The 144,179-nt window shown below is 39.4% G+C and overlaps 2 protein-coding genes across 2 annotated transcripts; one reads left to right on the forward strand and one right to left on the reverse strand.

Moving 5' to 3' along the window:
- Positions 1-604: 604 nt before the first annotated feature.
- Positions 605-62,031, reverse strand: RNF180 (ring finger protein 180). Its single transcript, XM_069879878.1, is given in 7 exon segments — positions 605-1,426; positions 17,242-17,367; positions 21,900-22,125; positions 51,724-52,571; positions 52,574-52,640; positions 58,435-58,530; positions 61,904-62,031. Coding segments are annotated over 7 exon segments (1,668 nt in total). The 5' UTR covers positions 62,006-62,031; the 3' UTR covers positions 605-1,223.
- A 64,054-nt stretch (positions 62,032-126,085) lies between these two features.
- On the forward strand, positions 126,086-127,492 carry HTR1A (5-hydroxytryptamine receptor 1A). The gene has a single exon (XM_069880169.1). The coding sequence runs from the start codon at positions 126,213-126,215 to the stop codon at positions 127,446-127,448; it is 1,236 nt and encodes a 411-aa protein (XP_069736270.1). The 5' UTR covers positions 126,086-126,212; the 3' UTR covers positions 127,449-127,492.
- The last annotated feature ends 16,687 nt before the right edge of the window (positions 127,493-144,179 follow it).

Here is a 144,179-nt window from a genome sequence, read left to right on the forward strand (position 1 = left end):
GAACTAACTTGTACCATTCTTCAGCATCTGATTCCTGCAATAGTTTCTAATATCCCCTTAATAATGTAACAGATGCTCATTCACTTTCATTTGAAAAGACTGTGTAAAGCAGCATGTATGGAATGATTGCTGAACAGGCTAGAGTTTGGTACTGTAACTCAGCAATCTATATATAGAATAACTATGAAGTGCTTTAGAATCGTTTCCAATGAAAGCTGCAAATGACTACTGTGTCCCCTGCGTGATCTCCCTGGAGACACACAGACCTAGTGAGCCAACACTTCAGATTTTTTTTATAATGATACCGATTTCTTACAATGGAGAATGCTTCTTTCTCCAATATTTCCTGGGGTTAGTGTGTCATGGCATTGCAGCCAGCAGGCCTGCTGCTGGCCCTCCATGAACTGTCTTGCTGGATCCAAACACACTCATCTGATGAGTAAAAAAAGGTCCAGTGTTACTCTGGGAATCTGCACAGAAATGGTCCCTTTAATGTGCAGAATTTGGGGTTATTAGTTGATTTTGATTGCCACTTGCTGAAAAGATGAACTGTCAGCACGCTACGCACTGTCATTTCTCTTTTTTGGTTAATAGGCTCAAAATTTCAGGCACTGAGTACAGCGTATCTCCACAGCAGAATGCTGACAGGTCCATCGATTGTCAAATTTTTCCAGAATTTGGATTATATCATTGACATAGCTCTGATGAATGTCTTTACAATGCTGTGGTGCAGAACTGCAGTGCTTTTAACCTCCCATTCCCAAAAGATCTGACTACAAATGGGAAGTGTCTCTATTGATTTTACGTATGAGGAACTGAAGCAAAGTAAGCAAAGTGTGTCGACATAAAGTCAAACTCCAAAATAACCCTGTTGATCATATTCTGTTGTAGGACACAGAACTCCCCTTACCAAAAGCAGTACTTTTTATTTCTACAGAGTAATTATTTTCCACATTGGGGTGAATCCTGTTCCTACCAAAATAAAACTCCCACTGAATGGATTATAACCTGGATTTCACACTGTATTTGGAATCAAGCTGAAGTCCTCTGTCACACATAGAAGAAGTATCAAATAGCCTTACAGCATGCTTGATGCAGTCTAATACAATTCTGAACGATAAAAATTCAATATCAAACAAACATTTTGCCTTCTTCAAGTTGTTTCTGTTCACATTACTTTGGCTCACACGGCTGCTGTTTTAATTAACTGTGATTGCAGCAGACTAAAAAGGAAAGAAGAAATAGCAAAGAAAACACAACACAATAAATCCTATTATCCAGTTGACTACATAAATGTAGACTACCGCCATGTCCATATCAAACCGCCATCCACGGCTATCATCCTCAAAGTCCATGTCGTCCATTCGGTGAGCAGCGTGTGGGAAATGCCTCCTTGCTACAGTCCCTGAATGTCTCTGAAAACCTGCTGAAAAACAGACTAGAAGATAAAAATCTTTATAAAGGCAACCAGATTGGGTAGAAAAAAAGAAAGAAATCATCCTCCTTCCTCCAGTAATTCACAGGACAGTAGCAAATATCACACCTCACTGGTAGATTACCTCACTTTGTTAGACAAAAAGCTCTCTGTTGGACTTGTTTTTGAACAATTTAAAAGGTAACTATCTTCCATGTCAGGAGGATACTACATTTTTTTATTAGTATTATTTGGCATTCTCTACTACAGTAAAGTAATGTTATCTGCTTGTTTTACCTAGACCTGTGATCACCTCTATTTTTGGCACCTTCTTCCACTTGATCTAGAAGTGAAAGGCCTGATATACTGTAACTAATCTCTTGTTTAATTAATCTCTGGATTCCCTAATTCTAGTCATCTGAATTCTTTAGTAATTGAGAGACATCTATATGCAGACACACAGTTCAGCAGTGCAAATATGTTTGAATTCCTTTTCTAGTATTTGAATAGTTTTTTTCAAAATACTCTTCTAAGTGATTCCTACTTGCTTTAGTACTATGACTCTATTTGATATGTACCAGATTTAAATCCAGTTTTTCAATTACTTTTGTATGCTGACAATACCTAAGAAATATATATGCAGATGCAAACACAGCCTTCCAAGCGGAAATTAGAGCCCTGTGCCTCCAAGAATGGCCTGAGCATGGGATTCTGCCAAATGGTCCTTCCTTTCCATTCCTCCTGATTTCACTATGTAGTAAGGGAAGTACCATAAGAGCATACACATAGTTCTTGCATATGTGAAGACAGGATGTTAGAAAAGTGTCTGTGCAGCTGTGTTAGATAGCAGGTTGTGGCACAGGAAAGAAGCTGGGAGCTGGGCTGCAAAGGCAGATCTGTCCCTTTCTGATGAAGGACAAGAAAGGGATGCTGTCATACTGGTCTGGATTTTCGTTCAGATTTCAGGTAACTCTCAATCATTATGATGCATTTTTTGATTCTGGGAAACAGGTCTTTGCTGAGCTGCCCAGACTTTTCTCGTTGACACTGACATCATGGGTTTCAGAGTTCCATGGTGGGTAGAAAGTGCCCTCTTGAGTGTGCACCCCTGCACAACAGTGTGCCTCAGTGTGTATCCCACAGTTACCATATACTGTTATGCTGCCTTCTAGTGCAGCTTAATTAAGTCTCCTTGAGGTTCCTCCATCTTCTGTTTTTTAACTAATATTAGTAATTGCGTATAATTGGTGTTCATATGCCAGCAACTTTAACATTCTCAGACCTTATTCAAGATAACACAGAAGTTTATTTTTAAAGAGTGTCCAAATACAGAACTTTGCTGGAATTTCAAGATTTTTCCTTTTCAGTGGTGGATATTGACTATCACTTTGTGGTTTTGTTTTGAAATAGTATTTTTTATAGTGGAATTGTTTATGTGACTTTCAAAGAAAAGAATTCAGGGAGGTTATTCTCCCTCTGTACTTGGCACTGGTGAGACTGAACCTCGAATATTGTGTTCAGTTCTGGGCCCCTCACCACAAGAAGGATGTTGAGGCTCTGGAGTGAGTCCAGAGAAGAGCAACGAAGCTCCTGAAAGGACTGAAGAACAAGTCTTACGAGGAACGGCTGAGAGAGCTGGGGTTGTTTAGCCTGGAGAAGAGAAGGCTGAGGGGAGACCTCATTGCTCTCTACAAGTACCTGAAAAGAGGTTGTGGGGAGGAGGGAGCTGGCCAACCCTCCCAAGTGCCAGGGGACAGGACAAGAGGGAATGGCCTCAAGTTCCACCAAAGGAGGTTCAGGCAGGACTTCAGAAAAAAATTTTTCACAGAAAGGGTCATTGGGCACTGGCAGAGGCTGCCCAGGGAGGTGGTTGAGTCACCTTCCCTGGAGGTGTTTAAGGGACAGATGGACGAGGTGCTGAGGGACACGGTTTAGTGATTGATAGGAATGGTTGTACTCAACTTTTCCAACCTAGTGATTCTGTGATTCTGTGAATTTTCTCTTTTTGGTATCCCCTTAAAGACAGTTAATCAGAGACCTTTTGACTCTGAATTACCTATGTGAACTGGTCCTCCTATATTTGCTTAATGACTGTTTTATTTAGAAATTTGACTAGACCACTGAGACACAGAAATTCTTCCTTTGGAGAATCCCTCATTGTTAGATGTCATGATGCCATTGTATTTCTTTTTTTACTTTTTATTTTTAAACACAATTTGGATCATTTTGTCCTGTGCAGCTACTAAGCTTCTAGATCTGTATATATCAGAATCTCTCTAACATAATTTATCTTATTTTGCAGACTGCATGAAGTCTTCATGCTATTTAAGAGTGTGAGGATGTTTTTTGATGGCTTTCGGTGACTCCAAGTGGGCTATGAACTTCCCACAGCAAAATATGCTGTATTGACTCGAGGGAAAAAATTCCAGGCGTTTGCTTTTAAAGAGTTTGACATTATAATATCACAAAATGTTATTGAAGTACATGAGCTAAAGATCTGTTTAAAGATGCTAAAGACCTGTTTAAATTATATGAACCTCCTCATTTTTTATGTTATGCTTTAGATCATATTAATTAAAATTTTGTTAATTTAAAACAGTAGCTTTGATTATGAGAAAACAACACTTGTAATTCAGTAACAAAATTCTCAAAAAAGGATAGTCTTTAAATATCTTTCTGCCAACATGTAATTTACTTGAAAAATGCTAATTTAAAAACTACCTCAATTTCAAACTTGTATTTTTCTAAATTTCTTTTCTAACTCTTTTTAAACATTGTCAAATAGACACTTAGATTTGTGGTTTTATATTCTACTTTATAAATTTAATTTGTAATTGGCATTCAATTTTATCATTAACACTGTATTGTTCTCTTTGCCTTTTACCCATGAATTTTAGTGTATATTTTCCTTTCTGGAGAGTCTTAGTCAAACTGCTATCTGCGCTTTCTTCTTATTATACATTTAAAATTAATATAACACAACATGCCAGAGGTTGTTTTTTGATCAACAGGGATAATCACGAATTTATGCAAACATGTAGCTACATTACTTTTGACTTGGTAGTCCTCACTTGCTACAGACTTTAGACAAGTATTATCCCTGATTTTTACATCTGTGCCACTCACCTTAAGCAAACCTGCAACGAGTTTATCACAGATTAGACTTTGTAATGTAATCATTTGACATTTATGAACAACAGTTTAAGTATAGGAATCTGACTATTCTTTAATTGCTCTTCCTATAGAAAGCTGAAATAAATCTCTTTTTTACCATCTGTAAGTTGATTAAGCTTCAACTAAAAATGTCAATAGTACAACTATTATGTAAACTGAATTACAGGACTTAACAGAGACCAACAAAGAATGAGAACTGTTTCTTTTCCCTAATGTATATTATCAAATGAATTTGTGTACAGTATGGAAACCAAAGATCAGATTTAGAAACTCTGTATGCTCATGCATAAGGGACACTGCAGACTCTACAATCCATACTACGACTACTGTCTTGAATAAGTTCTGACATGAAAAATACCTTGATATACCTGTCTCTCCAGCTAGAGTGGAAATAACTCATGTCTGCATCTGATTCTACCCATTTGCAGATAAAACCTGAGACCTGTATAATTCCTTAACTGTAGAGCGATATGGAATACTGGTTTGAATTATGAAATAGAAGACCTAAGGCACCTTCAAAAGACTTCTAAAGTATTTACTCCTTTCTTAAAAAGAAATTCTATCTTATTTGATGAATGCAGTCCCTAAATAATTTCTACATAGGCATGTATTTGTTAAAACAGATATTTTACTTAATTTTTTTGTCCATGCCTGTGTTGCTATACTTTGAACAAGAGCTTCCACTCAAATCACATGAATATGCATGCACAGTGCCAGTGGAGTCTGGCAGACTGTTAATAAAAACCTGTTACTAGATATCAAAACCAATGTTGTTCGCAAATGACACTTCTATATCCACCAAAGCTTGCAAATCAAAAAGGATTTTCACCAGAGCATCAATAGGCATATCTGTTTCATGTGTCCCTGCCAAAGTTTTTGCAACATCTGTGGAGGTACCAGCAATACTCAAAGTAAGAATACAAAGAATTTAAAATAGTATCCCAATTCTATAAATCTACTAAAAATCTAAGACATGAGATGGGACATTTTACCCTAAAAATGTGCCCATATGAATAATATGCAAGCTATCTGTATTTACATGATAAGTGCTTGTGTAAAATTAAATTACCTAAGAACAAGTGTTCTTAGGTAATCAGATGTACCAAGGTAATTTTGATGCAGTTTCTTTCCAACTATGAGCTGCAGCAGATTAGCTACTGACAGAGCTACTGAAAGACTATATGAAAAAAGGCAAAAACAGACTGACAGCTTCCTACAGGTGCCTTTGCAGCAACTAGCAGCTTCAGACCCCAGTGCTTTGGAAGCTATGCTCAAAACAGTGTGTTGAAACAGCATTGGTAGAATTTTCTTTCCTTACATGCATCTGTGCATACTTAGAAACTAGATCTCATATTGCCTCTACTTGTTGTGCTTTGTGTCCCTTTTTGGACTAGTCTCAGAGGAAGTAAACTGATCTCCTTTCAGGTGAAACTAAACGAGAAGATGAGCTTTAAGACCTCCAGTGTGTCCCCATATAATAGGCTTCAGCTACTGGTGGACATATTGCCCTTAAGATTGAAAGGAAGTTGCTCCTGTTGCCTAAAGTGCAAATGCGGACATCTGGCACTCAGTAACAATTATTTTGCCCTATCTATTACGGTTGATAAAATTCCTAATGCAAGATTGCCTCTGCAGGACAGCAAACAATCTTTCCTAAAACGTCTTTACGCTATTCGTAAGTTTACAGACCTCTTCTATCTGTCTTCTGTAATATCCTTTCCAAACAAAACACTTGTAAATTTCTTTCATACGAAAAAGCACCCATACATCAGATCATCATCCCTTCTGCATTATGCCTCACCTTATTTTAGACTTCTTTGAGAAGGTGTAATTTAAAATATAAAAATATTGGAGATGTAGGATCACCACAAGTCGAGACAATGACATACTGTTTTCCATTTTGATATGATCCTAATAATTCCAGCTTATTTTTTGACTATTGCTGTGCACTGAATATTGTCAGAAAACTAACCATAGTATTGGCCAGGCCTCTTTTCTTAAGTGGCAACAGCTCATTTGCAGCTTATCGTAGTGAATTATGTATTATGGAGATTGCATAGTGTCTGTGGGCAAGTGCTTCACTACTTGATTTTCCTCACAGGGAAAATGTTTTTCTTACTTGCAGTCTGAACCTCTCACATCCATTATCATACCTCCTGCCGTGCACCACTGTGAACAGCTGGTCTGTCCTCTTGGTGGTCTCCTTATAGCTACGACAAGGCTGCCTGGAGATAATTGCCAAAAGCCTACGCTTCTCCAGACTGAACAAGCCGTTCCATCAGCCTGTCCTCACTAGTCAGGTGCTCCAGGCCACTGAGCATCCTAATGCCCTTCTGCTAAACATGCTCCAATTTAGTGCTGTCATTCCTGTACTGGAGGCAGGGAGAGGAGGGGGGTAAGGCTGCAGCATTTTAGATGTGGTCTGCTGAGTAGCAGAGAATAAAACTTCCATCACCTACTGCTCTTCATCCATCATGCTCCTGCTTGTAAAGCCAAGGATGCTGTTGATCTTCCTTGCTGTCAGGGCACACTGCCAACTCATGTGCAGCCTTCCCTTCACCAGCATGGTCAGGTCATTTCCAGAGAGCTGCTCCTAGGCTGTTCATGCCCAACCTGTCTCACTTCCAGGTGCTTTTCCTTCCCAGAAACAGGATTCAACATTTGTCCTTAATGAATTTCACAAGGCTCCTTTCAACACATATCTCCAGCCTATCTAGGTCTCTCTGAATAGCATTCCTGCTGCTGAGTCTATCAACCTGTTCTCCAATTTATTGTCCTCTGTTGCCTCTTCAAAGTTACTGATGAAGAGAAATGTTAGCTGTTAGTTAGAAATGTTAGTTATTTACTATCATCAGTGAAGTGAATAATTTAGTATTGTTAATAAACTTTATCAGCTGTATATGTATCACTTCTCCAAATCACATATGAATTTTCTGAACTACACAGACTGCAGTGGGATTCCAACAACAATCTAATATAGTTTGCTAGATTCTCTTTTACATCATGTTTTCTGTGTTCTGCCTTGGTCTGTTCCTCTTTTCACATGCCCTGCTGAAAGGAACTTCATTTGCTGAAGCATCTGCTTTAGTGTTTTTCAGCCCATTTCTTCAGACTCTCTTGGTCTCTCTGAATAGCAGATCTGCCACTATGTATACCACCTATATGGATTTTTTTTTCCATTCAAATACAGCTCACTAGATTTCAGATAGGATTATTTATAATACAAGTTTTTTTGCGTGTTCCTAACATTTGTTTGAATTTTAAGACGTAAATACAGTGACTCAGTCATTAACAATGACATTCTGAATATTATTAATCAAATAAAAATGTGTGAAGGCAGTTACCTCTTGCTACATTACAGACTAATAATTCAGCTTTTACCAATTAAAACACATACTATAATGTAAGCTGTTGTATCTTAGCAAAGAATCAGGTTACTGGGAAAGAAAACAAAACAAAGTTTTAAAAATGAATGACAAAATCCATAAAGCCACATGAAATACTTGTATATATAATTTACTTATTTGCATAACAAACATTTTTGCTATTTTATTAAATATTAAATCTATCTACCAATTTTATGAGAAATAGTCAATGACTACTGTGACCAGTTCTTCTCATAAATTCAAAGGAAAACTAGAACAACTCGTTTTCTACCTTGTGCTGTTTATTTTCCTGGAAGTAAATGAATCAAGAAGCAAGAGGACTGTGGGAGAGCAGAATGAGCTTAGAAAAAACACTCTGCCCAAACATCTGTGATTATTCTAAAATTATCAATACTCACAAATATTATACTTGGCTAGTTTAAATGTTGGGATGCATACTAAACCAGAGTAATTAATCTCACATTTCATAATGCAGAAGTCATCTGACATAGAAGCCATGAAGGAATTTTGATAGCCAATCTGCTATCTGAATTTTTTACTTTTAGTTTCTTCTTCTAAATCATTACATACTAAGTAACAAAGAGGCAAGACATCATGTAACTGCATTTTAAAAAATGATTCACAGCAGAACTTACACTCCTACTTTGAAATCACTTTATATAAAAATTCAACTAAAGGTGATGAAATAAAAATAATAGACAGATGAAATAAAAATAATACACAGTAATTAAAATGAATGTCCTAGGGTACAAAAGAGCTCTGCAAATAAACAAAACATTGGCTTCTTTAACTGCCTTCCCTTTCACTTTACCTGTTCTGACTGCAACCCGTATAGTCTTGATAAATGACATCAAGAAACGAAGCTGCATGGTCTCCCTCTGAGATCGTGTCATAAATCTAAATACACAGTTTGTATACGTTCTAGACCATAAAAATGTCTTCCTTTAATTTTAAAGATAAGTTTTCTACATGAATATTGATGACGTACATACTAATAGTAATTTCCATACATTTGCCTTTAAGATGGGGATTTGTAGTCACTTTTGTTTGTATATACATGTTGATAAACTTTATCTTAATTGTGGATTTAACTTGTGGACAAGTTCTCTCTTTGCCATGACAGTGCAGACAATGAAACCCAGGGAATTCCAGACAGCAACCTGAAACTTTTAACTTCCCATGGCATTTGCACCAATAACCTAATTGAAAAAACAATCTTAAAAAATATTCAGAATTTTCTGACTCTGTGAACTCTCTTACTAATTTTCATCTATTTTCCATTTCTCTTCCACTATCTGTTCACTAAATCTTTTGCTCATCAAGGCCTTGAACTCTATGCATCAACACCCTCTTCAGTTGTCTTTACTTTTTGTCACTGAACATTTCTCAAAATCATGTTGCAAGTTCATATTTTCTTTACATTTGTCATGTCCCCAGCTGATCACATACTAAATTTTAGCTGTCAGCAACTCTTGCTAAATTGTAACAACCTTCACCCTTTTGTTCATATTGCTGTAATGGCATCACCTTCCTCTAGTTTCCTCCTTCCCTACAACTCCTCCCTATCTACTTATATCCCTTTGGGCTCCACTTTTTTTTCATACTGCTACTGTACAAAATATGTAAAGGCAAAAGCGATTGATATTTCTAGGTAGGCTTCATGTAATAGCTCAAGACAACGGAATAAGTACAAAATAGCATTAAAAATCATATGCTGATGCTTGTCTCTAATGTGAATGCTACTTGGCATATTGCTCAACTGTCTTTAGATGCTTATTTCTTGACATGTATGATTACTTTATTGTGTAAAAAAAAATAGGAATTTGATACTAAAGATAATTTAAAAAGACTTAGCAGAGTTTTTTTGCTGTCCACAAGCCTTTCAGTACTTAAGGCTCTAATGTTTCAAGCCAATTTTAGTGGAACACTGAAAGATAACAGCAATGCAAATACTTTCTTAAAAATAAATTCATTAGTCGGCTCTACTTGTCTTAAGATGATAAAAAAATCCTTCCTTTAATCCTTCACTAAATGTGTAATGATGGTTATCTCTTAAGTTTTCCTGATGCCATTTCAAACAGCCATCTTTACCTACTCAGCTAAAAATATTAACCAAAAGTCTCCTGGCTTTACTCCGCTGTTCACTTATCTCTTGATTCTTTGAGAAGGTATGCTTAATCTGGCTCATATAAGCCATTCAGCCAATATAAGCCTTCTGCTGTATTTATTCCATAATAAAATTAGCATCACCTTTTCTTGCTTATTATTCTCACACAACACCTTGGGTGCTTTCATGCTTCCTCTTTCTTCCTTCATCAAATTCAAATTTCAGTTTTTATTTTCACTTTTAGAGGTTCTCAAAACTCTGCCTTGCCCAAATAATGTGGACACACTTTTTATAATTATGCTATGCAAGTACCACATTCCTCCAGAAATCTTAGCTGTTTTCTACTCAGTAAGGGCTCTAGATCAAACTGAATTCACATTCATGACCAATTTTGGATGGCAGGGAGCTATCCATGTGACTGGTCCCGATGTATGAAACAGAAATCACAGGAATGATAGGTAGCAGGAACAATGTACATGTCCATCCTAATTTCTTCTCTATTAACTCACTGATATGGATGAAGCCAGTCGATATCTCTATGATTTATTCTCAAGTAAATATTCTTTTGTTATTCTTACAGTAAACAGGATTTCTATGATGCATCAAATCAAAGGAATGAAAACCACGCAAACTTAACTTTCAAGGCAAGATGTGTTTATACCAACAGAGTTGAGCCTTTTTAGGGGCTACTTGAGTACAAACTACTCTCCTGAGCAGTGCATTTCAGTCCTAAGTGGACTGAGGGAGCGTGCTGGGGAAGCATGTCTAACGTAACTTTGACTAAACATTATTAGTTTATAGCTAACTAGGAATACAAACAATTTTACTGGTCATTGCTCAGTGATGACGGTTTATCTTTTTGACACTCTATTTGGCACAGCTAACAAGGATCAGTCTCCACTTGCACTAAAATGCATTGAAAGATGCTCGCCAATTCCTGCCAGTGACAATGACAACTTGTTCAGAGCCCCATCACAACCTGAACTAATCTCAGCAGAACTTTATACAAAACATAATATTAAGATCAAGAGATATTTTAAGCTCTAAACTGAGTCTGTGAAGAAAGACTACCACTTCAACAAGCTAGTAAATCAAAGCTTACTTAAAGTGGTTTAAATAGGATTATGTATTTTTCTTAGTCATGTTTAGAGAGCAAATGATAAATATTTATGTAATCTTATTTGAAAAATACATAAAATACTTTTACAAAGTTTACGGCAAAATTGTAATGGAAGACACAATTGTCATCAGATTGGAGGATATGTCATCAACAGGCATACTGATAGTAGACTGAAGGTCTTTCTACCTTATCATTCTTTCTCTGACAAACTCAAACAATGAGGAGTTGATAAACAGCAAGGAAAGAACATAAGAACAGGGCAAACATATTGCAATACACCTTTGGTATTCTTTCTCAGCTTCCAGAAACCCGCATTTCACGGATCTCCACAGGCAAATGTGGTATTTTTAGTTTAATTACAATTCTCTTTTATTCATTCTTTTTTCCAAGAATATGCCATTATTTGAACCCATGCTCTCATGCAATGATAATTTTATTTAATGTCTTCTAGTTCTTTTATTATGAAACATTGAGTAACAGCAGCCCATTCATTTCTGTCATGCCTCTCATGATTTTAATTACCTCTATCACCCTTCCTCTTTTGTCATCTCTTGTTTTGAAGCATTCCAGTCTACTTACATATTCCTCATCAGGACTTTCCTTTTCAACCTGAACAGAGCTATGTTTTTTTCAAGCATCTTCAGAAAAGAACTTTCTTAAAAGCCATTTGGAATTCATAACTCCCCTACAAGTTCAGCTGGGTCCCTTGGTACAGCTGTGGGAGTATGGCTACATAACTGGTCTAAAATTTTCTTAATTTGTCTTTCTGGCTAGTATGTGGCTCTCAAGAAGTCTCTCAAGAACAGCCTCAGCAAAACTGCTCTGTACTGACGTTGTTGGGACAGAAAGTGGCAGTGCTAATAGAGATGAAGCTTAAGACATCCCTGTGGCATTGGCCTTTCTACCGCAATGTTCTCCTTCCAGTTAACTTTGTTTTCCTTTCAGATTTGCTTCTGCTTGGTGAGGTGCAGAAGAGAAGGCCTGAAGGCTAGTCGGAGAACAGCTGTCTTGTGTTTCTTACCAGTGACCTGTTGCAGCTGAAAGGACTTGTGGGCAAGGAAGATGGGTCTAAATGTTAGGATCCAAGTGCTGACACATCAGCAAAATGACAAAGCTGTAGAAGTCACACTTAACCAGCAGTGCCTGGATTCTGTGTTTTCTGTCTTAGTGTCCTATAGGCATAACAGATGCTCAAAGACAACACTTCCTAGTAATGTGTGTCTCCCTGAGGCAGAAAATTCACTCACTGTGAAGACTGTAGACTGTAAATGCATCTTGTGAGAAATGCATATGTGCAAATTAACTTTTTATGATTCCACAAGCTATACCGAATAATCTGAAGGGTCCTGGCTAAAAAGGGAAAGCCTTCTGGTGAATTAGCATTACATGGTCCCACAACTACAGTCTTGAGTTGTATGAAAAAGAAAACTTAAACAAAGAAAACTGAAGGAAATGAGGAAGTAAGGAAATTAACTGAAAGGAAAAAAGTGCAATAAGGAAGGGTAGAGTAGTAGGACTTGGGAAAAATAGCTCAATATAAAGATTATTCTGAGAGACTGCTTATACTTTAGCTTTAGTCTTTATGACTAAAATCAATGCTTCACCTTTTCTTTTCAGTAAAACCTATCTTGTTTCTCTTCTCAGTAATCATAGCATCAGAAACCAGTATTACTTTTTTCTTCTTTCTAAACAGAAAAGTATAAACTTAAAACCTAGTTGAGGTAATTTTGTAGCTGTACATTTTCACAGCTGTTAACATACTTCCTTTATTGTTTATTTAACTGAAGTCACAATAACAAAACTCTTGCACCAAGAAAGCAGATTTTCAAGTGTTGTACCTCAGTTTTAAAGACAAAGAGATACAAAAATGTATCAGCACAAAACGCTTTCACAACATTCTTTTTTTTTTTTTTTTAAATGCGTAAGAACTGTCACGCTTTTCTGTAAAGAGCGATTACACAAAAGGACATGGCAGATGTGACCTACCGCAGTGCTGAGAATTTCCACTGGTATTAGCAGGTGTCAAAACCACTGTACCTTGCAATCCTTGACTAATGCATAAGTCAATAGCTTTTTATTAAGTCACTAAAAGGATGAGATCAGCGAAGAATTAGCACATTGTATGAAGCACTGGGAGAATGTTTTCCAGATTAAGCATAAAAAAACCCCAAACCAGGTAAAAAGAATGACTATTTCTAAATATGTTTTCCTGCCTTCAACGTAATCCTCATATTTTTAAACAAAAATGTTAATATACACATAGTTGAAAGGAATTTTCTATTAACCTTGGAAAATTACATCTTTTATTAGTCAGCAAGGGCTGTAACTCAGAGGTTTCATAATTCCCCTCTCTAATTCTGAACAGCTAGTTGTGTACTTAACTTCAGGCACAACTACAAGCTTTCTCTATATGCAGCCAGTGAGCAGCCTTTTAAAATGTTACCACCACTAACTTGACTACTCTATCCTGGTCTACTCTGGTCTCATCAATATATTTCTATATCAGATTTATGCAAAATTTTTTGACAGAACCCTTTTAGGCTCCATACACTGTCTCAGTTCATTTTTTCAGTTCCTGCATTTGACTACACTAAAGTCACTGTCAGAATAAGTATCGTATGTTCAGTTTAAATTACATTTACCACTTATTTTAGTCCATGTTTTAAATTACTTTTGGAGACAAACCCTTAGTTTGTGAACTTTCTGTGACTGTGCAGTGTTTACAGAATGCAACTCAAATTTAATGGCATGCAAAGGCTATACTTACAATGCCATTAAACTCTAAATATATGATAACAAGATCCAATTGAGCCTGCTTGCTATTTGACTATTGTATTCAAATGACACGATCTTTTTAAAGAATCTATGTAAGATGTTATTTCTATTGTGCGATTACACTAAAAGCTACTGATACTCAAACCAATAACTAATGCAATATCTTTGTTCAACTCATAGAAAACAGAAGACATTTGAAAGGGATGCTTAAAATTAGGTTAACTTCCATATATATTAAAAATCTGAGTGGTAAAAGAAGATTGGTTTTCAATCCTGAATAGCGTTCTCATTCTGTCACTAACCTATCCTTGACCAATAAAAGCATACCATATACACAGCAATGTCACATGTAACGTTTATTAAACAAATGGGAATTCTATTAATGATTTAATTAATGGGAACAAATGGGAATTCTATTAATGATTTTTTAATGAAAAACCCAGAACATTATAAAGACAAACTGAAGCAATTTTCATGAGCTTGACCCACAAAAGTGCTACTGTGCTGAGGTTTCTTACTTTTTGTACAGAAACTCAAAAGCTCTGGGTGTTCATTTTTTTAGCTAGAAGATAATTCTACCTTTCTCATGGAAATTATCATATCAAAGAAGACTCACATATTGATCTTTGGCTCAGTCAATCAGTTCAAGAAAAAACAAAAGGAAAAAGAAAAGACACTTGATTTTCACATAATCACTAGTTTGGAAAAGAACCACTGGATCATCGAGTCCAATCATTTCTATCAATCACAAAACTATGCCCCTCAGCACCTCATCCACCTGCTTTTAAACACCTCCAGGGATGGTGACTCAACCACCTCCCTGGGCAGTTCCAGTGCCCAATGACCCTTTCCATGAAATATTTTTTCCTGATGTCCAGCCTGAACCTCCCCTGGTGGAGCTTGAAGCCATTCCCCCTCTTCCTGCCCGCTGTCACTTGGGAGAAGAGGCCAGCACCCTCCTCTCCACAACCTCCTTTCAGGTACTTGTAGAGAGCAATGAGGTCTCCCCTCAGCCTCCTCTTCTCCAGGATAAACAACTCCAGCTCTCTCAGCCGCTCATTGTAAGACCTGCTCTCTAGCAGTCCTGCAACATTCAGAAAGTCTAAGTTAGTTAAAGCTGATAAATCTTCTATATACTCTAGGCCTCTCAACAGTCATCTTGTTCTCCTTGCATCCTAATATAATTCCAAGGTCTGATTTTATTAGGTCCAACATCTATAATAAGTGGTTTACTGTTCAAAGTTCACCATTTTTATGGCAGGAATATTATAATAATGTTGTGGAAGAGGTTTTGGCCTACAGAAAACTGGAATGTCATGAAGTTTGAAAAGAGCTGCTACATTCTCAGTGATGATTGAACCTACTGGATAAGAACTAGACAAAAGAGCACATACCTTTCTAATAGTGCCACAGAATTTCTTTTGTGACAATGCATACTGTCTTACAAAGAGGCTGTTATTCTCACATTCGAGATTGCATATTTTCATCACTTTCTAAGCACTGTAGTCATAGCCCTTTACACCCCAGTCACTCTGCACCGATGTACACAAACTCTATTCTTCTTCTCATTCTTTACATATTCCCTTCTGCAATTCTAACATCTTATTAGGCTGTTACCTTCCTAATTAAACAAAATTTGATGTAAGTAGCCTCTTTTCCCCCATCGTTCTCAATACTATTATAGTTTGCATTTGTGAGAGCATCTATTATGGTGTCAGAAGTCCTTTGCTGCCGGTATGCTCAGTCTTCTATGCCTGCAAAGTGTCTGGGAGCCTCCTGAGGCAGAGGACATAGGCAAAGGTAGGAAAACCGAACATGAAACTTCGGATGCTGCCAAGAACAATTCAAATGTAAACTCAAAAAAAGCAGTCTAGGAAAAAGTGTACATTATAGACTTGCATTTTGAACTGAAACAAACCCTGCAGCAGTCTTGATTCAAATAAAAAGCCAGAAGACAGAAACACAGCAGCAACACTTATATCTAAGAAGGCAAAGACCACTTCAGACAGCTATGTGGTTCGGGCTCCTATCAACTAGATCTAATCATGTTCCCTTTTGGTGTGGGACTTTTAGGTTGCTCTTTGGAGACGTGCAAATCCAGCATTCTGAATTACCTTTGTGGAATGACATACCCAATTATCAGATAGCACAGTACAGAAGCTGTATGACCTCTCCAAATCTTCCTTTAATTTTTAATTCTTTGTATTTTGTGCAAAGCACAGCATGGTAGCTTTTAATATTCATGAAAGACATAATTTATACGAACTACGCCACATACATAAACTAATGTATTACAATAAACCAAAAAGCTCAGCATTAACATGAACTGCTGTTAGAGAAAAAAATTACTTATCTTTCCAGCCAACAGCTTCTCCTTATTGTTATTTTGTGTTTCAAATCACTACTTTGTGTGTCACAATTTCATAAGTGGAGGAACAGAATTTATCAAATTTGACCTGTACAAAGGCCTAGGTAGACTCAGAAGAGTTTTGTTTTTCCACGTATGTTGGAAACATATCTGCGAGCAAGACTCAGCATTACAGAAAGCAATTCTATAAGTAAATGTAGATGAGGCCTGGTGAAGAAAGGCCACACTACCCTGAAAACAGGGAAATATGGATAAACAGTGAAACCTACAATCCAGTGGTCTAACTTAAATAAATGTTTTTCAGTTAATAGCCAGTCAATAACCATGAAAATGTTTTATGTTCGTAACTAGAGGGCTAAGCTTCCTTCATACAATAAGCAGAAAACAAAGCTATAACACCCACATCCTTTACTCCATTTTGTATGCATAAAACAAGCAATGCACAATAATACATATCGTATTGTATCGCATCGTATCATATCATTCCAACTTTTCTTATACAACTTCTTTTGTAAAAGACTGATTCTGAATGTTTTCTGAAAAGGTCTTTACTGGCCACACTCAGAACTAGTAGCTTTTTTTCCCAGAGTAGTTTTCTTCTGCTATTCAGACACAATTTCTTCCAAACAGGAAGCTACATACAATTATCCTGATAATGTGTACAAAGTTAAAGATTTAAGAATAAATAAAATGTACACAAAGAAATTATCTTTTTACAATTTTCAATTTATCTTTAGATTCAGAGCACTGTGTATGATTCAGCCAGGAGAATCTAACTCAGATCTACTTTAATAATCATCCACTTCTGATTTCCTATGGCATATAGTAGCTAGAGACTTATTTTCAAATATTATACTCAAGACGGAATGAAATCTAGGTGTAGATTAAAAAACTTACCTTCAAAAACCCTGAAGGCTTTCTTGCAGCCTGGTAGAGGCCATTTTGCAGTATCTGAATTTTGAAAATTTTCTTTTAACTTCAAATATTCCATAGGGAAGCAAGATTTGGTATATTTGTTCAGTTCTACAAGAATTAATGGGAAAGAATGTCCACATCAGTGCTGTAAATGCATCAATGTATTTGCATACATTTATATGACAGAACAAAAATGACTTATATACTGTGTAATCTTTTTATGATTATAAGACCTCTTAAATTGTTTTAAATTCACATAAACCCAAGCATTTCCAGATATAGCAAGGAAAGTCCCACTATTCATCAAAACACAATGTTTTCATTCTGTTCCTCTGGAAAAAAAGGCATTTAGGAAAGATGATGTCAAATTCTATCAAAATGAAGTACACAATAAATGAGGCTATTCAACATATAAAGCTGTGATGACCTCTGTGAATGAAGGGACATCCTGAGAATTAATACCATAGTGAGTTCCTAATGTTTTTTGTTCAATAACATCACTCACTAAAGGCCAGTAATGCAAGGAGAGGGGAAGAGCCTAAACATTCTTTTTTAGATTTTTTTTTAAAACATTGTGGATTAACAGAAATTAAGAATACATTTGTAGAATGATCAATGACACATTGCAAGAGTTGACATAATTTATTGATCTTAAGAAATCATCAGCTTCTTGGGATATAACGTGGGGAAATACCTACATGGACTGTAATTCAAAACTGTCAAAACTATCCATAGCAATGCAATAATTGAAAACAATTTAAAAACTACATATTCCCAACACCAAAATGATCGCTTGTAACGGAGTTGCCAAGCTAGTAATTAAGGGACAAAACTTTAACCCCCTATTTTGGCCATTCAAGCCTCCATGGCTCCAGATAAATACTACCATAGTTCCTTCTGTACCTTAAAACAAAGAAAGGCCCCTTCAGAGATCTTTGAAAAGGCATTTGTATTACTATTTTACCTGGTTCATTGCAATTTTACATACTTTTTCAATAATTAATATTTTATGAAAGGATCAAATCTTTTTTTCTGGCAAATTTGGAAAAGCTAAGCTTTTTGTGAGCAGGTTCCAGAAAAAAAGAAAAAATTCCAGATGCCCTTTGGTTGCAGTAGCTTATTCCATGTAAGAGGATGGCAGTAGCAGATTTGAAGCAAAAAAAAAAAAAAGCTGGTCTTGTTCTACAAATTATCCTGTATTTCAACATGTCAAAATGCAGGTTGAATGAGGCTGCACAACACACACAGGTTACGGAAATCTCCAGATTCTTGTATCTTATTAGGTGAGGATTAGATCCAGAGAAATAGTCTCTGATGAGACCACCTCTCTCAGCATCAACAGAGAATATTTTAGTTTCCTCTGCAGGTCATAAAAATTGACTCAGTTCTTTCAACTTTATTGTCCAAATTCAAATACCGAAACCTCTGGTGAGGCACCTAACTCCTGTTTTTCAGAAAAGGCAGTGGTGCCAACTCTTACTAGGTTTTACAAGGTTGCCTGATTAGGCTTTTAATGAAAGACTGTTCCAGGCTGGCCAGGCCACCCATTTTTCTGTGCGTTATGCAACCCTTATTCTGCCACATGCCTGGACTTCCTGTGCACAGCCATCACACTGAATCTGCGTTTCTTTACAGCAGTGGATTTATAGCACGAGTGCCAGATTGTTCATTCTTGGAAACACTCAGCATGCATAAAATTTTACATGAATTGAAATGTAGAGGCCAGTCTGGCTCACTCTTTCCCCTGACAGGAGAAGCATTTAAAAGACAGAGTTACATGTAGTGGGTTGTTGCAATCAGATCAAAAGCGAGTGTCTCAAGTAAATTGCGGTCATCCTACCATCTGACCAGATGTGAGCTTATCCTAAAGGAAGAAGGGATTTTTAAGAAAGTCTCTAAGAAATACAGGAATGCCAGTGGAAAAGGCTCCCTTGATTGAGGCAACAGGACAGAGGAAGTACCCTCAGGGGTCAACACCCAGCTTAGTTGCTCTGGGTTAATCGCTGTTTTTCTTTATCATTGGTGAAAAACCGACCTGTTGGCCTTCACCTTTTCTTGACATGCTACATGCATCCTTCTGTTGCAGTTATGTTCAGTTTGCAAACCGGTATGAGCTAAACAGTGAACTTAATATCTACTTATATGTTTTCTTTTTGATATAACCTTGTAAAATAAAATGCAGTTATACAAAAGAAATGCTGCATAAAGGAACCAGAATAAATTATTGAGGGAAATAAGACACCCCAGCTGTAGCATTAGAGAACTATGTAAAAAATGCTAGCAACTTTGCTTTGCTGGCTGCACAAACTTACAGCAGCAGTGACTTTAGAATAACTTTTAAAAGGTTTAATAAATCTCTTGAGTAAAAAAATATTTACTACCATTTATGCTGGTCTGGCACCATCCATCTTCCTTACTGTGTTAATTTTACTAATTTGTCTAACGATACGATATTATCATCGATATTTCTTCATTGATTTAAAAGGTGCTCAATGTGTTATGCACTGGGAAAATACGCAATATTTTTCTTACTAACTATACAACAAAGAAAGAGAAAATGTAGCATATCTATTTTCAAATATATTGCTAAGTCAAGTATATATTGCTATATACTTAATAGTAATACACAAATTACTGCTGTAAGGCCATAGAGATTTCTCTCATCTGCAGTTGTTAATACTAAACACATCTCATACACTGTTATGGCTTTCTATTTACAGTAGACACATTATTTACATATTTATGATACTATTTATGCTTAAGCCACACAAATCCTTTTCTTCAAAGAAAAAAACCTACATACTTTTAAAATATTTTCACAGAACGGAGTAGGTTGGAAGGGATATCTTGAAATCAACTTGTCCAACCCACCCTGCTCAAGCATGTATTGTGCATTTCCACAGCTGGAGACTCCACAGCCTCTCTGGTGGTTTGACCACCCTCGCAGGAAAAAGTGTTTTCTTGTCTTCAAATGGAATTTCATGTTTTCCACTTACGCCTATGCCTGTCGTACCATCAGTGGATACCACTGAGAAGTGTCCGGATCCCTCTTTTTCATTATTTCCTGTCACGTATTTTTACACATTGTCTCTTAATTATTCAAAGGCTACAAATAACTCTGATAATATTTTACCAAAATGACAGTACTTTAAATGTATTTAAAAGTTTTGCAAACACATTTTAGCAAGCATCTGTATTCTCTCTTTGTGCTCTCCCAGCAGTATTTTACTGCAGTAAATCTATTAAATAGCTTCTTTAAAGTTTAAATAGCCCTAAAACAGCTAAAAGTCTCCATTGGTGAAACACGCTTCATCTGTACATCAAATCCAAAGCAGCATCAAACATTAAGCAAATGAAGTGAGAGCAGCTTGAAACCTCTATACAGTAGCCAGGCAGGATGATGAGGATGCTCAGCTGCAGCTTTCCAACCATTTTCTCTCTTGCAGTGCTGACATAGTCAGTCCCTGTCCAAGGCCACCAGCAGCTCTCCAGAGATCCATCCCGGGGCAATTAGTTTGTCTGAAAAATGCTTCCTTCCTGCCCAAATGACTTGTTATTTAGCCCAGTGAGTTCCTTGAACTGGACTGCCATCAAATCATACAAAGTTATGCCCATGCAGAGGAAGAGTCTGTACACAACCAGAAATAGGAGCTGGGCACCTTTGCTGATCAACATCAAATCATCCTTTAACCTGCACGCTAAACCTGCCATCATCACAGCACTCTCTCAGTTTGAAGAGGATTGCTGCAAGATCTCTGCACCATGCAAAAATAAGCAAACGCTCCTTCATGGATGAGAAATTTCCACTACTTCACGAGCTGTCTATGCACAGTTTTAAGTGCTGTAAAGGGCTCAGCTCCAGGTATCAGTGTAATTTTATCCATGGTGCTTGAATGTACCTTTTTAAGCTTCAGGCATGAAAGGCTGATTAATGCTGTTGCAGGCACCTCATCTACAGCAGTAAGTATTTACCCTCTCCTATCCCTTTACCAATTCGGACATCAGGTCCACCTTACCCACTATGTTTTCCTACTGCTAAAAGTCAGGAACACTAGATATGCGGGAGTAAGAGGCCAGAAGAGGAGAATTTAAAAACCAGACTAGTCAGGAGGGTTCTATAGTCCTGCCAGCCTTTATTTTCACTTGTAGCTAAATTAAAGCCATAAAACGAAGAAAATAACTTTTTTTTTGGTGTCATTAAGTTAATTTAAAAAAATTCTTACTGCTAGGGTATTTGGAGGAATTGTTTGTTATGTTCGGAGTTTGTGATTACTTATCAAGAGTAAACTAAAGAAATGCAAAATATCAGCACCTCACTTCAAAGATAAAGAAGTTTTAAAAGATGCATCCAGAACAGTTACTTGCCACTGAAGAAAGACTGCGTGGAACAGTCCTAGGAAGATTTAAATGCAAAAAACACCTTGCAAAGGATTAACATCACCAAACTGTGCTCTGCATGGATTTTGGATATGGCCCATTCCATATTATCATTTATTTATTTATTCCTGTTATGACTGTGTTTGGTTAGCAGGGTTTTACCATGCTTTTAACTATATATTTCATTACATACATTCAGGACAGAAATACAGAAGGAAAATTATAAATATTTTTCTGTACTGCAAGAACTTTAATTTTTATACCTGCTTGGAAAAAGACTCCAGTAATTGTAGTGCGACACAGTGGACATGGAGTGCTGGTTGGATTGTCTTTGGCAAGCCTCCTTAAGCAAGGTTCACAAAAGATGTGGTGGCATGGATAGCACTTGTAAGGATTGAAATAAACATCCAGGCACACTGCACAGAGACAGCTTTCCTTATCTCCTCTGAGTTCATGCTCATCATCTGTATGTAGGTTATCATTGGCAGTCTGCAAGAAGAAAAAGAAAACATCTCTTCACAGCTCAGCTCATAAATAAGTTGGATAAATCAATTGGCAGGAAGGTGACTTTATATAATGCATAAGAAGTTGGTACACAGTGGTGATATTCTTAATTTTTAATACAGGTTACTTTTAATAAAATGATGAAACATACTAATAAGACAGGAATGTCACAACAAGAACTCTGTGGGAAAGGAGAACAAAAATCATATAAGACAGTAAAAGAAGGAAATAACAAAACCAAAAAGGCTGCGTAAAACTGTATTATGATCAAATTTCTTCTTTAAAAACAAATTTTAACAATTTATTTGTAACTTTATTACAAAAATACTTGGTTACTTTGCCAAGAAAGGCAAAACAATATGGATTGTTCTGCCTTTGAAAGGTAAATTGTGAAGGGAACATTTCAGCAAGAATAACCCCTCACAGTTTAAAACAAGCCTCAACTTTATTACTACAATGCAGAATCTAAACCTTAGAGTAGAAAGTCAAGGAACCCCTTACATCTTTGGTAATTCCTTGGTTTTGCCAGCAAGCATGTTCTGTATTTCCTTGCACTGATATATCTGTACAGGACATAGTTGGACTTCCCAAATAGTGGACATGACATATAAGTGAAACAACTTGCGCATACTGCCAGTTTCCTGCTTTGCTCTGATAAGTACACAATGTGAGGAAATTAAACAAATGGCAACAAAGAAGATGACTTTTGGAGTCTCAGTAAGCAAGAGTCCTTTATCGGGCCTGGGCAACACGAGGGAGCGATCGCCATTGATGGCGTGCAGCGATACAAGAGTTGGAGACAGAATATTTCCCACTTACATGCATGTGTATAAATTCTCCTGGGAATCTTATGCATATCCTGTTACTTTCCAAGGACTAATTTTAATGTTATTATGAACTTCACACCAGTCAAAACTCTTGCTGAATTAGAGCTTTGGCTCCAGCTCTCTGCTTGACCTTGGCTTTAAGATAGGGAGAAACTCCAAACAGAGGTGATTACAGAAGAAGATACATCTGTTCAGCACATATCATACTGAACACGAGGCATTACCATCTTCAAAGAATGAACAGTGTCTGGAAAAAACTGCTTGAAAGTCTTACGAGGAGAGGCTGAGGGAGCTGGGGTTGTTAGCTTTGAGAAGAGGAGGCTGAGGGGAAACATTATTGCTCTCTATAACTACCTAAAAGGAGGTTGTAGAGAGGAGGGAGCTGGCCTCTTCTCCCAAGTGACAGAGGACGGGGGAAGGGAGAATGGCCAAGGCTCTGCCAAGGGAGGTTCAGGCCGGACATCAGAAAAAGGTGTTTTATGGAAAAGGTCATTGGGCACTGGAACAGGCTGTCCAGGGAGGTGGTTGAGTCACCTTCCCTGGAGGTGTTTAAGGCATGGGTGGACGAGGTGCTGAGGAGCACGGTTTAGTATTTGATAGGAATGGTTGGACTCGATCCGATGGGTCTTTTCCAACCTGGTGATTCTATGACTCTATGACTTTTTCTTTTCATCTCTATTGGAGCCACACAAGAGACACTGACTTTCCTCTATCTCTTCTATGCAACATCTCTGTTTCACAGCTACCAGAACTCAACATAGCCCTATATCCAAGAGAACCATCAGGAAGGAACCAAGGCAGAGGAAAGTGGCAGACACTGTTGAGTGTTAAAACTCTTCTCTCATGCCCATTTTTCTAAACTCCCTGATGATCTCAATTTGAGTGTCTTAATTCTAAGCTGCCTTGGAATATCAGTGACTTCTTGCAAGTTCCAGTATCCATACTTAATACCCTCATCCCCCTTGCTAAAGCACTGCTCTGTATCTACCTCACTGCTAGTCCTGCAATGCTAGATCTGCAAGTCCTTCCAGACGCCTATTACTGACTTTAAGCATACCTGTTGATGCATTCCTACCCAATAAATACTACTCTGTACTAGGGCAGATGCTTGATTTGCATCCAATTTTGACACTCCTAGGCCATGGCAGACAACCACTGCTTGATACTGACACACATTAATGACAGTTGTTGCTTTGCACCTCCTGTAGAGATGGGAGTCTCTAGATCTGTTTCAGATATAATTACATGTACGCCTTACTGGTTTGGATACCTGTTGTTTCTCATTATAGCCAGCCCTCTTCTACCTGGGATACAAAAAACTGCAAATAATAAATAAGCTCTAACAGTATGGGTACTATGTTTAAAAATACAAAGCAGAAGTACCCAAAATTCATTAGTTCCGGGTAAGTACTCATTCTGCCTGTCCAGCTCAATTGAAAGCAAAATGATTACTCCTAAGAAATGGAAGAAAGGTAAGAACCTTCAGAAGTTTCCATCTTCCCAAGTCACTTAGGAACTGCTAATACTGACTATATCACCTGATGGTAACCCCTGATACTTTACTGGCTGGCTGGCAGAATGATGACAACATGAAAAAAAAAAAGAGAGGAACAGAGGATCAACTTCTGCTTGAAAAGCCTATAAATAACATTAAATAACAAGGAGTATAACACAGTTCAGCTGGACTACACGGAAGTATTGAATTCAGTTCCACATTCAGAGAGAACACATGCATCAATGAATAACATGATATTTAATGTAAAATCTACCTGTAAATCACGTGAAAGGTCTATAACTAGTGCTTGTAGACACTAACAAGAAAAGAACCTATATGTATGCTATCAGTGAAAGGAGGTTGAGTAAAATCACTGAGTATGATTCAGTGATAAACCTAAATAAAACAAATGTAACATTTGCTCAAGACAGAAAACTATGAAAAAAACCTTGCAAATCCCTTCATATTCTGTTACACATTACATAGACTGGTTGGGAGGTGAAAAATTTCTTTCTGGCCTTGCATGCTTAAAGTAAAGGTGGATAAAACTGTAGCCTCCTTGTGGAGGCAACTACTACTCACTGCTCTGCTATATGAAGTACCTCAAAACGCCAACAGGGTGTGGGAGGATCAAAAAGCTACATATTCATCCTTATGAAACAGGAAGAAGACCTTATAGGCACATTGACATACCTTACATTTTGAAAGAGTGCAGTATGTATATTATCCTCTATTCTCTTGGTAGCTACTTGGTAATCTGTTCCATGCAATTTGTAAGCTGTACATAAATATATTACAATGACTTGGAGCTCTAAACCAGACTTCAAGCCTTCAGTTATACTATATAACCACAATCATGCCAAGTTTGGAAAAGTTTGAAAGAATGAATGTAGATCCTGTTCTGTACAGAAATGGATCAAAAAGAAAGAAATACTTCTTGGAAAAAACCCATCAGTGGGTTTAGCCTGATTTCACAGAATCACAGAATCACAGAATAACCAGGTTGGAAGAGACCCACCGGATCACCGAGTCCAACCGTTCCTACCAAACACTAAACCATTTCCAGCTGAAACGCAGCTTAAAGGAATGCCCTGTCTATCCAGCTGCCAGGTTGTCCCACAACAGCCTTTGAATCCATTAGCCAATTGTAACCAACCCTGACACCAGGGTTACAACCTCAGGTATTCTGGCTTCCTGAAAATTTCATAAAAATTGACAGCTACATTAAGCAGAGTGGCTGAAATGAGAACCATTGCTATAGGAAAGTCTGCAAGTGCTCTGTTGCTTTGAATAAAATTTCATAGAATCATAGAATAACCAGGTTGGAAGAGACCCACCAGATCATCGAGTCCAACCATTCCTATCGAACACTAAACCATGCCCCCTAGCACCTCGTCCACCCGTGCCTTAAACACCTCCAGGAAGGTGACTTAAACACCTCCAGGGAAGGTGGAGCTTGAGGCCATTCCCTCTTGTCCTGTCCCCCATCACTTGGGAGAAGAGGCCAGCACCCTCCTCTCTACAACCTCCTTTCAGGTAGTTGTAGAGAGCAATGAGGTCTCCCCTCAGCCTCCTCTTCTCCAGGCTAAACAACCCCAGCTCTCTCAGCCGCTCCTCATAAGGCCTGTTCTCCAGCCCCCTCACCAGCTTTGTTGCTCTTCTCTGGACTTGCTCCAGAGCCTCAACATCCTTCTTGTGGAGAGGGGCCCAGAACTGAACACAGGATTCGAGGAGCTAATTTCTGCAGATTAAATTGGTGACTTTTTATGGAGTTTCGCAAGTAAACTCACAAAACAAATTCAAGTCCAATTTTAAAATGCAGGAAAAATCCTACAAAAATTCTTTACTAGCTAAACAAGCAGAATTACTTCCAAATCAGGCCATGAGGTTTACCAAGGCTAGTATACCTTTGAGCACTCTGTTTTGATTGACTGGCATGATGTATGCAAATGGGCACTTTTTAAGGTGTTTCACAAACCTAAGCTTGAATACAAATTATAACAGGGCAGAGATGCCACTGCTCAAGGCACTGTAATAAGTCAACAATTCAGAAAAATCTGGCCAAGCCAACACGTTCAAAGTAGAGCAAAGCAGCCTACTACCTAGTCCCATGTCCCCTGTTCAGACCCTCTCTGCTGCATTTGGACTGGATAAATTGTACAAGGGTAAAGAGTTGAATGGCATTTTCTTCATTCTTCTTCAGGAGAAATTTTGCTTAAACCTAACTGAATTTTTTTTTATTCTATATCTATTAGGAGTAGCTGCTTTAGGCAGTGGAATTGTTCATCTTTTGTGACCAAGCGCTTTGTAGACCAAGGCTTCTAAGGTAACTACTGCTAGGACATATATACTTTTTGTATACGGGGCTCTAAAGAGATAACAATAAATCAATAGAACAAACAATGAAAGTGAAAATCAGAATATTCTCTACAGATATTTGCACTCTAACCTCATTAGCCACTTCCCAGCAAAAACAAATTGCTTATCTTCCTGCTTCTCAGAGAAGATATACTTCTTAACTCTCCTAATTCCCCTTGACCCTGTATTTGATTCATCAAAGGTTCTTTTGAGGTCATATTTATTCATAAGGGCAATGCTTTTCAGACCTGAGAAGACTTTTTGACTGTCCAAATGTTTATTTTTCTACCCTTTAGCAGTTTATAAATATGCTCTATTTCATATGTTTAATCAAATATATGTACACATTCTAACCTCTATCAATCTTGAATCTCTCTTTCCATCTTCAGGAAAAGACAATTACAATAGTAGGATTACAATTATTTCTTAATCCTGAATGATGTCATAATGAACAGCACAGACATGTTAAACTTCTTATCTAGTAAATTTTACCAAGTTATTTTGAATAGGCCATAGTGGAGAAAATTAAGTTTTTAATGTTTACTGTATCCAAATATTACAAACACTACAAAAAGAGCTAGGTCAATATTCTATGAGTTTATCATGCTCCTGCCCAAAGTAACTATCTAGTCTATTATTTTCGCATATAAGCACTTCACAAGTGCAATTCATCACTACTTGTCTGGTTAGCTGAATTCACCATCTCTAATATGCATTAAAATGTCTTGTACTTGCCTACTGTGTCTTCGTGCTATCACCAGCCTACTCAGCTATGATAACCTTATGAAGTTCTGCACAGCGCAGTTTGGACTTGATTAGGTGACTGCCTGTGCAAGTCATTAGAAGGTCTAAGTGTGCTAGCCAGAAATTAAAATGTATGCAGCAAAAATAGATAGCATGCAGAAAAGATTAACTAGAGATTAAAAACTGTGAACCAATATCCTGAAGATGAGATGCTCATAGAAAGCAAATTATATTACTTACGAACCCTAACGTGTGAGCTGGCACTAGTAATGTTTTGTTTTGTTCAGGTGCAACTAGGAGTTAGATAACTGATATGCATGGATACAGAGCTTTGCTTCGGTGCTTACATACACCGCCTGGAGCAGCTGTACTGGAAACTATTCTGTATGACTAGTGAACAAGAAGTCAACTACCCAGAGCCAAAGAATTACGCATTTCATTTAATCCTGGGATGTTTGCCTCTTTGATGAGGCCATTCACATCATTAGCAGAGCAGACACCTCACCAGTGAAAGGTGTAAGGAAATGAAAGTCCTGCTAATCCTATGGAGCCTTGTAAGACCAAAAAATTCTTCATGTATTGAATGCCAGAACACATAAACATAGAGTAAATGTGGACACAGAAAACAATTGGAAGAATATAGCTTGTGCTTGCCCAAAAGGAATGTATTCTCATGCTGCCTACACAGACTGCTTTTAAAGGTTCTCCTGAAGTTCTGTACAGGTTGTTACTGAGATTTCTTCTAGAATAATATGACCCAGTTTGAACATCCACGATTTAAAATTGGCATTGAAAACCAGAGAGAGCACAACAAAAACATATAGAAGCCTAAAATACATCCTACAACAGAAGGCGAAAGAATTCAATCAGCTTGATTTGGAAAAATTTATCACAAAAAGCAGTAATAAGATGTCACATCGTACAGGTGCAATTAACACTTCAAACTGAAAATAAGCCACGGATATTTGAACTGAGAACAACAAAAATTTACATGGATTATCAAAGTGATAAACTCTCCACCACTTGTAGGCCACACATGCAGACTATGTTTTCCAAAATTCTTAGTCTCACAGCCTGTAAATTAATGGAGTATATGTAAGACGCTGAGTGCAAAGTCTATGGGAGGCTATTTATCAGTGTATAAGTATTAAGAGACAGTACTAGGACTGAGACGGTTGGATTAATTCAGCACTCTATGGAACATAATACCCATCCTCATACGCTGGCACTTCACTGCAGGAGAATTAGGTTCAGTCTGCATTTTTCTTCTCTGGAATGCTGTTACATTAAAAAATACCAAGGCAATTTGACAATATCTGACTTTCATAGACCTAAAACTATTAAAAAGAAACAATAAAAACATGACTCACTCAAAATGAATCGAAAGTTTTACAGGGTGTATTTATTCAATCTAATTCCTTAAGGAACCTCATTCTTCTTACCCAAATTACCAAATAAATGGATGAACGTTATTTAGAGCTTTTTTTTTACACTTTCAGTTAGATTCATTGAGAGTTACAGAACTGTAATAACTCCCGTGGCCTGTCAATAACAAACATTATTTAATGTTAGTTAAATGTATTGCTAATATGATTTAAGTAAAAGGAAAATTTGAAGACATAACTAGAGTACCTTAAGAAAAATAAATTTATAAAATTACTTGATACATGGCAAGTTAAGCAATTTGTCTCACTGGAATATTTTTACTTTAGCAGATCCTTAGTCTCACTTATGTCAGGAGATAATGACTTATGTTGTGAAAAAGTGAAAAACAGAAATCAGAAAAACAGATAAAGGAGAAGAAAATGATCTAATCTCTTTTCTTTTTATTTCTGTACACACTTCACAGAACCAGAATAATGATTAACTTATTGTATTACTGATTCATACTCTTTTAATCAGGTTGAAACAGACCATATAGGTCTGAATACTCCTTGTGCTAAATGTTGTACATGGGCATTATGCACTTAACCCCCTTTCTGTCCAAGCATCTTATCTGTTTCTTGTTATGATAGATTTGAAATTATTTAAGCATTTCTTGTCATGCAATTTGGCTAATCTCTGCAGTTCTTTCTATTAACTATTGAACATTTAAGCTTTTGGAACACATATCTAAACCTTAGATACTATAATCTCTTAGCACTTTCTCTTACAATAATCATATTTATAGTGTGAGAAACATCTGTAAACACAGCTTTTACGGAGATCACTTGAAGATCACGGCAACAATTTCATTGACTTATCCTGAAGTATCATTACTATTAGCATTATTTAATTATCCAAATTAATTCAGAAAAAGGCCACTGAAATAAATAGTACTTGAACCACAATCATCTTAATGATTTAATATTTATAACGACTCCTAAATTAGTACATAAGAAATAAGACCTACATTACAAGCCTATCTTTATTTTGCTTTTGTATTTAATAAACTACATACATAATTTTTTCAGGTATTCAAGAGAATTATATGAGCGTTATAGACAAGCTGGCAAATGAAGCTCTGTATCAAAAATAAATATGCAGAGTAGAATATCCAGGCACAGATATTAGTGTCATTACATGTAACAATAAAGCAAATGTTAATAACCACTCATCTTCTTTGTAATCATTATTTCAAACAAAGAGGAAAAAAATTCATTTACAAAGGCTTTTCACAATTTTTTTTTTTTTTTCAGAAGTTGTAGGGGGGAAGAAACGAATATTGTTCCTCCTTTTGGTATTTCTGATTTCCTTTGCATTTTGGAAACTGAAACAATGTAGAACAGGTGGTAACACCTGTGCTAAACATACTGCTGAGGTTTACAGACATATTTTGGCTGGAAGGTTAAATTATAGTCTTGAAGAAGTAAATAAGCTACAAGAACAAAGATTGCCTTTTGACAGATTAAAGCACTTGCTTTCTGTACCTGAGGAGTTCTCCTCCCTAGTACAAAGAGAGCACAACTGCCCTCTAGTACAGCCTAGTAGTTGTGCTGGTACATGGTAAAAAGACAAGAATCCTATCAATTCACATACATAAAGAGCTAGAGAATCAATAAGATATTTCTCTTGAAATATTAATGGTATATCGGTAAAAAACAGCAGAACTTTAAATTTTAACAAAGAGATTTGCAGCACTGAAGTAACAGAAACTGCATGAATTTATTTTTCCATTCTACTTCTAGGCTGTGCATAACTGTATATGCTATTAATCTGTTAGTGAAAATTCTCATAACAAAATGTCTGTAAAAGAATGTCTGCAGCAGTGCTGCTGTATTTTGGCAGCTTTGCATAAATACAGACACAGTGTATCAAACAATGCATCTGAAATTCTTCTTGTCATTCAGCATAAATCTAAAGCAAATTACAGTGATGCATGACATAACCTCAGTTAACAGACAGCATACAAAAGGCCCTGTTATGCAGAACAACTACTCTTATCATTAAAAGAGGTCTCTTCCCCAGCACTATACAGCAGCGGTGCAGACAACATGGGAAAAGTGTTGTTCAGAGATGGAGGTCCACTCCTGTTCCGTATAGCATTTAGAAACTGTTCATAACTCAGTGTCTCTCCACTTCTGGAACACAGCTTTATAAACACCATCACCAACCTACAGATACTAAGTTTCCTACCAAAGTGTCATTCTTCCTGGGATTTGGTAGCTCCAAGTACAGTTGTACAACAACTGCATAGAGCTGTCTGCTAACTGCTATCAAAAGGTCAACAATGAGACCTACACAGCTTTTCTTGCAGCAAGATATGATTACAGAAGACTTACTACTGTTTTGTACAGAAAGACTGGTATGCTGAACTCAACTCTCATCACAGATATTTTAAACAATGTCTTTAAATCAATTTTACACAAATTCCTTAGTAGGATTATGTAAGTGTGACTTTTCTTTTGGTCACTAAATTTGCTAGCTATATGCACTCTCAAATTTTATTGATACAGCTCTAACACAGATTTCCAACACTGGCTGGGCAGAAGTGAGGAAGTTCTTTCCTTTTATTCATCAGATAATAGAGAATTTAGGTAAGAACCATCATGGCTGTGACTCAAAAGAGGTATTTAACCCAGATAAATTAACCATGCCTCTGTCTGTACTCACCTGGATGCACGCAATGGTATGCCCAATCCTGACCCTTCAGCTGGGCACCTGTCAAGTGTGACATCCTTCTGTCTCAGCTGGGTGTCCACAGTGAACTTTTCATTGGGCTGGGACTTGCATTCCTCTCACCCCAAAATCAAGATACTAACAGGACAGTCTATTTACGAATACACAAGTACTCTCTGTTTCCACAATTAAGACATAGTTTGTGACATATTACAGTAAAAGAAGGATTCACCTAGTGATACGAATTGCTTTAAAATAAGTCACCCTATAATTAGGAATATAAAACTATATTTAGACAATTAAATGATTGCCCTGGTTTTCACAAGTTTCCTTATCTGGATGGAGCAACTTGCTCAAAACAATCAGGTCACCTATTTAAAGTGTCTTGGCTGAGTTTCTTAAACTCAATTTAATTATTGATTACATAAATAGACTCCATCTCTAAACAGTGTTTAAAGTAACACATTCACTTACACTGAAGGAAAATAAAGACAAGTATAGTGTCTCAAAGAATACCTGAGAAACTTACGGGTAAGATAATCAGATTTCACCACTGTTGCTTATGTTTTTATACCTAGTAAGATCCCTACTGAGTAATCCTAATTTCATCAGAATCAAATCTTTGAATTCACTTCTTAGGCAGTTCCAGGATGCCTTGAAAAAAATCTATACAGTTTTTCCTTAAAGTGTAAACAAACAAAACCCTAGATATGTTTTTACTTCAAAAACTCAGGAAAATGATGATATAGTTTTTTCATTATTACAGATTTGAAAGAAGTTAAAAGCTGTTTGATTTCCCACAGAACTTATATTGCCTTTCTGGAGATTTCTATGAGTTGTAAATGACACTTTGAAAAGAAAAGATGACTTAAGGTTAAAACTCTAGAAGTGATCAGTAACAACAAGAAGCCATATCTTCTCCATTTTGATTGCATAGTTACTCTGACTGAGTAACTTGCAGTATGTAATCCATCTGTAGATGCTGTGTTGTAAAATTAAAACAATAAACCACCAAAATAAAAAATGTTTTAAATGTCTTCCTGTAGCAATAGAAAAAAACCCAGTCCCTTTTGTTTCTTCCTCTGACTCGTGCACACTTTGAAAACTGATCCTGGACTGTTTTAAAAAAAAAAAAAAAATCTAGGTTGATATTCAGTAAAAAATGCTATCCAACTGTTCCATATACTGCTTTTCTAATAGATGCACAACTTGATTAACAATTCTCAATTCTTATTCTTTATGACATTTTGTAGTAAAATTTATCAGAAATTTTATTAAAAATTATGGTTCTGTGATGGTAGCTGTCAGCGATAAGCACTACAATTCTTTACTTCCTATTTTATTCAGTCATGTCCAAAAGAATATTCTATGTTGCATAGGCAGAATATTGTATCCTGTTTAGTTTTCCACAGGAGTTATTTATGAAGATGGTAAGGCCATTTTAAATTTTAGGGTGGCAACATTTCTCGTGAGACTTCCTACAAAACCTTGAGGGGTCTGAACAACAACCTCTAATGATTTTGATCTTTTGTCTCTGCTACGGTTTAATTCTGCACGTTTTCCTGCTAGTGAGATCTTTCACAAAGCTTCTCAGAAAACAAGTATGAAAGTCCCCCTCCCATCTCCCCGAAATTATAGATTTTAAAGCTTTTCTTTGGAATGACGGGATGCTGAAACAGAAAAATGAAGCTGAACCTCTGTTATTTCACATTTTTCTGCATGGATTAAAAAAGTAGGTTGCAACTATTAAAGTTTTCACAACATACTTGCCAGTAGAAAGATTTATGAATTACTGTGCTGAAGTCTATAACTAACTATGAACAAGATCAGTAGCAAAAAGAAAGCAACCACAAAGTAATCAGGAACGGTGCAAGAGAGACCATGAGGACAGAAAAGTCCCAGTTTACCTTCCACTATCACTTCTCAAACCCTATTTCCTTTGCAACATCTTTACAACACAAAGCTTACAAAGTGTCTAGATGGTCAAAAAATTGAAGCTTTCTGAATTTTAAGCACCAGACTAACAAGATCTTTGGACAAGACATACCAGCTGTCTCAGTCTCTTGTACACAAAGCTCTCCACCTGTTAGCAGTGGGCTAGGCATGATATATGATACCTTTTTAACTGGCATAAAGTTACATACAGTTTTATTTATGATACACATGCTCCTCTGCTAATTATTATGCCATAACTTTCATTGCTATGAGATCAGATTTATGAATTAAAAAAGTAAAAAGAACAGTAATAATAGAAGATTTCCCTTTCTACTTGCATTGCCGATGAATTTTTTTTAGCAAAGTAAACAAGCACTTGACTACATTTAATTTGAATTAAACTCAAAATTTCTTGTCTTTGTGTAAAGGCAATATAGCTCTGTTAATGACATAGAAGTGCCACTTTACAAAGAGCAAGCTGGATGATGAAATAACAAAATCTGTCTTCTACTTAGAGTTTCAGGTTTCTCTTAATACAGGCGATAGTCAGGAGATAGTATTAGACTTTTTGCTTAGAACATCTCTAACAACAATGTTCCAGAGGAAATCGCACTGCCAGTTACTAAGCTGTCATCCATTACTACACTCAATACTACAGTTTCGCTTTTTACAGGATCCACTGTTAAAAGCTGATGTCTACTGAATGTAATCCGTCTTCTGTGACTCACAGGGTATGGGACGAAGGACCTGCCTCAGACAGGCTCCCACATCAGTCTCTTCAGAGGGGCTGAGAGATGCAAGCCAAGTCAGGGGAAGAGCCACCATGGAGAACTGCTGCTGCAGTACTCAACAAAAAGAGAGTACTTTTTTTTGGTGCAAATTAAAATGCCATAGAAATCTTTATAAACTTTTGCCGAAGCGATCATTCAGATTGGTTAGTTCAGTCTCCCTGAGGGCCTTTTACAACTGAGGATCCTGTTTCACATACTGACCTAAGAGATACAGAAAGTTGCCACCAACTAGAACATATGGGGAACATAATTTTCCAATTAAGAACAGAGCAAGCATCAAACTGTCAAGCACAGCTGTAGTATCTGGATATCTGAAACTGCTAAAAAAAGAATAAGAAATAAATATTCAAACATACCTTTAGCACTCTAATAAAATACAGCTGATACAAAATACTAATAAATACAAACCCAATGCTTATGCTTCTGACTGCAACGAAGAACATACAGACAGAGAATTAAGGCAAATAATTTGATATTCAATTAACAAAGTAGCCAGTGACTGGAGATTTCACTAATCAAAAAGAATCAGCAGTCAAATAGAGACCAAGTTACGTAAAAAACCCAGTATATTTGGAATAATAGGATAGGCCTGACACTGTTCTTTTTGCTACTGAATTTACTGGGAATATACTGCTTCAGTCAAACAACACTTTTTAGGGTCAATCAAAAAAAGCATACCGAGACGTTAAGACAACCTCACAACAAGCATCCACTTCAAATCCATGTTACATATGAATGTTTTCATTGTTAAGAAGCAGAGACTATGTCCATTGGGATTCTTCACTAATTCCAAAAGCTTGCTGGGCCCTATCTTTCAAGACCCTACATGATATGAAGAAAGTAAGTTAATAGGACAGAATTATTTTCTTTTATTGAAAAAACTAAAATGCAATATAGGATGAAACCACAGGAAACAAAGCAATTTAACTCCACTAAACAGGAAGTATAAATTTATAAAATGCACAAAATCTCTGTAATTACAGAAATTCATTTTAAAGCCACAGTTTGACACTTTAGTCAACAAGAGGATGAAACCAATGTCCCGTTAAAATCACCTGGACAGGTCTAACATTTTGTTCTGCAGCAGTGGTACACACTATCTAACAAGCTTAACTGCTTGTTCAGCAAAACCATCATACACATTCATAACAAATCTCAAGATACCTGGACTTACAAAAGTGAATACAATGTCCTGCACTTGACGCATTTGACCCAACTTAGACACACGACAATACAAATATTCAGATCTGACTATGGCAGCCCACATAAAAAAAATCACAATCAGTAGACCAGGCATCATAAGAAATTCACTGCTGACAGCCTGGAAGTCCTTGCAAGACTGACACTAAGAAGGTATAAAACAGTGTGGAAATTTGTAGAAATACATACAAAGCTGGAACACAAAGCTTACAATGTTTTCATGTGAAGACCAGTTCAAAATATAAACAATGAAAAAACAAAGATCAGAAAGGGTTATTTCAGACTCATTGCTCTAAATTATGCAAAATGAACTGTGAATTATTTTCATGACAAAGCAGTATATTCTAGTTCAATATCAGAATACATATTCCCCTTCTGAAAAAGTAAATAAATTTCTAATGCTGCCTATTGCTATATAACTTGTTAGTTAAACACAGTTTTATTTTTAATTATCCACACTGACAGTAAGGAAGGCTGCTACTTCCTGCTTTACATCTAGAAAAACAGTTGTGGGGGGAGGAAGAAGAAACTCAAAATAATCTTACTAGACTTCAGCAGAGGGCAGATCTTGCACAAGCGCATCCTGCATAATTCAGGACTTTCAAGTGAGGTCTTGGAAAGTTTCTGATGTTGACTACTAATTTTAATTTCCTTAACGTGGGCAGCATCCTACGTCCTAGTTTAGCAGAATGGGAAGTTCTTTTCTAATGAGGAAACATAACAGGCAAAGACTAAAGACCCAACAGAGCGAAGCACAGAAAGCAAACCAATGCCATTTAGTTGGACTGTATTGGGCTGATTGCCTTCCTTCACTTTGTAGCTGTGAAACCGTGTTGATTTTTAGATGTATTTTTAATGTCAGTTCTTCAGGCAAAAGCAGGGCATGTTTGGAGCAACAAAGCTCAGTTTTATATTGTTCAGAGACCTGCCTGTCTTAAAAAGAATAAAACTTGTCAGGCTACACAGTTTTCATTTATGGCTTTCACAAGCATTCAATGGGAGGCTAGGACTTTATTTTGGATCTTAAAGGATGCAAGCTAAAGCCCTCAAGCAGAATATCTGACATAAAGCCTTTGTGAAAGGTACAACCAGTACAAATATTCAGAGTGCACATGACAAACTCAAATCCTACAGCACCCAACATTTTGTTACTAAAAAGACGTTCTTAGCCTTCATTCTGCAGATAAACCTTCTAAAGTAATAAAATTTAACTGGTGGAGACAACGTGAAAGAAAAACTCAGTGATGCGAGCTCTGCCCTTCTTAAGCCTGAGTGCAAACTTAGCTCTGAAGTCCATCACTGTCAACTTTAGTCATTTAACCACAGATCACTTACTCCACCTTACATGCAGTAAGAAAAGGCAATGAAACAGATTCAGCTGAGAACTGGAGATGTTGCTCGGAAGAAAACACAGAGAAAAGCATGAAGGTGTGTCAAAAACCAACTATCAATGACAGAAACAAGAAAATATCTTCACTGCAGTCCTTATGTGGCCATCCTTAGTATTCATGGCCAAAACAGTGCTGGTAACTTACCAGTGTTCTGGCTGTTGCTGAACAGTGCCTGCACAGTGTTAATGCCACCTTTCTCCCCACCACTGCAAATAGCCTGGGGGTGGGCTTGGGGTTGGGATTGGATGTAGCAAGACAGCAGAGCCACACCACAGGATGTCACACTTGGCAATAAATCCTCAGGGAAATGAGGAGGAGGCAGAAGGTGGGACATTTGTGGTTCTGACATTTCTCTGTGTAAGCAACCATTGCCCTGCTTCCTTAGAGGCAGCTGGACACTGGCCTGCTGATAGGAGGTAGTGAATAAATTCCTCTTCTTGCTTTGCTTATGCACACAGCTTGTACTTCCTCTACTGAACTGTCACTATCTTGATACACGAGTCCTCTCACCTTCCATTTCCTCCACTTCCTGCGGGAAAGCAGAATAAGCAAGAGGCTGGATGAGTGTTTGGTTGTTAGACAGGGCCAGCCTGCCGAAGTCCGGAAGGTACAGAGCAAATATTACTAAATAAGTGTTTAGTTATTCTTCCAAAGACTGTATCTTGCAAGGAATAAAAAGGCATACAGATTACAAAACAATCCTTTTTTTAAAAATGAAAGATAAGAAGGGCTCTTTATCAGGGAGTGCAGTGATAGGACAAGATGTAACAGTTTTAAGCTGAAAGAGAGGAGATCTAGATTAGATATTACGAAGAAATTCTTTACCGTGAGGGTGATGGGACACTGGAACAGGTTGCCCAGAGAAGTCATGGAAGCCCCATCCCTGGAGGTGTTCAAGGCCAGGCTGGATGAGGCTTTGACAAACCTGATCTAGTGGAAAGGCGTCCCTGTCCACGGCCAGGGGGTTGGAACTAGATGATCTTTAAATGTCTTTTCCAACACAAACCATTCTATGATTCTGTGATTCTACAAAATTAAATTCGATTTTACACATGTGACAAGTGATTAGCAGCAATGCATTCTCAATACCTTTATTTATTATGCCAGAATTAACTTACAAGTGGGAGTTCAGAGAGTAATCAAGAATAGTTAACAAAAAAAACCCCAAAACCAAACCCAAAACTGCAGGAGGAATCGTGGTATAGGGGGAAGGGGAGAATGATACATCTTTCTCTATGCAACTTCAGGTTTTGTATCCCAAATATCACCCCATATGTTCAGGCCATGCTCTTACATATGCAATACATGCTCATAGTTTCATGCTGTAAAAATCACCACGCTGGTAAGTTATAGCACATCTAGCCACTTTAACCTGACAAAGAGACAACTGAGACCCAATTGTAACTTCAGACTGCAGGGCACCCTCTGGGGCTCTGACCCAGAGCAAAGCGATATGCAGGATGGACACAATTAGTACGCTCTGAAGGGAAGGAACTCTAACCACAGTAATGGGGTCAGGGCCAGCACGCTTCAGGTCAGATGATGACTCCTGGGACCTCATTCAGCAATTACAAATGTACCCTGTATGTATAAATGCTTCACCTCTATCTATTCAACCACTTGAGGAACCTGAATGTATATAAGTCTATGGCACCTGATGATATGCATCCCAGAGCCCTGAGGGAATTGGCTGATGTTGTTGCCAAGCCACTCTCCATGATATCTGAAGTCATGGCAGTCAGGAGAAGTCCCTGGTGACTGGAAGAAGGGTAAAATTGTGACCATTTTTGAAAAGGATAAGAAAGAGGACCCTGAGTACTACCAACCTGTCAGCCTCACCTCTATAAACTGGAGAGGGGAAGATTTAGACTAGACATAAGGAAGAAATTCTTCATGATGAGGATGGTGAGACACTGAAACAGGCTGCACAGGGAAGTTGTGGATGCCCTATCCCTGAAAGTGTTCAAGACCAGGTTGGATGGGGCCTTGGGCAGCCTGATCTAGTGGAGACATTGAACTACATCATCTTTAAGGTCCCTTCCAACCCAAACCATTCTATGATTCTATGATTCAAACTACTGCACGGTGGAAATACAACCTGTAGTGGCTAGAAGATCTTAGCATTAGATGAAGTAGGACCAAAAGGTTCTCCAGATCACTGAGCCCAGTATTCTGAAATTGTGACTAATAACACAGGATGTCCACAGACTTCTTTCTCCACAGCCACAGATCCTAAACCCCATTCCAACATACTGAAACAAGTTTTAGGTTTGTACTGAAAGGCAAAAGTAAAAATCATAGCCCAACAAATTGAGAGGAAGGAAATCAGCAACAGGTAATACTGAAAAGGAAAAAATGAACTTGTTCAGAGGTCTGTACTATATACCTGATTTTACCAGTTCAACCTCTGTGAAAAACTTCTTCCTGGCACTAAATCTAATTATTAGGCTACTCCTGAGAGCACAAAGAAGATCCATCACCACAGAATCTGAGAAATTACTGCATTCCACCTGTGGTAGATTTCCAGTGTGTGGTGGCTTTCAAAGTGTCTAAGAGCAGTACAAACAAAAGCTGAAATCCAATGTTACAAAAAATTAACCTTTCCTACCTCTGCCATGGCAGAAATGATACTTTGAAAAGAAAGAACCTCAGACATTACCTTTGATGGAGTTTTCTTTAGAATACGATTTTGCTCTGTTTTTTCACAAAAAGAACATTTAATTTTCTGTGTTTGCAAGAGAAGAACATAATCTGGCAATCTGAATACACTTTTTGTAGGTCTTCAAAAGGACAGTGTTTCACAAGTTTAAAGGGTATACACACTCTCATGAAACAGATGCCGGTATCTCATTTTATTCCTTACACGCATTTATCACCATTTAGCTGTTCACTTGTGTAAATGAGACAACAGGTCAAGATCCTGAACTTTATAATGGGAAAAAACTTCTCAACTATTGATTTCACAAAATGCGTAGCTGCACACATTGGAACTGCCATATAGCAAACTAATAAAGTTTCTTGCAATAGAGCCAAAGTTAATTTAAGAATCCAAAGGGTAACATAATTCTTCAAACAATGATAATCTAACATATTTAAATTAAAACTTGGAACAATTTTTACAAGGCATCAAAATATTCTGGTCAAAAATCCAGAAAAAACCTTCAGAGAACACAATAATTACCTTGCTTTCCTAGGCTTCAGCATATCTGTTTTAACCTGAGTTTTCAGTACGGCAAGACAAATGTATTCTACCAACAGAAACTGCACTTCTAGGCAGCTACGGTAAAATGTGAATCCATTTTACCACCTTGACAAGTGATATTTGCCAATTAGTTAAAGCTTCAAACAAAACTACTTATTCCAAAGCAATCTGCAGCACTTAGCCAGTAAACAACTCATCCTGTAAAACGTGTCACCTATTAACCGAACTACAGCCTCTAATATTTATAAAAGACTGTTTTCACAGAACTGTCTATTGCCAAATACGTATTTTTAATTTCAGATTATGGTTTGTTTTCAAGCATACTAATTTATCCATACTCAACATTAAATATTACTATCTTTAAAATGCAGATAACAATTCTGTGGAAGTATATGTCAACTTTTATTACATAATCAACTAAAAACTATCTTACCTGCCAAATCAAACTAAATTAATACAATAATTCAGACTGCTCCGTAACACCACAATCAATGCAACACCTTTTAACCTGAGAAAAATATTTCACAAGATTACAGTCTTCCAAATCAGTGACGATCTGTGGTTTCCACCAGCCATATGCTTATATATACACACACATATATTTATATACAAAAGAAAATACTTGCAATTGGATAAGTTGGTCAAGTAAGAAAAGAAGAATACCCCAAATGGCCTGCAAAGCACAGCTCCTGATTTGTCCATGTTTCTAGCCTCACCACAGCATACAGTTCTTCCTCAAGTCTCTAAAAACTTTCTCCCACTGTAATGTCCCTGAACTGTCTACCCGTTGGTCTCTGTGGCACCTACTTCAGCCATACTGAGTAAAGAATACACTATTCATTTTTAATTTTGTTAACTAAACTCAGTTGCTCATGTCCTTCTTCATACACAAGATGCAGTTGAGCATTTACTTCTAATTTCTCCAACGTTTATTCTTTACGTTAGCTCATCTTCACCCTTCTAGTTGGCTGTTCTTTTTACTGAATCACTACTGAAAGTAAACTGCATACCCTTAAGGCAGGGAGTATTGAGTTTACTTACATTGAAAAGCATCTCATACTTCCAAAGTTCTCTGGAACAAATAAGGATGCTAGGATACGCTACCTCCTAAAGTTTTCATTTAAAATGCTACAAAACACTGTTACAGAAAAGCTGCACGCTAAACAAAATGCCATTTTCAAACCAAATATCTTAGAATGAGTTTAGCAATGCGTAAATCAACTGGTATAGAAGTTTCTATGGGGAACTCTTTAACAGTTCTTATACTCCCTAGCAACAATCACTGTGTATTTAGTGCGACTGCACAATGTATACTAGGTACATTTCTACATTTAACTGTATTTCTGTCCTTCCAGAATGTGATGTCATTTCTTTGAATTTGTGACTAGCATAAGCAAGCTTACGTACTTCAAATAATAATATAATTTGCGGGCTACAAATCACCTGTGATGATAGTTACTGTTTAGGTATAGAACAGTCTTTTCCAAAACCACACTACCAGAAGGCTTTGGAGGGAGTACCTAAAGCAATACAGCGAAGCTAAACTATACCATATCCTCCTTATAAAGAGAATGAACTAAGTAGAAGGATTAGCCTTAATATACTGGCAAACATTTCACTTTTTCAATTGTGTAATACAATTATTACTTGGCATCATTGTAATTTGGGATTATTGCTAGAGCAATACTCTATGCCTGCTCTGCAGCATTGAAATAAGTTTGCTGTACACCTTTTGCTAATTTATCAATGTGCTCACTGCAGCGGACCATGTTTTGGAAATCTTTCATTCCTATGAAAAAAGCAACAGCAGGAAAAACACTCTCAAGCTTGACAGACTACAAAAGCACAGCATGCTACTATGTAATAGAACTGTTTATTAATGAGGCAGTGCAATAGCTAAAGCTCTACTAGTATTCCCAGAACATGTTCTCTTTTTCAGAGTATACTTTTCATTTTCAGAAATTCTGACATGGTATTAAAAATTTTCTACAGAGATGAAATTAAAATGCCACTAACTGAAGTTCTCTAAGTCATGGTTGGACTCTTCTGCTATCAAATGATAAAAATATAACAACTTCTGTAATTTTAAATTAGCATTAGAAATACTTGTAGACACTAGTTAATTGTAACCATGCTTATGATGCACTGCTACATTTAGCACAAAAGGACCCAAATATGAGAGAGAATACCTGTCTTTCCTAGAATCACCTGAGGATTAAGTGTGTCCTCAAGGTACATCTTCACACTTTGATTATCCAGTGTCACCAGCAGGAAGGACAGCCAGAAATAACTGCTAGTTAGGATGCTTTTAATTGTTGTTTTTGCATTACTTTGTGGAAATTAAAATGTACCCCACAGCATTAGATATGTTTGTTTCTTAGGAAACACCAAAATCACCACATACATAGTCTACATTGTACTCCGGCTGTTTGTTTTCATGCCCAATTTTTAACTCAGTGCCTTGTGAAAAGAGGGCTATGTGTAATTAGATGGGCAGGCTGTTCTTTGTGCCTAGGAAGTATTCTGTTAAAATGATCACTGTCAATTACTTTTCATTACAGAAGTGGGACAGCTAGAAGTTGGGTCTCACGTTTGCCCATTCATAATTAAACAAATTAATATTTATATTAATACCTCTTAAATATTTCCCCATGTGTACCCCACCGACACTGCATAGCTACTGAAGCTCACCTTAAATAAGAATCAATACATGCTCCTTTCCACACTATTGGTCTTCCTCATCCCAGCCTTCCCAAATATTTCAAGATTTTGTATATCACATAGGAGAACATGTATTTTCAGAGTTCTTCATTTCATGAATAATGTTTCAGATTCTGCTGCTGCAAATGTAGTCATTCTCAAAAAAAAAAAAAAAAATCCTAAACCCAGTAATTTCCATAGCCGTATGAAAATACCATAGAGCCAAAATGCAAGCTCCCTGACTATACTTCAAGGCAATGTATCAGTGGACATGCTACACTGGAACAATTAATGATTTAAGTATGGATTATTAAAGACATTAAATATGTAAGGCTACAAAAGCTCCAAAGTAGAAACAAAACTCCATCTTAAAAATTAATGAAGATAAGATGGATCAGTTTTCACATTCACATTACAGAGTCAGGGTATCAATACACTGTGATTACGCACTAGCCCTCAACTTAATTCCATCCACAGCAAATCAGTTCTGGGTAATGTCTCATACATTCCCACTGAGGATAATTACATTGTTATCATTGTTATAGCTACCATAAGAAACACCCATTAAGTGAAGATAATTTGCTGATAGGAAGCAGTATGACTGCAAACAACTAAAACTCTCACACTGGCACATTTTCTAGCAGGATTTTTAGAACATGAAACAAAGGAATATTTAGCAGAAATAATAATTATAAAGCCATGCCTTCATGTTATAGCTCAGCTGATCTGTAAGCTACCATTTCTTCAACTTCCAACCACACAGTTCAACTACACTCTTATGCTGGCTGCAGGAGCTGTCATGGCAGAAAAACCAACAGAGAAATATTTAGCTTTTGCCTTTTTTTCCTCTCTGAATTGGAGCACTGCAGAGTCAGATGAGACAAGCACAGTAGACAGCTGTGGCCAGAATTGCATGGGGGTTCCTTTTCACCCACTGTAACATGAAACCACTGCCCACATTGCCTATTCACACTATCATTTAAGCTAATAAGATAATTACATACTGGCATATTTCACCACTGCCATGTGGTTCTGTTGGTATTTTGAACAAAGAATTGTACAAATTGGCGAGAAAGTCATTCATAAATCAACGCTGCAATAGCACATCACTGGCATGGTGAGTCATACACCTTAATATCTACTTATGCCTGGCATAAGAAAACGTAATTCCTTGAAAGTTCTGGTTCAGTCACAAATCCTCTGTGGCAGTCCACCTTTCTGACAGGCTGGAGTTCTTTAGACAGCCTAAACAAAGTTTCTAGTTGTAACCCTGCAGAAGGGCTTTAAGATCATACATTTTGCTCTGTCTTGTGCCAAAAATCTAGCTTGGTTAGTGAGAAAAGACTATTCTGTAAAACAGCAGGTACCTCAAGCACCTCGCGATTTTAAAGAAGAATGTCCTACATAAGAGATATCTTGCATGAACAGGCTCTAAATCAAGACAGGTGATCTACTGGCACTGTTAAGAATACCACACTTCAGCGCAAACATTTGTTGAAAGAAAATGTTCACAAAGCACTAGGTTTTTCTAAACAAATTTGACACTGAACAAAAAAAATTCATAACCATAAAAAAGTTCAGCATTATTGGTCCACACTAAACTACGGAGATTGCCTTAGAGAAACAAGTTGATTTGCACTTCAGCTCCATTACTTTTTGTTCTTCTTCAACTTCCAGCTGAAGTGTTATCCAACACAGCAGGAGCACGACAAGAGACAGCTGAAGAAAAAAACCAAACCTGTATTTCCTCTACTTTCTCAGGCCAAGTGGTCTGACTCTCAGAGTCAAGATTCACAGTTTGTCAGCTAACTTCCAGCTAGCTGTATGTCTCTCCCCTCTCCACACGCAAAGGAAGCCTTACAAACTAGTATCTGGAGCACAAAGGAGTGCAGAAGGTGACATGTAAGCTACATTTGAGCCATAGTTTATTAGATGAGGGGTCTTGCTGCAGAGGCTTCAATACCTATGGCACTAAAATGTACCATTTTAGTGCACATTTCATACACCATCTATATACCTAGGAAAATATTGACAAACGCTTTTTGAGAGTACTCATGTTAACATGTACGAATTGCTTTTTTTTCCACGGTGCTCAAAATCTCACTTCCTGCCTGCTCTTCATGAAGAGTTACTTGAACAATTGAACTCTACTTGCAATAAAAGAAGATAAAAAGCATAGTCCATGCAAAAATACAGCAAGTCTGTTGCCAGAAAATGCGCACATCCATATTTGAAAAATAATATATTTCATAATATAATATATTATGAAAACATAAGACTGATAGAAGAGAGGTATCTTAAAGTACAAATAAAAAATTGAGAGCCCAACTCAGCACTCTGTTGAGGAACCACTTCCTGCTGTGGCTTTCCATTAAAAAGTGAGATTATATTGTACTAACAGTGGGTTAAATTAATCCCAGGAGATCCTCATCACATTCTGTCCTCAGTGTAGTCAGTCCCATATTGTTCTTTTCAGCATATGTCTCTAAAATTCAGCACCGCTCACACGTTTGTATAAAAACAGTTTCAATGCACTACTAAATGCTACATTTATACTTAAGCTAAAGGAAACTGGGATACTTTGATAACAAAAGATATCCAAAAGACATACATCCACACAGTGGTTAATATCATTCTAAATATAGATATATTCCATAGATTAACAGATTTCAATCCACAAAGATTTATCTAGTAGTAATTCTAATGCATTATTTATATCCTCCTAAAACAGCTTACTTTTAGAAAACAGATTGGTCTGCTGTGCTGTGCTGTGCTGTGCTGCAGAGGGAAACAACATACTGTCACAGCAGCTACAAAAATGGTGTTCTGCTTTTCAGTTTAGTAGTTCCCTGCAGAAGACGTTTGCTTATTCAAAAGAAATTTGTTTGTTTAGCATTTTTTCTAATGCATAAAACCAAAATTCAGTTTCCTAGTATTTAAAAATCAGTATTTCTCTTTACTGTAACATAATTAACATTTTCATTTTGATCTGGATTTTGGACCCACCTCAAGGAGAGTACTACTTAACAGTACAAGCTGTGTCACTATGCAGCCAAGACAAACCACCACCAGGAACCACCAGGCCTGTATCTGATCTTCAGATACAATCAATCTCTTCACATGTCTTTTGATACAGCTTTGCCTGTTTTGCCTCAAGTGAGACTGAGCACCAAAACCACTTAAAATACGGGAAAAATGCAAATAATACAAAGTATATATAAATGTATGTGGGCACAAAAGATTTCGCTGTGGCATTTATGCTGGAACAAGCGGCTGATGCCTTGGCATAGCCGTGATATTAGCAGCAAGCACAGAGCAAACAGCCGGTGTTCTCATGCTCCCTAGCTTGTTGAGACCTTGGAATCTTACACTAAGACCCGTGAGTTAATAAGAAAAGAATGCATTAGATGGAAAACATGAAGATAAGGGGCACATCTGTGGTAAACAGTGGGTTGCACTCTTATCACTGCAGCTGCGGGTTTCTCACAGGTGGAAATTCACTGGGGTAGCTGCTGACTGGGTACAGAAACACTGTATAAGGTTTGCATCGCCTCAATAACAGTGATCTCCCACGGGGTCTGTGCCTTAATCACTACAAACGTATATGCAATGGTACATTGGTACATTTTCCTCTTTGCTATTCTAGAATACCACTTCTCCCATATTGTCAATAAAACAAACGAGTAGTTCTCCAAATCATAGAAAACCTGCCAACCTTGCTGCTAATCGGGAATAATATACTTAGTAGTACCTGCTTCTATACGGTGCAAGATTAAGTCTCTGAGACCTCAACAGATATGGCAAATTAAGTCTATTTGGTATGCATTGGACTTGAGGAATATAAGAAAATCAATCTGACTGAAGAACAGCAGGTCCTGTCTAGGACATGCAGCTTCTGGAAGAGCTGGCAGGTCTGCTACCATGGGGCCTTCGTTATACAGATTTTTGGTTTATAATTGGTATTTTTTCCTTTTGCAAAGTTCATGTACAGTATTTCCCACATTAGAGCACTTCAGAGACTTCTATGTGTAGCGATTAAGTCATGACAACATCGGCTGTTTGCTCTGTGCTTGCTGCTAATATCATGGCTATGCCAAGGCATCAGCTGCTTGTCCCAGCATACATGCCACAGTGAAATCTTTCATGTCCGCACCTATGTTTACCTAGCTTCCCAAATTCATATCTGTAGATAAAACTTAACACACTATAAATTGTGGCTGAAATTAACAAAGATGATACTGAGAAAATACAGAAAAAGGAAGAACTTAGGTTTGTTTACATATGAATGACTGGTACCCAGTTTTTACCTTTTTTCTAGTATCTCAGGTGTAACATTCCATTCTAATCACACATACATTGTTTTTAAAAAAAAAAGCCAGAATGCTCAAAAACCATCAATGCTTTTCAATTCAGAGAGCCTATTGAATATAACACTCCACATTACACCACTTCTTCCACGATTTAATGTTTCTTCTCCTTTACCATGCCTGCTGTCAAGCCATTTTTCATGTTTTAATGAACATTCTTTGCTCAGTTTCTTATAAAATACGGGGCTTTCTATGACTTATTTCTTTAAGCTATGGATTGTTTTTCATGAAAACTAATACAGCAATATCAATAGTGGAGTAAGTACAAGGCTAGGCTGAATGAGGCTTTCAGCAACCTGATCTAGTGCAAAGTGTTACTGCCCATTGCAGGGGGGCTGGAACTAGATCACCTTTAAGGTCCCTTCCAACCCAAACCATTCTATGATGTCATGATTCTAAGTACACAGCTGGAGTTCTGTTTTTCCAGTAAAGTGCCTTTCAGAGCTGCACTGTAATTCTAGCTCTCCTCTTCCTGCGATATGCTATTTTTAATCTACAAATGGAAGCTGAACTATTTTAAATTAGATTTATTCGATCTTGTAATTTTACATTTTTTTTTAAAAAAAAAAAGTCCAAGGAATTGTTTCTTCTTCCCTTGATTTTCTTTTTAGACACTTCTTTATTTTCTATACAGCTTTTAAAAAACCATGAATTAAAATTTTTGCATTTACAGAAGAACTAGAAAATCACCTTTCTCCACCAGTTGCTTCCTCTCAGTCTCCCTCCCTAAGATCACATCTTAGTTCTCAAGCTGCTAGCTAATTATTTGCAGTTTGCTTCAGAATCAGGTATTGGAAGTGCACTTTAACAGAAGGTCTAAATCACAATCAAAACTCAAAATTAACTTTAAAAGCATTGAACAAAATATAAATGAAATAGATAATGTCATTAAAAGCTGATTTTGCATATTTCTATAATCCTACAACACAGATCAGTTAGAGTCATGCAAGCTCTCCTCACACTGTACATAGAAGAAATGATATATGGAATGCATGAAAATAAGATCACTTACAATTTTTCAAATTATTCAACCTACAAAAGATTATTTGATTAACCTTTTGTCAAACTGTTGTATTTCCTTTGTAAAGACTATGAGGGGGAAGCCTCAGTTAATGAAGATGAGTATGTTTCTCTCTGACTGATGGCAATACTGTTTTAACTTAAATATATATATATGTTTGGTTTTGTTTTAGTTTTTATTTTTAGTTTTTATTTATTTTAAGACTTTTTTTAAAGAATGGTCAAGAGCAACGAAACTGGTGAATGGGCTGGAGAACGGGCCTTGTAGGGGGCGGCTGGGGGAGCTGGGGGTGTTTGGCCTGGAGAGGAGGAGGCTGGGGAGAGACCTCATTGCTCTCTGCGGCTACCTGGGAGGAGGTTGGGGCGGGGGGGGCTCTGGGCTCTTCTCCCGGGTGGCGGGGAGACAGGACAGGAGAAGGTGGCCTCAGGCTCCGCCAGGGGGAGGTTTGGGCTGGACATTGGGAAAGGAATTTTCGCGGAGGGTGTCGTTGGGAGGTGGTTGGGTCGCCTTCCCTGGAGGTGTTTGGGGGACGGGTGGACGAGGTGCTGAGGGACATGGTTTAGTGTTTGATAGGAATGGTTGGACTCGATGATCCAGTGGGTCTCTTCCAACCTCGTGATTCTATATGATTCTATGATTTCCAAAATAATAAGATTATTGCTGAATTAGAATGTTTATTTTCTTCATGTTCACTTGTCCAAATGTTTTTGTGCTCATACGCCAATCTCCAGGCTTTAGAAACAAGACATCAAATTTCCTAATGCTTAAATGAAGGGGGAAATAATTTTAATTAGAAACATGATTAAAAATTACTGATAATGGGAACGGACAGATTTCTAGCATCTTCACAAAACCCTGATATACTCATGGAAGAAAACTAAAAAAAGAAAAAAACGCCCACATACTCCATTCTCCATAATTTGAAATCATATTAAATGTGAAGCAAAGTCACATATAAAGGAAACCTTTCCTTTCTGATATGTAATCATTTTAGTTTAGGTATTGATATAAAGCATTAGGGAAACACATGATATCAGAAAGAGCACTGCACCAAATAAAACTTTGGCAATAGCTAGCTTCAAAAAATATATGTCGTATATGTTGTCATAGCTTTACAGACATAACAGTGTTAGAAAACAACATAGGAATCTTTTGCTTTATTTAACTTATTGGTACAAGCTTGTTCTTTAGATGTGAAAAAGACATTCATATGTCCAAAAGACTGCCAACTTCTTCAGCTGTAACAGGAGATGCTATTTTTCCCCGTACTTAATTCTGAAATGCAGCTACCATATAATATTTCTTCAGCATTTTGCAACACTATACAAAATTCATGTCACTAATTTGCTACTTTAATTGTTCCATTTCGTACTAGAAATAGTGATTGCTTATCAGCTTCAGAAACACCAGTTTGTATGAAATCTATTCTGTTCTGTTCTACTTGTCAGACATCTTTTTGATACATACGGTGCCTTCTACTTCTCAGTGACTGCCTGCAGTTTTACCTAAAAAATAGTGGAAGAAATGTGAAGGAAAAAGAATTATTTTCAGATAGCATTATTTTCTTCCAAACACAGACATGAGGGAAAAAACCCCCAACCTTAGAAGCTGAATGAAGTAAATTAAATAGGAGTAGTGGATAAGAAACATTCATAGGTCACCATAAAGCATGAAGAAACAGTTCTTTTAAAAAAAAAAAAAAAGATTGGGAGTTTAATTATCCCAGATGTTAGGAGCCTCTTCTTTCCTGAAAAAAAATATTTTTGAATGTGGAGCAGACAGAAGCAATTTGGGTCCCTCTGTTGCCAGTAGGCAGACTCCATCCTGCATGTACACCACTGAGCCTGCACCAGTTCAGGCCTCCGGGATAAGTCAGGTCAGCTCACAGAATCACTCCTGGTTTATATACTCCAGCGTAATAACAGTGTGCATTCTGCCACAACACGTTTATGGGCACATATTGGTTTACTGCAAGACAGAAAAAAAGGTTTGACAGAGAAAGTTATCAAATTACAAAATAAACTTGAAGCAGACTACAAAGATATTCCAAAGACAGAACAGGTCTGTTCTATTGGACTGCTCTCCACAAAAGCTTTAATTAAAGATAAAATGGGATGCACGTTATCTTTAACAGGGAACTTAGAAGAGATTCATTTCACATCAAGGTTCTACTGCACTGAGTATTTCCTAAAAGCACTTAAATTAAATACTTCCCATTATCATTTATCAAGAGCCTTTCACTCCATCCACTCAGAAGTTTATGCTTTTCTCTCTTTATCAAGTTTTGCTATCTAGTTTCTTAAGCATACATGGTAAGTATGTTGTAAATCATGGTTACAAAGTATGACAGATCAGCTTCCTATTACAAGTACCACTGTGACAAATCCACATTTTTACAAGGAGTGTCAAAACACTGAAGAAAGAGGATGGCAAGTGGAACTTGCAAGAAAAGGGAACATACAAACTGGCACATGAGAGGGGAGTAGCCACAAAAAGAAGTGAGTGGCAGAGGAGAACCCCCTTTTTGCAGTATGTCAGACTGTACCCATATGGAATATTCTAAGACTATTACAATGACATACCTATCTGACACAGGAATGATTTCTTGAGTAAATGCTACTTTTCTGATGAGAGTTAGTATGTTTGCTCTTCCTGGTCACACCATATTTTGTAGCAGGAATTTTACAATGAGGATTTATCTTTTAAAGGCATACATATTATTAGTCTTTCCGCTGAATTTTCAAACAAACCCCTGTATTATTAATTTTAAGTTATATTCCTTGCCTTCCTCCCCACACCAAAAACTGCATGACCACCTACAGTCTTTAATTCTGTTCTGCTTGATGTGGTTTCAGGAAGGAAACCATAGCTGTATAATTGATAAGAACACGTAACACTTCTGTTAGTGTTGTAGATAAAATATTCACTGACTAAAACCTAATATTTTAAATAGAAACTATCAGTTCTTTAGTCAAAGAAAAAATAGTTGTGTAACAACAAATAATAAATATAAACATTTTAAAAACTTGACTTTTTCTTAACTGTAAAGTTAACTCAAACTGTCATTACTTAAAAGTTTGGAAATCCTGAAATGCTAGGGCTTCTCATTTAGAATATCTGAACATGTAGGTTTCCTTTAATCACATTGATTAAATTTTACTGTATTTTTTTGCCCCTTAAAATTTATGATCACATCACAAAACAATAAGAAGACCAAGACGAACTAGTTATACATACCCACCAAGGTCTGAATTTACACAGAAAAAAACTAATTAGGCTGAATTAGAAAAACTACATTTAGGAAGAGGACATAAATCTTTGTTGGCAAGATACCTGACTCTGGACAGTACCACAATAAACCAGTACTAAAAACCAGTATCAAAAAAAGTCACAATGATTTATAGAAGTTAGCCAAACTTTTTTTAAAAAATCATAATTAATTTTAAACACCTACTTGCTTCTGTAGCCACTGTTCTTGCCTTCTTTGTTTTATCCTCAAGATTTTCAAGTTGTTTCTTTTTCTCTTATTGAGCTTTTGGTTGAAGGAAATACTTGTAGGTTGCACAAGACCCACAGGTGTGATGTATTGTTCCCCTTCTACAGAACTAGTAGGTGAAGAACGTTTCACCACAATAGGTGACCCATCAGCAATGGCACTCCCAGAAAACTGTCCAGTAGCTTCAAAATCACATTCACTTTCTGTTTCTCTGTGTTGTAATGGGGTATACGAAGTAACGGAATGATACCGTTCCTGAAAAGAACTATCCTCTTTCCTACCGGACTCTAATTGCAAGTCACTTCGTGTGTAAACAGATCGATTTGCATTTTGCCCATGGTAAATTGCTCCTGTACTGCAAGTTCTGCAAAATCCAGGTGACAAAACAAATGTGTCTCTGATATTTAAATCCAAACTATGTGATCTTCGGTGAAAAGGTTTTACAGCGCATGCATCATTCACAGGATAGGAAGCAGAAAGATTTCTTTTTTGATCTAATGCCTTTAAGGGAATTGTTTTCCTTTTCATCTCAAACCCGGCAGCTCTTATTTCTAGACAAAGTGTTTCCTTTAACATTCCAGTACCATTATTTCTAGCTATGTATGAAAGCCCTTGATTTTTTATTTCCAAAGCTGCAGTTACCACTTCATGGCAAGTATCCCTGCCAAAGACAGACTGAATTTTGGAGGGAGGTAAGTGTTTTCCTGATGATTTTGCCAATTTAACAGAGAAAGCTGGCTGACAGTCTGTCCGGCTTTTGCAGAAATGTATATTTACTAACTGTCCACAGGAACATTTTGTGTGTGAACAAAGTTAAAACCCCTTAAGCAGCCTTCACAGAATGGACAGTGTAGTCTCCCAGTTCTCCACTGTGTCTATTGACAAGAAAAGAATAAACCCCAACACCCAACTTATTAATTGTAAACAAATAATTAAGAAATCAGTACTACAGTTACTTTTATCCATTAACAAAAAGATTTACTTTTTTTATTTTTCAAGCACAATAAAGGAGATTTCAGAGCAGCAATAAAACCCTCTATATATAATGTTCTGGTCAAAATACTGCCTGCTGCAGTGATAACTAATTCTAAGAAACCTAGAACACACATTTCAAAATGTAGTCACTTTGAAGTAAGTTTTAAATTTGTCCACAGATAGACTAACACTGCAATACTAATGAAAACATTAGATCCTTTAAAGCAGTGAAATCAATTTACCATGTTAATCTGGAATTGGCAAGCACTGTTTCTCAGTCGAGTCTTCTGAATGCTGATACATTTCTTGCATACAAAGAAGATTTCTCACAAAGAGAACATAACTTTTTACTTTGCTTACTCCATAAAAGCTTGAAATGGTACTTGTATATTGGTGTAGATAGCATTACAACACAATCTGCATGCAGCTACCATGACAAATCCTTAATACTCTATCTATAAGGAGATAGTTATTTTCATTGTCTGCAATTCTGTGAATTTAATTTCAATCCTAAAGGCACTTTTTCAAAAGAAAATGCATATCAAAATCTTTCAACTCCTAGGTACTTGCCCCATTACTAATATTTTCAGTAAATATATGCATCTTTCAGCAAAAACATTTATGAGGATTAAAGTTATGCAAGTGGTTTGTAGGATCAAAGCCCAGAGGAGAAACAACATTATCAACTCCAGTCACACATTACTCACTACTATGCCTAAAGCAGGACTGAGCCATGAATACAGAAACTGCCTAGCATTTTTTGTTAAAGCATTGCATTCAGTTGCAAATATCTTTCAAGGTAGTTTGGGAAGAGGATTCCATGACTGATGCTTGTCTCATCAAAAGTTTCATATGTTTTCAGTAAAACCTATTTTGCAGTTTCAGGAAAAAAAAATCTTGAGTAGAAAATAGTTCTTTTTCACCTGTGACACAAGAAAAAGTTCTGGAAACATTTAAGAAACTGGCTACTGCCTTGTGGGTTAAAATCTCAAAATTTCAGGAAGTATCAAAGATGTACAGTTCATTGCACCTATGAGAACCTGTTTAACCTACGCATGGATAAAAATATCTAGGGGAAAAGAATATCTCAGTTTATATATGCCCAAAGGCTTTCAAAATCCTGCAAATTCCTCGGATGTGCAGTCTCTTTCAGCTTTTGAGGCTGAATGTGTGCATATGCCAGTCTCAAACAAGAATTAAGCTGCTTCAGAGATTTACTATCAGGCTCCCACACTCTATTTTCCAGATGCCATGGGCTAGGAAGCAAAACCAGGGAAAGGCACTTTCTAGTGCCTTCAGTGAGTCTGGCATTCAGGCACTATGGAATAGTAACCTGGACTTCCAGATGGAGAGGAGGAGTGATCCACAAAGGTTAGGGAAGAAGGCTAGGAGTCTGTGACAGTAATGAAGATAAAGGACATCTCTATGCCCTATGTGCACAAAGACTGGGAGATAACATGCAGTACAAGAGAGTTTGGGACTGATTTATCATGAGTTTGGCAACAGACTGTGGAAGCATTGACTCAGTTAAAGAAGTAACAGCATACTAGTGGAGGAGGTGATAGGGGGAAAATCAGTAAGATCTGAAAAGGAGCTGAGGGTACACATATTTAATGACGGACTGCAGAAAAAAGGAAAACTGGGAAGGGTTAGCCAAAGAAGCTTCGACAAGTCATGAGGAAATGGAAACGCAGACCAATAAAGGTCACTAGCGGCACTAGCTAGAGATTTGTAATTATTTAAGGTTATCTATATACTAATGTGTGTACGAAACCGACTAAGATTGGTTAAGAACAGGGACAGATGGCAAAAAAAGAACTGGCTGGGAAGCAGTGGGTTTTTACAGCCTGCAAATAGACTTCATGCTTATGTAAAACAATTTAGCTTTTGATTCAAGAGTCATACAGGACAAAATAACACGTGATTACAAAATTATTCAGAGCTGGCTCTGAGGAGAAGTTAGAATTGTTCCAAAATCCCACACATTCATCCATAAGCCCAAAGGATCTCTCAAGAGAAGTTAGAAACAGATGATTCCTAGGATATTAAAGGACAAAATGAATGTTAGGATGTTGAAGGTGTTCACAAAGAATTGCATTTTCTGCCTCTGCCAGCAGAGGAGCATGGCTCCTTTGCAATACTGAACAAATATTTTAAGCCTTTTTTGAGCAGTCTATGGGTTTTAATATCCTGATTCTCTAGGCTTCCAAATGCAGGAGACTAGCCATTTACAGCTAAAGATGAAAAAAGTATTAGTATCAATACTGAAACCAATTTCACTGAAATAATATGACATGCAAATTACTGTAAAAAAAATACATCCTAATGATCAGGCATTCAAGATTAGGCAATTCTGTAAAGTAGGGAAATATAAGTCCTGACACAAGAAAATCAAGACTGTGCTTATAACTCTTTTATTTTTACAAATTCAGAAAATCAACGATGATCACTTTGAAAACAGTTCCTTTCTGGGTTGACACACAGCTGCGTAGGATGCTGCCAATGTTGAAAGCAATTCCACATGCTTTCACATCTTCTACCAACAAAAAAAGTGTACTTTTGAGCACTGACTTCATCTTTGGGAAGAGGGAGCCAGGTCTGGTGAGCTGAGTGCATGCTTAAGCACAGCGATGCTATTAGTTAAAAGCCACTTCACAGATGAAGCACATTGACATTTTCCGACTGAGAGTAAAAAAGTGCCTGTATTTGAACATGTGTCCACTTGTACTAAGTGATCGAGTTCAGCTTTGTCTCCCTGTGGCAGGTTAGAACATGTTCTATAACCATCTTCATCTCTCTCCTCCCAGTCTTGGCTCCTCAGCTATAGAATTGGCCTCAGGGCTTTTGTTTTAGGACCTTGTGTCTCATCATCCCTAATTCCTCCCCCCAGGATTAATGTTTCTGAAACAGATACACTATTTTGTCATGCACTATTGAAGTATGAGTTCATTAAGTTAAAAAAAGAATTTAATTGTTTAATGAAATAAAACAGAGCAAAACAATGAAGGAAGACGAAACACATTTCCTTATTTTTTGAATGCTTATTTTTACAGTCATAACATTTTTTTTCTTTGTGTACCATTTTCAGGGTGGATTTGGTTAGATCAGAAGTTACCAGTAACATTGTAAAACTTAAGATACTGGAGTCTAAGCAAAAAGGAATACAGATACCATTTGACCCTCAAAATCAAAGACTCATCATAGAAAAGCTGCAGGGCAAAAGAAAAGCACTGTTTCTGCTATGCAACAACATTAACTTCTAGACTCGAGAACAGACTCAAGTGAAGCAATCAGTACAACAGGAAAATTATGAGATGGTTTGTGATTTTAGAACGGCAGTTAAAAAGCAATGACACTGGCTTGTCATCAGACCTTTGAGTGTGCTGGAAGGTAACTGATTTCTATTCATATGACATAACAGCATATTAAATATAAAAGATGTCTCAACATATTCCAACAACTGATCTCATAACAACACCCTAGTCCAGCTTTATGGAGAAACATGCTTTTTACTGTCAACATATGTGTTTGTATTGCAAGATATGATCATAGAATCATAGAATAACCAGGTTGGAAAAGACCCATTGGATCATCGAGTCCAACCATTCCTATCAAACACTAAACCATGCCCCTCAGCACCTCGTCCACCTGTGCCTTAAACACCTCCAGGGAAGGTGACTCAACCACCTCCCTGGACAGCCTGTTCCAGTGCCCAATGACACGTTCTGTGAAGAAATTTTTACTAATGTCCAGCCTAAACCTCCCCTGGTGGAGCTTGAGGCCATTCCTTCTTGTCCTGTCCCCTGTCCCTTGGGAGAAGAGGCCAGCACCCTCCTCTCCACAACCTCCTTTCAGGTAGTTGTAGAGAGCAATGAGGTCTCCCCTCAGCCTCCTCTTCTCCAGGCTAAACAACCCCAGCTCTCTCAGCCGCTCCTCATAAGGCCTGTTCTCCAGCCCCTTCACCAGCTTTGTTGCTCTTCTCTGGACTCACTCCAGAGCCTCAACATCCTTCTTGTGGTGAGGGGCCCAGAACTGAACATAGTATCCGAGGAGTGGTCTCACCGGTACTGAGTACAGAGGGAGAATAACCTGCCTGGACCTGCTGGTCACACCATTTCTGATACAAGCCCAGATGTCATTGGCCTTCTTGGTCACCTGGGCACACTACTGGCTCATGATCAGTCGGCTGTCAACCAACACCCCCAGGTCCCTCTCCTCCAGGCAGCTTTCTAGACAGACTTCTCCCAGTCTGTAGCTCTGCACAGGGTTGTTGTGCCCCAAGTGCAGGACCCGGCATATGGCCTTGTTAAACCTCATGCCATTGGACTCTGCCCAGCGGTCCAGCCTGTTCAGATCCCTTTGCAGAGCCTCCCGACCCTCCAGCAGATCAACACTTCCACCCAGCTTAGTGTCGTCCCAGGGCTGGACCCAGCACTGAGCCCTGGGGAGCACCACTTGTCACTGGCCTCCAGCTGGAGTTAACTCCATTTCCCACCACTCTCTGGGCCCGGCCATCCAACCAGTTTTCCCCCCAGGAGAGTGTGCGCCTGTCCAGGCCAGAGGCTGACAGTTTCCGAAGCAGAATGCTGTGAGAAACTGTGTCAAAGGCTTTACTGAAGTCCAGGAAGATACATCCACAGCCTTTCCCTCATCCAGCAGCCGAGTCACTTTGTCATAGAAGGCGATCAGGTTAGTCTGGCAAGACCTGCCTTTTGTGAACCCGTGTTGACTGGGCCTGATCACCCGGTTCTCTTGCATGTGCTTCATGGTAGCACTCCAGATCACCTGCTCCATGACTTTCCCTGGCACTGAGGTCAGACTGATAGGCCTGTAGTTCCCTGGATCCTCCCTGTGACCCTTCTTGTAGATGAGCACAACATCCGCCACCCTCCAGTCCAGTGGGACTTCCCCAGTCTTCCAGGACTGTTGGAAGATGATGGAAAGGGGTTTGGCCAGCACATCCGCCAGCTCCTTCAATACCCTTGGATGAATCCCATCCGGCCCCATAGACTTGTGGGTGTCTAGTCAGGCTAGCAAGGCTCTGACCACCTCCTCTTGGACCACGGGAGCCTCATTTTGCTCCTCTGGCTCCTGGGTTTGTGCACAGACGGAACAACTTTCTTCACAATTAAAGACTGAGGCAAAGAAGGCATTAAGTACCTCAGCCTTTTCCTCATCCCCTGTCACTGTTGTTCCTTCTGCATCCAACAGGGACTGTATATTCTCCCTTGTCCTCCTTTTATTATTTATATATTTATAGAAGGATTTTTTGTTATCTTTCACAGACTTTGCCAATCTGATTTCTAGTTGAGCCTTAGCCCTTCTGATTTTTTCTCTACACAATGATGATGAAGGCAAACCTAAATCCAAAGCCTAGATAATTAATATAATTCTAAGCATTGATAAAAAATGCAGAGGTGCCCATCAAAGTTATATGGACAAACAAATAAATTCATCTACAAATGGGCAGAACAGAATTTAGCACTTGCAGGTCTGGGCATACGCAAGAAAAAAATAAGAGGGGAAAAAGGCATCTGTAAATGGTAATGATAGATATTACTGAGAAATATTCCCTCAGTTATAAGGTCTCTGTAACAGATGTGGACCTCGGCAGAAAAGTGCCCTTGAAATTTGTTCCTCTTGCTTACTTCACATTTTGACTGAAAAAGATGCAAGCCAAAAAAAAAGATCTACCTTTTCAACGACACATTTTACCCACTTTGTAATGGCTTCTAAGTTCACATGTCGTACGTTGCAAGACTCCCAAGAAGCAGCTGAAGGCTGCGATGTCTGATAAAGAAAATATTATTGTACTGATACTCCGCATTCATGTAAGCTTGTTGCGTTTGAATATGGCCAGAAATCAGCTTCCCGGATTCCTAGTATTATAAACAGATGATAAAACTCAAAGATGTTAGTGCATTCTATAAGCTAATCATGAGGTAGATGCTGTCATAAATACTCTGCTTCTGAATCTAAGGACATTGGACAGACTCCACTGTGTAGATGGAGGCGTTTGGAGGTGGTTTTGTTTTGTTAACAAGAACAGAAAGTATGTAACTGCTGATCTCCCAAGTATATTCAGAAATTGATTTCAGAACCACTATCAGTGGGCAAAATTTTCCAGTAAAGCTGGGAAAATTTAAGTTGTAGTTGATAAGACGACTGTGGTCAGTACCACACAAGTATGCCACAAACAGTTTTCAATTCATTTTCTAATGCTTCTTAGATCAAGCAGCAGAGAAACCAGGGCCTCTTGTCAACTTCTGAGTTTTCACTGAAATCACGTGGCCAACTGAAGAGAAACCAAAATCTAAAAACCTAGTATTTTCCTAACCAATACTCAAAACCTAACTACCTTTAAGCACCGAAGAGACAGAAGTTTGCTGCCTGGAGAAGGACCTGGGGGTGTTGGTTGACAGCCGACTAAACATGAGCCAGCATTGTGCCCAGGTGGCCAAGAAGACCAATGGCATCTGGGCTTGTATCAGAAATGGTGTGACCAGCAGGTCCAGGCAGGTTATTCTCCCTCTGTACTCAGTACCGGTGAGACCACTCCTCGGATACTATGTTCAGTTCTGGGCCCCTCAACACAAGAAGGATGTTGAGGTTCTGAAGTGAGTCCAGAGAAGAGCAACAAAGCTGGTGAGGGGCGTTATGAGAACAAGTCTTATGAGGAGCGGCTGAGAGAGCTGGGGTTGTTTAGCCTGGAGAAAAGGAGGCTGAGGGGAGACCTTATTGCTCTCTACAGCTACCTGAAAGGAGGTTGTGGAGAGCAGGGAGCTGGCCTCTTCTCCCAAGTGACAGGGGACAGGATGAGAGGAAATGGCCTCAAGCTCTGCCAGGGGAGGTTCAGGCTGTACATTAGGAAAAAACATTTCACGGAAAGGGTCACTGGGCACTGGCAGAGGCTGTCCAGGGAGGTGGTTGAGTCACCTTCCCTGGAGGTGTTTAAGGGATGGGTAGATGAGGCGCTGAGGGGTGTGGTTTAGTGACTGATGGGAATGGTTGGACTGATGATCCAGTGGGTCCTTTCCAATCTAGCGATTCTATGATTCTCTGAAGTGTAATGAAATATTTTAGTATGGTTTAGAATGTCAGTAAAGTTATAAAGATAGCTAAAAATACAAGGAAACTCTGGTGAGTGTTGAAGTCTTAAAATCGGTTGTTAAAATTTATGAATATGGAAAATCACTGACTCCTATGTCACGAAATTCACAAGAATGAATGTTTCATTATGCTCATAACTGAAAGTGGGGCTAAACCCTGAAGACACAAACTTTCAGAAATTCTCCATGTAATGACACCAGACAGACAGATGCATTTGACATGTGCTATCTCCTTCCTCCCATCTGTGGAGAGTATCGGTACTTCAACCTGGACGGAGTTCTGCCTTACAGTTTTTGAAGATTTGAACTGAACATTTGTTTTAAGATTTTTCTCTTTTACTTGTATTTCAGCTATGTCTTTGACTGAAGGTCTAAAATTCATCAGGGAAAGCTGACAGAAAATCACAGAATCATAGAATCACCAGGTTGGAAGAGACCTCTTGGGTCCTTGAATCCAACCATTCCTATCAATCACTAAACCATGTCCCTAAGCACCTCATCCACCCACCTTTTAAACACCTCCAGGGATGGTGACTCAACCACCTCCCTGGGCAGCCTCTGCCAGTGCCCGATGACCCTTTCTGTGAAAAATTTCTTTCTGATATCTAGTCTGAACCTCCCCTGGCAGAGCTTGAGGCAATTCCCCCTCGTCCTGTCCCCTGACACTTGGGAGAAGAGGCCAGCACCCTCCTCTCCACAACCTCCTTTCAGGTAGTTGTAGAGAGCAATAAGGTCTCCCCTCAGCCTCCTCTTCTCAAGGCTAAACAACCCCAGCTCCCGCAGCCGCTCCTCGTAAGACTTGTTCTCCAACCCCTCACCAGCTTCTGTGCTCTTCTCTGGACTCGCTCCAGAGCCTCAACATCCTTCTTGTGGTGAGGGGCCCAGAACTGAACACAGTATTCGAGATATTACTCCTGTCATCATAACACAATCTTTGCCTCTCAGTGTGCCAGAGAGCAGTGCTAAATTAGATCTTTTATATGTGCTATCTACATAACTACAGAAGGAACTGAAATCTTGGGGACTTGATGGTAGAGCTCTACCAGCAATTAAAAGCTCCACCATGGGATACAGACCAAGATACCTCCTCCTTTTCACTACATTTCTTCCATGAAAGTTGAAATTTCCACTCTCTCTCCTGGTCAAAAACACTTAAAACCATGCACAAAATAAAAACTGCTCAAGTATAATGCACCTCAAGCTCTGTAAGGGGACTGATTAAAATGCCCTTTATTAATAATACTAATTATACAAGGATCTTAAAACTTAATAACTTTGTTCCTACCTGGTTATATCCTTCTCCAATGCCCAAAATAATGCTATTGTGTTTCTAGTGCATTAATAAAGAAGATCAACATTTTCCCTTCTACTTGCTTCTTCATTTTGATTCAAGATCACAGGATGTAGGCACAGTCGACTTGGCACATTTGGAAAGACTAACTCTTTATGGTTACTGGCAGGAAATACTCTGTCATTATTTTACTTTGTAAGATTATTTTTCCATTTATTTTAATAAATACGATGCAAATTAGTAAGTGGCATTTTAGCCTGGCAGGTCATTACCACCCTTAGGGTAGGCTAGTCTTCTGAATTATTTTTGTGCACAGACTATCCCCTACTTTTTCAAAATGAGCAGTAAAATTTTCTGATGTAGGGGGCAGTTAACTACAGAAGTGGAAATTAGCATCAGTATTTAAAACATACCTTTGAAACAATTAGCTCTCTGTTAAGGGATATTAAAACAAAACATGACTGCATTAGAATCGACAAAACCAGAACCCTTTTTTATATAAAAAGTACTAACACTGTATACTCTATACAAGCTAGGAGTCAAATGTATAATGAATATCAGCCTTCATGCCACAGAACATAAGGATGATCACTGCCTACTTGGCTTCAGTAGCACTACTGCTTACATTACTCTCTACAGAATTGTCCATAGTACTTAGCTCCATAAGAGTTTAATCACCAAGTGAAGGCAAGTCTATTACTTCTTTCTTTAAAACCAATGGCACCTGAAAAAGCTACAAACTCTCTCCAGATGCTGTACTTACATCATACAGTTCTCTTCCACGACATTTGGCAAGGGAAACAGAATTTGTTACATATTTTCTACATTTGCAGCAACGCCGAACATCAGCCTCTCGCTTACTCATTTCAACTTGTGATTCTTCAGCTCTGTACAGCTGCCTGCAAAGACCACAAAACATACAATTTAGTCACCCATCAAAACCACATATGCTTTCCTCTTGTGACCCAGAAGTCCATCAGTAGTCTCTTCATGATAGAGGAGACTAAAATCATTTTTATAAACATTATCTGATTTTGTAAAGCATGCCACCTAGACATTTTAAACAGCTAAACAAAACATCTGTTTTTAATTCCAGGTTGCATATAGAACTAGAAAGCAAGCAAGCACTGTTCTACTCCAAAATAAAAGCTCTTTTAAAAAATATATACACTTATAAAGTTCCTTCTTAGTTCTGCATATACCTTTCATTTAAAAAAGCACTTTTGTGAAAAAAGTAATATGTAATTAAATTATAAAAATGTAATAAAATTAATGAAATATATCATAGATGTAATAACCTGCACAGGACATGTTGCATTTTGCATAACCAAGAGTGCTGACAGTAAATTAATTGGAAAATAGGAGTTCAAATTGCAAATGCTTTTTTAGACTATAGTACAGTCAGCTGAAGTAGTCTTCTGGCCTAGTAGAATTTAAAAAGGAAAATTCCTGTAGATCTATCAAAATTCTGCATATACGTGCAGCTCTTACAGAGGACAGAAGAAATGCTACAAATGCACACTAACACACTGCAGAGGTTTCTACATGTATCATGGTAGAAAACAGCAAATTTGATGTTTCTGATTCGTCATATTATAATTCCTTTTTAGTTTGATTTGCACGTAACTTCAACTAGAACCCAAATAAAAGCACACAAACACAGGATTTTGAAGTTTTTTTATTTTTAGTTAAATGCAGTCTAACCATACTGCTCTGGATATATTTTTTAAGTTTTTATTTGTCTTATTTACCATCTAAAACTATTAAAAGGCATCTTGTTCTCACTTTGTTTGGTTTTTCAGCAAAAAATGTCAAAATAAAGATCAAAGATTCCAATGTGGCACTTGGAAACGAGATAATGTCACTCACTAGGCATATTTGTTGTGGCTGAAATGCTTTCAAATCAGCTGCTTTGTGTGAGCTCCTATTTGCTTCCAGAAGAGCATGTAGATATGAAAGAAGAGATCATTTGTTATAAGTTATATAAGAAGAGATTATATCATATATAAGAAGAGATTATTTGTTATAAGTCCCATCTACAAGAAGGGTCGCAGGGAGGACCCAGGGAACTACAGGCCTGTCAGTCTGACCTCAGTGCCAGGGAAAGTCATGGAGCAGGTGATCTGGAGTGCTACCATGAAGCACATGCAAGAGAACCGGGTGATCAGGCCCAGTCAACACGGGTTCACAAAAGGCAGGTCTTGCCAAACTAACCTGATTGCCTTCTATGACAAAGTGACTCGGCTGCTGGATGAGGGAAAGGCTGTGGATGTATCTTCCTGGACTTCAGTAAAGCCTTTGACACAGTTTCTCACAGCATTCTGCTTCGGAAACTGTCAGCCTCTGGCCTGGACAGGCGCACACTCTCCTGGGTGGAAAACTAGTTGGGTGGTTGGGCCCAGAGAGTGGTGGGAAGCGGAGTTAACTCCAGCTGGAGGCCAGTGACAAGTGGTGTCCCCAGGGCTCAGTGCTGGGTCCAGCCCTGTTCAATGTCTTTATCAATGACCTGGATGAAGGCATTGAGTGTACCCTTAGCAAGTTTGCGGACGACACTAAGTTGGGTGGAAGTGTTGATCTGCTGGAGAGTAGGGAGGCTCTGCAAAGGGACCTGAACAGGCTGGACCACTGGGCAGAGTCCAATGGCATGAGGTTTAACAAGGCCAAATGCCGGGTCCTGCACTTGGGGCACAACAACCCTGTGCAGAGCTACAGACTGGGAGAAGCCTGTCTAGAAAGCTGCCTGGAGGAGCGGGACCTGGGGGTGTTGGTTGACAGCGACTAAACATGAGCCAGTAGTGTGCCCAGGTGGCCAAGAAGGCCAATGGCATCTTGGCTTGGATCACAAACAGTGTGACCAGCAGGTCCAGGGAGGTTCTTCTCCCTCTGTACTCGGCACTGGTGAGACCGCTCCTCGAATCCTGTGTTCAGTTCTGGGCCCCTCACCACAAGAAGGATGTTGAGGCTCTGGAGTGAGTCCAGAGAAGAGCAACAAAGCTGGTGAAGCGGCTGGAGAACAAGTCTTACGAGGAGCAGCTGAGAGCTGGGGTTGTTTAGCCTGGAGAAGAGGAGGCTGAGGGGAGACCTCATTGCTCTCTATAACTACCTGAAAGGAGGTTGTAGAGAGGAGGGTGCTGGCCTCTTCTCCCAAGGGACAGGGGACAGGACAAGAGGGAATGGCCTCAAGCTCCACCAGGGGAGGTTCAGGCTGGACATTAGGAAAAAAATTTTCACAGAAAGGGTCATTGGGCACTGGAACAGGCTGCCCAGGGAGGTGGTTGAGTCACCTTCCCTGGAGGTGTTTAAGGCACAGGTGGACGAGGTGCTGAGGGGCATGGTTTAGTGTTTGATAGGAATGGTTGGACTCGATGATCCAATGGGTCTTTTCCAACCTGGTGATTCTATGATTCTAACGCCTAGCTGTAGTGATTAAAGTACAGACCCCATGGATGAGGCAACAAGCAAAATCAACTTTATTGAGAGGATACAAACCCTATATAGTGTTTCTGTATCCAGTCAGCAGCCACTCCAGTGAATCTCCACCCGTAAGAATCCTGCAGTACAATGACAGAGTGCAACCTGCTATTTTCCACAGATGTGCCCCTTATCTTCTTGTTTTCCATCTAGTGCATTCTTTTCTTATTAACTCACAGGTCTTAACAAAGATTCCAAGGTCTCAGCAAGCTAGTAAGCATGAGAACACTGGCCATTTGTTCTGCATTTGCCGCTAATATTACGGGTACACTAAAGCATCAGCCGCTTGCCCCAGCATTACACACAATACTGGAATCTTTATGCCCGCACCTAACCTAAATTTTCTGGCAATTTCCCTTATTCAGTGTGAAAACAGAGAACAAAATGGCTTCTATTCTTCCTTGGGGGAATTTTCCACAACTTTAAACTGTTATTTTATATTTTAGCTCCCCTTCAAACTTGCCTTTGGGCTAAATAAATCCAGCTCTTTTCCTCTTTCTTCACAGATCATGCTTTCTTGATCTCCAACTGTCACTGCTGTTTTGTGAACTCTTTCAAATGGGTCAGCTATTCTTGCACAGCAATGTTCAAATCTAGATGCAAAACTCGAAGTTTTACCAGCACTGAGTACACTAGACATTATATAAATTTTCAAGGGGGAGAAAATAATGGAGAATGTCTTTCTAGTGTGGAAACTACCACAAAATTCATTAGATCTGTTTTAAAACATTGCTCCTTAAATTTATAAGGGCAGGAAACACTGGAAATTAAATAACAACTTCCCAGCAGCAATTTTAAAGTAATTTCAGAAGGAGATCTTTAAAATTTTCAGATTTATGTATGTTCATCAGTATGTTAAGGGAAAAGGAAAATGGAATTGTACTTTTCTCTTCCTCTCACTCTGCCTGGAAAACCTGTGAACACCACCATAGAAAGCTAGTGGAACTAGTCACAAAGAAAACAACAAAAAATAGGTGAAGGATCAAGCAGCAGACAGAGCAGTCAGTGAAATGGTACAGATCTGATCAAGTTTCTGTTTATTTATCATTCTTTGAACGGGACACTTTCCCTTCTGGCATCCTCTCACTATTACTAAGTTCTCTTTGATATAGATCTCTAAGTTCCTTATGTAATGCAAACTGTATAACCTATTAAGCTTCAACCATTTCTTCTTCAAAAAGATTGCTAGGAAACATTAAGTAAAACTCTTAAGAAAAAATTCTCAGATGTCCAAAGTGATGAACTAAACAACCCCCCCAATATTTCTATTGAAAACCTGGTCTAAAATTTTGTTTCAAATAGCTTGCCTCTATCCCGAAACGTATGAAAATAATACAATTAGTACAGCACGACAAATAGTTCTCAAGGCCTTTTTATTCAAGTCACCTATGATCCCTTCAGAACGTTGCAGCCATTAAGGTGACAATAATAATCAGGTTGCAGAGAAAAGTCATGGCCCCAAAACTGGAGCATTTTATGGCACAAAAACTGGAGCATAAGCCACCACGATTCTTGAAAAAAGATATTACATGTGCAGCAGCTTTAAAGGAAGGTGAGAAAGAGACGCTAAATGCGCTGACCTAGCCAACAAGTGTCCAAACCAGAAATTCCAGCTCTCAGAAAGGGAGAAGCTGACATTTTGTTGTCAAAGAAAAATTTGGGAAGATGTTGAGGTGCACTTAAAACCTTGCGTTCTGCAGAGCATTCCTCCTTAAAGAGACACTTTAAAGAGTATCCTTAACCGCTATTTCTCCGAAAAGCATCACCGAGATGGGAAGACAAAAGGAAAGTTCAAGGATACCCTCCCGGCCGCCAGAGAGGCAAAGCAGCGCCACCTGCTACTGCGGGAACGAGCCGCTCCACCAGCTCGGCTTCCACGCCATGGAATAGTCTGGGTTGGAAAAGACCTGAAACATCACCCAGCTACGATCCTCCTGCCACGGGGAGGGGGAGGTGGGTGACAGAGGGTGGGCACTGCGCGACGGCAAGCGCTAGACCGCGTAGTCAAAAGGCAGCGAGCGTAAAAGCGAGAAAACCAAGTTACTCGCCAGCGATTCCTGAGCTCGATTTAAAAAACAAAAACCAAAAAAACCCAAAAAACCCCAAACCAGAGCCGGCAGGAGGGGCGCAGCGATCGGCGCGGTCTGCCTCCAGGCTCTCCCGTGCGCAAACACGAGCCATGAATAAATAAATAAATAAATAAATAAATAAAATCAAGGACTAAAAGCTACCCGGGACGCGGCGTTCCCGCCCCCCCGCCCCATCCCCGCTTACCGTGCGCGCTGCGGCGGGCGGGGGAGATGGGGGGGGGAGGAAGGGGAGGGGCCTTTGTAAAGGCGAGGAGGGGCGGGGGGCCGGGCAATAGCTGCCGGGGCGTGGGGGTCGGGGGTGCTATGGACGTTGAGGGCAGTTTCTTCACTCTGAGGGCGGTGAGGCGCTGGCACGGGTTGCCCAGGGAAGCTGTGGCTGCCCCATCCCTGGAGGTGTTCAAGGCCAGGTTGGATGGGGCTTTGAACAACATCATCTGGTGGGAGGCGTCCCTGCCCATGGCAACGGGGCTGGAGCTGGATGAGCTTAAAGGTGCCTTCCAACCCAGACCGTTCTATGATTCTGTGATTTATGATTCTGGCATTAAAACTGTGCTTCCCCAAGGAACAAGCACAGACCTAGACTGCTCACAGCCGAGTGCGAGGCCAGGGAGGTGTCCCTGCCCATGGCAGGGGGGTTGGAACCGGATCATCTTTAAGGTCCTTTCCAACCCAAACTGTTCTATGATTGTATGATTTTATGACATGAGAGGGACTGTCCAGGGTCATGTTTAAAAGGTAGACAAGGTACTCAAGGACATGGTTTATTGGCAGATAGGAATGATATCCCGTCCCGTCCCGTCCCGTCCCATCCCATCCCATCCCATCCCATCCCATCCCATCCCATCCCATAGAATCATAGAATCACCAGGTTGGAAGAGACCCATCAGATCATCGAGTCCAACCATTCCTATCAAACACTAAACCATGCCCGTCAGCACCTCATCCACCTGTGCCTTAAACACCTCCAGGGAAGGTGACTCAACCACCTCCCGGGGCAGCCTCTGCCAGTGCCCAATGACTCTTTCTGTGAAAAATTTTTTCCTAATGTCCAGCCTAAACCTCCCCTGGCGGAGCTTGAGGCCATTTCCATCCCATCCCATCCCAGATGATCCAAGAGGTCTTTTCCAACCTAGTGATTGTATGATTCTAAGGGCCAGCAAGACAGGACCTACAGGGCAGGCTGTCATTGGGAGCCCCAGGCTGTTTCAACAGGCAGCAAAAGTGAAGAGGAAACTTTAAATTAAAAAAGGGTTGGGGTGGGGAAGAGTGGAGTAAACTTGTGAGTGTGAGAATTAGTTGGTAAGTTTTGCTGCAGCTACTTGGTATGTTTAATTATCTTGTCATATAAATCTGTCTTATATCAAGAAATAATATGCAATCTCCAGACATGGATAAATAACCCTAAAGAATAAACATTCTTTTAGAGTTGTGAGAATTCATTGATATGCTTAGTTGTCTTGTAAGATGTAGCTGTTTTGGGTCAGGAGGTAACCTGAAGAAAGTTTCCAGACGTGGTTGGATAGCCTCAAAACCCGAACATTCTTTGAAAACTTAAATGGTTCTTTGTCTAAAACTAGTATAGATACCTACTGCTTTTGCAAGATGGGATGCCTTCTTTAGAAGGGCATCTGATGCAGTGCTGAACTGTAAATTAAAAATCTTATTGCCTAAGCTTGGAAGACTTTGTCCTTTTTGATATTTTACCAGGGCTGCATGGGAGAAAAAGCCGGCACACCACTCTGAAGAACGGGCTAGAAAGAGCCAAGAGCAGGTACGTGAGCCCCTAGCGGGTGAGCGTCTGTACCTTGCTAGTGAATAAAAACTGATGAACTCAGTGAGCTGTCTTTCCAACTCAACAGCGGAGGAAAAAAATTTAGAGTCCTGTGGAAGTGGTTTGAAACACTGAAACCTTCACCATTTCTCCTACCTTTGTGGTACCTAATTTCTGTGTTTTCTTCTTGCCTTTCTATGTACATTTCCTATAGGTCAAGACAAAGTTTTGATATTAGATAGTTCTCTTGGACAGTGTAAGACTCACCATGAGATTTGAGATCTTCTGGATGAGAAGAGCACTGCCACCATTTTTTTTTTCCTCACAGTCTGCCTTGTAACAGTAGTTTTGGGTTTGGTTTTTTTTTTGGAGAAGTTATAGGTTTATTCAGTTCCTGCTATTTAGAGTCCTGTTCATGTGAAAAGGTTTCAAACAACAGTGTGAAACAAGTATTTTAAGTAACAATATAACAACATCTTTATGTTTTTCAGTAATTACAGCTAACTAAGTGACTTTATAATTAAACACTATAATTGGGTGTTGTTTTTTTTTTAAAAAACCCCAACAAATTAAACTGTACTGTACTATGATGAAGCATTTTTCTGTCTCACCATTTTGCCACTCCATGATTAGAAAACCTGTTGTTATTTTCATGGAGAGGATTGTTAGGATCTTTTTAGTTATGATTTCATTTGGTGAGATGTCCTGCTAATTGCAACTTTTTCTTGCTTAATTTGGGCCCAGTGAAGAACGTCTACATAAAGAAGTTCCACGTAGGATGCTCACAATAGTAGAATTCTGTTTTGCTCTGCCATGATTGTACAGTAATTTTACGTAGATGAGACAGACTGATATTTTGAAATAATTTCTAATGTGGTACAGGATACTCAAATTTAACCTGGAAGTCCTATTTAGAAAAAGCACTGTTCATCATTCATAAAGAGTTGCATATTGTAAGGCATTTTTAGCAAGCTTAACTGGTAAAGGCTTATAGAAACAAGAGAAATGACACAAACAAAGGAAATAAAATAAGGGTTAAAATTACTACCTGCTAATTTAAGACTTTACCTTCTGACATAAAAGAATGTTTGAACTGTTGTGAGAGAGAGCTTTTACTCTTTTAAAATTTTGTTGTCTCATTTGTTTCCATTTAAGTAAGATGTAGGATTGGACTGTCTGAATATAATGGCATCCCACGCTTAAGGAGAAACAGCAGTGAAGATTGCACTGGGAAGAAATGAAAGAAAGAAGTGAGAGGTACTGTATGGCTCGTGTCACAGCAACGGCAAATAGAATCAGGGAAAACCAAAACCTTTCTACTGGCTACAAGATTATATTTTGAGAGTTTTGTTCACCATATTTGGTTTTATTAAGCAAGAGGAATGTACAATTCAGCTGCATAATTAGCTGTATTTATTGTCTTATGGAGAGTGTTTGTCTGTCACAGGATGAGGACCATTTTCTTACTATGTGGTCAGTTGTTCCCTGGAGTGGAAACCAGAGCTGTGTTAAATGTAGGGATCTTCTCTGTGCTTCAGAATCTTGCTGATCAAGGAATCCTATTATCTTAAGGTAGGATGAACAGAATTGAATTAAACAATACTGGTCAGCAAATAAAGTTATTTCTTAGAACGCAGAACAGAAGAAAAACTGTTTAAATCGAAACTGATTTAGACTTGCAACCTATATTAAGAACTTCACAACCTTGGCTATTAGGAAAGTGGGAAACAAGTGAGATTCAGATACGTAATGTCCATGGTTATGCACCCGGAGGCTCCTGACAAGAATTTCTGCTGTCAGCAGAGAACTTACTAAATGGAAGCACTGAAGAGGATAGATGGTGTGTACTGTCTGGTCACAGGATGTCTATGCATTGGCAATGTGACGTAGCTCTAAAAAGGCAAATTGTGACCAAGATGGTGCATGTATTTTGAGTACATACAGCGCAATATCAATGCTTTGGTAATTCTTTATCTGAAACAATACAGACCATTGTAATAATACATTTTTCAAGAAAGAAAGTGGGACTAGAGTAGACACAAAGAAGTAATACAGAGGTGTCCAAAATGGATAGAGCCTGCCTTATGGGGAGACAGAAAGAGCTTTGCTTACTCAGTTCAGCAAAACAAATACTGAGAAAAAAAATTCTTGATAGATCATCAGTGAGTAAGTAAATAAAAAATTATGGCAGCCTTATATAGCATAGAAGATGTATCTAAATAAAGCAAGTATGAATTGGCCATTAAGAAATTTAAGGTGGGAATTGAAAAGCAGTTTTTCCACAAGGGAGATTACTGGAAGAGCTTTCTAAGGAAAGTATTGTGGGAACTAACCGACTTAAAGATGAAGTTCAACTTACTTGAAGATGAAGTACACCTGTACAATAAGAAGCTTACAGCAGCTGGTGGTGGGACTTAAAGATCTGGAAGGTTCTTTCCAGTCCTCTCTTACTACATTTCCAGCTGGTTTGCTTTTCTTCTTTTTTAATCTTATACTTTCTGTGAAAAGGAGATTATCCTTGGTAATTTTCAGCCTTGTGACTGAATGTGTCTCTGTGTCCTTAGTACTGATTTTCCTGTCCCATTAGAGGCAATGCCTTGTCAGTGGTTGCTATATATAAAACTAAATTTTCCTAAGAAGGGTAAAAATGTCTTTTCTATCCTTCAGAAGGGATAAAAGGAGTTGTCTTTATTTTTAATGCTGCTGTCATTCAAACATTCTGAACAGCTCTACACAGTAATTTTTATTTGGTGAAGTTTTAGCTTTTATAAGACTGTGGCATCATCTGTTGTTTCACCATTGTCTAAATGAAATCTTTGCTTTTTTTTTTTTAATTCCACTGTTATGCAGCTCATGATACCATCCTGAAATTAATTCCCTTTCTAGAATTATCAGTTTCACATTTTCAGCAGGATTGGTAGAAAGCAATGAAAGTTTCTTTTGCTTATTAGTGCTAATGTATGCATGTAGCGGCCTTATTCTCAGGATGAGATACAAATAGATAATTGTCTTGTTAGTATTGTTTTTATTGTATAGGATCATTAAGGTTCTCTAGATTTTAAGTAGTGCTTTTCTTTACTGTAAATGTATGTATGACTGATATATTTAATCTTATATCTTACAAATGTTACAAAGTAGAGAGAAAAAGGAACTCCAGTGACTGCTGAAGCATCTGGTTTTCATTTTAGAAAAACATGTTAGGCTAAGGTATCTTTCTCCTGGAGAACAGATCAAAATATTCATTTCATAAGACCTGTTCAAGTGGACATATAGGGTGGTCAAGGTGTTTTTGCGTAAATAATGTTTTATCCAGATTTTGCAGTTAGATTAATTTTTTTTTAAATTTTCTATCAACGGCATTCTGAGCTCTTTTTAGCCCATTAAATTGCTGGGATTTATCAAGTAAGAAACTTATGTTGGTGAGTTGATCTTAGCTTGACTCTAGGTGCTTGCCAAACACCTTATCACTCCTGTCCTCAGCAGGATAGGGAGTGGAGGAAATAAGATAGAAAAAATTTTGTGGGTCAAGATAAAAGCAGTTCAATAATGCGAAGGCCACACTTGGAAGCAAAGGAAAACAAAAGATTTATTCTCCATTTTCCATCAACAGGTGATGTTCAGCCACTTCCCGGGGGGTAGAGCTTATGTGTACACCGTAGGAAAAGGAGAAATGTTCTGCACCAACAACATTTGAAATGGCTCAAACCCTTTTGTATGCTGCTAGTATCTTTTTCAGTTAGAGTGTAGTGGGCTTCTGATCCTCAATACCCCTGGCTCCAAAACCCTTGATGTTTTCTGCCAGAGGGCACAGGTGACACTATGCTCTGCAGCTGCAATGTTGAGAACATTTTGCGCAGCTGCCTGTATCTGTACAGGCCCAAGAGGTACCACACAGGCATTTCCTGTCTGATATAGTCAAAAGCTTGTTGTCACTTAGGGTCTCATTCAAAATAGCTCTTCAGGGTTACTCAGTACAGAGGGCTCGCAATCTGAACTGTAACCTGGAATATGCATTCTCTGGAATCCCACAGGGCCTAGGAAAGCTTCCATTTCCTTTTAGCTGATGGAGACATAGCTGCTATCTTGTTGACCACATCCATAGGCACATGACAGTGTCCATCCTGCCATTTTATTCCCAAGAACTGAATATCCTGTGCAGGTCCCTTGACCTTGTTTTTTTTTTCTTTGTGTGATGGAACCAGCTTTCAGAAGAATCTGAGTTACTAATTTTCCTTTCTTGAACACCTCTTCTGCCTTGTTGCCACACACAATGGTGTCATCAATGTACTGTGGATATTAGGGGCATCATCCTTTTCCAGTGCAGTTTGGATTAGTCAGTGACAAATGCTAAGGCTATGCTTCCACCCCTGGGACAGTTGATTCCAAGTGTATTGGACACCCTTCCATGTGAAAGCAAGCTGTGGCCTGCACTCTCTTGCCTAAAGAATTTAAGAAAAAACCACATTGACAAATTCAACTGTGGCATACCACTTGGCTGGCTTTACTGCAGCTCATATTGCAACTCTAACATGTCTGGTAGAGCAGCACTTAGTGGTGGCATCACTTCATTCAGACCATGATAGACTACTGTTAACCTCCATCCTCTGTCAGCCTTTTGCACTGGCTCTATGGGACTATTAAAGGGTGAGTGAGTCTTGCTGATCACTCCTTGGCTCTCCAGTTGATGAATCAACTCATGGATGGGAGCCAGGGAGTCTTGGTTTTGCAGTATTGCTGCTGGTGCACCATTCTGATAGCAAGTGACACCTGCTGTTCTTCAGCTTGCAGCAGTCTCACAACAAAGAGATCTTCTGAGATGCTAAGCAGGGTAGATAGCTGTTTTATCTTCTGTGTGTTCATAGTGGCTACACCAAAAGCCCATTTGTACCCCTTTGGGTCCTTGAAGTACTCTTGCCTGAAGAAGTCAAGGACAAGGGTACAAGAGGCCTCTGGGCAGATCACAATAGAATGCTTGTCCCATTTGACCTCTGTAAAGCTCACATTAACCTCCAGTACTGACAATTCTTGGTATCCCCTCATCACTCCAGGCATCCAGATATGTTCTCTGTCCCTGTACCCTGATGGCACTAGCATACACTGTGCTCCAGTGTCTACCAAAGCCTTATACTTCTGTGGCTCTGATGTGCGAGACCATCAAATCCGGACAGTCCAGTATATCCAGTCATCACTTTCCTCCTCCTGGCTGAAGGCAGGCACCCTCTATTCTTGTTCCTGGTCAGAGTATTCATTGTGTGACACTTGCAGTAAAAGGCTTCCAACCTAAGTGTGGGTTCACTGTCTCAATTCCTCATGTCCTCCCTCTGGTTGTGCAGGAAGAACCAGAGTGTGCCATGTGGCATGCACATTGGCTCCCTTCCCTCTGACCAGGGCAGGAGAGGACTGATTTCTTGGAGCATCCTGGACAGCTAAGGCAATGGCCTATAGGGATTAGGAGGTACAGATAATTTCTGTGAAGTTCTGGACCCAAGAAGACACTGTTTTTGGTTTGTCCATATCCAGGCAGTACATGGCTGCCGAGCTGTTAGAATATGATGTTGAGGCACTTTGAATCACTGTCCTGCGCATGGCCTGTGTGTCTAGGATATCCTCGGTCTTTGGAGACCTCATCATTGTCTAAATCCCATAGATTATTTCCAGCACCCCTAACTCTCTCAGGTACTGGATGCCTTCATCTGCGGTAGGCCACTTTCCTGGGGAGTTCTCAAGATCTTCCTTGAATGGGCATCATGCCCTCACTCTTGAAAGCAGCCATGTCCAGAGGCTGTACATTGCTGTCTCTTCTCCTATTCCTCTCTCAATATCCTGGTTTCTAGCAATGGACCCCAGCTGCTGGGCTTCCTCACCTTCCAGTTGCTGACTGTGGACCCTGTTATCCCCATGTCAGAGGTGCCAGGCAGCAATCTGCTCGCCTGGCTGGTGGCTGTAATCTTTCCGAATGTCTCAAAGTTCTGTTGAGGTCAGAAACCAGGTAGTTTCTGCTTCCTATCCGAATTCTTTCTCTCCTTCCTCTAATGTCTTTGTTGAAGGATTGGCTTCTTGATCAAACCACTGCTTTTCTTCCTCCTCCCTTACTAATCAATGATAAGGAGCTATTATTTTCTTTGTCCATGGTTTCTCTTTCACTACTGGGGCAATTACTGTAGTTGTTGTTGTTTGGTTCCTTCCTCAACCACAGCCTCTGAGAGTGCTGAACAGTGGCTCCACAGGCACAAGTCAGGCTTTCACCAGGGAAGGCAAGGCACCTTTCTATCAGGTCGGCACATCATCTTGCCAGGGTTGCTGTAAAGTCCCAGGCAATTTAGGATTTATTAATAATAGATCACAAGATTAGGCTGTATAATTCTTAAGAGCACTTAAGCATGGGCCAGTTTAATGAGTAATTGAATGGAATTTGCTACAGTTGATACAGCGACTCAGTTAATGGTTCAAAAATGGCAAGGTTCGCACAAGATTTACTGCAGGGTTTCCTTAGTCAGATCATGCACACACAGACACACACAAACACAAAGGTACAGAGATATACAGACACATAGAGGTTACCTTATGATCAAAATTTCCCTTTTCTTGTCTTTAGTGAATTAATCACTTATAATGTGTCGGCATTTGTCAACAGGCAGTCATTGAATCCTGAGAAGTCTGGCTTCACCCTTCTTCTTTGTCAATGTTTGCTAGCAGATGATCTTTGAATTCTCATCTAATCTACTCGGAGAGGCATCCCTATTCAGGGGGAGATCCTGGCTTACAGTCCACAAAGATCCTGGAGAGCTCAAGGGATCTCACTTAAGATAAATAAAGGATCGTAAGATGATTGACTTTGGCCAGGATTTTTCTATTCTGGAGCACTTCACAGATTGTTCAGTTTTGCTGCTGTCCAGGTAGGACTGTGATTGAGGCAGCAGGAGTTCTGGGTGCTGTCAGGGAGTGCCTGGTCTTCCCAACTCACTGCACTTGCCAGGCAGCTGGAGTTCCAGGTGTGGTCAAGGAGTGGCTGCATGCTCCAAGTCACTGCACTTGTGACAAAGACAGGGACATAATGTGATTTTTCTCCCCAAACATGCGTGGCTGATCCTGAGATCACAGAGTGGCCCAGTGTGGGGGTAGGAGAGTAGAGTGCTGCACCACCACATAACTATCCTAGGATGCTCCCGAATCCTTCCACACATCCTGCCACCCAGGTACTGGCTGCCCCAGGGCACATTTCAGTGTCACTTCACCCACAAGTTGTCTTGTCTTACACCGAGATGACACCATTTTCCACAAACACCATAATATGCTAACGGTGTTAGTTAATAGTATTAAAACGGCTCACATAAGTGTGAACAAGTACCTCAGGAATCTACATGGTAAAATCATCCACATTGATCCTGGATAGGAAGAGGGAGGTTTATTCCCTCATGCTTTCCACAAGATAGCTTCCCCACCACAGCAAGGCCATCAATACCAGGACAAAACAAATAGCTGTTGTTTGTACCAGCATGTACAATGCCAGGACAAAGAACATGTTGGGTGCCAAAAAGGACTGTGGTGGCTTGACGGGCAAGGGAGGTAACGTTTGAGGAAATGCTCATGGATTGTGATAAGAACAGGGAGATTGCTCACCAATAGCCATCATGGGCAAAAGAGGCTTGACCTGGGGAAGTTAGTCTAGTTTGTTACCAGTCAAATCAGAGTAGGATAATGGGAAATATTGAAATCTGAAAAACACCTTTGTCTCCCCTTATTCCTGGGCTCAACTTCACTCCTGAATTCTCTTTCTCCTTGCCTTGAGCTGTACAGGAGGACGAGGAATGGGAGCTGCAATCTGTTCAGAACACATTGTTTCTGCTGCTCCTCCCTTCTCAGGGTGAGGACTCCTTCCTCTCCTTCCGTGCTCCAGTGTGGGGTCCCTCCCGTGGGTGGCAGTTCGCCATGTGGGTCCTTGCCACAGGCTACAGTTCTTCACAAACTGCTCCAGTGTGAGTCTTCCATGGGGTGCAGTCCTTCAGAAACAGATTGCTCCAATGTCAATCTCCTGCGGAGTCACAAGTCCTGCCATGAGCCTGTTTTAAGGCAGGCTTCCCACGGCTTTACTGCCTTCTTTGGATACATCCACCTGTACCAGCCTGGGGTCCTCCATGGGCTGCATGTGGATGTCTGCTTCACTGTTAACCTCCACATGTTGCAGGAGGACAGCCTGCCTTGCAAGGGTTTTCACATAGGGTTGCAGGGGAACCTCTGCTCTGGAGCCTGGAGCACTTCCTCTCCCTCCTTCTTCACTGACCCTAGTGTCTGCAAAGTTGTTTCTCTCACATATTCTCACTCCTCTCTCCTGCTGCAGTTGCCATTGCAAAGGGCTTTTCCCCCTTAAATATGTTATCGCAGAGGTGCTACCACTGTTGCCTTGGCCAGTGGTGGGTTCATCTTGGAGCTGACTGGCATTGGCTCTATGTGACATAGGGGAAGCTTCTAGCAGCTTCTCACAGAAGCCACCCCTGTAGGTCTCCCTACTACCAAAACTTTGCCACACAAGCACGATACACTTGGTATGTAATAAATTAATCTCTGAATTACTTTGGAGTTAATTTGTTTAAGTACATGTTCCAGTTAAAATTTAGTAATTGGAATGTTCAGTTATGAAAAACTTACTTGTCTTATGCTCAGGGGTCAATATCCTCGTTCAGATATCAATTTCAGTTGAGGACATAAATAATTTTAAGCTAGCTTTAGTTTTTGGAAAATTATGTTAATTATTTATATTTCACGGTGTCTGAGTTGAGATTTTTGATCTGATTTTTTATGTCTTGTTTGGCATTTGCAATTTGATGGCATAACGAAAGCAAACCAGAGTTCTTAGAAGTTTTATTTTTCTAACATGATACTGTTTTCAAATTCTGTTTTGTTGTAGTCAAAAGAACCTCCTACACTCGTGGCTGATTATGCGTACTATTTTTACTATTACTAAAATATGATGCCTCTGAATTCTCCTGCCAGATCTCAGAGAGATCCAAAATTCTGGTTTTGTCATACAGTAATCTAAAATGTGTAATACAATAAAACACTACTGTAAAAAATGTTTTCATTTTAGTTATTTATCTGTTACCAAGTTCTATATAACTTGTTACCTCACTGCTTTTGCCATGGAAGCTTTTCTGTAATCCTCAAATATTAACTTTGGTTTGTCCTAACAAAATGATCTGTTAAAGCAACGGTTTCAGTTGCCAAGATTAAGTACTGATGGGCGGAAAGGAAACTTGTGCTTTATTGAGTTAATTCAGGGCAGCTATGTGCCTTGCAGTGTGAAGGATGGGATTCTTTCAAGAGTGATTCTCTGTTGCAGCACTGAGCAGGGTGCCCCAGAACTAGTCAGTAAGAAGTACGCCTGTGTAATCATGAGGCTGAACTCTCCTTAGGTAGAAAGACTGATGCTACAAAATAACAGAGCAGTTTTATTTATGGCCTTTGACATGGTACTACTTCAGGCTTAAGCCACAGGAGACTCAAGGGCAATACTCTGTGCCCACAGCTGCTGAGCAAAATGAGGCTTAAATGTTTAGAAAATTTTGTAGTTCATAATGGGGACATTATAAACTACCAGCACTTTAAAAGCCGCTTGGCCATAGAAAGCTGGTATTTTGAGCCCTTTCTGTGATTCAGGTACAAGGCTTGATTGAAATACCTGCACGTATCTTTTCTGTGTATTTATGATAGTGGCAGATATGACATAGCCCTCTGGAGCAGCAGTGGGAAGCCAGAATCAGTATCTGATGGCATCTAAAATGGCTCTAGGAGTTTGTTTACAAGCAGCTGAATGAAATCCTGGGGACAAGTCTGCTGTTTGTTTCCATCTTGTTTTTCAAACCAATGCCTGCTGTCAGAAATTATGAGGTTGGGGGCTTTTTCTGACCTGGTAGCAGAAAAGCTGCACAGTTCACAACAGCAGTGGATGTTGAACTGTATCATTGCCTTGTCTGTCTCTCATGCTGTTCCTCAAAGGTCAGATGTCTACCCTACCTGCCTTCTTGTCAGGACTGAGAGATTGGGGTACTGTTTTCCCCACTTTGCCTGTTGCCTGTTACATAATTTCTGTAAGAAGGTGGCAAAAATCCACTTCTAGATCCATAAACCAGTATGAATTGCTGTTCTGAAACCTAAGTCATTAAGTAGCCAAGTATGTCAGAATGTAGTTGGGAACAAGGTGAGCTGTTTCCTGGAATTTTTATACACAAAGGCAACTTCCAGCAGTTGCAAAGGTGAAGCAGAACTTGGCATACAGTATAATATCATATGTAACTTCCCTCTTGTGTCTGTATAATAAAAAACATACCCAGGATTTGAATCATGAAACTTAAATTTATGCTGAGACTATAAACTTTGCTTCATGTCAAAATTTCTAATGAGTAAGGAGGCACTGCTACGAGTAATGGGGAAAAAAATTCAGCAAATAAAAATCAGAATACAGAATATAAAGAGTACAGAAAATACAGAAGTTAACGTGATCATGAAGCATACTGTTCTTTAAGGTAACAGTTGTCTGCGGGTAAGTTTTATATCTGTCTCCTTTAATTCCCCTGACTGCTGGCTGCTTTATCAAACCTGGACTTAAAATGTACTCAGCATTCTGATGTTAAACAGCTTTCATTAGCACAGTAGAGGTCCCTGTTCATATGCATCATTTATGTTCCACACTGATAAATGTGCTTTCTTGCCAGTCTCTCAGGACACAGGTACTGTTGAGTGAGTGCAAAATAAATACTAGTCAGTCATGAAGATTTAAACACAAGACTTTCCAAATACAAAAATAAAATGTCAGGATTTACAGCAAACTGATCAGGTGTTGAATATTTGATGCTGTTCAGCAGGATCTTCAAAAGATATGAGGTAGAAAAGGTACAGCAAATTGAATTTCAAGAAACCTTTCCTGTCTTTTCCTATTCTGTCTTCATCTAATGATCTAATTACCATAAAATAAATATTTTTAAATGGAAATTAAGAAGAAAGGGAAAAGAAGGAAAAGAAGAGGGGAAAGGAAAGGGAGAAGGAGGGGAAGACAAAAGAAGAAAGGGAACCCAAAACAATTCCTGCAATTTCTGTATGTAGTAGCAAGGCATATTCCCCTGTCCTGGCATGCAAATTGTTTTGTATGTGTTTTTTATAGGGACAAAGAACAATTTTTTGAACTTTGAAATGTGAAAGCTGCTACAGAGCAATGAACTTTGGTGCAAAACAAACATCCACGCATTCTAGCTTCCCTAACAAATTACTTCTTTCTCAAGCCTTAATGACAGAGAGATGCTCATTATTAAAAGAAAACAAAACAGTCCTGGCTTTTACATTTGGATTTTCTACTGCAAAAAAGATTTAAAAGTTTTAAACTTAGAGCCTCGTTTATGACAAATCTTCATTTCTAATAAAGATTTTTATTTTCACAAGAATCAGCCAAAGACCTTGCTGAATTCTACCATAGGAAAAGAAATCCTTTGGGGAAACATGTATTTGTACATATTAGACAGATTAAATGGCTTCAGAAATATTTATATTCGTAAATACCAGATACGAATAAGAGGTAGGAAACTGAGTCTTTTCTCATTAAGAATAGAAATTGTTAAAATTATCAAGCTTAAAAAACCTAATCATTCACACACAAAGCATTGGAGTTAACCAGTTAATTAGAAGGAGATTTTTGTCCTTTCATTTGTTCCCATAGTTTTTCCTGCTTAATAAGTTTTCAGTTGTCTTATTTTAACCAAACCAAAAATTATAGACATATTACTTTTGTCACAGTAGATGTGAAGTTAGTCACAATATAGCAAAAATAACATGAAGCACAAAACCTTCCCAATATAATCTTTACAATCAACATGATCTCTACAGATTTTATAACACAATACTACATGCAACTCCCACTTCCTGCATCCACTACAGCAATTGGTTTTTTTTTGTTACTGTTTTTGTATATATTCAGGAATGAGCATGAAAGAAACCAGATCTGTACTGGAACTCTTGAATAATGCTACTGTGTAACAATATCAGTGGAATATACAGGTGGCATGTAATCATCATTTTATGTTAAATGGCAATCTTCAGCCAATGCTTTATTTTTTAATCCATGATATCACTGTTCCAGTGTGCCATATAGTTGCTACAGCACCTCTTCTTCTCTGATGCAGGAATCTAAGCTGTGGTTGTGTATGTTTCAGGTTTAGTTTTGATGCAATTTGTTTTATTTGTTTTCCTTTTGGTTAGATTATTAATGTTCATAATAGATGAGAAAAAACATTTATTCATTTTTGTATTGTGTTATACTTTACAAGGGAGCCTCCTACTAAGTGCAGCACAGTAAAATAATTGTAAATTAATATGCAATGTAAATAATAAGGATTTTAAGAAGCTGTTATTTGATTTTAATAATGAGTGGTACAATTCTCCTATACTTCCACAAAAATATTTAATTCTTTTTACCCATTGTAAGGTGAGGCAAAATGGTAACAGCTGGTAGCTCTTTGCAGGCAAATTTAGTTTGCTACTACAGTCTCTGTTCAGTTAATGGAGCTAAACAAGTGCACATATTAGCATTTTGCTATCCTTTGAAGTTAAATTATTTAAAGTGTAATTCTGCACTAATAAAAAGGACAAAGAAAATGGTTTTGTATTATATTGAAAACAGGGATTCTTTTAAAACATTGGGAAAAATGATGCCTTTGAAGCCTGTAACTAGATGGCTAAAATAATCTAAATGTCAGAAAATCCTTTGTGCCATCATGTTCTCACAGACAGGCAACATACCAAGGAGAAGGTAAGTGATGGGTCAAATAATCACGTTCCCTACCTGGAGTATTGCTTGTGTCAGGTTGGCAGTGATAACCTACATGGACTAGTGCTTGAAGAGCTCCAGGAGAACAACTGGATTTATTTGAGACTGGAGTTTCCCCTCCTAGGCACACACTTGCCCTTCAGTTTTCTGTTTCTGATTAGTCATTGTGTGTAGGCAGCACATTTGTCACTGCTCTGGATGCTTCTGAATGATCCTGGGACACAGGCATCTCCTGAAGCAACTAGCCCACTTGTAGTACAGCATTACAATGTCACACCACTGACTAAAAGAACTAAAGATTTCTGCATCCAGGGGAAGAAACAACTGAAAGTCATTAGCCAACTTGTGCCCATAACCATATTCACACATCTTCTAACCTGAAAAATCAGATGTGTTAATCATCTTGTTAACATGACATTTTTTTAAAATAAAGTAGAAATGTTAGGAAAATTGTATTTTCAGCTATCCATAATCTTCCAAAAGGTTGAACTGTTAATGATCAATAACAGTGCTGCACTAATGTTAACTGATGGTCCTGCACGGTTAAAAATCTTATAGTGCACAGGATACATACATTTCTCACAATGTCTTCTAGAAAGTATGTGCTTGAGGTAGTTGCAGAATCCAGCTGTAGGTATCTGCCTTTGGGTTTTTTATTACTCTTTTCTATGTTTCCCCTAACTGCACTTTCTGAATGAACTTCTTGGTACCTGCTTAGCCTGTGTATCTTTTCAATTGTAATAGTTTTAAAACACTTTCTTTGTCTTCTCCACAATCTTCTGTACCTCCTATCTAGTCAAAGTACTAATATTCTTGTGGTACAGTTTTTATGCACTCTTTTCTTTTTTTGTATACAGTGTGTTTTTTTCTCCTGCATTGCTTATCTTTGTTTATTTGTTTCCTAATCTCCTCTTTCTATTCTCTCTCTTAATTTTCTGAATTCAACATATAGACTGTAGAAAACATATAGAAACATATAGACTGTATCTTTTGCTCACTATAAAAGTATGTATGAGATGATTGCTTTATGTAAAGGAAAAGTACTGTCTGTGCTCCCAGGTAGTGGGCCACGAAACAGACAGGAAAAGATAAAACCGTAGAACATGTGATGAATCCTGGGTTGACTGTAAGCTGTAAAAGCAAGAGGCTCAGATGACCAGCAGAGGGAGTAATTTCCACAGTCAATACCCCGCTATTAGGAATGCCCTGACTCCAGCGCCAAAGAGCAAACATTACAGCTCCAGCAAAGGCACAAACATACAGCTTGTTAAGAGGGGTGTAACAAAAAAAGATGGCTAAAGTAAAATATGTAAACTATCTCAGCATAAAACACTACCTTCAAATGGCTGCAATTCTTATTTAACTAGTAAAAACTTAGAGGAATTCAGCAGGTAAGAATATGGAAATAATGGTTAGCTGACCAGTAATGTGAGTCACTACTGAGGAAATAATTTTATTTAATGGTGGTGACATTTATCTTCATCATTGCTACGAATCAAATATTGATGAAGTGAGAGCAAGCCTTTAATTGGGAAATTTATTTCATTACCGGAACTTGTAATTTTTCTTATCAGATTGTGTCATGTTTCAGTGTAAACTGAAATTATACAACTTCTTGCTGAAATGATTATTGGTTAACAAAAATTCCATCACTAACTATGGAAATTGTTTAAACAAATGACAAAATCAAACAATTCATAAAAGGCAACCTATAATGAGTGATTAATTCACTAGTAGTACCTGGAACATTATGAATCTCATTTTGATCAGTATGTTCAGGGCAAGTGACAAGGTAAAAATCTCTAGATGTTTTTTTCAGAATGTTTGTTCTTAATGATTCTAAAGATTTTCCTGAAGTACATTCCTGGGAGTGAATGGGAAAGGCAGACTGACTTATCCGTAAGCCATCAGCATTTTGCAAGCAGTCATTTGCCTGTAGGTGAAATGAGCTCAAAGTATGGTGTAGGCTGTGCTGAAGTATTTATCTTCTGGTTTCTCTCAGTTTTTAATGGAAACAGAAAACTATGAATAGAGATGAGATACAGACAAAGTGGACCAACCTGAATAACAGCTCAGCAATTAAACTGACCCAAACCAGCTAGTGATTGTGTTTAGTATCCTGCCTTCCTTCCATAATTTAGTGAAATTAATTTTCACTTCTATTTAAAAAAGGGCTCCTAGGGAACAGCCCTCTTGTGCCTCTAGATTAGAAACAAAATTAATGGGATTGGTTTTTATGAGCTAAAGAATAATTACTTAAACTAAATGTGGGGAGAGAAGTGTCAAGATTCAACAAAAAGTCAATATTGGGAACAATGCCATTCAATATGCCTTATTAATGATTCAAATAACATTTTAATTTATGGATTGGCAATGTTCTAGGATGCCATTTTAGATCAAAGCACAGGATAAAAGGAAATTGTAAAATACTCTAGTTTTCAGAAAGTATAATGTAACCAAGTTTATTAACAGTAGGCAAAACTAGATCACAGCCTAAAACACGACCAGTGGAGTTCTGGGTAACAGAAACATTAAATCAAGTGATGGACATCCGTGACTCTTATTTGAACAGTCTGTTGTGGTCTGAAAGTAAGGCTTATAATTAGAAGTTTGATAACATCAGCCAAATCTGTATTCTTCTCAGAAAGGGAGGTGATACTAGGTAATGTTTTCATCTTAATTTCTTTTCTTGACTGGAACACGTGTAATTCACATCTTAACAGAAAATTAAAATTTCAACAGATAAATGAAATTGAAGTTGTCTGCAGTGAAAAACATAGAAACTGAAGTATTAAGGGATGGCAAAGATTGTATGCACTGGAACTATCAAAACAATATGAAGATTAATATAAAGATTTCTACATTATGTCGTCGAGTCTGATCAACATGTAATATCCACAAGAGAAAACTTAAATATTAGCAGGGAGATGATTGGTGGATGACGCACTATCTTTTTCTTACTGTAGCTGCTGTGATTATTTTGATATAGAATTAAGAATTTTTGTGAATTGCATATGTAGATATGGGGTTTGAAAGACATACTAAGATAGTAAAGAAATGAAGGAGTATTGCTGACAGACTGTGTGGAAATGTTTTATCAGCATGTGTCATTTTTAGGGTTTTATTTTTATTTGAGACAGTTACTTCTATTTGGGAGAACAGGTTACTAGGGAGGGTCAATAGCTTGTCTTAGACTGGCTGATGTGGTGAGTAAATTCAAGCAGTGTTTCAGAAGGCCAAACTTCTTTAAAAAGAGATATCATCAAACTGCAGACAACATCCCGATACAATATAAACTTTCTTAAATCTCTAAGGGAGCAACGTTTACAAAAGCTAGGTCCAATATTTGAGGGAAATGATGACTGTATGCATATAATCTTAATAAACATTTGCACACACAGATATCAGTTAAATAAAAATGTTAACATTCCAATACAAAGATGCGATAAGGGGTGGGACTCAGGTTTCTCCTTTTCACAATTGGTTCAGAAAGTAATTTGTCCTCTCTTGTACATCAAGCAGGATCTTTCACTCAGTACACTCTCCAGGTCAGACTGAGCTTTTGTCTATTGGCTATTAAAGATTAATAAATATAAACTTTCTATAAACTATAGAGGTATACCAAACCTGGCCTGAGAATCAAGAGCTTTCTGCTCAAAGCAACACTGACTTCATAACTGGTATATACCACAACTACTTTAGCTTCTCCTGGGCTGTGTGACTGGCTAGACTGTCAAAGGCTGCCTAGCTAGTTTCTTTAAAGTAAGTGTGATGATTGCTACTACTGGTGCTGGATGGTGCTGAGTATAAGCAAGTATGTACACTTGAGGATTTCTCAAGCATCATTGCCGTAGGGTTTCACTGTGAAATGTGGTTTCCATTTCTGTTATTGTAATTTGTTTAAAAGTTACCTTTATTTATAAAGTGTCTTTGTAGGAAGTAACTGAACTTCAGGTGAAAACTTGTGTTTCTGACAGATTTGTGTTAGAATTTACCCTGTGGCGTAGCATTCTAAGTGCTTTCAGATGTTATACTTCGAAAATATGAGAAACTTGAAGAATATCCTTCTTTTTGGCATCTCTTATTATCTGGTATGTCTATTTTAAACACAAATTGTAATGTTTGTCAGTAATGGATGTTTTGAGTAGGGATTTACTGGCTCTTAATGGGTCTGCCAGGCTTCATATGTAAAGTATAAGCAGACTTGAGTGGGCTGTGATCGCCCTCTACAGCATGGCTGCTACAACTTTATTATTTATATCACACTAAACAAACAGAACAAATAAATACACAACTGTCTGATTATTAGTTGTTGTTCTAAGTTGTCCAAGAGCCACTCATTTTTCCCTGAGTAGAAAAAGACATCAATAATGTGCAGTGAACCTCTTCCATTCCAGAATATTTGTGGGGGAAAAAAAACCAAGAGAGATCCTTGAATGTGTGGATTTACCTTTTCCTCAAGCAAATGAAACCAAATAAAACCCAGGAAATATAATTTTAATGGGTTGACCTAGGGCTCTTTATAGCTCAAAATAGGTAGCACCACAACCACAGTTGTTTTTAAGGACTAGATGCTGGCCATCCTTTTCCTCATTATAAAGCTATGCAGAAGAACGCTGAGCCATAGAATGTCAAACAGAGCCTCTTCTCAAACTTCTAGAACTGATACTGAAATCACATATCTATTCTGGGCTGCTTTTATTACAAAAATGCTTCTGACTTTCAGTGAGATATACTAATTCTCATTCTGCAACCTATTGACGGTCCCTTACTTCCTCAGGGAAATAAAGTACATTTGACTTCACCTTCAGCTGAATGTTTTTACCTTTTATCTGCCCCTCTCCCGTCTACAGAAGTCAACTACCTGAAATGAAGAAAGTGACTGACAAGAAGGGGATAAGGGGATGGAGGAAGAATAGGTGTAATATTACTGCATCTTGGAATGAAGAGACACAGAGGAGACACCTGGCTAGCAGAGCACCCAGGAAGGCTTCCAGAAGTTGTCAGCTGCCTCATTGATTCTGAGTGTGTAGCTAAATGCTAATAGTAATGCTAATTAATGCTAATTTAGCGTTAATGTTCTTAAAAGCTCATGGAGGCCTTTAACCCCTTTTTTGGGGAATATAAATCCCAGGGTACAGCATATCAAAACCTAGATAACTAAATCAATTTAGTAACTTTTTCATTTAATTTTAGCTTTTTTTTCTGGTATCATCTTTACATTAAGGATGAGTGCACTGCTTATTGCTCTTTTGGAGCCCAACTTGGTTTCATTACACTGAGCCCTAATCCTTCTTGCATTCAAATAGAGTTGTATCAGTAATCAAAACAGAAGGATGGTAAAATAGAAGCAGCACATATGGTAATAAGTCCCATGAAAAGAACACAGACTGTAGCATAAAGCTACCATCTGCTCTAAAATTTACAGACTCCCTTTTTGCTTACAAGAGGACAAACAGATAGATTGCCCACCCTGTTAGCCCACGGTGAAAGGGATTATTCTACTGGCTAGTAATACAGTTAGCTGGGCAGAAATTTGCCTCATACCTGGGCTCCCCCATCTAAGCCTCCTCAGTGTATGGAAGAAGTCAAAGGTGGTAGTTCTAGAGAACAAGCTCCGCTCCCACAAAAAAAGAGAAGTGTTAGGAGTCATTGTAACAGCTAGTGGTTTCTCTAAGCGTGATGAAAGGAAGGAGCAAATGTTTCTGCTAATAAGGCAGATGAGCTGTAAAGCCATGTTTACAATTTAGAAAGGCAACAGAACGAGAGCACAGCACTGTCTCCTTTAGTGAATACTTCACCTTTCCATGGCTATTTTTTGCAGCTGGGACATCTGCACAGTGGAGCCCTTTTGTTCCAGGTGTTATCTAGCAAACTGAGTTGATTCTAAGTATAAGTAAGATTTACCTCTCTGCAATAAGAGGTCAATTCAGTACTTTGTATTTTCCAAAGCTTCGGTTAAAAGTCCATACTTTTGAGCTGGAGTTGCGTGCAGCAGAGCAAGACTGGAAGGAAGCTATTTTCCATCTCTTCAGAAATGGCAGCGATTTGCTCGCCTTTCAGAGAAGCCTGCTCTGCACTCGTGCATTTGCTGCCAGGACTACTGGAAAGATGTTGAAGAATCTCAGTTTATGTAGAAGGAATCTGAAGCAGTATTTTCAGATCTTAACTCTTCTCTTTCTACCCTTTGCTATGATCAATCAACTGGAGCACAGGAGTCCCCAGGGGTGAGCGAGTACAACACCTCCACTTTCTCAAGTTCTGAAACTGGCAATTGTGCTTTTGGTGAGGCATAACATCCTGAAGCCCTAATACGTTGTCATCCTCATGGAAGGTCCTTTCAGATTAATTTTTCACCTCTGAATATAACATAATTGACAGTATTGGTATTTCAAATATCTACATTTGACTCCAGAGTTAAGACCTCTGTTGTAAATGAGGCACTTCAATTATTTTATCTGAACTTTTGTTCCACTTCACTGATCTGCACTCTCATTTGGATCACACATAGGTTTCAAGCACTGAGCCACAGCTGTAGTCAGAGGAATTAGAATCTGAAAGGCCCAATCTGCAAAACTGCTAAGCACACAAAATTTAAGGAAGTCCTGATAGAAATCTTTGAAACTCAGAAAATATAGGGAAATTTTTTCACCTTCAATGAGAAAGCAAAAATCTCAAACCAAAAGGGAAAACAGAAAGAAAGAAGGTTTAGGCACTAGATAAAATATTAAGAAATATCAAAAATGCACAGATAGACTATTAATCTGTTTGGCTGAACTGGATTTCCATAGCATTTTACACATCTTTCTTAAAGCATCTTCTCATTGATAGAGAAGTCTTGTACACTTCCACTAAGTAAGTCAACATTTTGTTTGATTTTCTTCCTCCTTGAAAGTTTCTGCTAGAAAGCTCATTTGTTCTAATTTTTTCTTGTTTAAGAATTCTCATGCTCCTGTGAAACTAAGAGCCACTCAAGAAAGTCAACGGGAATAAAATTTTTCCATTCTGATTACATTCTTTTCATGTCTAAGATACCTTTATTTTAAATGCGACTTTAGCAGTAATGCCCCAGTTTTAACTTACAGATAAGCAGTGAGAGCATGGGTCATAAAGGCATACTTGTCAGTTAGTCTTCTCTAACATCAGCCATTTTCTTTTCATCAGAATTTCCTTAAGGATTCAGGATGCTTCTGTCTTCTGTAAATGTTGAAGAAACTTAGGAGAACAAGTGTGAGTAGAAATGTTGCAAAAACCTTTGAATACTGTCTACCATGTAGCTATTATTATTGTTGCACAGAAATCATGGGGAATTGCTCATGCAAGGGTTGAAATTATACATATCATGTTCTTGCAGAAAAAAACAACAAACAATTCAATTTTCCTTTAGTTTGAAGACACATCCCTTGTTGTAATAACTGTTATTCTGTTGTGGGAAATAGATGTAGCCATTACATTTCAGGTACACAGACATTTGCATCGCTATCTTGATTATACCAATACTTAATCAAGCAAACTAACTCAAACTACCTCAAATAGTTCTAAGAGACAAAATTAACTCACCGTTATAAACAATCATCTTTTTGAAACCTGCTAGTACATTGAATAATTCAAGGCAACACTCCTGAGCACTGAAATTCAACTGTACATGCTATGAAATTTTAGTGTGGTTCCTGGTATATTTTTGGCCCATGTGAACCTGGACTGTATCAAACAGCTTTCAAGCCCAGTTTATGATATACTGTGGATCGTTTCCACTAGGCATACTGCTTTAGAAGCTAAGATAGTAGTGTGGAAGTGGGCTGTTCTCTCCTGGCAAACATCAGCGGGCACAATTAATTAAACTTACAGTACATCATTGGCATAAAAAAGGCCTAATAACAATCTCATTTGATAAGGTTCACTTATTCCCCCTTTCAGAGTGGCCATCCAGAATGACTTTGGCTCCTTGACATCAGACTAATCATCCTTAGACAAGCTGACATGAATCTGCTTACCATCTTCCCTCAAACCTCAACTAAAAGGGATGATGCTCACTGTATCAAAGTATTTGCATGCTAATGCACAGAAAGTGTTGCCAGCTTTCAGCCACTGGATATACTGGTGTGAAAGTATTGATCCTACTTCTTAAAACGCCTTTTTGAGTGCATTTTCTCACCCTAACTAGGAAGCAAAAAACAAGCTAAAGGTGCAAATGCAACTAAAAATCACAGACAATATATGCTATTGCAGGAAACTTCATTAAGTGTTATGAGATAAGACAGAAATCCCAAAGGCATAAGCCAGGCAGAATACAAGCTATGTTTCTGAATATCACTCTAAAACAGATGCCTGCTTTGTGTATACCCTTCCAGTTTAGGCCAACTAATACAGATGCTAAAAGTGCAAACTACTCTGACTAAAGGCTCTGATAAGATAATCTAGCTATACTTGAAAACAATTGCTAATGCAGTGATGTAGCTGAAAGAAAATAATTAACTTGTATTCTCAAGGGTAATATCCTACTTGTTTAAATATAAAGATATAAAGAAACTCTTGAACATATAGAGGGCAAGAGATTTCATTATTAAACACATCTGCCTCAGTTAAATAACTTCTTTGGAAGTCTGAGGTAAGTAGTCAAACTTTTCATATCCTCACTAGTGATGGAAATGGAATTCCCTCTTTAAGACTACTTGAAATCTGTTTTGCCTGATATCCTGAATGGCACAGAAGCACTGACTGAAGCCTTGAGTTTCATGCAGTAATTGCTAATTATTAAGACAGCTGTTGTCCATTATCCTGATGTCTTCCTACATTCTGCAGCAGTCTCATTCTTATTCCTGGATGATGCAGTATTCTACTTGTCACACATCTGTGGTGCTGCAGATTCCAGATGAAGGAATCAAAGAGCCAAATAATGGAGGTGCAGAATCAAGAGTAGCTGGAAATTTGTTGCGGCCAGTGTTGGGAAGATCTGAAAGTATTTCTGAACAGTATTTCTTTCTTTTGTCTGGAAAACAGTTTTGAAGACTTCAGTCATTTCAAGGTTTATCTATCTGATTTCAGTTTAAAAATTCTCTTTTCTTCCCACTAAAGGTCATTAATATAAGGTATAAAGAAATCTTGGATGGGGGTTGCATTTTAGTGTAGTATCTGTCCATTGACAATATCTGTGTTAGCTTTTAAGCTGCTTATTCCTTCATGCACCTTAAAACTAAAGCCATGCTAAAACTGCACAGGGATGAGATATAAAAACCAGCTCTGCAATACAATTAATTGCTTGTAGCTTTGATAGAATGGGAGGGGAATACTCCCCTATTCTTCCAACAGCAAGTACAGCCACTTTTGTTAAACAGCTTTGATTTTTCCATAGCTGCCTTCACAATCTTTTCTCAGCTTTACCTCTCCATTATTCCCAGGCTAATATACTCTGCATAGAAGCTATGAAAATAAGCAGTTGGAGTCACAGATAGAAAAGACTTTTGAGTTTGGAAGCATAAGAGGAGCTCTGCTCCTCTGCATCTTCTCCTCATGTAAATTGTACTGTATAGCTCTGGAGAGATGTGCAGGATGACTGATCACCACAGGTTCAAAGCTTTTGTAAGAAATATGAGAATTCCCAGACTAAGAGCTCTAAGTCTGAACATAAAGAGTGGATGAGGAAAGGGAATGCAGTATGTAGTCACAACTGTTTATTTCTGTACCTGGCTGTATGGGTTATGAGTTATAAGAAGGATAGCAAGTTTGTGTCTCTGCTGGTTTTCACTGAAATCTTGACAGCTGAGTTTGGTCATTGTGGGTTTTTTGTTACCGACATCCATAGGAGTCAGGCTGTATATATGTTCTACGAAGTCCAATAAAACCAAAAGCAAACATCCTTCCTTGGTTTTTAAATAAGGAAACATTAAGTTAACCGAATCCTAATAATTGATTACTCTGCTCTCATACAAAGCAGCAACAAGAGCAGCCCTTCTGCAGTTTGAACATCATTAATTTCTCCTAGCTGAGCTAGAAATTTTGATACACATTTTTTCTTCATACTGTTTTAATACCAAGTTGTTGTAAGTATAGTAAGCATAATTGTAAAATTAATTTCTATGATTCAAAGCATGACTATCCAATTTCAGTAGAAGATTAGTTGTCACGGAATCGCAAAATTACAGAACTGCAGAATGACTGAGGTTGGAAGGGACCTCTGGAAGTCATCCTGTCCAACACCAATGCTCGAGCAAGATCACCTAGGGCTGATTGCCCTGAATCATTTCCAGAGAGTTTTGAATAGAATCGTGGAATTGTAGAATAATTTAGGTTGGAAAAGGCCCTTAAGATCACCTTGTCCAACCATTAACCTACAACTGTCAAGTTCACCACTAATCCATAGCCTTTAAGTGCCACCCCTAAATGTCTTTTCATAACTTCCAGGGAGTGTGATTCAACCACTTCCCTGGACAGCCTCCTCCAGTGCTTGGTAAACCTTTTGGTGAAGATTTTTTTCCTAATATCTAATCTAAATCTCCCCTGAGGCAAATTGAAGCTGTTTCCTCTTGTCTTATCACTTGTCACTTGGGAAAAGAGACTAACAGCTGCCTTGCTACAACCTCCTTTCAGGTTGCTATAGAGAGTAATAACATCCCCCCTTGGCCTCCTTTTCTGCAGACTAAACAGCCTCAGTTCTCTTAACCACTTTTTACGGGACACGATTTCTACACCCTTCACCAGCTTTGTTGCTCTTCTTTGGACATGCTCCAACAGCTCAACATCTCTCTTGAATGAACACAGTATTTGAGGTGCTGTCTCAGTATCTTCAAGGAGGGAGACTCCACAACCTCTTTGAGCAACCTGTGCAAGTGCTTGGTCACTCTGACAGTAAAAAAGTGTGTCCTGGTGTTCAGAAGGAGCCTCTTGTGTTTCTGTTTGTGCCCAGTCCTTCTAATCCTGTCACTGGTTACCACTGGGAAGAGCTTTGTCCTCCTTGCATCTTTGTATATTTGTATATATTGATATGATCTCTGTGGAGCCTTCTCCTCACCAAGCTGAACAGTCCCCTTGTCACTGTAAGTAATCACATATTTAGGATCATGGTAGCATATTATACAAATAAGATTTTTTTTCACCTTGTTCTTTTCTGATAATTGTTTTCTTAGAACAGGTTTAATTAGAGGAGTGCAAGTATTTGAAGAAGACATTCATGCATGGGATTTTTGACAACATTGATTATTCTGCTTTCTATTGACTTAAATGTGAGTTACTACAAACCACCTTTCCCTTTTCAAAAAAATATGGGATAAAATTTGCACCTCTCACAATAAACTAAATAATCTGTGATTATTTTCCCTTCCTTTAAAATTTTCTTTACAACAATGTGATTGAACACAGAATAATAAAAATGAACAAAATCTGAGTCCTCAAATATGTATTCTGAGACACCTGTTCAAAATCATATTTTAACAAAACCTCCACTGGCTGGAGTAATTTTTTGAGTTAGATAGGCTATGCAGGCCAGTTTAAGTATGTAGAAAATTATATATTTTTTGCAGTCATTTGCAAAAGTTCAGATAGCCATAAAAAAATCTGATAAGGTATTTTTATTGGCAGAGTCCACTGTGTTCAATGCACTGTTATTTTGAGCATCACAATAATTTCTTAATCAGGGAAATTTCTACAAAAATATCAAAGTTATTTCTATATTAAATCTGTTTATTTTACTCTTTTTTCATAGATTTATGTGGAGATAGAACTCAGATTGGAAAATCAAAGTTTATTTTTTTCTTGCAGTATTCAGTAAAGATGTAGTTCTGCATAGGTCATATTTGAACGACGAGGAGTTAAAACCTCCCTCCTCAGTAGCTGAACAGCTTTGTTGTACTAACAGACACAAGAGAGACTTACTAGTCTTTTCATTATGTCAAATTTTCTTACACTTCAGTGAACATGACTCTGTAGAATGAAGGCAGAATTTAGATCTCAGACTAATAAAGTCTGTGGATTGTACACATCAGATGCTGAAGGAGCTATGTTCTTTTATCAATATTGAAACAATACTAAGTGGTAAAAGACTGCAGTCTGTGGTCCATTACAGTAGTTTTCTTCCAGCATCTTAATGAAAAACTGCCCTGGATGAAGATTTAGCTTTTTTAAGGTTTCAGTTATATTGGTACCAAGCTCAACCAGGCCCTTGCATGGATCTTGTTTAAGGCATTGAGGATGGATTCTAGATTCAAAAATGGTGCTGGATAGAAGGTACACTAGGTGGAATGCAGAGACTTTCTTTACTCCCTATATATGTCAAATGAGAGAGAAAGAAACAAGAGCCTGATTTAAAGACTAAGAAATAGCAACAACAGCAAAAAAATGCTTCACGGTGTGTATTGGTCACCTAAAGTAAAGAGCATGATTTGTGGGAGCAGGAGAAAATTCAGAATATAATTATCCTACTTCTACACAGGACTTTATATATATGTGAGGCAATTTTTAAAAGAATCTATTTTTACTTTTAATAAGTAGTTACATGCTTTAAGCTCACAGATTGCTATTTTAACAATATTGTACTTAAGCCACACTTCATTAACAGCCAAAAAGAAATACCCAGATTAAGAATTTCCAGACTGAGATGGCGTCAGGTTACAAGCACACTGAGCTATGTGCATGATGTAAACTGCTGAAGAGGGCTCTTGTGAGGCTCTTTACTGAATATTGGATACAATGATGAACATTTACATTACTTGTCTTTTTGGCAAGATACGTGAGAAGAACAAAAACTGCTGAATTTGTTTCTTCCACTAAAAAGGCTACGAAAATAAATGAAAGTATTACCACATCATCTGTTCCAATTTCCACTCTTTACAAATAGTTCTAAGGGATCACAGAATCACAGAATCACAGAATAACCAGGTTGGAAGAGACCCACCGGATCACCGAGTCCAACCGTTCCTACCAAACACTAAACCATATCCCTCAGCACCTCGTCCACCCGTGCCTTAAACACCTCCAGGGAAGGTGACTCAACCACCTCCCTGGGCAGCCTGTTCCAGTGCCCAATGACCCTTTCTGTAAAGAATTTTTTCCTAACGTCTAGCCTAAACCTCCCCTGGCGGAGCTTGAGGCCATTCCCTCTTGTCCTGTCCCCTGTCACTTGGGAGAAGAGGCCAGCACCCTCCTCTCTACAACGTCCTTTCAGGTAGTTGTAGAGAGCAATGAGGTCACCCCTCAGCCTCCTCTTCTCCAGGCTAAACAACCCCAGCTCTCTCAGCCGCTCCTCATAAGGCCTGTTCTCCAGCCCTTTCACCAGCTTTGTTGCTCTTCTCTGGACTCGCTCCAGAGCCTCAACATCCTTCTTATGGTGAGGGGCCCAGAACTGAACACAGGATTCGAGGAGCGGTCTCACCAGTGCCGAGTACAGAGGGAGGATAACCTCCCTGGACCTGCTGGTCACGCCGTTTCTGATACAAGCCAAGATGCCATTGGCCTTCTTGGCCACCTGGGCACACTGCTGGCTCATATTCAGTCGCTGTCAACCAACACCCCCAGGTCCCTCTCCTCCAGGCAGCTTTCTAGACAGACTTCTCCTAGTCTGTAGCACTGCACAGGGTTGTTGTGCCCCAAGTGCAGGACCCGGCATTTGGCCTTGTTAAACCTCATGCCATTGGACTCTGCCCAGCGGTCCAGCCTGTTCAGATCCCTTTGCAGAGCCTCCCGACCCTCCAGCAGATCGACACTTCCACCCAGCTTAGTGTCGTCCGCAAACTTGCTCAGGGTGCACTCGATGCCTTCATCCAGATCATTGATGAAGACATTGAACAGGGCTGGACCCAGCACTGAGCCCTGGGGAACCCCACTTGTCACTGGCCTCCAGCTGGATTTCACACCATTTCCCACCACTCTCTGGGCCCGGCCATCCAACCAGTTTTCCACCCAGGAGAGTGTGCGCCTGTCCAGCCCAGAGGCTGACAGTTTCTCAAGCAGAACGCTGTGAGAAACTGTGTCAAAGGCTTTGCTGAAGTCCAGGAAGACCACATCCACAGCCTTTCCCTCATCCAGTAGCCGGGTCACTTTGTCATAGAAGGCGATCAGGTTAGTTTGGCAAGACCTGCCTTTTGTGAACCCATGTTGACTGGGCCTGATCACCCGGTTCTCTTTTCACCGGATTTTCCTCTTTTCGAGGTATCAACCTGTTCTACTCAATAAAATTTATTAGAATAGATTCTGGTAGAATTCCGTCTGTTACTGAACTGATCAATCTATATTTGTACCCTTCCCTTCAAGAAGATCCAAAAGGTGCTCAAGAGAGACAGCCAGCATTCAAAATTCTGCAGCTGAGAATACTTCTTAATTCAATGAATAGGAGGTTTTGCATGTATGGGGAAGCATTTAGCAATGCATTTCGTTGGCTCAATGTTCCAGTAGACATTGTATACAAGAAGCTGTCTCTTAAAAGTTATAATCTCTATGATTCACCTTTTAAAACAATGACCTTTCCTGCCAACTCACTTATTCAACATTGCATGTTCTAGTTGATATGCTTGCATATGTATTTCAGTTTCCTCTTCATGCCAGTCCCTTCAAACCATTGATTCATGGTTCAAACTACAGTAACCTTGATACTTCTAGTCAAAAAATTCCTCCATTTTTTCCTTGTGTGTTGAGTAGGGACAGCCTTTACAAACTGAGATCTTTTTGGATTGCCTGCTTATGTAAAATGTTGCAGTAGGGTAAACCAAAGCAGCTTACACAGACGAGTTTGAAGGCCTAACAAAAATATACTTGGTTTATTTTAATTACTGTTTAACTGAATTAACTTGAGTCAGTAAATTACCTGTGCAAAATAGACATAAACGAGAGTTCAATTAATTTAAGCATCTCTGCAATAAAGGCAATTTTATAGTTTGGTAAGCAGTAGGGGAAAATCTGAAAATGCTCACCCTCAGAGCCTCAGAAAACAGCAGGGCAGTAAATGTGGTTTTCACTTTGGCTTTAGAAATGCAATCTTATTTGGGCTATTTGGCAGTAGTGCACAAGAGTAAAATATTTCCCAGTGGAATATATTGTTGTTACATTGCAACATGGTACCTCAAGATTAAGTGGTTATGTTTTGAGTTCATAGTTAAATTTAAGATTTCCCTGTGCTGATATAATACGCTGCTATCTGATAAACCATATGAATCACAGTTTGTCTTGACACTAACAGATTAAAAATTAAATTTCTTGTGATTCTTCTAAAACACCCGTTTCAAACTGTTTTATTATTGTAATGGTCTTTGACAGAATAGAATCATAGGATATTTTTATACTGGTTCTCTTCTCTGCATACCTCTATGTTCAGGTAATACTAGGATTTTTTTGTTTGTATTTTTATACACTTTAATTAATATTTTCAAAATAACATTTAAAAATCTAGTGCAGACATTGTATTTTGAATGTACTAGGTAGTCAAGATAAAGGCTTATGTGAAGAATTTGATTTGTCCCTGGAGGTACTTAAAAGACAAGTGAATGAGGTGCTCAAGGACATGGTTTAGTGGTTGATAGGAATGGTTGGACTTGGTGATCCTGGAGGTCTTTTCCAACCTACTGATTCTGTGACCTTTCAAAAAATCTAACATGTTTGATTATAACTCATCTTTAAAAAGTGACAGAATTAAGAAGTGTTAGCCAGTACCCTACTAAAGAAACACAGCCACGGACTGTTATGCTCTGAGATACTTCTTTCATAGTTGCTTTAATCTGACCTAAATATTTTTCTTACCTGTGGCCATTTGTTCCCTGACTGTTTTGTGTGGAGATTTTAGTGTTGAGGTCAGTGAGCTGGGCTGGAAAGGGCAAAATAAACTAATAGCTTAAGTGATTAATATTCAGCTAGGTCAGTTTCCTGTTCTGATTCATCAAACTACCAAAAAATGTTCATATTTGCTGTGAATGTGCTGATGAGGGTTATGTGGATGATGTCAATCACTTCCTTCAGTAGCAACCTGCATTTATGTTGGGATTACGGTAATAGAAAATCACATTCTAAGTGCTCCCAGCAATGGTCTTAGCTAGAAATGACAGATGTCTGGTTTCACTGGCAATTTTTTAGAAGAGACCCTGGTTACATCTTATCTTATAATAGTTTCAAGATCATTCGGTAGATCTGAAATGATAATGTCTTAAGCAAATCCATCCGCATTATATCCAGTCATAGTGAAGTTTTCACAGAATGATAACAACTGCATTGCAGTTGATGAGTTCAAAAGATACTCACAAAAGAAAACCAGCTTATGATAATAAGCAGCAGGAAATATTGAAAATGCTGTACATGGCTACACACAGTAATTTTTAAAGACTTCATTTGTTGTAGACAGGGACAAATTTTAAGTGTAGCATGCTAAACAATATTTATTCTTTCATTTCTTTAGGTTTTGTTGTGAACAATTGATAACAGTGATTTGAGGCACGTCTTCTACCTAGCTTCAGAAAAAATCCAGTTAGAATTTCTACATCATAATATCTGAAGGGTTTTCCAGTTCTGCATAACCTTTAATAACAGGCAAAAGAAGGAATTCTGTGCATTTCCTGATGAATTTGAGAGTATGCTTTTATAATAATTACTAATTATGTTTTCCACAGCAACTTGCATTTATTGGAGGGGGGGAAAACAAGTATGGAAATCTAACAGTGCTAGAGAGGTAAGCATCCCTTTCTTCCATAGGCAAGAAAATCTGACATACAGAAAATGAAGTTAGCCAAACTTACATGAAGGCTGCTGGTGTAAATTGTATGCTACTGAATATCAGCTATTGCATTACCTTCAAGATCATATTTTACTGTATTAGGCAAATTTTGATGGTTACAGAAAAAGGATTGTATGCCTTTCTCATCTTCCTAGCAAATCTGTGCTTTAATCAGACACAGCTTAATTCAAACTGAATTCTCTGTAGTGGTTTGAGGTTTGTTCCTCACTAGCTAAGTCTAATCCTATATTTAGACAGGTGTAACTAGTGCAATTGTATTAGATCCTATGCTCAGAGGCAGTCCTGCACATTAGCTACACTGAAAAGATCTGAGTGGGATGTATGCTGTTGATTACAAGCTTTCATGAGAATATTTGCCAGACTTTATTTCTCCACTGTTACTTTTCCAGACGGACACGAACGACACAGCAAGTCAGAATCTGGGCAGACATATAATACATATCAACTCCTGGTTATGTTGCTAGTGCCATCAGCAGGATTTTTGCTTTCATGAAAATGGGACATCCTTTGATGACTATAGTCTGCTAGACAGGGAGGAATTATCTAGAAAGGGCAAGGAAATCTTTGGCAGCAGGCTGGCCAGTTTGGTGAAGCAGCTTTAAACTGAAGATCTTTGGGCGTGGGGTCCAAAATGGCAATGCTCGTGCAATCACACTAAACAAGGAAATAAGACAGACCAACCAGGGCAGAGAAAAATGTCCCTTTGCAGCTTCCTATGGCAAGAACCAGAACACAAACCATCTTGAGGGCATGTGTGGCTATGGTGGATCCTCCTCCACCCCTCCAGTGAAACCTGCATCCTCAAGTACTTCTCTGAAATGTTTGTACACCAATGCACTCAGCATAGGTGACAGGATGATCCAGAGATCTGCATGTGGTTGCAGTGCTATAACCTCATTGCAATCACAAAGCATGGCAGGATAGCTTGCATGACTGGAACAGTGTCATGGATGTCTAAGTGCTTTTTAGAAAAAAACAGGTCAGCAAGGTGGTGGGGTTGCTCTTAATGTGAAGGAGCAACTGGAATATATTGAGCTCAGCCTACATGTGGATGAGAAACTAATGGAGAGCTTATGGGTAAGAATAGGAACAGGCTAATGTGGGGGACATTGTTGAGGGTGTCTACTACAGACAACTTGATCAGGAAGAGGAGGTCAAGGAGGCCTTCTACAGGCAGCTGGAAGTAGCATCATGCTCACAGGCCCTGGTTCTTGTTGGGGACTTAAACCACCCAGATGCTTGCTGGAATGATAACACTGCAAGGCACATGCAGTTCAAGAGGTTCCTACAGAGCACTGATGACAACTTCTTGATGCAAGTGGTGGAGAAGCTGACAAGGAGCACTGCTGCAACTTGTACTAACAAACTAAGAAGGTCTGATGGGGGATGTGAAGTGGCTGCAGTGACCACAAGCTGGTGGGGATCAGGATCTTGCATAGAAGAAGCAGAGCAATAAAGCAGGATTACAAGACTGGACTTCAGGAGACCTAACTTCAGCCTCTCCAAAGATCTACTTGGAGAGATTTTGTGGAATAGGGCTCTAGAAGGTAGGAAATTCCCAGAGACCTGGGTGATATTCAAGCAATTCCTCCTCCAGGCTGAATATCCAAAGATTCCTAGCAGTAAAAAATGGAGCAAAGGAGGCAGGAGGCCTGCATCATGGGTAAGGAGATTCTGGAAAAACTCAAATGGAAGAAAGAAGTGAAAGAAAGAAGTGAAAGAAGTGAAAGAAAGATGTGAAAGAAGTGAAAGAAAGAGTGAAAAAAGGGACTGGTCACTTGGAAAGAATATAGAAACCCTACCTGAGTATTCAGGGACGTGCCCATCCTCTGCACCTGCCAGAAGGGATGTGTCAGCCCAGACTGAGCTCCCAGGAAAACACACAGCTGTCCAGGCCTCAGGCTGCAGGGAGTGCCACCAGCTTGCACTGGAAACAGAGGGCAGCAGGGACAACAGCTGTGTAAGGCGTGAGCAGGGGAAAGATCTCCTCAGCCAGGTAACAGAACAGCAAGATGCGTTAGAGAGGCTAAGGTGCATCAGGGAGAGTGAGCTAGAGACAGACTGGGGGAACCACACCCTCACTCCAAAATACCGGAGCAGAATCAGCTACAAGAAAAAGCCCATGATCAAAGGGATCTGGTATGTTCTCCCAACCAGGATGTAGGCAAGGGCTCAAAAGGAAGTAGTGAGTGGAAACAAGTCCACTGACAGGACAGAAAACCAACCCTCTCCTTGCCCACACTTCCCCAGGTGTTTCTCCACAATGGATTCAAGGCTCTTGATGTGGAGGATGAACTGGAGGAAAACACGGAAGATGACGCACCCACATCACAGCAAGAGCCAAGACCACAACAGCACACATGCTATATTACCAGAACTGGTAACCAGAACCAGAACAGGATGGAAAGGCAAGTCATAGTTGTAGGAAACTCCCTGCTGAGGGGGACAGAGGGTCGGATATGTCGAGCAGACCCCACTCATAGGGAAGTCTTCTGCCTCCCAGGCGTCCATGTAAGGGATATTGCCAGGAAACTTCCCATCCTGGTGAGGCCCTCAGACTGCTACCTGATACTGCTCTTCCACATGGGAGGTGACAAAGCTTCTGTACATAGCCTGTGGGGGATTAAAAGAGATTTTAAGGCCTTGGGATGGCTAGTGAGGGAACCTGGGGTCTAAGTGATTTTTAATTCCCTCCTTCTGGTTATGGCCGGTGACGTTGTAAGGATCAGAGGGGTCCAGTTTATTGCTACATGGCTCCATGGCTGCTGTCACCATAATAACTTTGTGGTTTTTGACAATGGGATGGCCTACACAGCACCAGGTTTACAGGTGTCACATGGCCGCCACCTTTCTCAAAGGGGGAGGAGGGTCTTTGCCCAGGAGCTTGCAGGGTTCATAGTTAGGGCTTTAAACTTGATGTGAAGAGGAGGGGTGGGGGGAATAACATCAGGCTTGATGAATCTCATGACTGGAGTGTGGCTATCAATACCTACAGGCTGTTCAGAAGGGACAGATTGGTAATGAGGGGTGCGGGCATTCCTCTGGTAATGAGGGGTGGAGGCATTGCTCTCTGTTTCAGGAAAGGGACAAAATGTGAAGAGCTGTCATTGAAGAGTAGCCACGAACAAGCTGAAAGTTTTTGGGTTACCATTTTAAAAAAGGGTAGAAAAGACCACCCTGGAAACTACCGACCTGTCAGCCTCACCTCTGTGCCTGTGAAGATCATGGAACAGATCCTCCTAGATGCTATGCTAAAGCACATGGGGGATGGGGAATTGATTAACGATAGCCAGTACAGCTTTGCCTGGGGCAAGTCCTGTATGATGAACCTAGTGACTTTCTATGATGGAGTAACCAAATTGGTGGACACAGGAAAACCAACAGATGTGATCTATCTAGACTTCTGTAAAGCCTTTGACATGGTCCCCCACAACATCCTTCTCTCTAAATTGGAGAGATATGGATTGGATGAGTGGACTGTTCAGTGAAGAAGAAGAAATTGGTTGGATGGTCGTATTCAGAGAGTAGTGTTCAATGGCTTGAGGTCACAGAAAATGGCTTGGCCAACTACATCAGCCAATTCCCTCAGGACTCTGGAATGCATATTGTCAGGTCCCATAGACTTACATAAGTTCAGGTTCCTCAGATGGTCACAAACCTGATCCTCCTGTACAGTGGGAGGGGCTTTACTCCCTGGTCCCCTTCTTGTTGTCCATTCACCCAGGAAGGGCGAGGAGAGCTGTTGTCAGTGAAGACTGAGGCAAAAAATTGTTGACTAGCTCAGCCTTCTCTTTGTCTCTTGAGATGAGGTCACCATTTTCATCCATTGGTAGGGGTATGCTTTCTTTAACCTTCCTTTTCTGATTGACATACCTGCAGAAGCCTTTCTTATTAGGCTTCACTTCCCTTGCCATGTTCAGCTCCAGCTGCACCTTGGCCTTCCTGACCTCATCCCTACACAATCAGACAGCATTTCTCACTCTTCCCAGGTTCCCTGTCCCTGCTTGCACTACGTGTGCAGTTCCCTCTTGCTCTTCAGTTTGACCAGGAGGTCCCGACTCAGCCATGGTGGTCTCTTCCCTTTCCTGCCTGATTTCCTACATCTGGGGACTGAGAGCTCTTGTGCTTTGTGGATAGAATCATTAAATATTTGCCAGCTCTGTTCTGCTCCCTTGTCCCTGAGGACCACGTCCCAGGCAGTCCTACTGACTGACTCCTTGAAGAACTGTAAGTGTGCTTTCCTGAAATTTAGGGTCCTGACTGTACTCCTCACCTGGATACAGACAAAAGTGTGAAAATACACAATGTTTGTGTGTCTAGGACTAAAAGCAAGTTCTCCTTTGAGCAAAAAGTTCTTAATTATTTTCACTGCAGACAATTGTATACAGGGAAAATGCAACTGTTCATATTTTAAATCTTTTTGTATTCTGTTCCCTAATTTTATATACGCTTAACTGTCCAAGTTTCAAGGAAGTCTACTGTGTTTTCTGTCTGTGCTGTTGGACATTGGGAAAATATTTCCTGCATGTATTTCACTGAGATCTCTGTCCTTCTTTGTGACAGACCCTTGACCTCTTATGTAGATGTGGCATAAAAATTTACTTGTTAGCATTTGCTGATGTTACAGAATCTACCTAGTTCAGTGGCAAACATTGAGAAGGAGGTCTCTTGACTGAAGGAAAAATAGACTTTGAATTTCTCAGGGGAAGAACAGATGAAACGCATTAATATGCAAGAAGTAACTTGCATTTCGGATTATGGATAATGCTGAAAGTTTTGTTCCTAGAAGTCCATGCCACAAATGCACTGTGTAGGTCATTGTGAATGAGAAAACTGGCAAGTCTGTTTGGATTTTCAAAGTGAGTTACATTTATTGAATTACAATTGTATAAAATTCACCATATGGCTCCGGTAAACATCAAAACCAAGGACACAGGAAGACGACTGAGAGTACATAGTGCTCCAGGGGTAGAAAGGGGAGAGAGTTCAAGCATCTTCCCACAGATACTTCGATTTGAACTGGTATGATTTAACATGGAATTAGCACCTGTGACGCCAGGATTTTTTTCTGAAAGAGCCATGTCACATGTCTGATCCTCAGAAGAGTTACTAAGCAGAAGACACAGAAGATGGCAACTCTAGGACTTACTTAACCCATCTAAAATCCCCAGACAGACTCTTGGTACTGGTAGGAAAAAATATGGGCATGATTTGTAATATTTATATTCAGACTGTCTTGTAAAGATATAATGGAATTATTGGATTCCTTCTGAATTTACACCTGATAAATGTTAATGACTGGGGAAGAATTTGTCCCACAGGCCAAAGCTACTCCTGACTCACTCTGCTGGCGTTTGGATTATCTAAGGCACATGGGAAAAGGCCTTCATAACAGAAGTGGACACCTGTGAATGAATAAATTGTACCAAATATTTGGGCTCAACAGTTCAAAAGGAGCTATAATCCACATGTGGCATGAGCTCTGTCTTTGGGATCCTGCCTACAGAAACAGAATAGCTGCTCTATTTTGAGGGAGAACTCACTGAACATGGTGAAGATCTACTGAGAAGGAAAGAGGAGCAGTGTGGGATTTCTCCTTTCCTGTTGGTGGAATTGGTTTCCTGCAAACTTGAGGATAGCTAATGGAATAGGGCTTTATGTTTGTGTTGAGTGTCTGTGTGTTTACTGTGTCTCTGGCTATATGACATCCATTGTAGTTGTCAGAAGTAGTATCTGCATTATTCTTTCTGGTATCTTGTTGCATCAGAAAAATAGGGAGCAACAATGAGACAAATAGATAATAGGTAATTTATCTAATAGGTTTATTTGCCTAAGTTATAGTTTTGACTAATTATTTCATTATTTTAATGATTTCATGCAGATACAGATGGTTTCAGTAGAAAGTGATTCAGCACTGGATATGATTTCCATTGCAAAGACTATTGCACAATGGCTGAATAGACATTAATTAAAGAACACACACTTGCTTCCCACCACCATGTGGCTCATGGCATGCAGCTGTATATTATTTTTATAACCAGTAAATACTGCAGGGAGACTTCTAAAGGATTAGATACCCCTAAAAGACATTGCTGATGGCTTTTAAGTGGTGCATAGCAGGAGTGATTGACAGGCTTTAGGCAGACAGAAGTTACAAACTCAGAGTGTCACTTTTCTACTGCCTTTAAGAAATGGTTATATAGTATCTTCTTCATTGTTAATATTTTTCATTTGAAAACTAGGTCCTTAAAAATGTAATTCTCTAACCCTACATGATGTGGTATGCATCAGAGCAAAAGGAACATAACACACCATCGTCTGATCTTGGCAGCATTTCAGCACTTGCTATGTATTATTTTAAAGTACAGAATTTTATAGGTATCAAAGGAAGAGATCATCTACAAGAAGAGAAATAGGCTCTGTATCGTACAGACTTGTGTGTATGAGGTGATTAAGATTATACGTCTACCTTTGTAATACTTTAGCACAAGTCTGCACATTCTTCCCTGTTACACTGGGCACGTATAATCTAATCTACAAAATAACAGACAAAACATAAAGGTGTAAAAACTTGTGTTCATCCTTTCATCTTTAACAGAGCCTCAAAGTCCTCAGAGACAGAAAAGCAGTGTTTTAAGCTTTCAGCAATTAACCTCTGTTGGAGGTGAGGTAAAACTTGGGTGCTGCTAAAGTTCAAACCTGTTTTGCAGAAGACATGCATACATATATACATACACACACACATATATATGCATTTTTCAGTAAATCCAGTGCTAACCAAAGTCTTAATCTAATGGATCCATACAGCTGAAATATGTAGTAGTCCTGAGCAAATTGCCAGTTTTCTTCCTTTGAGCATCATGAGGTATGTGTTGTCAGAGCAAAACCAGAAAGCTTATTGCACTAACCTCCTGCCTATCTCCTTGACAGCACTGCTGCCTCTGAAGAAAACCCACCTGATCACTCATGAATCAGCTCAGTTTTCATTCCGCCTGCCATATTAAGCCTCACTTTACAGATGTGCAAGCAGATGGACGTGAGAACTGTTGGCTATGTCAGACACCACACCAGAGCATCATACTTATCAGTCATGTGATTGTTCAACAAACTCATAGCATAATGCACAAATAATCCACAGACTACAGGTCTATTACCTTTTGACTGGAATTACATGTGATTGCTTGAGATAGGGGATAGTATAATTTCTCCTCTTACTTATTTCTTTTCTTGCAAACACATGATCCTGAATGAATCCATACTACTGCGAATTGGTAGACAATTATCTAGATGGAAACAGCAGATAATTAGAAAAAAAATAGTAGGAGGTGTTTGCAAATATGTTATATCAGAGAACTAATGAAAATAACAATACTACTGAAGAAAAAGAAAATTCCTTAGGGAACAAAAACTACTAAATAGCTAGTAGAAACTGTTTAGATTTGTGTATTTACTAGTCGTAACCATGCATGCAAAAGTGAAGTACAAAGTCAGGTGTGAAAAAGCCTCCATTACTTTGAAAATTGGGAATACTTCAATATAGAACTGAATTCAGCTGTTTTAAGTTCCTGAAAAGAGATCTGAATGAGTGGAAAGAACTGGTCTGTGGGGTATTACAATGATTATTTAAAGGAATATGTGAGAGAAAGTAATTAATGAAAGAACCTTTATTGAAATCAGAATAGCAAATGGACCTTCTGTGGAGAAAAAAGTTGGGTAACACAAAATAGGAGAAATATGGTTGGATCTGCTATTCTTTAATGGACAAGCAAGCACAGGTACGTTAGGACAAAATTAAAAAGATTAGACTTGAGAGTAAATGACACAGAAAAATCAGAAAAACAGACATTCTTGTGTAAGGAAAAGGAACAGATAGGTGTATTCTGTAAAGGGGAGCAGGGGTTAATTAATCATGACTACAGAAAACGTTTAAACATTCTCTTAAGGAGCAATTTATTACCACTTGGTTAATGAACTTTTCTTTACAAGGGTAAACTAACCTAAATGCAAAGGAAAATTAAGTACGTGTGTATTTTTCTATATGACTACAGGTTGCAAGGTCTGATTAAACTCAGTTTGATTTGTTGAAGAAATCCTGAGCAATCTTGGAATCAGTAGAGAATATCCCTTTGAATCAGGAAAAGAACAGGCAAATAAGACACATAACTTGAGAAGGAGTCAGGAAGAACTTGGGGAATTATAGATGTGTCAGCCTAATGCCAGTACTAGTTAAAGTGATAGAACAGTAAATTTTGTAAGCATCCATGGCATAACAATGCTGGTTAAAGTGTCCGGTGTAGATTTGTTAAGATCAAATAGTGGAAGCCAATGTAATTTCCTCTTCTGGTAGGAGAATCAGTCTAGTAAGTGAGGTAGAAGTGGGTTATATGATATACAAGCTTCTATAAGACTTTTGTTGCTGCCCTGCATGACGTCTTCATTTGCAAGCAAAAGAAATATGGCCCTGATGAAATAAAGCAGTCATTCAGTGAGGAACACAATGCAATTCCCAAGGGTGTGCTCTCAGTCTGGGAGGTCATTTCAGGAGTACTGCATAAGTTTACCTAGGGCATGCTTCTGTTGAAGAATTACATTAATAGCCTGCATGATGAAATGAAGAACATACTGAGAAAGCCTGAAGATACCGCTGGGCTGCAGTGGTTTTTAACTACTCTGGGGGAAACACAGCAGAACTGGAATTCAGAGTGTTCTTACTGTAATAGTCCAGACTCAAACGAGCACTCCTTTTGTGAATCACAGCCATAAAACAAATGCAAATAATATTCCTTTTATTTGTATACTTTTTTAAAAAAAATTAGCTTTTGCTTTAAATTCCTAGCAGGTGTGTACAGACAATAGAGGAAATTATTTTAATAAGCATTCACTGATCTTCATAGAACTGAGTAGCCCTGGAATTCACTGCACCAAACCCAACAGAATGACAGATGAATCGTACATATTTTCTGAGGAATACATGAGTAAGGTTTTCCTAATTCATTGAGCAATCAGTGCAAGTAGAACTGTTAGAATCGTTTTTACTTAACACAGAGAAGCAAACCAGGCTGGGTAGATGAAATGAACTGCGGTGAACATTTAGGAACAAGCAGCCAAGCACAATCGCATATAGGATACATGGGGAAAATTCACAGGACTGAATACTCTTGAGGGGTGATGCTAATGCAACATGATGGAAGGTGAACAGAACTGAAAAGATTCCATTATTACAGAACTACAAAGAAACAGCAAATGTAAAAAAACCAGCTAATATCATATTGTATGCAACAGGTCATACTGTTAACAATAGAGAGAAGAATAAATACCCCATCAGGCTGTTTAAACTAGCAATATCAGTTTGTATGCATGGAGAGAAATTTCACCATAGCAAAAGAAGATATTCCTGATATCTCTTTTTTAATTTTTGTTTTTTTCTCTGTGGAAAAGGGCTCCTGAAACAGATTATGAACTTTTCTCCATCTGTGTTTTGTACTACAGGCTGTTGAGTTTTTTTGTGCTCCCCCAGTGGAGCTGCATTAGTTTATTGGAAATCCATCAGTGGAGATTCAGGCATATCTGACCATCTGATGATAGCTGTGAAATGGAGGAATACAGTCTGCAGTGATGTTTCATGAGGTGTGACTCCAGAGCTTTTCATTATAATAAATGGGGATTGAAGTAATTTTTTAGTATTTCTATTTTTGTTGTTGTATTTCGGTCTGAAGGGATGAGATTAAAAATATGTTTGAAAACATCCCAAGCTGCAGTGAATTTGTACAGGATTAGTGCTTTTTTGTCATGTGATGGTAGTGATTTTGATTTGTTACCAGAAGCTCAAACCGAGACTCTGTGTCGTGGAAATGCAGACTGATGGCATAGTTGCAGTTATTTTCTCAAGTTCATCACAGCTTATATAAAAGGTTTTCATCTGCTTTGTTTGTGGTTGCAGTTTGTTATAACCTCACTTTTGGCAGTGCCAGGATGCATGAGCTGTGCTGCACACAGGGCCATGAGAAGGAAGTTTCCCCCCAAATGTTGTTGCTTGTTTGTTCTTTCTTTTTAGACTGGGTGATCTGAGTAATTCAGTTTGCACTAAGCTGTGCAAAAACAGTTGAGGAGTGATGCCTTGTGGAAGTGATAAGTAGTCAGAGACAGCAGACACTCAGTTTGCCTTTAACACTTTAAGTATGCACAGAACATCACTAACAATAAAACTAAGAAAGTATTCTGGACAAAACAGAAAAGTATTACTTGGGAGGAGGAGGAAACAACATATTACAGCTAAAATTACTATGGAAATGAAAAAGACAACATAACATATTACTGAGCCTGACCTTGCCCTGAGTCTACCAGTTCTTGAATTGTCTCAAATGGCGAGTACTCTGCAGATGACTGAAAAGCCCTCTGTTTTGCAGTGGAATTAGCATAACTGAATTCCTGATTATTACAGACTTTAAAAAAAAATATTTGGAGAAATGCAGTGTATTACATATCCATTTATCATCCCCAGCTAGTGTGAATATAATTTATAGATAATGATTCCATCACATACTGTGAAAATCTTTGTTAAGGTTGAAAATATACTAGGTCTTGATTTTCATTGAAAAGACAAAGTGATTTTGAACATTTTTATTTTTGAAATGAGTGAGGGCTTTACTGTTCAAACACTGAATTAGGGCAAGCACCTGAGTGCTTATAAACAGATGTAGAAATACCTCCAAAACTGCTGGTCAATATGACTCTCAAGTGGAAAAGTGTAGTGAAAAAATGCACCACAAACTTTTAAAAAGTTTTTCCTAACTAGGAGATATGATTGCACTGAAAGTTACTAAAATCCTTCAATTTTTTTCTTTGAAATATCCTACAGCTAAAACCTCTTTTATCTGCCTGTAAAGAAAAAAAACCCCGAGAAACAAATTAAGTTATGGGCTTTAACAGTGAATATGGAAAATACTGGGAAAAGGTATCACGGTATTTTTGATATTTTTTAAGCACTTAATGCCTTCAAATCAGAATTGGTTAATAAAATGTGTATAAGTATTGGGGTAATTGGCAGAAATAAAGTGGCCTGTGCCATGTGGAAGACCAGGCCAGATGTTCAGAAATACTTTTGGGACTTAGTTTTTATCAGATTGTGGAAAAATTCTTTACTACTACAAACCCTGCACTTTCAGTAGTTGGAGATCCTGCATAACTAGCTATTGTACTCTTTCTCATTTTATGGATATTGCTTATCCATAAAGCAATATCCCACTTCAGCAATCCTATGCCAAAACCTAGTTTGGTGCCTGCCTCAAACAAAATGAACAGAAGAAAATCTGGGTGTGGAAGTGAAGAGGATTAACAAAATTTAGAATTATATGAAATTTGTTCAGATACAGGCAGAGTCTTTTCTCTTCTCGAGTCTGGGCAGTTCATCACAGAAGATTGTTGCAGCGTGCAACTGTAATTGTTTAGATTTGCACTCTGTGTGTGTGTGTGTGTGAGCAGACATCAAATTACAAATGTAATAATACACTCAAATTCTGCAATCATATCTACCATTATTTCCCTTTTAAAGGAAGGATTATTGCTTAAACTACCAGTTTCTTTGGTGGTGCATTATACTCTTTCTAGCCAATAATTCTTACTGAACTTCTTTCATCCTTAGCTATAAAAAGCATATAACATAAAACCTCGACCAAGGTGTTAGAAGGTGACCTACCAATAATTTATAGTGACAAAGTTCTCCTTGGATTCATTCTGTTACGCTACAAAGACTTCTTTGCATAAGAGGTTCATATAATATCAGCTTATAATTGTTTATTCATTTTTCTCAGCATTTCCACTCTGTGTATATGAGGAGCATTAGACAGGTTCTCAGCTAAATGATGACTTTTAGCAGCTCAAGACAGCCAGGACACTGATGTTTTAATTCAAGTGTTGATGAGCTGTTTCTTCCACAGTGTGAAAGCTACCATTTTATTTCTGCTGTCTTTGTGCAATCGACTTCTTAAGGTCTGTAATCAATCGGTTAGGTTCTTCTTTAAATATTTACTAAGCTATGTTCCCCTGGTCCCATGTGCATTATTTCCAAATATATTTATTAGTTCACCAGGGAAATGCCCCTCAAGCCTCGAAGAAGTAAAAGATCCCTAGAGAATATGATATAAACTGAGCTAATTTGTTTTGTGCTCTTGCAATGTATTTCACAGGTACTGCATTGCTTGGGTCACTTCTGTTAAAACTGAAGCAGTGTGTGAAATTTCCCACATCAATTTCAACACCTTTCAGTGTTTTCAGGTGCACAGCAAGGTATTGGCAGCATTTCTGGCAATTCTTTACACCTCACTGCAGCCCAGGCAGCTGCAGAGATCTAGTTTAATCATAGGATTGCTAACCTGAATGGGAATGACGGCTAAGATCCAGCAAGCCCTATAGGAAGCTTATAGAATATTATTTGCTGGGCTCAAAAATGAGTGGTTTCATCCTGGAACTGCTGAGGATTATGTATTACTGAATCCTAATCACTAGTGGCTGAAAGAAAAATGTAGATATGCCTGTCTGGAGTACCATCACAGGCTGGTTTGTTCTGACCACTGCTTATATGTATAGCTTTAAAGGGCATTCTCAGCTACCCATGGTTTAAGACTGCACGCTCTAGTAATTCCCGCCTGTGTCCACATTACCATTTAATGTGTTGATCTGATTTAGAGATTTGACAGATTTATCTGCTTCCCTGAGGCAGAAACACCACTGAAATGAGTAGAGTACTGACCTGTGTCCTAAAGCAAACATGCAGCTATGTGATTTCATTCAGCAGCACTGAAGAATGTAAATGCCTGACAGATTCAACATTTTTTCAAGTATTTTGCTGAAACAGGATTTATCTCTAAGCATGCAAATATACTCACTGAGATCCCTGTAATCACTAGAAGTTAAAGGATGTGCCTTGCCACTGTAATTGTGGGCTCTAAACTCTTCACAAAGAGATTTGCCGAAAGCAGAACATTTCCCAGTCCACTTTAATCTGCATGTTAGCCCTTTTTTTATGAGAACTGGTATTGCTTTTGCTGCTTCTTTGCTCATTTTCATAACTATTAGCTGATATCTGAATGGAATTCTCAAAACCTGGATGCCTTCTTGCACCTGAGTTATATTTAAAAATTAGTCAGACTGGCAGTTTCTGATTGCCAGCTAAAATACTCTTAAGCACATTTTCATTTTATTTCAAAAGATGGATTTTTACCAGCTCATTCTTCCTAGTAAATTAAATATATCTTATCTATCTAAAGATATACATTGATTTAACTGGCAGTGTTCATATTTGAGATCTTGCCTGGTTCTGTCTAGGAGAGCTGCTCACATCTGTATTTAGTGCAGAATTTTCACCTAATGGAAGTGGAACTTTGAACTTTTAATTTTGGTGAAACTAGGATTTTATTTACAAGTTCAATACTCTTATCTATGAGACCTTTTCTTTTCATGCTTCTAAGTCATTTTTAGTTTCCTTTCTCTGACTTTTCCAGGCATTTTCTGTCAAGTGTTCAAAACAGTGGCATCTACATCTTCATTGGCAATTGTGTGTTGGCAATTGTTTGACATGTGATGTCTTTGAAGCAAACCCAGCATATTGTTTTGGTCCTGAGTAAAAGATAAGATGTTTAGTTTTAGCTACAGGAACTATGATGGCAGAGCTGGCAGGGCTTGCTACATTATTGTTGTATGTTTTAAACTGCTGAATGCTTCCTGCCAGTTAAACCATCAGTGCAGAAAACCATTGTCATTGACAGTGACTTGTAAATTATATGGGGATGGTCTTTGCTTAAGAAAAGAAACATCAATGACAGAACTTTAATCTAGGACAATTTTCTCCAAAATGGAGTGTGTGCACCCCAGGGGATTCACAATCTGTTCAGGTGTAAGTCAAAAGTAATTTTGTACCATTAATAAATAAAATAAAATAATGTTTTAAAATATTTTTACCAAATCTATATCTTATCCTTTTATATTTCAATTTTTATGTGCCTTTTATAATGTGCATAATACATTAGTACAGCACTACATTTATAGAATTTATAACTAACTAAATTAATATACAGGTATTGGGGGTGAATAATAAAAAAGATTTGGAGACAATTGCTCTGAGACAGAATCCTAGACAGATGGCAGTGTAGTATGCAGATGATCATACAGCTGATTTTGCTTTTACTTATTTCAATTTTAAACCAATGTGGTTCTAATTGAATTATTCCTGATTTATTCCAGTATCACGTCACTGTTCTGCCATTTGTAATTGGAAATGTGGGCACTTAATGCAAATGGAAACATTATCTTAGCTACAGGTTTGCTACTGCTATATCCTATATAGAAATGTCTTAGACCTGTGCAGCAAGCTGCAAGCTTTATTTTCATCACCTTACTGTTATCTAGGAGAAATTGCATTGTATTATACTGGAGTAAATCTGGTACGCTGGAAAGAAGCAAATGCCTAGTCACCATTTGGCTACCCGAGAAATTGTCCAAGCAGCCAGGGATCAGATCTGGAATGCTAAAGCTCTGATAGAATTAAGTCTGTCCAGAGCATAAAAGGCAACATGAAAAGCTTCTGTAGGTACTTCGATGATAAAAGGAAGATGAGAGAAAATGTGAGTCCTCTCTGGAAGGATACAGAAAACTTGGTGAGTTACTCAATGACTTTTTTTGCCTCAGTCTTCACTGGCAAAGGCTCTAGCCACACCATCCCCAAGTCTCAAAAGGCAAAGACAGGGACTGGGAGAATGCAGAAGCGCCCACTGCAGGAAACGATCAGGTTCAAAACCATCAAAGGAACCTGAAGGTGCACAGGTCCATAGCACCTGATGAAACGCATTCATGGACCCTGAGGGAACCGGTGGTTGAAGTTGCTAAGACACTATCCATCATGTATGAGAAGTAATGGCAGCCCAGGAAAGTTTGCAGTGACTGAAAATGGGGAAACACAACCCCATTTTTTTAAAAAGGGGAAAAAAGGATGATCCAAGGAACTACAGGCCAGTCAGTCTCACTTCTGAGCCTGGCAAGATTGTGGAGCAGATCCACCTCGAAACCACGCTAAGGCACATGTTATATACTGAGGTAATTGGTGACAACATGGATTCACTAAGGTCAAATCATGTCTGACAAATTTGATGGCCTTCTATGATGGGGTTACAGGATTGGTGGATAAGGAAACAGTAACTGCCATCACCTCCGTACACTTGTGCAAATCTTTTGACACTGTCCTGCACGACATACTTGTCTTTAAATTGGAGAGACATGGATTTGATGACTGGACTGCTGAGTGGATAAGGAATTGGTTGCACTCAAAGAGTTGCAATCAACGACTTAATGTTCAAGTGAAGACCAGTGATGAGCAGCACTCTGCAGGGGCTGGTATTGGGACTGGCATTGTGTAACATGTTTGCCAGTGGGATTGAGTGCACCCTCAGCAAGTTTGCTGATGACACCAAGCTGTGTGATGTGGGCAACACCCTGGAGAGAAGGGATGTCATCCAGAGGGACCTCGACAGAGTTGAGAGGTGGACCTGAGCAAACCCCATGAAGTACAAGGCAAAGTGCAAGGTCCTGCAAATGGGTTAGGGCAATCCCAAGCAGGCTGGGTGGAGAGTGAATTGAGGGTGGTCCTGCAGAGAAGAACTCAGGAGTGCTGGTAGATGAGAAGCTAAATGTGAGCTGGCAATGTGCACTTGCAGCCCAGAAAGACAGAGAAAGCTCTGAGGAGACCTTATAGCAGCCTTCCTAGGGGTGCTGCAAGAAAGCTGGGGAGGGACTTTTAGCAAGGGCATGTAGTTACTAGACAAAGTGCAATGGCTTTAAACTGTAGGAGGGTAGATTTATATTAACTATAAAGAAGAAATTCTTCACCTTAAATAGAGGCACTGGTACAAGTTGCCCAGAGAAGTTATGGATGCCCCCTCCCTGGAAGTGTTCAAGTCAGGTTGGATGGGGCTTTGATCAGCTTGGTCTAGAGGAAGGTGTCTTTGCTCGTGGCAGCGGGGTGGAACTAGATGATTTTTAACATCCCTTCCAACCCAAACTATAACATGATTCTGTGATTCTGTGGCTGAAAGCCTCTAGAGACTTGACAGAGGCTGTGCTCCAAATTAATTTTTGTGACTGAGAATTTATAGGACAAGCTATGGGCTGCTGCTTGATTTCTTGAAAAATACATAACTAATGATTTATTTTAGGTTGAAAAATGTCACGTTTCTATCTGCCTTGCTGTTATGATAGAATTTGTTAGGAATAGAATTCAAGGAAATGGAATTTCCATGACAGCCTAACTTCAGTCTTCAGTGACCTCTTGCTAACAAGAAGACTAGAGGATGTGATACTGGAGGAAAAAATGTTGACACATTGACACCAAGAATAATTTTCTTCCACATTAGGTGTACAAATTTAGGGATAATATCTGTAGGAGGGACAGTAATATTTAGATGAAATTATTTTTCCTTAGAAAATGAAACTTATCTTGTGATAATTGACAGCTGGATCACTAGGATACATCCCTAAGGTCTTCAGCGTATGAACTGAAGTTCTCCAAACTCTGTTTGATTTATAGGAGAGACTTGAACTTAGGTCTTCTCCATGCTCAGAAGGTATTCTGCCCATGAGTTTATAGACTTTGTTGAAGTAAAGCACTTTTTACCTCATGGTGGAGATAGCAGTTTGTTAGAACAGTGCCACTTTGAATAAAAAACTTGTCATAGAGATAGGGATCTGAAACCACTTTATTGGCTATAAATAAAGCCACCGAACCACTATCCACCATTGGATATTTATTACTTTCCCTTCCTGTCCTTACACCACTTAGGAAATAAACAATCGGCTAGTGCCAGGGGGACATAAGTCAAACAGACCTATATGCAAACAGACCTGTGTGTTTGCTGAGCACTACATACGTGCTTTAAACACTTAGCAAAACCTTCACCCTCAACTCCCTATGGCCGGGATGAAGTCAAATAATGAACAGAAGAAAATAATTTGTTGTTTGAACAAAGGCTTTTATTCCAAGAGTCCACTTATGGGTAGGTTTTACTTGCCATAATCTTTATTTTCATGTAGTTCTAAAGAAAACTGGTACTGTGAAGCTGTCCATGCACATGTAGTAAACCTGTAGCCCTTGTGATTGCAGAACTTCTGTTAAAGTCAGTGCAGATTTTCCTCAGACGAGAGCTATTTTAGCTTAGGACTAACTTTCTTCATCCTGTGTCCATTCTGTCAATATTTTGCCATGGAAAACTGTAACATCCACCTTAGATTTGAAGGAAACCAGAATGCCAGTATAACCATAGAAGAAAGAAACTGATGATCCATCTTCAGTAAACCTCAACAGAAGACAAATAAAAAGTGGAAAGGAGTTAGAAAAAGTGATATGTACATACCAGAACTTCTCTTAAGATGGTCTTCATTACAATAACCACCAGTAGAGTAGGCAAACGGAGATGTTACACAGGTATCAACTATTACAGAGACAACATTTGTTAAAGGCTGATCAGAATGACATGATAAACATCACAGCAAGAACTGGCAATCAGGAATGTAGCCTACCAGCAATGATACTGTGGATTAAGACTAACAGCCATCATGCAGCAGAGCAGGTATTCCAGCACTGTTTCATAAAACAATTTGCAGTTATTTTCATGGTCTTAGATGCATGCATTTCTATACTGCCTGTATTTTAAAGGAATGGCATATTTGCATCCAGTTTCTTGTGTCTGATGATATGACCTTTATTTGCATCTTATTAAGAAGGGTAGGACACGTTTCATTAGACGATAAAGATGTAGCTATTATTGTAGCACAGAGTAACCAAGACTCAATTTCCTTTCAACAGCAAACTTGTCAGCTCACCTTTTTTCCCCACTGTTCAACTGGCTTAAAAACACAGAATAATGGAATATTATTTACAGTCAGTAAATATCTTTAACTTACAGTCAGTGACTGAGGGAAGTAAGAAACAGTGTTATATTTTTGTCTGTGTTCATGTGACTGAGGATGTTCTCTTTACCTGTCACAGACTTCTTTGAATCTTGTGTTCTCCGCTTTTCTTATAACTTGTGGCCATTGGTAATTACATCATGATTTAACTATCCTGATTTACAGCAGCTGGGAAATTCACTTTTCTTAACGATGACATTAATTCTAACCAATTTCCACTGTTCTCAATCCAGGAACATTCTTTAAGCTTTTAAATTTAAATACTGATCCTTCATTTCTACCTGCAGTCATGATTATTGATGTAGTCAATGCTATTACTTATTGAAAAGGTTTGAAATCTATTTCTCTAACCATAGAAGATGCAAGAGGAACTGAATATTATACAGAGATAAGATTGTGCTCCAAACTGCATATGCATTGAGTATAGTAGTTCAAGAAAAGAGAAGAGCTGTTTATAGAACCAGTTACTGACAACGCTTTTCTGAAAACTGAGACTGGAAGCAGTAACTAAATCAGTTTCTCAGGTGAAAATTTCACATTTGCCAAAGTAGACCCTCTTAGGAAAAAGAACTTTGCAGGCTCTCTTCTCCTGTGACAATGTTTTGAAGATACGTAACAGGCACTTCAGTTTTGAGAAGACCTTAGACAGCTAGAAAAGCTTCCCTGTGAGATGAAGAGACTGAAGTAATTATCTTCAGGCAGAAACATAATAAAAAGATATACAAGAGGTAGAGAAAATAAGAATCTAGGAGGTATTTCAGGCTTTTCTCAATACACAAATAGCAGGCTTGTTAATAAAAACGTAAAACCCCATCTCTAATCCTTTACATGACATATTATTAAACTATTCAACTCACTGCCAAATGTGAAATAAGGGCCAGGGACAAAATATGCTTTCTGACATTTTTATGACCTTAATTACATTAGGGTAAAAATGTGTATAAAGAGATATAAATAGATGCCCGCTTGGTTTTGAACATAAATTAATCATTAAATATATGGGTCTACGAAGTCTTTCAGTAATTTCTCCAATAGGTATATTGTGCACAATTCTTGGGGGGGGAGGGGGGAGAGGGAGGTGTTATGGCTTACTCTGAAAATTCAGTTTGTGGCCACTGACAGATAAAGATGCATCACTTATTTCAATGAGTGGAGCTTCTGCCAGTTGCAGGTTGTACTTCGCCTACACACATTTCAGAATAAAAGGGATAGGGCCAAATCTCCCTCTAAGTTGTCCTGACAAAGCCCCTGGGACTTCAGTAATTTCAATCCAATTGACTTGACTTTTTCTAGAACAGGAAAAAAAAAAAATAAAAAAAGCACTTAAGTATTGGGAAGGGCCAGACACAGTGTCCTGACCCAAGACATAAAAGGCTGGATTTCTTCATTTTTGAATCTTATACACTTACCTACCACTTAGTGAAAGATGAGTTCCCCACAGAGGAGGAGGCAGCCACAGTTTAAAATATGAATCCATAAATGAACATCCGGGATTTGATCTATGCAAGGAATAGGTAATTATTTTTTCCTGTGATCCTCTGTTGTGTGGTTTAAAGCCAGACAGGTTATTAACTTGAATGATATTGCAGACACAAAGAGCTATAAATACCATCTTCCTCAGCACTAGTCCCTCTCACTGTCTTGTAATAATCAAATACAAGTAAATTTATCCCCATGATGGCAATGTTACTCTGACATCAAGATAAACAAAAACAGATATGTGCGTTTATGCAGAGAACAATTTGCTTCCTTTTTTTATTTGAAAAGCCTTAGCCAGCATGACTTACCAAAGCCCTGCAGAAATAGAAATGGAGAATAAGCAAAATGCAATTGAATTCAGAGTAGTTATAATAATATTGATTTCTTACTAAAAAATGTAATATAATGCAGGACAAGACTGATACAAAGTGAATAGATACATGAAGTACATGTACGGCTGCATCGTTAATTTTCATGGAACCATCTGCAGAAAAAATCGAAGAATAACTTTGTTCAGGTAGTGAATAGACTACATTGTTTCCTGGTTCACATGATCAGTGTGTTGAATGGGGGAAAGGAGAATGCCCCACAGGTATTCAATCAAGAAGGAAGAAAGAGGTTTTTGCCATACTCCTTTTTCTCCTAAAGGAGATGGACAGAAACAGAAAACAACTGGGAGTTCACTCTCCCTCCTGGACAAGCAGAAAGGAGTAAATGAATTGCTCCTCTCAGAGGCATAATTCTAAGTTTCTTTACAGTAATACAATTATCCATTGCAGGTGAAAAAAAAGCTTATCTAGCCTTTCAAGACTAATATAAAATGTGTCTTAGTAAGAAAAACTTCAAAGACCTTAAGGTATACATAACATACTGGATACATAAAACATATTGTGACTTTTTTCATGTAAGCTGTCATGAAGATAAAATTATTGGAGAAAATGGAGAGGAAGGTTCTGATGTGTTAAAACTTTCTTTACACCTTGTTCTCAGATTTCGTTTTGTAGTGGTAAAGATAGTGACGCTAAAATACTGAGTTCTTGGATATAAATAATTAGAGACAGCATCTAAGGAAAGAACTAACAGCTGGCTTTGCAAATAAGTTCATTGCTGCAACGTGGGCAAAATTTTGATCCTCACAAAGCCTGCTTGTAGACGAAAACTGCTAAAAGTTTTAGCAAGACACTGTGCACTGTAATTACATTTTACAGCCTCTGTGGTTATAATGTGCCATTCAAATAGTCTTGACAGCCTCAAAATCTGATCCTATCTAGACAGACAAAATGTCCTCTTGGCTATATATGTATGGGATTAGGCCAGTTCAAAATAAACCTGTTGGACAGAGATCACCATCTGTGAATCCAGATACAGCTTAGATATGAGCTTGGTGTACCTAGGAAATAACAAAGTCAGTGTATTCATCACAGCAATAATGTGGGCTCTCTTAAGCTGACCACAGAAGTCACCAGAGGAAAACAGATCAGTGGAAAACTTCAGGATACAGAGGAGTAGCACAGGCCACTGCCCCCTGCCTCACTTTCAGTCCATTGACCTGATGATTCTTAAAGAGGCCAGCAAGGGAGAACATACAATGAGGATGAACAGGTATTTTGGCTCACCACAGCATTTAGAAACACAGAGAGCAACACTTTACATAACCTAATGGCTGAGTTTACTATCAAGGTAAGCCAAACAGACCCTGTCTACAACAAAGAAACAAGGCTAACAGAGCCATAGCCAAGCAAGATTTGATCAGATCTTAAACATCACCATAAAAGTATACTAGAATCATAGAACGGTTTGAGTTGGAAGAGACCTTAAAGACCATCCAGTTCCAATCCCCCTGCCATGGACAGGGACACCTTCCTAAGGTTTCTAGCTTTGGTGATAGGATTAGGTATCTGAACCACTTTGGTGAGAAAAGGCTAACACTCTTCTCCTTAGCGTTTGGTACTGGAAGCATTAAGAAGCTACCTGCTCAATGTGTAAACTTCTGCCGATCTGTTATTTGAGGATCTATCAACTCCATCCGTTACATAGGAATTCTGGATGACTACCTGAACATTGTCAGCAGGGCACTTAAAAGTTAATGAGCAGCAACCATGAGTCAACCCTTATAAACTGACATAAAGTACAAGATGCTGCTAAAAGGGACTTTTTGTTCCTGCCTAATACGGTGTCCTTGGCCATGTACTCCAGCTGCCTCAAGCACTAGCATTTGTGCATAGTACAGTGATTGTACTAGGAAAACTCAGGGAAAAAAAAAAAAGGAGTTTGCATCTGAGTGGTTCTTCAAGAGAAAATTCAGTCCCAGCAAAAAACCAAGCCAGCCTTCCTCCATGAACAAGGTCCCAGGCTCTTGGGAAGACATGGCAATTTAGTACTGTGCCAATCTAATGCCCTAAGGAAAGGAGATTCATAGATCAGGACAGACAATTTCCTCATGACCTTCATCAAAGTAATTTAAAACCAAGAATCTGCATGGGCTTCTGACTAGAAATGACTAGTCTCTATGTAGATAAAATAAGTTGGTTTTCCTTTAAAAAGATAAAATAGTCTACAAAGACAAGACTTCCCTAAAATTTAATGTGTATACATCAGCTCTACTTTTTTCAAATTGTATTTTTAAATTCATTGTACTGTAAGGAAATTAGAATTAAATCATAAAAACGTATTTTTTTTTAAAATCCACTTGACTTAATATACTGGCAGTCAATACTGTTGAGCACCAGTCAGTGCACATTGAATAGGACAATTTATTTACTTCACAAGCAATGATGTTGAAACTCTAGCTGTCATCTTTATCATTAAAGAGACAACGATGCTATGTAATTTACTTTTAATCTCTAGTGTAGTATTGAAGCTCTGACTTGATAAGACTAGAGGAATTAATCAGTAGCTACACCTGCAACTCAATTGTAACATCCAACTACATTAACTTTATTTCAGAAAATATCAATAAACTCATTTAGATTGGCCTGATATTTAAAGCTGAGGTCTGTGTAAACTCAGCTAGAGAAATGAGATGGATTTTCATAACTTGCTGTTATCTGAGAATAATTTGACTCCTACTTTGCCTCCTCTGAAGTGAATTAATATACGTATATAAAAGTGGCAAAAATGGCCCATACATTAAAAACCTTTGTAGCATAAATTTCCATAAGCTACAATTTATTTGAAAGTCTTTTAATACTTGTTGTATAAAATTTCATGTCATCTAGAAGCTAGTGTACATTCTTCTGTGGTTTTTTTCTGTGGGGGTGGGAGACTGGGAGAACAAACTAGAAAAACTTGAATGTGTCCAGTAAAATGCACCCATAAATAAAGTAAATAATAAGTGAAAAAATAAAAATGCATACAAAGCTGGGAATATGTTGGCAGTCCTTGTTAAAAAATCATGCAAATATTGTTAATAACTGGAAAAACTGCTTAGGATTAGTAATTACTTAGAATCCTATTGGTATCTGGAATGTATTGTCAGCAAATGCTTTAAGCCTTCATTTTTGCTATAAGATGAATGTGAATGTTAAACAAACAGATGGAATAATCTTGATTATCTACAAGAAAAAGCCTGATGTAACCAAGAAGCGACTCAGAGCTAGTCAGCAATTTCAGAAATTTATAGTGGCTGTTATTAAGATGATTTATTTTGCAAACTTCAGTTGAGAAAAAATTACTTGCAAGCTAGTATTTTTAATTAATTTACAGATACAAGATTATCGTTTTTAAGAAATCATTTAGCCATATTCTGGATTCTTGGGACTGCATTGCACCACACAGGTGAGACTCAACCAGCTAAAAATCTTCACAGAGCCTGGTTTCAAATACACCAGCTCTGTATTGCTCTCCCTTGTCCCTGGCACAGGAGATGCGGTGATAAAAACTCAGCATATCTGGAACATTGCTTTGTTCTCCACAGCATAATTAGAGCCAAATAAGTAGATTTTCCCGGAGTTTCTCTGGAGTCAAATCCAAGCTTAGCAGCTAAAGTATCAAGAAAATTCACAAATCGTTAAGAAAAAGTCTTCCAGCTCTTTTCTCATCCCAGCATCACTGTGTACAGAAGGGGCAACACAGAAAATTTATCCTGAAGTCAAGTTTTTCCAGAATGTCAAAATTCTGAGAAGTTCCTACCATCTTAGAAAAACTTATGTTTGAACAAATATGCTTGAAAATCTCTTTCCTTCACAGAGGAATAGTATTAAAGTGAACTTAATTCAAAATTAATCTCAAACTTCTAGACTTGCATAAAAGCTGCCTTATGATTTCAATAGCAGGTATCACTATTAACAGTTTCACTTCAGTAATGTCAGTTGAAAGTACATAACTTTTATTCATTTTGGATGAAATGTTTACCTACTTTTCTGTTACTTCTAGGATTGTGAGGTAGAGTGAATTATCCTTGTTTGTGTGTTATGCTGTTATGCTATAAATTTAATTACCGCTCTAGGCTTTCGACAGGGAAGTGTAGGAGTAGCAAACGGACACTTGTGTATCTAAGTAAGTTTTTTCTGGCCTTAATAAAAATTATGAACATGATAATAGCAGTGAGGCAGCTGAATGGAATGAGAATGGGACAGTGGAACTTGCAGTCAGCTCACCATTGTCTAGGATGGAAGTGGCAACTGGGATTTCTCAGGCAATGGAAAACACGGTTAACAACATGGAAAACTTAAGAGACAGGCACTCCAGCATTCCATGATGCTGGTTACAACCTTCCTCTTCCACCTAGCCTCTTTCAGGTTATTCTTCTGGGTTATCAGGCCCAGATTACTGATCTGGTTCTAACTATGCAATGAAGAGGGAACAGAGACGTGACTGGGTTCAGTGCAAAGCCAGTATAAGCTGAATATGAACCCATCTGCACCACTCTCAAGACCCATTAAAGCCCTGAGGCAGCACTGCTGCTTTGGCATGACTGGCAGCAGAGCTAGCAGATCTCTCCAGGGCGGACCTTGGGTGTCACTGTTCCGTGTTTGCAGAACTGAGAAGGCTAAGGAGCAGGTTGAGAAACATCTCATTACCTTGCAGGACCTAACTCAGCTTTGAAGCTGACAGCTGTGCTGATGCTGTTATCTCTGTTAGATCCGAGCTGATTCTTGCAGAGCTACTGAAATGCCTCAGTGCAGGCCACAGCTAGCCAGCTCTGAGTTGGCTGAACAGAACCGTGTGGAGAGCTAACTAAAGGGAAAAAATATTGAGATTACACAAAGGTGATCCAGAAGTCTGGAAATCTAGGTTTCCTTATTGTGCTATTGGGCTGCAATCAGTGAATTGATTTTGATCAGACTAACTGTAGGAATCAAGAGGGATCATTTTCCCCTCTTCATATATGAGAGTTTGATGTACATGGCTTCACAAACTCAACAGAACTACAGACTGGACTGTACATAGCGAACAGTTCTGCTACTGATACTGAAAGTGACTTACATTCCTGGCTGGTTCATCTTGTCCACAAAGGAAGGACTAAAGAGATTGCCAAATCTGGACTAATTTTGATTGAGGGCAGTCTGGCTGAGAGCTATGCAGCTACAACAGCAATGGCCTTACATTTTTCAATCCTCTTCGTACAGCTTTTGGTCTTTTGCAGTACAAAGTTAAAATGTATTAAAGTCCTGTAAAACATTTTCTGCTTCATGAAAAGTGGGTGCAGGTATTGTGAAGTGGATCTCATAGTGAAATATGTGTGCTTGTGTGAAAGGGATGGGTTTCTATGACACAACCCCTCCAGTCATTAATTCATTCTATGGCTTCCTGTATTTTAAAGTTAAAGCTGTTCTTCAGAAGTGTAGAGTAGTACTAATTCCCATTGGCTGTGTTTCCAAGATGCTTAATGAGAAAATTCAAGAAGGCTGTAGTTGGTAGGTTGTCTCCCGGCACATTCCTATGTCCTGGCACTTTCCTTCCACCTGTTTGGAACTTCTCTCACAGAAAACTGCATGTACTGGATCAGTCTTAGTGAACAGAAATAATTCATTTCCTTAACTCCCTAGTAAAGCCCATTCATTTTGAAATCGTTACTAGAATATAATTTTCTGAATAACACAGACGTGCAATTCACACATCCTGGTGAACAGTAAAAACCCAAGAGCCAAATCCTTTTCAAACTTAAGTGTAATATGCAACCACATGAACAAAGTGCTGCAATCAAATTCTAGCATTTCAGTTTTTCTTTGGCAAATAGATAATAGAGTCACAATCTGAGAGCATCGAGAATATATATGAAGCACTCCCTTTTTTGAAATGTGTAGAATGAAATTGCTCAGGAAAGCATCTTCTGCCACAGTTGTTAGTGGTTGTTCTTCTCGTTCTTGCTGAGAAACCTCTTGTTTGCTGCAGCTGTGTCATAACTGAATAACATTAATATTTTAATTGGACTTCTAAAAACTGTGATGTTAAGTTTTCATTTACTCTTGAGTTAGCTTGGATTTTATGAGGTTATGGCTTTAATTAGATACTCTAAGTGCTTCACCTAGGTTATCTGAAGACATTAGCGCACCGTTTAGTTGCTGGAAAGTTTAACTGGCATTTTTCTGTTTAAATGCTTAGTAGGATTAAAGACACAATCACATCAAATGAGTGAGTTTCCCCTTGGTTTACATCTTCCACCTCCTACTCCCTCCCCTTCCTGCATGGTTGCCTAAATTACTTCTCAATTTAATTCAGACTGAAATGATTTTCAGTCTCTGAACAAAAAAAAAATTAAAAAGTAGAGCCGAATTAAAAGATTTCAGTTGAAAAAGCACCCTGTCTGTGGCTTTTCCCCACTGGAATTTCTCGGTTAAAAGTGTCTGGGATTGATTTCCCTTAGCCGTGTCAGCGCAAAACACCTCTGGAAACAGTTTCTCCAAGAGCCCTTAGTGGACTTCGAAACCCCGCGTCTCCTGTTGCTTTGAAATGCTAATTTCAGGCTAATCTAATTAGGCTAATGACTGGCCCACCGCCGTGCAAGAAAGCTGGGACCATCTCCTTGCGATTTTCCTCTCTCCCAGACTTGCACTGTCTTCATGTCATCAGGCTCGCTCTAAACAGCAAGAAGCATAAACTTTGATTTCACTGAAAGGTCTTTAAATAGGCAGCTGCTTAGAAGCCAGCCGTGCCATGCATTTCAGGAGACATTAAAAAACAAAATAGGTTTCGGTAGTGAAGGAGAGCGTACTTAAATATCGATTACGGGGTTTTTGACTGTGTCTCAGAAATGTCTTCATTAGATACAGCACAGAGCATGTAAACGTTAGTACGATCGGCTAACACAATGGGGTGCAGCTCTGCTCCGCTTATCATCTCTGCGCCTTGATCATTTATTGTGAAGATCGCGGGTCTAGAGGGGGAGAAATGTAGTCTGGTCCTCTCTTAGAAAGGATCTAGCCAAAATCTGTCTAAACGTTGCGAAGTTGTGAACTCAGACTTATTTGTAAGTGCTGGCTGAGAGAAGATGAGGAAACGCGAGTGTGTGCAAGCCAGGCTCCGTGATCCTCATCACAAGATTGATTTAAGTTAGAATCTGGCACATCTTCCTGTTCAGGAATTACTTACTTGGCTTTCAGGGTTTTCTGAGCTTGCATGGCACAATTTACAAGCAGAGTGAATTATCTCACATCGTTAAAAACACTGAGCCGCAACATAGCAGAAAGCCTGACGCAGAAGTCCTGTCAGAGAATTTTCTTTACTTTTCACTGACAACTAGAGGTAAACCTATCGATATCACCACATTTTGTTTTCCCCTTTAAACGACATACGTTTCCCAATTTTTGATCGTTTATTCTATATTTACTGGATGCTAATTGATTTGCTTACGGGATGAGAATCTGCCACCCCTTTGTATGCGAGACTGTTCCCGGAGATATTTTTCTCATTTTGCTTTCAGACTCAGCCTTTCCCTCTCCTATCGGGACGAACTGTAACGCATTTTATTAATTTTATTTTTATTTTTTTTCTTATTCCCCCCCGCTTTTTTTTGTTGTTGTTGCTGCTCCGAGACGAGAGAGCAATTCCCGTCTCTTCCCACGGGGAGCTGAGCCCCGGGGACCCGACGGCAGCGACCGCCCTCCACGCACCAGCGGCGAGGACACGAATTGTCACCAACGGGGCTTGTACCGCTCGCCACCTACGAAGCCGGAGCCCTGCGCCCCGGGGCACCCCCGCCGAGGGTGGCCACCAACACCTCCCCCCTACCCCGGCCCACCGGGCTCCAGAGAGCACAGAGAGCATCCCCCGCCGCGAGGGGAAGCCCCGCTGCCCGGGGCGGAGCTGCGGGAGGAGATTTGGAGGGGCTGAGGGCGGGGGAGCCGCGCTGGGTCTCTCTCTGCCGGGGAGCGACGGGCAGCGGAGTCCGCACCGCACCGCGCGGGGGGACGATGGGGACCCCGCGGCGCCCCCCCCCGCCCCAACCACCGCCCCCGCGGAAGGGCGGGATGGAGGGGAGGACGGAAGGGGAGGGGATGGAGGGAGGGAGGGAGAAAGCGAGGGGCGAGCGGAGAGGCAGAACGGGAAGGAGAGGCGCGGGAGAGCGGCGGAGCGAGGGGCAGCGGCTCGGAGCCGCCCCCGCCGCCCGGGGCTGCGCGCTGGGCAGAGGCGGCGGGGATGGGCGGGCGCGGGGCGGCTCCGCCAGCCGCCGTCCTCCGAGCCCCGGCCGCCTCCCGCCGCGCTATATAGGGGCGGGAGGGGTGGCGTAGGGGTTGCCCGGCGTGGCCGAAGCGCACGGGGCGGCGATGCCTCCTGCCAGGGCAGCGCGCGAGTGACCGGCGACTCTTCCCATGTCCGTCTCCTGAAGCGACCCCCACCCCCCCGCCCGGCATGGACGTGGCCAACAACACTACCTCCCCAGAGCGCTCCCCCGAGGGGGCAGGCGGCCTCGCCGAGGTGACCCTGAGCTACCAGCTGCTCACCTCCCTGCTGCTGGGCACGCTCATCCTGTGCGCCGTGAGCGGCAACGCCTGCGTGATCGCGGCCATCGCCCTGGAGCGGTCCCTGCAGACCGTGGCCAACTATCTCATCGGCTCGCTGGCCGTCACCGACCTCATGGTGTCCGTGCTGGTGCTGCCCATGGCAGCCCTCTACCAGGTGCTGAACAAGTGGACGCTGGGGCAGGTCACCTGCGACATCTTCATCTCGCTGGACGTGCTGTGCTGCACCTCCTCCATCCTGCACCTGTGCGCCATCGCCCTGGACAGGTACTGGGCCATCACGGACCCTATCGACTATGTCAACAAGCGGACTCCCCGCCGGGCCGCCGTGCTCATCAGCCTGACCTGGCTCATCGGCTTCTTGATATCCATCCCGCCCATGCTGGGCTGGAGGACGCCCGAGGACCGCTCGGACCCCGACGCCTGCACCATCAGCAAGGACCACGGGTACACCATCTACTCCACCTTTGGCGCCTTCTACATCCCGCTCCTCCTCATGCTGGTGCTCTACGGCCGCATCTTCAAGGCGGCCCGCTTCAGGATCCGCAAGACCGTCAAGAAAGCGGAGAAGAAGAAAGTGGCCGACACCTGCCTCGCCCTCTCCCCGGCCGTCGTGCCCAAGAAAAGCAACGGGGAGCCCGGCAAGGGCTGGCGGCGGACGGTGGAGCCCAAGCCCGGCGCCTGTGTGAACGGCGCGGTGCGGCAGGGCGAGGACGGGGCCGCCCTGGAGATCATCGAGGTCCAGCGCTGCAACAGCTCCTCCAAGACTCACCTCCCGCTGCCCAGCGAGGCGTGCGGCTCCCCGCCGCCCCCCTCCTTCGAGAAGCGCAACGAGAAGAACACGGAGGCCAAGCGGAGGATGGCTCTGTCCCGGGAGAGGAAGACCGTCAAGACCCTGGGCATCATCATGGGCACCTTCATCCTCTGCTGGCTGCCCTTCTTCATCGTGGCGCTGGTTCTGCCCTTTTGTGACAGTAAGTGCTACATGCCCGAGTGGCTGGGGGCAGTCATCAACTGGCTGGGCTACTCCAACTCCCTCCTCAACCCCATCATCTATGCCTATTTCAACAAAGACTTCCAAAGTGCTTTTAAGAAAATTATCAAGTGCAAATTTTGCCGGCAGTGAAGCCCGGACGGGGCAGCGGAGGCGCCTGCCCCTCGCTCCATCGCCGCCCCGCGCCGCTCCCCCTTCCAGCCCCTCTCTCCAGCGGGGAGCCCCGGTTCCCTTCGCTCCTGCGCCCGTTGGACGAGTCCCGCGGAGCAGGGGAGCGCAGGGCAGGAGGGGGGGATGCCCGGGCCGGGAGCGCCTCGCCCGGCCCCTGCGGGACCCCGCTCCCCGCTCCCCGCTGCCCCCCTGTATAGACTTGGGGTTTGCGGGTCGTTGCTTGTGGTCGCTGTAAACCACAGCGTCCGCCCGAGCGGCATCGGTAACAATAACCCACCCTATGCAGAATTCCGCCGTATTGGGGATTTTTCTTGGATTTACGAGGAGACGGCGGGGGACTTTCGAGTCCAGCCTCGGTCTGGCAGTGTGAGTGTGGAGACTGAAAGCGACTTCCCGAGCGGAGGACGGGGCTTTAGGCTCCTCTCTTCCCGGGCTGTGAAACCATCAAATGGATTTTCTTGGGGGGGGATGTATGTGAAAAGCGACCGTGTCTTGTAACCTTGCAGAGTACTTCCAGCAACATCCCCGTCTGCGTTACGTGTGTCCAACAGCTCTCCTGCTCCGCTGGCACCTTCCAGTTCATCGGGCTTCCCTCCGTCACAGCGCGGGGAGGGGACGGGGCTTAAGCCCCCAGCCGCACGCCTCATTATATGAAGAGATGTATATATATATTTTTTTTTGGAAATGCCTTTGATGCAGGGTTTCCCACCAAGGAAAGGCTTGGCGCTGCGCGACTGTCCCTAAGTTCACCGCGCACGCAGCAGCACTGGGAGTTTAAGCAGCCTGCGAAGTAGCGTTTCTTTCTTTTCTTTTTCTTTTTCTTTTTCTTTTTTTTTTTTTTTTTTTTTAAAGCCACTTGAAAGTTTCTCTGGAGACGCTGCGGTCGCCTTGGAGGCAGCCAGCTGCGGCACGGTGCGCTCGAGAGGGGAAAGCCTCCCCAGAACCATAACACGACAACACGAAACAACCGCTGTGTGCCGGGCGGCAGCGGGGGAGGGACCGGGAGCGCCCCCGGGCGGGGCGGGGGCAGCCTCTCTCCTCCCCCGACCCTTCCCAAACCCCGAGAGCCGGCGCGGGGTGCCCTTTTCTTCCTTCAGTCCCAGCCGCTCGATCCCAGGGAGCCCGGGGTGCTCCTCCTTCCCTGCCCATCCCGGTGTTGGAGCGGGAGGGGTTGGCACCGGGCGGGCTGCCGCGTACCTCCGCCTCGGGCTTCCTGAAACGAATGCTTGACCAAATATATATATATAGTCCTGTTTATTTTTGTGTAAACTGTGTTACCTGTAGGTAAAAGGGGATATTAAATCTTGTGCGTCACGTGAATCTAAGTGTCGTCATTTCTGAAGTTCAACTGCTTGCATTAAATGACAATAGTGCATTTAACAGCCTCATATATATATATACACACATACACCTGATTTTCTGAAAATCTTATTTGAGCTCGTTTTCGCAATTAAAGTGATCTTTGATCTTATCCCTTTGATCACTCCTAGCCACCTGTGTCCTAGATATTCTTTAAGTGCCCGAGTGTCGCAAGAGTCAGCCTGCAGCGACTGGGGACCAGAAACCTCTGAGTCCTGGGATATCCCGAGCCTTTGGGAGCCGCATCAGAGCTCCAGGGCACCCGGGGGAGGATCGGGAGTGGGGACCGGGTTCCACGGCGGGGGAGGAGGCTCCTCGGTGCGGCGGGAGAGCACGGACACAGCTGAGAAGTGCCCCGGGGGGGCCGGGAGCAGGGGGAATGTGGGAGCTGTGGAGCGCCAAGCCCTGCGGCTGGCACAGGGAGGCGACAGGCGCCTTTGCCCGCCCGGCTTCTCCGCCTGTCCCCGAGTGGAGCCGCCCCGGACCCGGATACCCTCCCCGGGGGAAGGGGCAGCGGGGCATTCCCTGGGCTGCACCCCCCACCCCCGGGAGGTTCCCATTACGTACTCTTCCCTTTGACCCTAGTGGGGACAAAATTTCTCCCTCCCTCCCTCCCTTCCTCCCTTCCTCCCTTCCTCCCTTCCTTCCTCCCTCCCTCCCTCCCTCCCATTCCTTGGTTTTCTTTCCTTCCTTTCCTTGATTTTCTTTCTTTCTTTCCTTCCTTTCCTTCCTTTCTTTTCTTTCCTTTCTTTCTTCAAATTCTTAATTTCTGTACCACTAAGATGAGGAAAATCCAAACCAAACAGAGATCTGCTAACAAGCAACCTCCTCACAGTTTAAAGCACTCATTTCAGTTTTCAGGGACCTACATAAGCTCAAGCCATTTCCAAATAGAAACTGAGAGGTTTTATGTTTTAAACAGAGACACAGAAAATTGCAAATATCAGCGTAGATATAAAGGCTTTTAGCTTTTTTTTTCTTTTAAAAATGTTTCTTTAGACAGCTGCAAAATGAGAAGAAAGTTTCATAACTTTGAAATTTCTTTGCTCTGTGGCTCCAGTCCATGCTGAATTTGGGTCTGAATATACATCTGACAAGAAGTACTGGCAGAATGATCCAAGAACACTAACACTGGCCAACTATACTTACGGTTGGGGCTGGGGAGACAGAAGGGGTAGGAAAAAAGGAAAGACGTACTGGCATAATCTATACTGGATCAAAATGCAAAATAGATTTTGTGACTATGCAATTTAATTTATTTAAGTAGAAATCTTCACCACAAAATATTTAAGACTCCTTACTTCTCCCTGACATTCCTATCCTGACAGAGACATGTTGTAGGTCTAGTAGAAGTAACAACCCCCCCCCCAACAAATGTGTTCCAGTCTCCTCATATTTAAAAATCTAATTTTTAGAATCTACAGTCTCAAACATTGCTTAGGACAACACTGTGAATTCTGCATTAAAACACATAACCAAAGGATTCATCCATCAGAAAGAAGAAACAGAAAAGGAGAAGGGTGCTGGGAGTGAATTTCTGTTTCATAGCTGCTCACAGAAGCATTTTTAACAGCACAGGTGACAGTTACCTCTTCAGATATGGCTGGAGAAAATCCAAAATGGCTATTGTGCACCATGCAAACAGTCCTAGCATGTCTCTGCAAAATGTGAAAAACAATCACATCTCTCATACTTTCAAAAAATGTTGCATTTTTTGTATTTCTCAATCTCAGCCCAAGGGACTACTTTGGTACATGTTGGACACTGGAACAGGCTGCCCAGGGCAGTGGTTGATTCACCTTCCCTGGAGGTGTTTAAGGCACGGGTGGACGAGGTGCTAAGGGGCATGGTTTAGTGTTTGATAGGAATGGTTGGACTTGGTGATCCTGTGGGTCTCTTCCAACCTAGTTATTCTATGATTCTATGATTCTATGTTGCTGTCAGCCTCACCTTACCTTGCTGCCTACAGCTGAGCTCCTGTTCTCTCTGGGAAGCCACAGTGACTTCCAACCACAAAGGGGGGCAAGTACGCAGCGTGAAATTCCTTCTGTTGGACCGGGAGCAAAAATCTTCTGGTGCACAATCCTTTCCATAGCAAGAATATAGTCTAAACTATTTGATTGTAACAGAGTGGCTTCTTGACTTGAGATATGAGTGACAGAAGATTTGTTGGTGTTTTCATACCTAAGAAAAGACAAGTCCTCAGGTGCCCAGAGGACTGGGGACTCAGCCTTTATGAACACTTACATGTGGCCACAGCCTTGTCTGTGCGAAGTTAGTTTGGCAGGCTGCAGCATTGTCCTGCAGAATGTACATGAGGGACAGGAAACAGATGGAATACAAAATATTTTGAAGATTACTAGACCTGAACAAAATTTGATTGGGAAAAAAAAAAGAGAAAAAGGCACATGACCACCAGATGGTTCTATCAAGAGTCACAGACCTGTTGAAAACAATGAGGGTCTTAAATAGGAAAAAAGTGTTCTTACAAAGAAACGAACAAACTGTCAGACGAACTAAGAAAGAGTGAGTCTTGTAATGAAAATACTGGCCAGCACTTGCAGAGGTCAGGATCTGGTCTGGCTGTTATAACATCTTGTTTTATTGTTTGTACTGAACAGCACTCAAGGCATCTTTTGCTATTAGTCAGAGTCAATATGATCCTTCCAAACTGACTTTCACATTTCAGAGCTATTTACACCCACTCTGCTGAACTGTAACTTACACACAGAAGTGATGAGGATGATGTGAGCTAACGATGTTAACTGTGGCCTATTTTAACTTGTACTTTGTTCCTACTTCTTGGAATTCCCACAGCAGTTGGTTTGATGGGCAGATGTAGGCCTAAGGGAGTTTGTACAGAGTGGACTGGAGGGAATATCATCCAGTGTACACTGCACTGTTTCACACATATCATCCCTAAGGAATATCATGCACAATCTGATCTTTAAACTGAAATCTGCTTGATAGAACAGAATTGGCTTAAACCATAGCCTTTTGTTCCAGTATCTCAGAAGGAAAGCATCACTTTTCAGTTTGATATCTAAGTGGTTGGTTATGATCTTAAACTATCCAGTGATAAAAGAAAACAGATATTGTGCTTGAATGCCTGTGAGGTCCAAGCATAAGTCTTTTGAATGCAAGTGAGTTGTGAAATATTTGGGAAGCTGTAAAATTTCATATGTAAAAATGTCTTTGACATCAAGATGTGATTAGACTAGCATTTCTAGGCAGTCTTTGGAAGAATGCTGCCAGGTGAAGTGAAGCTGGCTTGTATTTGAAGACAGAGACCCAAACCATCAGATACAGCCTCTGGACCACTCAGAGCTGTTGCCTGGACTCAGATTTGGCCCTCTGCCTGTCATCCAGATGCTGATCTCAGGCAGAGATTGTGGAAAAGTTATGTCTAGCAGTGATTAAATGCATTCAAATTAGTGACTCTTTGACTTTACCTTTCAGCCTCTTTCCTATATGTGGTGAATAATGTGGGCAATTCACGTGGAACTATGCAGGCAAAGGCTGTGGGCATGGCTGCCTGTGATGGGCTTTGAGGTTTGCCTTGGAAGAGTATTTTGGCACTTGCAGTCTCCTGGAGACAGGAAAGGAACGGTCAGTGAGTGATAGCATTCATGACAGAAAATCAGCTCAGCCTGCTTTGGGAGAGGACACTGAAGAGCAGTCTCAGAAATTTCTGCTCCTAAAGTGGAGATGACTGCTCCTGTCGCACTGGGCGTACTATTATAAACCACAGGCCAGGCCAGCACTCAGCCAAAGAGAATCTGATGTGGTCGAACTGCCTGTTGAAAATTACCTCCAGCACACTTAGCTCTTTGCCTTAATGCACCTACTCCTAAGAGTTATTGCTGGCTGTGTGCAAGCCAGACAGGTGGCTTTTCCTCCTTCCTTTGAACACTCACCCACAGTCTCTCTCTCAGCTTCTGACTTGAGCCTTGGAACTGATGCTACTGAGTTAGCAACATACATCTGTCTCTTTGTCCAAAACAGCCTTGATAGTTTGGGCTGGCTGGTGAGCCAGTAATTCTGGCCAAGGAAAGCTGAAAACTACTGCTTATCCACCAGTGTTGTTCATGTTTTAAGATCTGGAGTAAGTGGGACAGTAACATACTTTTGGGTTGGTCTTGGTTCACTGCTTTTTATGTCTGAGAATGTGCAATGTTTATATACTTTGGGTTTTTGATACCCTTTAAAAGAAGAAACTATCTGCAAAAAAATCAGCAAGGTGCATTTAACTATAAAACATATGCAGAGATTGTCCTTTTTGATAGGAACTGTATTTAGGATACATAGCTATTTCCTTTAATATTGCGTTTGTATTTGTTCTGGTGATGTGCATTTGTGGTTAGATGGCAAGAGACTTGAAGGTAAAATTGGAAACTCCCAGGTCTAAAGCTGTCCTCAGAAAGCCTGATACCCTGTTTTAGTCATCTTATGATAGAGGGAAAAAAAAAGGCAAGAAACTCACTGGATCAAGTCTCTCCCTTAGAGAATACTACTGTCTTCGGAAGAATTGAAGAAAACATGAACTGGTTTTATTATGTCTTGAGCTAGGTGATATTCTACCTTAGTTTATCATGATTCTGTACATGCACATTTAATCAAAACACCACACAGGTCAAAGAGGCAATTGTCCACACTGTACTTCAATTACAGACACATATTGTGAAATCCCTTGGGCTAGTTGCCTGAAAATGCCGTTTTCAGTAGCCCTCAGAATTTATTTCCCTCTTTTCCTGTGGGCAAGTCAGCCAATTGCTCAAAATTGCTGGGTAAAGGTTCTCTAGTTTTTCAAAATCACTACAGTGAAATTACTGAGAGATCCATCTTTGAAGCCTTATATTCTTCTGCAATTCCATAAAACTTTAAAAACCCCATCAAATTTGCACAAATTCTAGTCTAGCTTTAGCAAGAGAAACAAAGGGTAGCAATTACAGTCTTTCCATCAACTGGTTTACATAGCTGTGTCTTTTTTAGAAGAGACTGGCAAAACAATGCTTCCATGTGGAATTGAAATAAATATGCAAAATGTTTTTGAGACTGTTACAAATCTTCACAGCATCACAACATAATGTCATCTGTTATAAAATGTCACTGTTACAATATAAAAAGAATATTTAAGTTATTAGAAGGAAAGACAGATTACATCTTGTGTTACCTTTGTGAGCCACTCAGTGGAGAAATATGTTTTAAGCAATACAAAGAAGCAACTGTGTTTAGTGACTTATAACATGGACATGGTTTATGTCCTATAATACATTGCTAATATTGAAGTAATGAAATTATGTGAAAATAACAATGTGAAAGGCACTAGCCATATTCAGAACTGAAATAATTTACCAACGCTATAGAATTTTACAGTCTGTCACTAATAACATCATGTGTTTTATAAGAAAATGGGGCTTTGGCTAAACTGTTTTGTCCTCATCCCATTAGTCCCAAGGCACAAGAATTTCTGAGGCAGCAGCACTAAAGAGAACACTTCTCAATGTGCTTCTCCTCCCCCTGTCCCCAAAGCCCTCAGCAGCTCAGTCCCTGCCTTTGCAGGGATATGTCTTTGGTCATGGGCAGCTATGTAAGGAGCGTGCTTTGAGAGCTCAATTTCTTGTGCAGTTCTGAGCTGCTAGTAGGATTCTGCAGTACTTACCCACTGCTAAGCATCAGTTGTGTGATGCTGTCCACAGAAAACCACATCACTCCCGCTGTAATGTAGAAGATTTACATATCTGGAGATGTACTTGTAATAAGTGACAGTATCTATGAAAAGCATGTGAAGAACAAATAGATAAATTACATTTGGCATTCAAGTGTTTTGCAAACAAAAAAATGAGTAGGACTTATTTTTGCAAGTTTTTTTATTTACTTGCAGCTTCCAAATCAGTCTAGTGCTGTGCTAGGAGACTAAGCTAGTCTTCAGCTTAGGTTGCTGAAGACAAAAGTGGTAACTTGTCAAGAGAGAAAACTATCAGTGGATTATGAGTTAATCAGAAATACACCTGCACGGCAACAAGCAGAGAACTTCCATAGCCACCTGATTTGTCAAACATATCTCTTTTTATTTTACTCAAAAATCTAAAGTCCCAGTCATGACTCATCTCTCCCGTTTGGAAACATTTTAATTTTCAGTAGCTGTATTTTACCAAAAAAGAAAAAGCAAAGGATAGCAACATATGCCTTGGAAGGAGAAAAAAGAACTTCCTTTAAGTTCTGATAAATATAGAAAAAAAAAAAAGTGCAGTGTAATTTAACTCATAATTCAGGCAACTTTTACTTGTGCTGTTTCAACAGGAAGGGGTGGTTATGGTCAGCACTCTCATTGCATGGAAATCTTCATGTGTATTGAGCAATGAATTTTTCCTTCCCTTCTTTTGGATTTTAGGATTTACTGTATGCACAAGATTAGTAGCAGTACCAGTAATGTGAGATAATATAATATAGAGTACATTACAATAAAAAGCAAAATAATTCATGTATACAATCTCAAGTGTAGGTCTTTACAGCTAGAGTAAAGATTTGCATTTTTTTTCCTTCTGTCGGATTTGTAAAATATGTGTGTTATATTTTACCAATTTAGTCTTATGTCATAAAGTAGTCTGTTAAATCTACAGTTCTAAAGCCAGTTATTATGATTCTTATTCTGGAAGGGTACTGGGTTCTGGCATCACTACTTCTGAATTGGGACAGTAGTTGCAGTAATGAAAATTTGTCAGTAAGATTGTAGAGTGGATCCATAACACTTGCTGCTTATTATAAACCCGACTAATTGTATCTTCTTCGGGATGTCATTCCCCAGGAAAGTGTACATAAACATGCCAGTCTCACCAAAGGCTGTAACCTTCTCTGTGTTGCATTAAAGCTCCAAATAAAGGCCTCTAGTTTAAAGAGTTTGCATCTGAAACCAGGCATGTTTGATTCCTCCCACAGCATCACACACACTGTAGCTCATCATTCTGCTCATGGTTGTGACATCCTGGGCCAGAGCATCCTTCTCTGCTCAAGGCACTGATAACAGCACAGCTGGCTGCTGTTCTGCGAGGTAAATTTTAAATAAAACAAGAACATAAGAGCTATTCAGGTTAAGACATAGATATGACAGCAGAAGTACATCTCACATTGAAGACTGCAAAAATTGACATTAGGGTGCAGCTACTGTATGCTTTTAAATGGAACAGGAAGGGAGAAAACAAAATGTTTCTCCTTCCTCATGATGTATTCCTTCTCCTGCTGAGGAAGAAGCAAGTAATGAAGCAAAAAAAAGGATCATGTCAGAGAAAACCTGAATTGAAAACCTAAAATTTGTTAGTTCTGTTGTATCTTAAAATTGTAATTTGAAATTTAGAGATATACATTTAGTTCTGTTGATTTTTATTTTTTTTTTGTAATTTTTGCATTACAAGTATTTACATTACAAAAATCAGATAGTTCTAGTCAAGATACTTCATTCCAAGCATGGTAGCGCTTTGGGCCCCTGTTGGTGAAGGGTGTGTGTTTTCTGTGTTAGACAGTTGTTGGAAGGCAGGTAGAAAGGAGAGAGACCTGCAGCAGTTCCAGCAGAAAAAGGGTTTTGGCTTCAATTTATTTGTAAACCTAAAGAAAAGATAAAGAGTGTTGTTCCTGAAGCTTGAAGATATCCATGTAATTAGAATCACAAGGCACTGCAAACACATCATACTTAGTCCCTTGGTATCATGCCATACCACCTTCTTACTTTCTTTCTGTTCCCCCATTGAAATAGGAAAATTGACAGGAATCGCGATTCTTCTGTTTCCACCTATACTTTTCCCTACTGTCATCCTTCCCCCCAGCCTCCTGCCCACTCAGTGCATACAAGAACAACAGGAAGGAATGCAGGAGAGTATCAACACTTAATCTTTGTCCCTAGCCATAAAAAAGTTCAATAAAAAATGTATTGCAGCAGGATGAAATTCAAATGTTAAACAAGAATGGGATATAGTCAATTTCTGGAAGAAGGAAGAATGAGGAGCTGTAGGTAACTCCCCTATTGCACTCAGCCCTAGCATTAGATAAAATAAACATTAGTTATCAGACACATCACTCATGGTGGCATTTTTAAAGATCAAACAGAATTACTTTTTAAAAAATGTTTTGTCAATGGCCTTATACAATTGGTTTTATATGTTAAGGGTATAACATTAAAAATTGGGAAGTTATCGGCAGCGTACATGAAACAGGTCACAATAGTGATGCCCAGGGCAAAACGCCTGGTGGCTCAGTCCACTTACACATATACAAAGCTGCATACAAGGATTTTTGGTGAGAATTCTCAGGGAGCAAGAACGATCAGAACATGCTGGAAAAAAGGACCGAATTCTTTCCCCAAAGCAAGATCTTTCATCTTAAAGTTTATGGCCATCACGATTGACAGAAGGTTTAAAACACCAGGAAGAAGGCTGTTCTCACCCTTTTGCCAAATGTTAGGAAAGAAATTATTCACATGTAGTGCTCAGTCTTCAGGCAAGGGAGAGTCATAGGGGTCAGTTAAGTGCCAAATGAAGATGGAGAGCTGGGCTGTCTGCCTGCACTGAATCAAGACTCTGTGACCAGTTAAGTTCCTCTTTTTCTACTTGTCAGCCTTATACAGGTAACCTCAGTTTTAGACAACTGTTTCTACCAACAGACCTGTACTATCTCTTGTTCACCTTGTTGGTGAAGAGGAAGCATTGTAAAATCCTGTGTGTATATATATATATATATTTACACACACATGGGTATGAATTTCAGCTTAATGTGTATGGCAGTTGTTACAGATGCTCACATTTCAGTTCTCCATGGATGCAATATCCTGCAGGTTGGAATACTTCCCTTAGAGACAAATGGTTTAAATCTGGAGCTGGATCCACCTAGTCTTTTCCACTTATCACAGTCTGGGTGAAGACTTATGACTGCAAGACTTGGCAGACAGGCAGTCAGGCCACATTAATTCAAATGGGTTCAATATAAGGTTGGCTGGACTGAATGGTTCCCTGTATGCCAGCAGACACAGACTCTGATGAATGTGCTACACTGCCCAGCTTTGAAGTCTTACGTTTTTTGTACTGAACTGCTGTAACTGTAAATCGCACAAGTCAGAAGTTGAATCTAAGGGAGCTGTCTGAAAAAGAAACAACCTCACTAGGATGTATTTTATATGTTTGCCAGGGAAGTGAAGGCATCCTGTTCACCTTTTCTATTTTGTTTTGCTGTGTCAGGGTTTACTCTAGTGTCTTGCAGCTGCATAATTTAAAGGTTTATCAGTTTCAACCTCCATGTCCCTCAGTTTTAATCCTTAGTAAGGCTGCTTTACAGTTCAGTGAACCTCCTTTGTATGGGATTTGCACTGACGTGTAACCGTGAGTCATTTGCAAATAGTGTTTGTTATAAAAGGGGGCTGGTAAATGGCCTGATGGTATTTCCTCCAGGAATGCTGTGTGAAACCCTACCTGAAGCAGTGTGGTATCACAAGCACTCTCCTATAAAAATCTAAGGAAGGTCAGTTAAAATGGGCTGCTTCAGAGAAAGCCAATCAAAGTGTAAATCTCTTCATCTGTGTTTTACTACTTGCAGTTTTGGGATGGGTGGTAGTTTCCAGAGCAGGATGATATGAAAACTGAGCACTTGTACTACTTGCTTTCCTTACACAGTAGTTAAAGTGGAAAAAAGTGTATTACTGGGAAGAAAAATTGAACTGGTCATTGAGAATGAATTGAGATTTCTTTGATTCTTTTTTTCTGTTCGTAAGCTGTATGAATGTACTCTGTGTCGTTTTGACACCCACCTCTTCCTGGTGCTATAGCATTGCCACTGGCTTTCGAAGTCACATTGGGAACTTTCTCCTAAGAGTTTGGTGAATACATTCTGGTTTTATTTTCATGAACACTGGTGTTGCCTGTCTCCTGTTCTTCACCTGTCGGTGCAGCTGGTTGCCCATGCCACTTAGTATGGGCTCTGCTTCAGGGTTAGGGGACACAGCAGAGGAGTGGCAGCAGCAGACAGACTGTTCTTGATTGATATGCTCTTTCCTCAGGTGTAGTGCCTGCTGTTGTGAGAGGAACAGTCCTTTACCAAACAGTCAGGCAGAAGCTCCACTGATGCAGGTGTGTACAAGAGCTAGTTAAAACAGTTGAACTGGGCTTTAGTTCAGAGTATGACTATTTGTGTAAAATGCTGTTGCAGAATTACTCAGCTCTTGTTTTCGTATGTCTTCTTATTTATATCTCATCTTTATGCTATAGAAAACACGTTTAAAATGAATGTTACATTTCTGTATGAGCAAAACTAAAAGAACAAACAATGGAATTAGTCCTGTTTAATTACTGTTGGTAGGTATATCATCTATAAATACCTGATACTTTAATTCATGGGATGTTGAACAACCTGTTAATGATTTCCCTTAATCAAATGCAGATCTTTGCACATGAGTAAACAATTGTTTCTCTTAATTTAGTCTTTTTTCCTCTTTGCAAGGTCTTGTGGGTTGAGCTATAAAATATTTAAGAGCTTTCAGAATGGGAGCAAGGACAGCTGTCACCTCTGGTATAAAATTGTACCAACTTTCTCTGAACATTAGCAATCTTATTACAATAATCTCTGAACATTAGATCTTATTAGCAATATACCAATACAAGTAAATAAGAAAAGAGAACCAAACCTTCTCTTACTCTTGGTTCTGTGAATATTTTTTTTTCTGTAATATATTTCAGGCACAGAGTTTGTTTGTCTAACTGCTCCATCCCTTTCTGTGAGTATTGCTGAAGGCTGTTAATGGCCATTTCAGTCAACTGAAATAAACTGTGCCATATTGAGGGCAGGTCAGCATAGAAAACAAGTAAATTCAGTTGCTATATCTTTAGCAATCTGTCCTTTAATATATGCCTCTCACCCCAACACTGAGCCTCTGTGGCAGGTAGTCAGATCTGAATGAAGCAAACAAATGAGCACACCTGGTCAGAGTTGCCCTTTGCTTTTGTGTTTGGGCTGCATATGGCAAAGCTGTGATATCTACTGGTGCTCCACAGTCTTTATCCATCAAAGGACCATGTAAGACATTTAAAAAATCACCTGAGATGGTCTAAGTACTTTGAAAATAATCCATATATAATTTTTCCAATGTTCACACCATAGTGTTCATTTTCAACGAAATGTAAACTGGCACATTTTCATTGTTTATTACTTTTACTCACAGGGAGGTTTGCATGTTTTCATAATGTTCTGCAGTTGTAGCATTTCATAATTAATGGCCTACCAGTGATTCACTGCACAGAGATTGATAAATTGCAGGGAAAATACAGAGGACATTCAGTCTTGTTTTTTTTGTGGTCTCATGAATACATTATTTTGGCTTTCAGAAACATGTGGCCATCAGAGTTAATGATTTAAGAAATAACAGCCTCTTTTCTCTTTGTAGATTTCTGAATATAGACTATCAAGGTATTTTGACTTATTTATACTGAACAAATTCAGCTGCTTTCTGCCATAAGCATAAACTGACAAAATGAAGCAATTTCTCTTCTGTGAAAAAAAGCAAGAAACAAATAGGAAAATCAGTGGTGTTTTATATAGCAGGAGAAACTCATCTAACACTGTAGTTACAATCCCTGATGTCAGATGAGGTCATTGTTGATAGGAATACAATGAGGTTTATTTAATGATGCTGATCTACTTTCTTTTTGTTGCAAGAAGGTTGTGTACATATAACAAGTAGAACAGGCTATTGTCAGGAAAAAATACAGACAAAACCCAACCAGTGCCAAGCGTGTACTTCCCATGCTGCATCTATATGGTGACTTGAATAAACATGCAACTGCTGTGGACCAAGGTGATTTGTGATTGTTAAAAGAACTACTCAAGAAAATTGACCTTTTCTTCTCCCTCCTTCTTGCCCATTTCTGTTTTAGAAGGGCTTTGTGCAATGACAGCAGCCAGTGGGCTGGTTGAATGCAACTGCAGGGACTTGTTGGCAATCCTCCAGCAACTAGTGATTCCTACTGTGGATGCGTAGGTCAGAAACTGGGCTTTTTTGGGCAAGGCAGATGGCCTGGCAAGACCAGGGATTTTACTTGGCTTTTGCCAATGGCATCTATATGCATTGCCATAATTCAACAAATATGAGGAGACAGCATTAAAATGGCATTGCAAATGGCAAAACAGATTTAGATGTAGATGTTTCTCTCACCTTGGGTTGGGAAGGGTTATTTTTATATTGTTTTGCCTTTTAAATAAAAACAAAAATGTGAGCAGATGTTGTCCAGATGAGTTAGAATTTCCTGTAGCTGGTTAAGAGTTGTCAGATCACTGCTGTGACCTATGTATTAATCTGCTTGAACCAAAGCAGCACTATAAATGACCATTTCCTCCTGTGCCTGTTATTTAGTCCTGCTGGCATTTGTGTTTTCAGGTACCTCATACAGCGAAAAAATCAGCAAGCCTTGTATGGGTTCCATGGGGCAAGTGGGCATCTTTTTTTCCCAAGCTTTGTGACCCAGAAATGGAACAAATTTTCCACTGAGTCTTGGTACCGTAATTTCTCTGAGTGTCTACTGAAAACATAGCTTATGGAAGTAAAGCAGAGAGCTGTGGTATGTACATCCGATATTTCAGAAAAAAAGACTAATACCTAATTTTAAAATGTCCTGTCTGATATGCTTTTAGTTACAGCTGCTGCTGTTTGTCTCCTTGAATACTTTCTATAGATGGATTAGCCTCATCCTTTTATCCCTTTGCTACTCTTTCTTTTCATGTTGCCTGGATTCATAACAACTCTGTTGTTTGGCTGCAGACCAGTAGATCAAGTTAAAGAGAACTTTTGCAAAGCGTTTAACGGGTACCATCTCTTGCTTAGCAAGAGCAAGTACACTTTTGCTTTCCAGCCAGGCATTCTTTGCACAGGTGAAATATTCTGCCAGATTAAGAAAGAAAAGCAAGATGGTTTCATACTCTTGCCTACTCTCTTTACCCAGCAGCCTGAACTTCATCAGTTACAGGTTTTAGCAGAGAGAGAATTTTCCTAACGATGTAGCAAACTTTAGATATGTTTTGGATATGGCAGATTCCTAATCTTTTTCTTTAGGAAAACTAACATTAGCTTTCTATTCTCTAGTGACTCTATAAAAATTACACATTAATTGAAAGTTCTCCCTGGTTAAACAGTTATAATGCCATGGCAGCATGTTATGTGCTGTGTTTTGACAAGCCAGCTATAAAGCACAATTGTACCTGCAGGAGTGCGACCAGATAGAAACAATCTTAATTTAGGCTAGCAGTTTTCATTTTTTTTATATCTGAAAAGGTGGGCATGCATATTATTAAATGACCATAACTGACACCTCCAATTATATCTGTCTTAAATAACTATGGATTATTTGATACCATTGAAGCCATTTGGAAGAGGCCTTAGCACTAGATAGGTAATGAATCAGGTAGGTAATTTTGGTTTTGTTTTGAAAGACTGAATTAAAAGATGGAGAGATTATGCCACAAAAAGGGGGGAAATTTATATTTAGTGCAAAGCTTATAAATATAAGGAAAATTTATGTTTAATAACCATCCATTCCCAGAGGATTAAGGACATAATAGAGTAGCTTTCGAGATAAGACTAAAAAAATGAAGCAGAATATTGATGCATGACCTAATTTTCCCTTTTTAAAATCAGGTTCTTAGCAATCTACTGTACATTGCAGATTTAGCATAGCCAAAACCTATTTTGCTGTCAAAAAATAAAGAGTTTCTTAGATAACTCAGGGCCGAGGTGTAAATTTCACGTCTCTTTTCTTAATATTGTGTGGGTTATCTATGAAGAAGAGGACTTAAATTTAAAGGAGGGCAAAACTACAGCAATTTTTTAGATAGAAACAAATTCAAGAGGGAAAAAAAAATATCATCAGATATGCTCAAAAGATATTCCACTCAGTGAGACTATTCTGGAACAAAGGGGGTTGAAGCAGCAGGGATATCTGGAAAGTTCTGTCTGTCATAATCAAATCACTTTGATGAGTGTTTACTTTTCCTAGGAGCACACTCAGTTATGAGCTAGTTAAGAGCAAATGGGTGGGATATTCAAGGCGAATCAATTCAATTTAATTGATTTCAAACCACTCACTTAAACTGTGACCGAAAATCAACATAACCCCTAAAACTGGTATAATATTTTTTAATCTTTCAAATATATATCCCAGTGATTTATTTATGATTTGATTTATAAATAAACATTTTCTGCAAATAAGCCTTTAAAAACATATTTCACTTTTATATATTTATATGCAGTTTGGTACTTCTTAAGTAGTCAAAATATTTTTCTTTTAATAAAATTAATAAAAAAATTACATATGTAAATCAAACCATTTAAGTCATCATATCCTTCAAGATTTTGGATTGGAAAATATACCCTCCTGTAATCTCATTGTTGCAGCATAGGAGCTAAATGTGTTGCATTTTCTGCCCTTAGCTCCGAATAAGTTCTCAATTTTTAAAGACCCGGTTGTGAGATGGACTTTAAAATCAACTAAAATCAAGAAAATATCTGATTTAAGTGTATGGAACTAGATATTAATACCCCAAACCCCATAGGATTTAGCATTTTAATAAGATGTGGCTGTAGGCTATTGGCAAGAAATCTCTATCAGTCTAAGACCGAATTCTTCAAGTCTTCTTTTATAACATTTTAAAATTAGGTTTAATAAGAAGTAGGTGGTTTATTTCTCATAGTATACAATAAATATTTTTAATCTGAATTATGACAGAGTACGGGAAGTGACTTTTTTAAAGCCAGCAAGGCAGTGTTACTGGAATGTCTTGCGGAAGTACTCAGTGGTTTGTCTGGAACATGACAATACAACTCTGTAAAAAAGAAGTAACTGTCTTTTCTATATTCAAAGCAAAAGGACGTAATAATGGAAATCTTGTTATTCTAGTTACAGGGTCATATCCACAAATATTGCTTGTGGATATCCAGACCAAAAGACCTAGATGCCTTTGGAGGCTTTAAACCTGTGTGGGATACAGAATAAATATGGAATCAGAGAGGTGGTACAGTCAGGGGAATGAAGCACTAGCTTCACAGGGGACTTTAAGGAAGAAGAGGATATAGACGTAAGAAATTAGAGCTATAAAATGTTTTCTTCATATGAGTCTGAGGGAAGGATAAGGGAGCAAAAAGTGGAAGAAGCAGGAGCTTGATGCATCTGGCTTTCATGTTCCAACAGGCTGAAATGGGTTTATTCTAGAGTTGTGTTTTTCTCAAAGATCCAAACTTTTGTTCCTTCCGAGGTCTGTGTATTTCTGTTTGTACCTTACTGTGTCTTGCAGGTGGAAATATCTGACTCT

This window comes from Phaenicophaeus curvirostris, chromosome Z (genome assembly GCF_032191515.1).
Source record: "Phaenicophaeus curvirostris isolate KB17595 chromosome Z, BPBGC_Pcur_1.0, whole genome shotgun sequence".
NCBI lineage: Eukaryota > Metazoa > Chordata > Aves > Cuculiformes > Cuculidae > Phaenicophaeus > Phaenicophaeus curvirostris.

What these genes read in the sequence shown, in the direction of transcription:
- HTR1A (XM_069880169.1), top strand. Translation starts at nt 126,213, where the DNA reads ATGGACGTGGCCAACAACACTACCTCCCCAGAGCGCTCCCCCGAGGGG.